This window comes from Henckelia pumila, chromosome 4 (assembly GCF_033568475.1).
Source record: "Henckelia pumila isolate YLH828 chromosome 4, ASM3356847v2, whole genome shotgun sequence".
NCBI classification, from domain to species: Eukaryota; Viridiplantae; Streptophyta; class Magnoliopsida; order Lamiales; family Gesneriaceae; genus Henckelia; species Henckelia pumila.
In genome coordinates, this window is record NC_133123.1 from 187,133,913 (window position 1) to 187,264,572 (window position 130,660).

Consider the following 130,660-nt stretch of genomic DNA (forward strand, 5'->3'; position numbering starts at 1 on the left):
TGAGGAGTATGTTAGTTGAACAACTCCAAATCTAGTACTCGCCAACTCAGAAAGATACAGAATATGCTATGTCTAGAAAGGGGTTGAATTGAAAAGCTGAATCAGTTGTTCAAGTGAAGAATATTCAGATGAACATAGAATCGGCTTGATTGATATCAACTCCAGGACTTAGCAAGAAGTTGGTGAAGTTGCCAGAAGAAGTATTTACATGTTTGGAAGGTAAGTAAACAGAATTGTTTCTTTCCGTATATGATAAAGAGGATAGAAAAGAAGACTTTGCAGAATAGAAGCATAAGGTGATTTCAAGCCAGTAATAGAAGAACGAAATCATGAACCGGTAGTACGAGGTAGAGTTGAAATTTTATTGACGCCTCTGTAAGTGTGAAAACCTATAATCATCACCTTCACTAAACTTTCATAGGAATATAGCTATGAAGCAAGCGATAGTGACAATAACAGCAAAGATCGAGTCAGTCTAAACGCCAGCAGATGAAGATATATAAGCATAGCTCCCCTAACTGAAAGGCTCAAGTGTATCAGATAAGAATATTACAGGTACGTGAGTTAATTCTAGTTAACCGCTTATATATTGATTGCATAGCATACATTCATAGATCAGTGATTTGTTATGCTATAATCTGTATCTGATGAGCCTGTATTCATCGTATTTGCTGAGATTTTGCCTGTGAGTAGATGGAATACAGTTGTAAGATTAGTCATAGCAGATGAAATACAAAATTGAGGAAATAAGATTGAATGTGCTGATATCAGGTGTGAGATATTAAGCTAGAATGCATTATAGATATAATGCAATAACTGAGTACCAGTTAACAGCTGATTGAATCCATGCACTAATAAAGCAATAGAAATGAATATAATTTATGATATTAGTTTCAGAAATTAGATTTTTGTTATGTCGGTAGTGATGATATCACGATGAACGTGGAAGAATGTCAGTAGAAGTCTAGTGGATATATTGAACTAGTACAGAATTAACCAAGAATTGACAGCTATGTCAGTGGTTAGACTGTACAGAAATAGTTCAATGACATATTTTGAACTTTCTACGACATGAATTCAGTTATATATAGAGTGGTGTCTAGTACAAAAGTATTATGGCAACTCGTATAGAAGAGCATTACGTGAACTGAAGAACTTCAGAAATAGCTAGCAGATTGCGTAGAAAAGAGTTATGTAGTACCGAAATGATGATTAATTCTATGACAATGAGTTAAGTCGAAAAGAGTATATTCGACTATTGTCAGCTGAGAAGTAAGAATTAATAAAAGAACTCATATCAATAGAGAATAAGAAATATCAGTTACAGTTGAGCTTTTTCTTCAAATTTTGCTGAAGCTATTACATCATAGAAATCATGATTCTTGAATTTCTTAATATCGATTCAGAGGTTGTGTTATTTGACCTCGATTGATGTTGATTGACTCTTAATCTTTGCCAGAGTCTACTTTGATTCACTCGCTGTCATTCAGAATATTTGATTTTGACTGACATTTCCTTGAGCGAGTTCCTTTGATTTGAAATTTGAGAATTATTGATTATTTGATGTGTTTATTCAGTGTATCTTGATGTATTTGGCTCGTAACTGATAGAAATTCATATTCAGACTAGAAGCAAGATTTATGGGTTTTAGATAATTGATGAATTTATTGTGTACAGATCTGTACTTGTTGAATATTTATGCTTGACAGATACTTAAACGATCAGAATTGTTGCGATCCAAGCTAAACTCGATTGGTTTGGAACGATAAAAGTAACATTGATCTAAGATCAAGCAATAGATATTGAGAACGCTAGATTAAGATAAGAGATAAGACAGCAGAGAAGAATAGATGAATTTTTGCGGTGAATAATCGTTTGATTATGCCAGATATTCTAGATATGGAATATCAGATTCTGAAAGATGCATATGATAACAGATTTAATATCCATTTAGTTGTCTAAACATGTATGACTTACACGTAGTCAGTACTTGGAAATTAGTATTGGAAGAAGAACTGAAAACAGATACGACATAATTGACAGTACCAATACTAAAATTCCAGTAAAAGAAGCAGAAAAGAAGAACGCAAGTGGTTTATGTAACAGATTAGTTACATAAGAGTTGAAAACAAATCAACTTTGTGAACGAATTTAGTTTGAATCTACTCGAATCGTCATGATTTTGCGGTTTAGAGTGCAATAGATTTCTACAGATTTATGAATATGTTGTATTAGATATGATACAAACATAAAAGATACTTGTCATGCATTTAGCAAGATGATCAGATTACATGAATTATGGAAATCTATTGTCAAGATAGAAACTTTAGATTTATTTTCTAGATTGTGGCATTGATTGTCAGATGTTCTAAGTGTTTGGTTGTATGAGATTTCATTATACCATCCTCTGATTAGTGGACTATCAGATGTGATTATCCAGATTTTCGAGGATATGCTCAGAATTATAGTACTAGATTCGGTACTAGTTGCTTGATTATTTGCCACGTGATTACTATGATTCATGTGACAGCTATTTGATTGATATAAAGACAATATTTTGATGATTGATTGATCAAAAACACAGAATTGTCTTTATATTGAAACAATCTTACAGAAATATCAGCTATCAGACCAGATATGAGTTAAGAAATGATAGAGAATGTGAAGATTGCTTCGAACAGAATAAGAATAGAACAACATTAACAGAGCTAGTAGATGAGTAACAGATAGAGATTTGAAGCCTGAACAGAATGATCAGCAAAGAAATTCTTTTCCAAAGAATCATTAGGTTCAGAAAGAGATTTTAGAAGCTATGAGTATTTGATCTAACTAGTTGATTAATACTCAATCGTGAATTGTCAGATAGATGAATTGTTATCCATATGCAGTGGCTGAAGAATATCAGCTAGAATATGTATGTGCATTCAATTCAGATATAACAGAAGTCGATAATATTGTAAGCAAGATAGACTAACTAATGCAGAGTTAGGTCACGAGAAAAAGCAACTTAGATATAAGTTGACTCAGTGATTATATATTTTACAGAAGTGATCAGGAAGAGTAAGATATTATAGAAGAGAAGATATCAGAATAGATATCGAAAGCTCAGAGAATTGAAGTCAGTATTACTTCAGTCAGCTATACAACTTATGAGAATCAGCAGTAAGATCGAATGCGATTTCGAGGACGAAATCATTCCTTAGAGGGGAGGAATTGTAAGGCCCGAAAATATTAAGTTCTTAATTACGAGATTTAAGATTTAAATTACAAATAAGAGGGAAAAGATGAATTTAAGAATGTATGGAAATTAGAGATTTCAATTTCGGGTCAAAAATATTTATTTTGAGGATTTTTCGAATTTTAAGATTTTAATATCCGGAATCTTAAATTAAAAGATTAAAAATATTTGCAATTGATATTTATGGAATTTAAGATGTAATTCCAAGATTATAAATATCAAGGATTTAATTTGAGGATGAAATCCGAGCAAGGAACCATTTGCAAATATTGAGTAGTTCAAGAACTAAAATGCGATAAGATCTGAAATGATTTAATTTTAATCCGAGAATATTTAATTTGAGAATATTTAGAGTTTAGACTTGAATTCTAATATTCTTAAATTATTTAGGATTGAAATTGAATTAAATCGCTTGTCCGGGGATTGATTTGCAATTATGCAAAAGTGTAGGGGCCAAAGTGCAATTTCATTGGCAAGTGGATGAAACATATGTGATATAGTGCATTGCACGTGTATACCATTCAGAATGGAATCAGAAAATCGAGAGCAAGGTTGGAAGAATTGGTCTGAAGCAAATTTCATATTTCAAGTCCCAATTAAATTCAATTCGCCCGGTAGAATTTACGATTGATCGTATATTTGCGATCATAGCTCCGAGTGCTACGTTTTGACGTAAGTTTTAAGAAGTTCTACCATGTTTTAATTTTAAGTTGTTGGTAGAATTACGATTTGATTGTATAAACATGTTCTAGCATATACAACGATAGCATATCTAAGACGGATCGAGAAAAGATTGTCGTTTGGACATGTTTTTGATTTTTGAAAGAATTGTTGAAATTCTGAAAATATGGGGCTGTATATTTCGAAATTATCTTGTGGAATTGGTGATGATATATTGTTGAGATGGTGGTATTGATGATGCGTATGCTTTTGGAATTTCCGATTTTGATCCGTTACGCCGCTGGTTCAAGATTTTTTAATTTCTATGCATTATGAATGTCTAGAACTGATCTTTAAGCTTATTGTGGATGAATGAAATATGAAATTATGTTGAGAATGAAGATATGATGATATTTGAATCGAAAGATTTATCGGATTCGAATAGTTGCGACGTCGGTTTGAATTCCGATTGTATTAACAAGATTTGAACTGAATAAGCTTTAAAGAAACATCGATTCAGATTGGAAATTGATGTTTAGTTATGTTATAATATATTTCAGATTTGAATTGAAGATTATCGAAGTCGAATAGACGAGTTCGAGTTTGAATGACTCGAAGTGTTTAAGATTGAATCAAGAACACCTTCAATTAGCAAAGATTGAAATGAGCAGAAGTTGATGACAGATTTGGACAGCTTGTAGTTGATCAAGAATTGACAGAGTGTCAGATATTTTAATCAGAATACAGGTATGAATAGACATTAATAAGATGGGCAGAATAACTCGAGATTGTTGTTGATTATCGAGTTGCCTAAAATCACATATATGCATGTTTAATATATGTTATTGTTTACGTTTACATAAATGGGATAGATTATTCAAGATAGATATCTTCTTGAATTTCCAGAATATTTATGTCAATGTTTATTTGTCTTCTTTGATTTATATTATGTTCTGTATTGAACATGTCTTACATATTCCATGTGATGCTTACAGATTTGTCGGTATCTTTGAGTGATTATATGATCATATGATTATATGATTGATGTGTTCAAGATGTTGTTTTAGCTTATGTATGATTTGATGCATTCAGATTATGTTGCATTCATCTTGAACTCCAGCCTGAAAAGCACAGAGGGTTGAAAGGCCTAGAATGCAGATGACGTTTGGAGAACTGTAGTTGAGTGGCACGGAATGTAGATTTACTTCCAGAGTCAGATGACTCATGGCACGGAATATAGATTTATTTCCAGAGCTAGATAACTCACTATAGTTGAACCAACGTCAGGGGATTGAGAGATTTGACGCCACCTCGATTGGGAGAGTCGGTGGTTAGTTAAATATTTTATTTCCCCGGGATCCCAGAATTACGATTTATTGATATCAGATTCGATAGCCTATTCCTTGGCACATGCATTGCATTTATGCATTAACCTAGAGATTTCTAGGGATTAGAATATGCGTTTATAAATGCTAGCATGTTATGTTATGACATTCAAGATTTGAATGAGTTTATATACTTGGTATTAAAGATGAACATACTATCATGTTTTACCTCCTATTACATGATTGAAGATTTATGATTCCTTTTGGCATATAGATATCATATGTTTAACTGATTTATATGCATGTTGTTCATACTGAGATTTATTCTCACTGGAGTTATCCGGCTGTTGCTTTGTTTGAATGTGTGCATTGCATCAGGTTTGGGGCATGAGCGAGTCAGATGTGGCTTGGATAGCTCAAGATTGAGAAAGATTAGCATGTGGTGACTTCGGGCTAAGAATAGATTGCTATCAAATGCATGTTAGAAGGTGTTGATTTAGTTTGAGCTTAGAAAACTAAGAATTGAGTTTATTGTATTGCACCTTAGAAACATGTATGCGATTATTGTTATGTCTAGATATGCATGTGTTTATGCTTCGGACATATTGAGATTATGTATGCAATTTTTCAGATTTGAAATAGCCCTAGCAACTTTGATCTTTGTTGTAGCCTTTGATAATTTTTGTAAATTTCTGCACCGACCCGTCTTGGTAGAATGAGCATAACGTTTTACTGAAAACTCCGATTAGGGTGCGGTTGGCGGCATTGGAAAGCTAAGACAAAGATCTACAACTTTTATGTTTATTATTTTACCAGATTTTGTATGAAACCTATGCGCGGGCGCGCCTGAAGTGGGGCACGGGCGCGCGTGGGGTTCTGAAAAAAAAAAAATTGGTTTGAATATTCTTTTATTACATGATTAATTGTTGATTAATCGGTTATTGCCCTAAGATGAAATTAGCAACTCGAGGTCCCCACAACAAAGGCGTCCATAAAGAGCCTCGAATGGTGCCATTCCAATGCTGCGGTGGAAACTATTGTTGTAAGCGAACTCCACCAAGAGTAAATGATCATGCCACGCTGGACCAAAATCCATCACTGCCGCGCGAAGCATATCCTCTAGAGTGCGAATAGTACGTTCCGACTGTCCTTCTATCTCTGGATGATAAGTCGTACTCAAGCTCAAAGTAGTACCAAGGGCTCGCTGGAAACTACCCCAAAATCTCGAGGTGAATCTCGGATCTCTATCGCTGACAATGCTCAACGGAATTCCATGCAATCGCACAATCTCCCGCACATACAATTGCGCCATCCTATCAAAGGTGTAATCGCGGTTATAGGGAAGAAAATGCGCTGACTTCGACAACCGATCCACGACAACCCAAATAGCATCACAATTCCTGGAAGACATAGGCAAGTGGGTGACAAAGTCCATCGTCACATGCTCCCACTTCCATTCAGGAATCTCTAAGCTGTGAAGTAACCCTCCGGGTCATCTAAATTCTGCCTTGACTTGTTGACACACAAGGCATCGGGACACAAACTGATAAATGCCACGCTTCATCCCTTTCCACCAAAATCGAGTGCGAAGATCCTTATAAATCTTCATGCTGCCTGGATGTACAGAGAATCGACTGCGGTGTGCTTGCGATAAGATCTCATCCCTCAAAGTAGAATCCTCGGGTACCACAACTCGACTAGAAAGACACAACAGACTGTCTCCTTGCAGATGAAAACCAGAAGTGTTATCACCCTCAGCCAGGCGGGCCAACTTCTGAGTCTTCAGATCAGAATTCTGAGCTCCCCGGATTCGTCTGTATAGCGCTGGCTCTGCAAGCACAGAAGAGACACGAATCCCTTGTTGTTCTTTCTTATGACGGAATGTGAATCCTGAAGAACAACACTCTTCCACTGCCTTCGAAACTGAACTGGTATGAAGGGAACTCACATAAACCTTGCGACTAAGCGCATCAACAACGGGATTAGAAGAACCTGGATGGTACTTGATCTCAAAATCGTAATCCTTCAACAGATCCATCCAACGACGCTGCCGTATGTTCAACTCCGCCTGAGTGAACAGATATTTCAAACTCTTATGATCGGTGAAGATCTCAAATCGTTCTCCATACAAATAGTGACGCCATATCTTAAGAGCAAAGACAATGGCTGCAAGCTCTAAATCATGTACGGGATAGTTCTCCTCGTGAGTCTTCAGCTGTCTGGAAGCATAAGCAATCACGTGGCCATTCTGAGTCAACACACACCCCAAACCCTGGAGAGAAGCATCAGTGAAGACTACAAAACTACCTAATCCAGATGGTAAAGCAAGAACTGGAGCTGTCGTCAAATGACGTCTCAATTCACGAAAACTGTCTTCACAAGCATCAGACCAAACGAAAGAAACGTCTTTCTTCGTCAACTGAGTCAAAGGCTTAGCTATCTGAGAGAAATTCTCCACAAAACGACGATAGTATCCTGCTAAACCAAGGAAACTACAAATCTCAGAAGCTGTAGTCGGACGTGACCAATTCAAAATAGCCTCTGTCTTGCTAGGATCAACAGATACGCCCTCCTGAGAAATGACATGACCAAGGAACACTACTCGGTCAATCCAGAAGTCACACTTACTCAGCTTCGCGTACAACTGTCTCTCCCTCAAGACCTGCAGTGCAGTATAGAGATGGTAGGCATGCTCATCCATGCTACGAGAGTATACCAAAATGTCATCAATGAACACCACCACGAACTTATCCAGAAAGTCGCGGAAAACTCTGTTCATCAGATCCATAAAAACAGCTGGAGCATTCGTCAAACCAAACGGCATCACTAGGAACTCATAGTGTCCATACTGCATACGAAATGCTATCTTCGGGACATCCTCCTGTCGAACTCGCAACTGATGATACCCAAACCGAAGATCAATCTTCGAATATACAGAAGTACCCTACAAATGATCAAAGAGATCGTCTATCCGCGGAAGAGGATACTTATTTTTCACTGTCACCTGATTCAACTGACGGTAGTCAATACACAACCGCATTGAACCGTCTTTATTCTTGACAAACAGTACTGGGGCTCCCCATGGCAAAACACTAGGTCGAATATATCCCTTATCAAGAAGATCTTGCAATTGCTTCTGTAGCTCTTTCATTTCTGACGCTGCCAATCGGTAAGGAGTTCTGGAAATTGGTGCAGTCCCTGGCACTAACTCAATGCCAAACTCAATTTCCCTTACTGGTGGCAAACCTGGAATCTCCTCCGGAAACACATCTGTAAAGTCACGAACCACTGGTATCTCTTGGATATCTGGCTCTCCTAAGGATGCGTCAATGGCGTAGATAAGGTAGCCTTCCCCGCCAGATTCTAACGCACGCCGGGCCTTCAGAGCTGAAACCACTGGCATCGGGGGTCGCGCTCCCTCACCATAGAAATACCATGACTCGTCATCCTCTGGACGAAACTGAACAAACCTCTGATAGCAATCCACTATCGCTCGGTAGGTAGTCAATAGACCTATCCCAATTATGCAATCGAAATCCTCCATCGCTAGAATCATTAGGTTAGCACTAAGCTGATGTCCCTCGAAATCCAAAACACAACCCACAACTAGACGTTTGGCTAAAACTTTGCTACCCATAGGAGTAGAAACAACTAATAACACGTCTAGAGGAATATATGGCAACTTATACTTCTTAGTGAAAGAGTGGGTGCCCGGTGAGCCAACTTGTGGCTAAGGGCTTTGATGACTCTTTGTATAAACAATCTTTTGTTTAATATAATTTACACTTTTATTAATGGCAATGACTTTATCTTTCTTCATATTGTTATATTGTGATATACTATTGTTGTTTTGATAAAGACCTTGAATATACTATAGTGTATGTAAGATGTGGTAGAAAATGGGGATGTCTATCATGAAACACATCTTATAGTCACTGTATATTCTAAACTGTTCCTAGTCGATTGAGCCGTCCGATAATAAGGATAAGGATCGCTCGAGTTTGAGACTAGCATTTGCGATGCAGAGTACCACGTTTCATTGGTAAGGAACATAAAGATGTTCGAAGCATGCAAATGGATATTCATACGATGAATGATCGAAATACCCTATCCGGACTTTCCAAGTGGTTATCACTTATCGAGTGGATAAAGTCCGCGGTTTTGGTTGTACACCATTAGTCGTTACTACTTGAAACATCATTGAGACTCTATATGCTAGTACTGTACTTTGACTCGTTTACCGACTCTATTAGGGTCATCAGGTGTCGGGATTGGGTACAGTTACGACACATATGGGAGTCGATGCTTTGTTGTCAAGGATTCACCACATACTTGCGAGTGTGGATATCCTATGCGATCTGAGGAGATATTAGTGTGACGAATCTCTGGCCAGAGTACATGATGTTTTTTAAGAAATGATTTCTTAGTAACACATGCGATGTCACTATTTGATCTTCAAGATGTATTGCATAGTTATCGAATCTCGAACGACTCTCGATATACCAATGGTTGTTGATTCGATCGGGATATATGGATGAAGGGACCGTACTATACGCTAACCAAAATCTATTGGTTCTTGTAGGCACTATCAGTGATACCTAGGGAATCATGGGGCGATGTTGCTAGGCGCTCTTACCATGATTCGATGGGCAAGTCGGAAATTGTTGTTCCGAGTCACAAGGAGTTGTGAGCCCACGGCTAGCTGTATCCCTGAACCATTGAGGGTCACATAGTGTAATGGATTTTTAATCCCCGTTGAGATAGTTAAATTTAAAGAGTTAAATTTAATGAACAAAGAAGTTGGACTTCTTAATTATGAGTAGAGGAGTAAGATTTCCTAAAATGACATAGGGATGAGCATTTTTGGAAATCACTGAATGCGGATTCAGAAAAATTTATCTTGACTTTAAAAGGTGCTGAAATGGTTTCTGTGCACATTGGTGAAATCGGTTTATCAATCGGAGTCACGATGAATTTTATATTAATTTCTGAACATGCGGGCTTTGCTTGTCGGGCTTGAACTTATGACTAATGGGCCCTAAGCTGTTAGTGGCCTACATTATAAATAAGTTATTGCAGTACAGAAATTAGATACAACAGGCATAATTTTCGAAATTAACTAGGGTTTTGAGACCTAGTGGCCGCCGCCCCCCTCTCCCCTCTCTGCTCGAAAAACCCAGCCTGTGAATTTTGAATTTGCAGTCTGGTTTAACAGATCAAATTCGTTAATCTCTTCGTAGAAACTTCTGATAGATTTTCTAGTGCAATCTATCAGAGGGATTAAATATCCGTTCGTGGACCTGATTGAAGAACAGTTCGTCCATCAGTTCCAGGGATATACAACAAGAGCAGAGCAATCTGTTGGTGTCCATAATCTCGATTCGAGATTGAGGTAAAAATTTATAATCGTTATTTAATTTTTACACACACAATTTAATCGTAAGGTTGATACCCATTATGGAATCGTTCCATATATAAAATTTTTAAACTTCCGCTACACCGGGTATCAATCCTAATTGATCTGATCGCCGCGTTCTCCAACAGTGGTATCAGAGCCAGGTTTCTCAGATCAAGCGATTAAATTAATCGATTGTACAAAAATTTTTAAGCCTCAGTTTTTGAAACAAAATAAATATTTTAAAAATAAAAAAAAATTTCGGGCAAAAACCCGGGCAGCGATTGGATCGCTGCCCGGGGGGGTGCAGCGATGGTCGCTGCCCCGGGCAGCGCACGGCACTGCCCTGCGCAGCGCTGGGTGCTGCACAGGGCGGCGCACGGCGCTGCCCTGGGCAGCGATCGTCGCTGCCCGGCCCGACCCCATTAGGGCGCGGGCAGCCCGGGAATGTCCCGGGCGGCCCGCGGGAAAAATTAATTTTTTAATTTTTAATTTAAATTTTAATATGTTAAAATTCTATTTTTGGTCCGATCAAAAATTGTTTTTGATTGGTCCACGAGGCGTCGGATCGAATTGTTCGAGTCCGAAAATTTTAAAATTGATTTTTGGATAAATTTGAATTTTTGGAAAATTTAAATATTTTATCCGTTAAATTGAATTTTGAAATTAATTATTTTTTGGTACAATTGATGATAAGATATGATTTTATGTATAAAATTGGATTTTATAGATAAAATATGATTTTATTTGATAAAAATATAAAATATTATTTTGTATGTAAAATAAGATTTTATATATGAAATATGATTTTATCCTTTTAAATTTAAATTGCCATTGCATGTTATCCAATAAATTAATTTTGAATTAAATGTTATTGGATAAGGATGATCGATTGCCATGACCAATTTTGTAGGTGTATGTTAGGAATTTACATTTGTTTTTATTGTTGTTGGATTTATTAATGGGCCTGGTTTATGGCCCAATATGAATGTCATATGTAATAAAAGTGGGCTTGGTTTATGGCCCGTTCCCACCCCTTTAAAATGTATCCTCTACTTGTCATTGTTATTTATTGTAAATACATTAGATTTAGTGGGAGATCAAGATTTGAAGATGGAGGTGGGCCCAGCAGACAATAAAGACAGAAGAAATGTAAATTGGAAGCTCAATGTAATAGGATTGCATTGCATACTGCATATTACCTAGGATTGGACTAAGACTCGTGATTGGCAACCACGGGTCGATTAGAAATGGAATCGATCATCCTATATAATATGTGATATTATAGTTGTATGCATGTTTTAGACAAAATTGTGTGAATCCGACAAGCATACAAAACTTTAAAAACGATGAGACAAATTTTCAAAAAATAAAATCCCTCATTTTAAATATGATTTAAAATTGATATCAAGATAAATAAAGGAAATTTAAATTTGTTTAAATGTTCCTACCTTCCATCAACGATCAATGTATGAGATGCTACCCGCGGATACGGTCCGGCTCATATTATTGAGGGGGCCCATTCGTCGGAAAGCTGTACATTGGATCGACACATGTTGTAAGTTGGGTGGAACTCCCATGGGATCGGCTCATAGTATTGGGGGATCCACATGGCGACCGTCCATCACAACTTAATATTGATGGGTCATCTTGACATGTCACAATAAACGGCGTCATATTATTGGGCCCTTATTGGACATGAGGTAAAAACGTGGAGGTTGCTTTGGAAGCAATTGGGCTCTACCTTTTGAAAATTATGGTTGGCTGATATTATTCGGGATCATAAATTGTCAATTGGACTCCATGTTCTCACTAAGGAAAATAGTTTCCCGTTTTCACTAGAGGGTAGTGAAATCGTTAAAATAGTGGGAGTGAGATTCATAAAATAAATTTCGCCTATTTTATGTCTTAGTAAATTACTTAAACAATCACTGATGTTTGTCTGTTTCTTTTCAGTATTTCATAAGATGAATTCGCGTAATCCACTTTTCTCGATCCTTGAACAAAATAAGTTGACTAGCGCAAACTATACGGAATGGTTCTGTAAGTTGAATATTGTCTTGACTTCGGAGAAGATGCTCTACGTGTTAGAAAAATCTCCTCCGAAGGAAGCACCAGCTGACATAAGTCCGGAAGAGTTAGCCAAACTTGATACATGGTGGGACCATGATATCAAGGCCAAATGCTATATGCAAGCCTCGATGTCTGATGAACTCCAGAGGCGATTTGAGGACACCGTGAATGCTGCTGACATTCACGTACAACTCAAGGAACTTTTTGGGGCTCAATCGAGGGCTGAAAGGTTCGCTACTGTAAAGGAGCTAATGACGTGTCGCATGCGTGAAGGGACTTCGGTCCGTGATCATGGGGTACGAGTGATTTGGCTCATACAGAAGTTGGTAACCCTTGATTTGGTGTTGGAGCATGAACTCAACGTGGACTTACTACTTCTGTCTCTTCCTTCTTTGTTTGACGGATTTGTGGTGAATTTCAATATGAACAAGATAGAGGCCTCCCTTGAAGAGATGGTCAATATGCTTGTGACATATGAATCCACATTAAAAAAGGATAAACCGGCTTTCTTGGTGGGCTCCTCTTCTTCTGCTAAGAAGGGGCCAAGTACAAAGGGTAAGAAACGTTCTGCCCCACCCAAGAAAATCGAACCCGAGAAGAAGTACAAGACAAAGGCTTCAAACATGGAAAAATCCAAGGATGTTTGCCATTACTGCAAGAAGCCCGGTCATTGGAAGCGTAACTGCAAGGAATATCTAGAGCAGTTGCGAACTGCGAAGGGTATGTTCTATATTGAAATAAATGTTTCACTTAATACTAATTCTTGGGTATTGGATACCGGATGTGGATCTCACATTTGCAATGATTTGCAGGTGATGACAAGAAGTCGCAGGCTTAGAATGGGTGAGACCCAGCTGAGGCTCGGAAATGGTTCCAGAGTTGAAGCTAAAGCTGTGGGAGATGTTTATTTACTTTTGCAGAACGGTTTTAAGTTACTTTTAAGAGATGTTTTATTTGTTTCAGATTTGATTAAAAACATTATTTCTGTTTCTATGCTTGATAGAGATGGTTATTCTTGCAATTTTGTGAATGGGATTTGCAATATTTACAAGAATGAATGTTTGATTGGAAATGGAAAACTTGAAAACGATCTATACAACTTAAAACTAAAAGACGTTCCAATAAATTATGTTGATAAACCGGCAACAACAAACAAAAGGAAAATCGATAGCCAAAACCCGGCAAACCTTTGGCACGCTAGGCTAGGTCATATTTCCTCAAGGAGGATGAACAAGCTAGTGGGAGAGGGCATGTTTGATATGTCTGATATTAACTCTCTACCTACTTGTGAATCCTGCCTAAAAGGAAAAATGACTAAATCTTCTTTTAAGGGGAAACCTGAGCGTAGTCAAAATCTGTTGGATTTGATCCATACAGATGTTTGTGGTCCATTTAGAGTTGGTACTCAATATGGCCACACCTACTTCATTACCTTTACTGATGATTATTCAAGGTATGGGTATTTATATTTAATGAAATATAAGTCTGAAGCATTTGAAAAGTTCAAAGAATTCAAGGCTGAAGTAGAAAACAAGCTAGGTAAAAGTATTAAAGCACTTCGATCGGATCGAGGTGGAGAATACTTGAGTACCGAGTTTTTGGACAATCTAAAAGAGAATGGGATTCTCTCTCAGTGGACTGCTCCTATGACACCACAGCTGAATGGTGTATCGGAGCGTCGTAATCGAACTTTGTTGGACATGGTTCGATCCATGATGAGCTTCACTGAGCTTCCACCTTCGTTTTGGGGCTATGCGCTTGAAACGGCGGTATTGTTGTTGAACAACGTCCACACTAAAGCAGTGGACAAAATACCATACGAGTTATGGAATGGCAAAGCTCCTAAGTATTCGTACTTGAGGATTTGGGGATGTCCTGCTTACGTGAAGCGGATAGTGGGAGATAAGTTGGATAGTCGATCCAGCTTATGTTATTTTGTAGGGTATCCGAAGAATTCAATCGGATATTATTTCTATTATCCTGCTGAAACAAAGGTGTTTGTTTCAAGGAATGCCACCTTCTTGGAGAAGGAGTTCTTATTGGATAAGAAAGGCGAGATGATGGAACTCGAAGAAATTCGAGAAGAACCCGAAATACAAAATAACGATCCTACACCTCAGGAACCATTGATAGACACGCCTGTACCTAGAAGATCCGAGAGGACTTCTAGACCTCCTATTCGATATGGTCTTCTTCTTGAAGGGGATCAAGATGAACCTGATGTTGGATGTGATCCAAGAAACTTCAAGGAAGCAATTTCTGATGCGGATTCAAATTTATGGCTTGAAGCTATGCAGTCGGAAATAGATTCGATGCATACAAACCAAGTTTGGTCTTTGGTAGATCCTCCCGATGGAATTATTCCAATAGGGTGTAAATGGATCTACAAGAGAAAGCTTGGGCCTGATGGTAAGGTATTGACCTACAAGGAGTGATTGGTGGAAAAAGGTTATACTCAAAGACAAGGAGTTGACTATGATGAAACCTTTTCACCAGTTGCAATGTTCAAGTCCATAAGAATCCTTATTGCCATAGCTGCTTGGTATGACTATGAGATATGGCAAATGGATGTAAAGACTGCTTTTCTTAATGGAGACATTAAGGAAGAAATCTATATGAAGCAGCCTGAGGGTTACACATCCATGGGAAGCGAGCATAAGGTATGCAAGCTTCAGAGATCAATTTATGGTCTAAAACAAGCATCAAGAAGTTGGAACCAGAAATTTGATGAAACAATAAAGGATTTTGGTTTCATCAAGAACCCGTAGGAACCATGCGTGTACAAGAAAGTAGTTAAGGATGCTGTGACATTCTTAGTACTTTACGTTGATGACATCCTACTCATTGGGAATGACGTAGGGATGTTGCAGTCAACAAAGATATGGTTATCAGGTAGATTCTCGATGAAGGATTTGGGTGAGGCATCCTATATTCTAGGGATACAGATCTATAGAGATAGATCTAAGAGAATGATAGGACTCACTCAATCAACCTATATCGACACCATATTGAAATGGTTTTCAATGGATGGGTCCAAGAGAGGACATCTACCCATGTGTCATGGAGTTTCTCTATCCAAGTCTATGTGTCCCAAGACGGATGAAGAGATAGAGAAAATGACACATGTACCATATGCGTCAGCCATAGGTAGTATCATGTATGGGATGATATCTACCAGACCGGATGTAGCATTTGCTCTGAGTGTCACGAGCAGATATCAAGCTAATTCCGGTCAAATGCATTGGAAATCCGTGAAGGACATTCTTAAGTACTTACGAAGGACTAAGAATATGTTCATGGTATATGGAGGAAGAGAATTAAAATTGGAAGGCTATACCGACTCTAGCTTCCAAAGTGACGTGGATGACTCGAAGTCAACCTCTGGATTTGTGTTCATGCTCAATGGCGGTGCTGTCTCTTGGAAAAGTTCCAAGCAGGACACCACAGCAGATTCCACCACTGAAGCAGAATACATTGCAGCATCAGCTGCTGCTAAAGAGGCCGTTTGGATGAGGAATTTCGTCCAAGAGTTGGGCGTCATTCCTGAAGTTGTTGGTCCAGTCCCGGTGTACTGTGACAACACGGGTGCTGTTGCTCAGGCAAAGGAACCAAGGTCTCATCAAAGATCCAAACACGTACTGAGGAAATACCACATCATCCGGGAGATTGTGGAAAGAGGAGACATCACTGTCGAAAGAGTGGCCTCTGCAGACAATATCGCTGATCCACTTACTAAGCCCTTGCCAGGACCATTATTTGACAAACATCGCGAAGCAATGGGTCTACGTAGTATGACTAGTTGGCTTTAGGGCAAGTGGGAGATTGAAAGAGTGGGTGCCCGGTGAGCCAACTTGTGGCTAAGGGCTTTGATGACTCTTTGTATAAACAATCTTTTGTTTAATATAATTTACACTTTTATTAATGGCAATGACTTTATCTTTCTTCATATTGTTATATTGTGATATACTATTGTTGTTTTGATAAAGACCTTGAATATACTATAGTGTATGTAAGATGTGGTAGAACATGGGGATGTCTATCATGAAACACATCTTATAGTCACTGTATATTCTAAACTGTTCCTAGTCGATTGAGCCGTCCGATAATAAGGATAAGGATCGCTCGAGTTTGAGACTAGCATTTGCGATGCAGAGCACCACGTTTCATTGGTAAGGAACATAGAGATGTTCGAAGCATGCAAATGGATATTCATACGATGAATGATCGAACTACCCTATCCGGACTTTCCAAGTGGTTATCACTTATCGAGTGGATAAAGTCCGCGGTTTTGGTTGTACACCATTAGTCCTTACTACTTGAAACATCATTGAGACTCTATATGCTAGTACTATACTTTGACTCATTTACCAACTCTATTAGGGTCATCAGGTGTCGGGATTGGGTACAGTTACGACACATATAGGAGTCGATGCTTTGTTGTCAAGGATTCACCACATACTTGCGAGTGTGGATATCCTATGCGATCTGAGGAGATATTAGTGTGACGAATCTCTGGCCAGAGTACATGATGTGTTTTAAGAAATGGTTTCTTAGTAACACATGCGATGTCACTATTTGATCTTCAAGATGTATTGCATAGTTATCGAATCTCGAACGACTCTCGATATACCAATGGTTGTTGATTCGATCGGGATATATGGATGAAGGGACCGTACTGTACGCTAACCAAAATCTATTAGTTATTGTAGGCACTATCAGTGATACCTAGGGAATCATGGGGCGATGTTGCTAGGCGCTCTTACCATGATTCGATGGGCAAGTCGGAAATTGTTGTTCCGAGTCACAAGGAGTTGTGAGCTCACGGCTAGCTGTATCCCTGAACCATTGAGGGTCACACAGTGTAATGGATTTTTAATCCCCGTTGAGATAGTTAAATTTAAAGAGTTAAATTTAATGAACAAAGAAGTTGGACTTCTTAATTATGAGTAGAGGAGTAAGATTTCCTAAAATGACATAGGGATGAGCATTTTTGGAAATCACTGAATTCGGATTCAGAAAAATTTATATTGACTTTAAAAGGTGCTGAAATGGTTTCTGTGCACATTGGTGAAATCGGTTTATCAATCGGAGTCACGATGAATTTTATATTAATTTCTGAACATGCGGGCTTTGCTTGTCGGGCTTGAACTTATGACTAATGGGCCCTAAGCTGTTAGTGGCCTACATTATAAATAAGTTATTGCAGTACAGAAATTAGATACAACAGGCAAAATTTTCGAAATTAACTAGGGTTTTGAGACCTAGTGGCCGCCGCCCCCCTCTCCCCTCTCTACTCGAAAAACCCAGCCTGTGAATTTTGAATTTGCAGTCTGGTTTAACGGATCAAATTCGTTAATCTCTTCGTAGAAACTTCTGATAGATTTTCTAGTGCAATCTATCAGAGGGATTAAATATCCGTTCATGGACCTGATTGAAGAACAGTTCGTCCATCAGTTCTAGGGATATACAACAAGAGTAGAGAAATCTGTTGGTGTCCATAATCTCGATTCGAGATTGAGGTAAAAATTTATAATCGTTATTTAATTTTTACACACACAATTTAATCGTAAGGTTGATACCTATTATGGAATCGTTCCATATATAAAATTTTTAAACTTCCGCTGCACCGGGTATCAATCCTAATTGATCTGATCGCCGCGTTCTCCAACACTTAGCAAAATGTGCTGAGACAAAAGAATGCGATGCACCGCTATCAATTAAAACGTATGCAGGAAAACCACATAAACTACAGATACCTGCTATCATCCGATCACTGTCAGCCTCTGCCTACTCCTGGTTAAGCGCAAAGACCTGAACCTGGGCACGTGGCCTCAACAAAGAATGACCCCGGGAAGGAGTTTGAGTAGGCTGTCTCTGAGACTGTTGTGGCTGCTGGCTCTGCTGCGAATACTGCTGTTGGAAAGGTGGCTGCTGGTACTGGGGTGGCTGGACAGATGCCTGAGACCCTCCGTAACCACTCGCTACTCCAGTCAGCATAGGACAATCTCTCTTTATGTGACCCTCCTGGCCACACTGGAAACATGCAGTGGTCGATCGACCACACTGCCCTGGCGGATGTCTGCGTCGGCACTGACGACAATGGTTCGGCCTTTGGCCAACAAAGTTATGCACTCCACCAGATCCAGAGGAAGAAGAAGAAGTACCTCCTGGCTTTTTGAAGGACTGTCCTCTCAGACCCAAAGGACTAGAGCTCGCTGGCCTGGAAGAAGAAGAGTAAAGTCCCCTGTTCCTCTGAATACTATCCTCGGCCTGGCGACAACGGTCCACCAAATCCTTGTAAGTCCCATCACCGCCCACAGCAACCATACGATGAATGTCAGGGTTCAACCCCTGAAGGAAATGATCAAACTTCGCCATAGAACTATCAGCAATATGAGGACAAAAGGGTAGCAGATCAAAGAACTTCTGCTGGTACTCCTCGATCGTCATCGTCCCCTGTCGCAAACTTAACAACTCATTGGCTTTCGCCTGACGAAGAGCTGGAGGAAAATAAAATCTCTGATAAGCAGTACGGAACTCCACCCAAGTAGCTGCACCTCTAGCTGCTATGAACGGTGCGAAAGTAGATCTCCACCACTTTCTCGCTTTGCCCTCAAGCATAAAGGCAAGGATCTCCATCCTATCCTCAGCCGTGCAACGGAACTCCTGGAAGCACTGCTCCATCCTCTCCATCCAATCCTCCGCTTCTTCAGCTGTCTCACCACCCGTCAACGGCTTCGGGCTAACTTCCTTGAATCTACGCATGCTCACTCGCCTACGCTCCTCGGGCTGTCCCCGACGTCTACGATCATCTGGATCGCCCCAGCGACCGCCGTCTACGCTACCGTGACTTTTGTCGTAATCTACCAATTGTTACATAAGAACAGATAATTACTTAATCCGATTTACCAAATTCCCAGTGCAATGCGTCACTCTGATACCAAAAATGTAGTGACCCAACCCGGATCCACTATATAATCAGAGTTATAGTAAAAGCGCACGCAATAAAAGCTTAAAGCGTAAAGAGCGGATAATTAAAATATAACAAATCCAATCGATAGAATACAACCGACGCTATCACAAGTGTATAAGTATTGTTATAAAACCAAATCGAAGGTTCAGGGTAAATAAATTCCTACCCTCTACAACCTCGCACTCCCCAAAGCTCAATCCTGCTGAGAGCCGCCTGGACCGTCTAGCCTAAAATCTACCCCGCCACAAGGTACACAATACCCAAACACAGGGGCGTGAGCTAGAACGCTTAATATGAAGCAATGATATAAATACAAATATGCGCACACAGATGATTTAAAACTCAAGTGAAAGCACTTGCTCATGGCGCCGAGGATATACAGTACCGGCTAGAGAGCTACTCTGCGGGGTACTCGTATATTCCATATCAGGGCTGAGCCAACCCTATCCTGACTCGAATCCAAAATAGGATACAAGCCTCATATGAAAATTGTCATACCTGACTCGAGTCCAAAATGAGATCATCGTTCCCTATGGAGACTGTCAATGACTCACATCTCTCCGGATGCAGTCACACGTAAAATCATGTATGTGCTAAGACGGTAAAACATGCTAAAACATGATAAAACATATAGCACATACTCATGCAACATATAAGCAAATATATCATGCCGGCTATCTCGGTCAGTACTTACGTACCTCTAACACCGCTGGTCAAACCTAGCTCTGCTGGTCTAGACACCAAGCCTACTAGTCCAGTCTACTAGCTACTACAATGCAAATATCCATGCATTAACAATTAAGCTCTAAAAGCATTTATTAAGCTATTGCATACTCCTAAATATTTTTAGGATGCCAAAGCTATACCTGCGTCCGTCGTTAGCCCTTTGCTGACGATAGCCTCAAAACTAGGCCAAAGCTTTGCGACGACGTCTAGATCACTAATCCACTTCCGAATTCCCCGTAGGATGCCTAGATCTCCCTAGATCTGAGTTAGAAGACTTAGGAATCAGAGAGAAGAGAGGATATTGTTGCGAGAAAATGAATTCTCGGACCCTCTATTTATAGGCAACGTTCGGAGCCTCCGAACTCGGTTCGGACTGTCCGAATTCAATCGGAACCTCCGATCGCACCTTTGGAGCGTCCGATCGCTCAATATTATGTCATCCATGATGTCACCTTGCTGACGTAAACGATGACGTGTGCCCTGGTCCAGATCGGAGCTTTCGATCTTGCCGACGGAGTGTCCGATCTCAATCGGAGCCTCCGATCCTGGCATGGATCTTCCGATCCTCTTCGGATCGTCCGAAATTCCTCTTCGGACCGTCCGATCCTGCTGAACCAATTCAACTAATTCGAGTGCTTTGAATCCATTTCTGAAGTCCGTTATCCCAACAGGAACTTACTTAATCATGTTTTACTTAATCTAAACATGATCACGTGATTAATTACTCATTTAATCACTAATCAGAAATGCGGGTAACTACAGTCCGCGTCACCCAGATCGCACGTTCACATCGTATGATTCAGTCTATTGCATCTTTTCTATCCGCGAATTGGACTGAAAGAGTTGGAAGTAGGGCTGCGAGGAATCGAAAGAACAAGAAGTACAAGAAAGAAAAAAAAAGAAATTAATGAAAAAAAAGGTGCAAAACGAGGACTTCCCAGGGGGTCACCCATCCTAGTACTGCTCTCGCCAAAACACGCTTAACTTCGGAGTTCTAATGGGATCCGGTGCATTAGTGCTGGTATGATCGCACCAAACAGTGAATGAATTCTTTATTGTTTTTCTCTCGATTTGCGGATTGGAGGAACAGGAGCTGCAGTTTCAAACAGATATAACTTTCGATTGGCTAAGAGTTACGGGAGCTTCAGCCTGCTCACGCGAAGCTCCTCTTGATACCTACAGCAAGAATCTTGGTCTAAGAGACGGAGACGCTCAAATTACCACCCGGAGATTGTCTTTCGGGGCCTTTTTCCTGTAGGGCGCACTGGGACCCACCGAAGAGGCCCGCGTCACCCAGATTGCACGTTCACGTCATGTGATTAAGTCTATTGCATCTTTTCTATCAGTGGATTGGACTGAAAGAGTCGGAAATAGGACGGCGAGGAATCGGAAAAACAAGAAGTACGAGTAAGAAAAAAAGAAATTAATGAAAAAGGGGTGCAACACGAGGACTTCCCAGGGGATCAACCATCCTAGTACTGCTCTAGCCCCAGCACGCTTAACTTTGGAGTTCTGATGGGATCTGGTGCATTAATGCTCATAGGATCGCACCCAACAGTGAATGAATTCTTTATTGTTTTGTCTCTCGAATTGCGGATCGGAGGAACAGGAGCTGCAGTTTTAAACGGATATAACTTTCGATCTGCTGATAGTTACGGGAGCTTCAGCCTACTCACGTGAAGCTTTTCTCGATACCTACAGCGTGTATCTCGGTCTAAGAGACAGAGAAGCTCAAATTCAAACCCGGAGATGGTCTTCGGGGGCATTTTTCCCGTAGGGCGCGCTGGAACCCACCGAAGTGGCCCGCGTCACCCAGATCGCACGTTCACGTCGTGTGATTCAGCCTATTGCATATTTTCTATCCGCGGATTGGACTGAAAGAGTCGGAAATACGACAGAGAGGAATCGGAAGAACAAGATGTACGAGTAAGAAAAAAATAAACTAATAAAAAAAGGAATGCAACACGAGGAATTTCGAAGGGGTCACCCATCCTAGTAATGCTCTTGCCCAAGCACGCATAACTTCGGAGTTCTGATGGGATCCGGTGCATTAGTGCTGGTATGATCGCACCCAAAAGTGAATGAATTCTTTATTTTTTTGTCTCTCGAATTGCGGATATGAGGAACAGGAGCTGCAGTTTCAAACAGACATAACTTTCGATCGCCTGAGAGTTACTGGAGCTTCAGCTTGCTCACGCGAAGCTCCACTCGATACCTATAGTGCGTATATCTGTTAAAGAGACGGAGACGCTCAAATTCCAAAATGGATATGGTCTTTTGGGGCATTTTTCCCATATGTTGCGCTGGGACCCGCCGAAGCGGCCTGCGTCACCCAGATCGCACGTTCACATCGTATGATTCAGTCTATTGCATCTTTTCTATCCATGGATTGGACTGAAAGAGTCGGAAATAGGACGGCGAGGAATCGAAAGAACAATAAGTACGAGTAAGAAAAAAAGAAATTAATTAAAAAAGGGATGCAACACGAGGACTTCCCAAGGGGTCAACCATCCTAGTACTGCTCTCATCCAAGCACGCTTAACTTCGGAGTTCTGATGGGATCCGGTGCATTAGTGCTGGTATGATCGCACCCAACAGTGAATGAATTCTTTATTGTTTTGTCTCTCGAATTGCGGATCGGAGGAACAGGAGCTGCAGTTTCAAACAGACATAACTTTCGATCGGCTAAGAGTTACGGGAGCATTAGCCTGCTCACGCGAAGCTCCTCTCGATACCTACAGCAAGTATCTCGGTCTTTGAGACGGAGACGCTCAAATTACAACCCGGATATGGTCTTTTGTGGCGTTTTTCCCGTAGGATGCGTTGGGACCCACCGAAGCGGCCTGCGTCACCTAGATCGCACGTTCACGTTGTGTGATTAAGTCTATTGAATCTTTTCTATCCGCGGATTAGACTGAAAGAGTCGGAAATAGGACGGCGAGGAATCGGAAAACAAGAAGTACAAGTAAGAAAAAAAGAAATTAATGAAAAAGGGGTGCAACACGAGGACTTCCCAGGAGGTCACCCATCTTGGTACTGCTCTCGCCCAGGCACGCTTAACTTCAGAGTTCTAATGAGATCCAGTGCATTAGTGCAGGTATGATCGCACCCAACAGTAAATGAGTTATTTATTGTTTTGTCTCTCGAATTGCGGATCGGAGGAACAGGAGCTGCAGTTTCAAACAGACATAACTTTCGATCTGCTGAGAGTTACGGGAGCTTCAGCTTGCTCACGCGAAGCTCTTCTCGATACCTACAGTGCGTATCTCTGTCTAAGAGACGGAGAAGCTCAAATTTAAACCCGGAGATTGTCTTTGGGGGCATTTTTCCTGTAGGGCGCGCTGGGACCCACTAAAGTGGCCCGCGTCACCCAGATCGCAAGTTCACGTCATGTGATTCAGTCAATTGCATCTTTTCTATCCGCGGATTGGACTGAAAGAGTCGGAAATAAGACGGAGAGGAATCAGAAGAACAAGATGTACGAGTAAGAAAAAAAGAAACTAATAAAAAAAAGGGTGTAACACGAGGACTTCCCAGGGGGTCACCCATCCTAGTACTGTTCTTGCCCAAGCACGCATAATTTCGGAGTTTTGATGAGATACGGTGCATTAGTGCTGGTATGTAGTAACCCGTATCCAGAATTAGCGATTAATGAGTATATTAATCGCGTAATCATGTTTAGATTAAGTAAAACATGATTAAGGAAATTCCAAATGGGTTAACGGAGTCCAGAAATGGATTCAGAACACTCGAAAATGGTCGGGAAGGTTCCGAGGGTTCGGATGGATCGGAGGATCCGAACTCGGATCGGAGGCTCCGATCGAGATCGGAAGCTCCGTCGGTGAGATCGGACGTTCCGATCGGGACCAGGGCACGTGTCATCGCTGACATCAGCAATGTGACGTCATGGCTGACGTAATATTGGGCGATCGGATGCTCCGAAGAAGGGATCGGAGGTTCCGATCGTGTTCGGACTTTCTGAACCGGGTTCGGAGGCTCCGAACGTTGCCTATAAATAGGGGGCCGAGATTTCATTTTTAAGTGCACCTTTTCCTCTCTTCTCTCTGATTCCTAAGTCTTCTAACTCAGATCTAGGGAGTTCTAGGCATCCTATTGGGAATCCGAAAGTGGCATAGAGATCCAGGTGTCGTAGCGGAGCTGTGGCCTAGTTTTGAAGCAATTGTCATCAGCGGGCTGACGACGGACGCAGGTATAGCTATGGTCTCCTTAAATTATTTAGCAGTATGCAATAGCTTAGTTAAGGCTTTTAGAGCTTAAATAATGATGCATGGATATTTGCATTGTAGAGTTGATGATAGTCTTGGAACCTAGAGTGGGACTACTAGGACTGCCTGTAGTAAGGTACATAAGTACAGACTGAGATAGCCAGTGGGTTTTGCATGCTTATATGTTGCATTTGTGTGTCATATTATTATGCAGCATGTGCATATCATATTGTGCCTATCCATCTAGTGAGATGAGCCATGTAGGGCCGCTCAACCCTGTCTGGACGGGTGATGTTTATTGCCCAGTGACTGACGGGTCATGGGTGATTAGCATCTGGGGACACACTCCACGTCCTGTAGGAATGAGCAGTGTACGCAGGGTTTGCTCCCCGGGTTGTACCACTCATGTCCTAGGTGCCATTACTGAGCAGTTATATACAGTTATCCCAGATATGGATACCCTATCATTTGCATGCATCATGTTTGTATGTTTTACCCAGTGCTTTCGTATTGAGCTTAGAGCTCACGTCCAGTCTTTTCTGTGTATTTGGACACCCCATTTGACGGGGCAGGTGTAGGTGCAGGATTGAGCAACCGGAGCTTGGAGTAGCCAGTGACCAGTGAAGACAGCAGGATTAGCTGTAGGTTTTGCCTTTAGGCTATTTATTCGATTTGGTTGAATAAATTGAATTGGTTTAACCGGTTGTATTCTGCCGGTCTGTTTTTATTTATGTCTTCCGCAGCGATTTATTTAATGCATGTTTAATTTTGCTCTTAACTCTGATTAGGTAGCGGATCCGGGTAGGGTCGCTAAATTTATTGGTATCAGAGCATATGCATGCAAGAGACTTGGGATATAGTAATGAGACTTTGGGTTATCCTTATAGGATGGATGAGACCTTGGAAAAGGTGATGATGCGGCAATTAGTTTGCCCAGAGACTATAATCATCGGCAGGATTTCTGAAGATTTGGCTTATGGGATTCCAGCAAGTGCGGACATGAGTGATGGATCGTGTCCGAGTTTTCGAGATTTCTACTCAGGTGGATCCTAGTTTTGGATCGAGTACCGGTTGCTAGAGGCAGTGGCAGAGGATTGGTGGGGACTTACTTGATTCTTGCATCTGTACAGTCATTACCATGATGACACTACTCTGAAGATTCTCCAGTCGTAGTTGGAGAGATTTTCATGCAGAATATAGTTTTGCCGGGATGCTTGTATCGATGCGTTCGGTCGGCACACGGGAAACTTCATGTTCAAAAGCATGATATGAATACAAGAAGAACGCTGATGGTAGATCGTGAGCAGAAGGGGTCGACTGACATGCACTGACGCAGAGCATAGCTGGTTAGCTATCACGTGCCATTTCTCCGGAGTTCTTCGTAGGAGGACATGTAGAAAGACTTGGTCGGGAGTATGCTTGTATCAATGCGTGTGTCGATTAGAAGCTTCATGCTCAAGAAATGAAGACTAGTACGATGATTTAAATACTGTATCGTTGTAGTTGTAAACAGTATTTTAGTTGTAATGAATCATCATACTTTGGTTGTATCATTTAATGTTCGATTGTACATTTCATTGTATTTTGAATACGGTATGTATTACATGAGATTGTAATAAAGAGAATTGTACATAACTTGAAATAAGTGATACATGTTTATTTATCCAGCAATTCGTGGATGATTGCTAGTGATTTTGCTAGGATTGGAATTGTTTTAGTTGATTAGTGTTCAACTATTGCAGCTCATGGGATTTGAGTGGGCCGAATATGACTGTTTGACTTGTGGTTAGTCTAGGCGTTTTCCTAGGATTGACCTAGTTAGTCAGTGGACTATGTTAGTGCCAGCGATGAGTGGACTCATCTAGAGGCATTAGGGATATTGTTCGGTTTAGAACATTTGGGCTTTGTTCTGGGTTGTTTCCTTAGAACAGACTGTCTGACCTTCGTTAGGTTTAGACTTGTGATGATGGGTTTTCATCGGGATACCAGGTCGAGTATATGCCGAGAGTTGTGGACTATGACCATGACTAAGACGTGATGGAGCGCGACCCTATACCAGTGTTACTCTTGGAGTCCTTGTACTTCAGAGGGTACCTGGGAGCCTTTGTGCTTCAGGATTGGCGGTGGGAAGTCTACTCAGTCTAGGGATTTGGTAGCAAGTCACGACAGGATATGACCTTGGATTAAGATATCAGGTTTGATATCGATGGTTCGATATCGTCTGGTGTGCCAGAGATATAGTTTGAGTATTCTGCTGTAGGAACCAGTCATGGAGGGATTTCCTTGACAAGTGTGTGTACTCTGAGCAGATAGGTTTTAACCTTTGGATTACTGCTAGACGTGTGGGTCTAGTAGGTGGACGGATTTCTACCAGCGATGACTAGGGGTTGTCATCAGAGTTGTGGTTAGAATTTCCTTGTGATAGGAATTATCCAAAATATTGGATGGGATGTTGTTACGAGACTTAGACTCGAATGTGAGAACTACTCCATGATGAATGACTTCATCAGTATTGGATTATATCAGACGTTGAGGATTGTATATGACTATTTAAGATGTGTGGGAAGCATGGCCTATGACCGTGAAACCTTGGTGGTTGTCCAGGTAGGTTATCGAGGTAAGTTACCTTAGTCTTGAACTGTTGCACAATCTTAACAAGGGATATGATCAGGAGAGTATTCGAAGATTGTGGAAATCTTTAGGATTCTTTAGTTATTCTTCTTGGACTTGACGAGCCGTGGTGTTCATTTTGAATGAACGAGGTAAGGATAGTGAGTCCAGTGGTTGCGCTAAGTACTGTCTGATATTTTCAGAGGTTGAGCATAGGATTTTCCATGGGATGGAAATGGGCTTAGTTCATCTTGATGTTTGCCTTGGGCGAACAAGACAACGATTAGTAGTGCTAAAGTGGCACGAGATCTGTGCTAATGACTACTAGTGTCAATTGGCTAACTCTGTCAGAGTTAGGTTGATTAAGTTCAGCATACGAGGTAGCTGTCAGTAGTGAGGCACGAGATTGTGTCGATAGACTACTAATAGCTATTTACTTGTTATCAATCATGAGTGTGTTGAAACCAAAGCGATTTTGGTATTCCAAGTGTTTGGAAATAGTTCTTTGTGGCAGCTGAGTCATGGTTATTGACCGAGCCATGTAGGTTGGATGATCAGTGGTGGTCTGATCTGATAAGTGCGATCTTAAGTAGATCGACGAATTCGATTGGTTGAGCCAATCAGGGTTGATCAGGATGTAGCAATTAAGAAATACTTGGGATAGTATTTTTCCGAGTAATGCTTATGGGATGAGTACTGAATACCATCTCAAGGAATCGAAGATTTGAGTTATTTAGTCTCAATGATCGCCAGAGATGAATCTTCTGGGATTGCTGTAATCGGGAACGATTGCAAGTGGACTTGTATGATCAAGTTAGGTGCCAACTTGACAGTGGAGACAAGCAAGGGAGTTGGTAGTTTCTAGTATAGTGCATTCTTGTTAAGAAGGAAGCTGATATTGATTCAATCAATTGCTTAGTAATAGCAATAGGTCAGGAAAGGATCATGTTGTTGTTTCATGTGAGAGTTTTCCATTGAACAACAATAGTGAAGATTGTTGAACGGACATTTCGGTTAAGTGAGGGAATCTATGTGTACCATTGTGGTTGGATCCGATGAGTAGTTGGGAATGCTAATGGACATTAGCAAGGAGATATCAGTTGTCTGATCTATGTGACATTAGCTAGGATCTGATCCTCGAGATCTAGCAGGTTGTGTCACTAATCTTCCAGCGAGTGATGTGCGATATGTGACTGAGATAGTCAAGGATCGACTTAGTAGCCAACGAGGTTTACCTTTGGGGACGAAGATTTTGCAAGATCGTGATGGATCGAGTTGTTCTTTCAAGTAAGTGACTCACATCTATGCAGACTGTTTGTCAAAGATATTGCATTGTAGCAATAAACGACAATCAGAGATGCATTGAGTGGCATGTTACTTTGAGCACAAATATTTCCCAGGATTGACTAGGGAATCGACGAATTAGATCGTTCAGTGCTGAGATTGATGCGTTCGGCAAGGGAGCGATTTGACTATTGAGAATCCATTGGGATTTAGTTCCAGGATCAGTATGTTCAACCTTGGGAGGTTGGTATGAGCTGATGGTATTATCAGAGACTCTGAGTGGAGTTATACCAGGTGCAATGACTGTCGAGTTTCGAGACGAAATATGAAGCATTTCCATATGTCTGTGCACTGTGGAATGTCCCAGTCGAGCATATTGGTGGGAGCTTGCCTTAGTCTTGATCAGTGTACAGTGTTTGCGAGTATGTATAACTAACCAGAGGATGTCTATCAATTGAGATTCATGGGTGAATAACCTATGGTTGAGATGATGTAGATCATCAGAGGCGTGATGACTTCCATTGCAAAGTATGCGTGACTTTGTAGGCCAATGGATAAGAGATGACTTAGCGTCATTAGTGGTGAGCGATGATAGTTATCATTAGGGCACAGTGTTGAGGTTATACTAAGAAACGTAACAGCAGAATGTACTAGACATGATGGTTTAAGTTTCCAGTATTCCATGGGAAGCCGGTTGTGCTTCAGGGAAAGTGGGGAGGGTAACCAGTCTAGGGAACATTGTGAACAGTTACGTTGAAGTATAGACTTGAGTCCACTGGAATATCTTAAGCGAGATTCATGTTAGAATGTGTCAGCACAGTGTTGGGAAAAGTGTTTCCTAACTAGAGGTGTTGAGCACCGAGAAATTTTGAAACCATTAGATGGTTAGATTCGATAAGTAATTCGACGAATGCAGTAAAGCCAGTCAAGTTATGACTTGGTCTTCGTCAGTATAAGATTTCCTTTGAGACGATAATCTTGATCAAGCGGGTATTGTATCCTTCGTGGTCAGGAAGATCGTGGTTCGAGTGAAAGATGTATCAGTGTTACAATACGCTAGCGCTAGGGAAGTTCGACTGTCGACCAGTAGCGCAATAATCTTCAGTGAAAGAATATTAATGCGGTTGAGCATTAATGGAGCTTGCAGAGAATTCGACGGGAGTCTGAATGTGTCGGAGAATATTTCGACCAGACACTCTAGCAAGGGTTTCTTGTATGTTCTCGAGGTTTTACCCTAGATTTCGAGGACGAAATATTTTAAGGGGGGGAGAATGTAGTAACCCGTATCCAGAATTAGCAATTAAAGAGTATATTAATCAATTAATCATGTTTAGATTAAGTAAAACATGATTAAGAAAATTCCAAATGGGTTAACGGAGTCCAAAAATGGATTCAGGACACTCGAAAATGATCGGGAAGGTTCCGAGGGTTCGGATGGATCGGAGGATCCGAACCAAAGATCGGAGGATCCGAACTCGGATCGAAGGCTCCGATCGAGATCGGAAGCTCCGTCGGTGAGATCGGACGTTCCGATCGGGACCAGGGCATGTGTCATCGCTAACGTCAGCAAAGTGACATAATGGCTGATGTAATATTGGGCGATCGGACGCTCCGAAGAAGGGATCGGAGGTTCCGATCGTGTTCGGACGTTCCGAACCGGGTCTGGAGGCTCCGAACGTTGCCTATAAATAGGGGGCCAAGATTTCATTTTTAAGTGCACCTTTTCCTCTCTTTTCTCTGATTCCTAAGCCTTCTAACTCAGATCTAGGGAGTTCTAGGCATCCTATTGGGAATCCGGAAGTGGCATAGCGATCCATGCGTTGTAGCGGAGCTGTGGCCTAGTTTTGAGGCAATTGTCATCAGCGGGCTGACGACGGACGCAGGTATAGCTATGGTCTCCTTAAATTATTTAGCAGTATGCAATAGCTTAGTTAAGGCTTTTAGAGCTTAAATAATGATGCATGGATATTTGCATTGTAGAGTTGATGATAGGCTTGGAACCTAGAGTGGGACTACTAGGACTGCCTGTAGTAAGGTACGTAAGTACAGACTGAGATAACCAGCGGGTTTTGCATGCTTATATGTTGCATTTGTGTGTCATATTATTATGCAGCATGTGCATATCATATTGTGCCTATCCATCTTGTGAGATGAGCCATGTAGGGCCGCTCAGCCCTGTCTGGACGGGTGATGTTTAGTGCCCAGTGACTGATGGGTCATGGGTGATTAGCATCTGGGGACACAGTCCACGTCCTGTAGGAATGAGCAGTGTATGCAGGGTTTGCTCTCCGGGTTGTACCACTCATGTCCTAGGCGCCATTACTGAGTAGTTATATACAGTTATCCCAGATATGGATACCCTATCATTTGCATGCATCATGTTTGTATGTTTTACCCAGTGCTTTCGTATTGAGCTTAGAGCTCACGTCCAGTCTTTTCTGTGTATTTGGACACCCCATTCGACGGGGCAGGTGTAGGTGCAGGATTGAGCACCCGGATCTTGGAGTAGCCAGTGACCAGTGAAGACAGCAGGATTAGCTGTTGGTTTTGCCTTTAGGCTATTTATTCGATTTGGTTGAATAAATCGAATTGGTTTAACCGGTTGTACTCTGCCGGTCTGTTTTTATTTAAGTCTTCCGCAGCGATTTATTTAATGCATGTTTAATTTTGCTCTTAACTCTGATTAGGTAGCGGATCCGGGTAGGGTCGCTACATGGTATGATCGCACCCAACAGTGAATGAATTCTTTATATTTTTGTCTCTCGAATTGCGGATCGGAGGAACAGGAGCTGCAGTTTCAAATGGACATAACTTTCGATCTGCTGAGAGTTACGGGAGCTTCAGCCTACTCATGCGAAGCTCTTCTCGATACCTACAGCGCGTATCTCGGTCTAAGAGACGGAGATGCTCAAACTCAAACCCGGAGATGGTCTTTGGGGGCATTTTTCCCGTAGGGAGCGCTGGGACCCACCGAAGTGGCCCGCGTAACCCAGATCGCACGTTCACGTCGTGTGATTCAGTCTATTGCATCTTTTCTATCCACGGATTGGACTGAAAGAGTCGGAAATAGGATGGAGAGGAATCGGAAGAACAAGATATACGAGTAAGAAAAAAAGAAACTATTAACAAGAAGGGGTGCAACACGAGGACTTCCCAGGGGGTCACCCATCCTAGTACTGCTCTTGCCCAAGCACGCATAACTTTGAAGTTCTGATGGGATCCGGTGCATTAGTGCTGGTATGATCGCACCCAACAGTGAATGAATTCATTATTTTTTTGTCTCTCGAATTGCGGATCAGAGGAACAGGAGCTGCAGTTTCAAACGGACATAACTTTCGATCGGCTGAGAGTTACTGGAGCTTCAGCCTGCTCATGCGAAGCTCCACTCGATACCTATAGTGCATATATCGGTTAAAGAGACGGAGACGCTCAAATTCCAAAACGGAGATGGTCTTTCGGGGCATTTATCCCATATGTCACGCTGGGACCAACCGAAGCGGCCCGCGTCACCCAGATCACACGTTCACATCGTATGATTCAGTCTATTGCATCTTTTCTATCCGTGGATTGGACTGAAAGAGTCGGAAATAGGACGGCGAGGAATCGAAAGAACAAGAAGTACGAGTAAGAAAAAAAGAAATTAATGAAAAAAGGGGTGCAACACGAGGACTTCCCAAGGGGTCACCCATCCTAGCACTCCTCTCGCCCAAGCACGCTTAACTTCGGAGTTCTGATGGGATCCGGTGCATTAGTTCTGGTATGATCGCACCCAACAGTGAATGAATTCTTTATTATTTTGTCTCTCGAATTGCGGATCGGAGGAACAGGAGCTGCAGTTTCAAACGGACATAACTTTCGATCGGCTAAGATTTACGGAAGCTTCAGCCCGCTCACGCGAAGCTCCTCTCGATACCTATAGCAAGTATCTCGATCTTAGAGACGGAGACGCTCAAATTACAACCCGGAGATGGTCTTTCATGGCGTTTTTCCCATAGGGCACGCTGGGAGCCACCGAAGCGGCCCGCGTCACCTAGATCACACGTTCACGTCGGGTGATTAATTCTATTGCATCTTTTCTATCCGCGGATTGGACTGAAAGAGTCGGAAATAGGAAGGCGAGGAATCGGAAAAACAAGAAGTACGAGTAAGAAAAAAAGAAATTAATAAAAAAAATGGTGCAACACGAGGACTTCCCAGGGGGTCACCCATCCTAGTACTGCTCTTGCCCAAGCACGCATAACTTCGGTGTTCTGTTGGGATCCAGTGCAATAGTTCTTGTATGATTGCACCGAACAGTGAATGAATTCTTTATTGTTTTTCTCTCGAATTGCGGATCGGAGGAACATGAGCTGCAGTTTCAAACGGACATAACTTTCGATCGGCTAAGAGTTACGGGAGCTTCAGCCTGCTCACGCGAAGCTCCTCTCGATACCTACAGCAAGTATCTCGGTCTAAGAGACGGAGACGCTCAAATTACAACCCGGAGATGGTCTTTTGGGACGTTTTTTCCCGTAGGGCGCGCTGGGACACACCGAAGCGGCCCGCGTCACCCAGATTGCACGTTCACGTCGTGTGATTAAGTCTATTGCATCTTTTCTATCAGCAGATTGGACTGAAAGATTCGGAAATAGGACGGCGAGGAATCGAAAAAATAAGAATTATGAGTAAGAAAAAAAGAAATTAATGAAAAAGGGGTGCAACACGAGGACTTCCCAGGGGATCACCCATCCTAGTACTGCTCTCTCCCAAGCACACTTAACTTCGGAGTTCTGATGGGATCCGGTGCATTAGTTCTGGTATGATCGTACCCAACAGTGAATGAATTCTTTATTGTTTTGTCTCTCGAATTGCAGATCGAAGGAACAGGAGCTGCAGTTTCAAACGGACATAACTTTCGATCTGCTGATAGTTACGGGAGCTTCAGCCTACTCACGCGAAGCTCTTCTCGATACCTACAGCGTTTATCTCGGTTTAAGAGACGGAGAAGCTCAAATTCAAACCCGGAGATGGTCTTTGGGGGCATTTTTCTTGTATGGTGCGCTGACCCACCGAAGTGGCCCACGTCACCCAGATCGCACGTTCACGTCGTGTGATTTAGTCTATTGCATCTTTTCTATCCGCGGATTGGACTGAAAGAGTCGGAAATAGGACGGAGAGGAATCGGAAGAACAAGATGTACGAGTAAGAAAAAAAGAAACTAATAAAAAAAAGGGGTGCAACACGAGGACTTCACAGGGGGTCACCCATCCTAGTACTGCTCTGGCCCAAGCACGCATAACTTCGGAGTTCTGATGGGATCCGGTGCATTAGTGCTGGTATGATCGCACCCAACAGTGAATGATTCTTTATTTTTTTGTCTTTCGAATTGCGGATCGGAGGAACCGGAGCTGCAGTTTCAAACGGACATAACTTTCAATCGGCTGAGAGTTACTGGAGCTTCAGCCTGCTCACGCAAGGCTCCACTCGATACCTATAGTGCATATCTCGGTAAAAGAGACGGAGACGCTCAAATTCCAAAACAGAGATGGTCTTTCGGGGCATTTTTCCCGTATGTCACGCTGGGACCCACCGAAGCGGCCTGCGTCACCTAGATCGCACGTTCACATCGTATGATTCAGTCTATTGCATCTTTTCTATCCGCGGATTGGACTGAAATAGTCGGAAATAGGACGGCGAGGAATCAAAAGAACAAGAAGTACGAGTAAGAAATTAATGAAAAAAAGGATGCAACACGAGGACTTCCCAAGGGGTCACCCATCCTAGTACTGCTCTCGCCCAAGCACGCTTAACTTCGGAGTTCTGATGGGATCCGGTGCATTAGTGCTGGTATGATCGCACCCAACAGTGAATGAATTCTTTATTGTTTTGTCTCTCGAATTGTGGATCGGAGGAACAGGAGCTGCAGTTTCAAACGGACATAACTTTTGATCGGCTATGAGTTACGGAAACTTCAGCCTGCTCACGCGAAGCTCCTCTCGATACCTACAGCAAGTATTTTGGTCTAAGAGACGGAGACGCCCAAATTACAACCGGAAAATGGTCTTTCATGGCGTTTTTCCTATAGGACGTGTTGGAAAACTGTGTTCAGATCAATTAGAATTGATACCCGGTGCAGCGGAAGTTTAAAAATTTATTTTTATTAATATGGAACGATTCCATATCTGAGTATCAAAACTTTACGATTAAATTTGTGTAAGTAAAACAAATAATCACTATTAAATATTTTACCTTAAAATCTCGAAGCGAGATTATGGACACCAACAGAATTTAATCTGCTCTTGTTGTATATCCCTGGAACTGATGAACGAACGTTTCTTCAATCAGGTCCACGAATAGAAAACAAAACCCTCTGATTGACTGCACTAGAAATCTATCAGAAGTTTGCGTAGAGAATAAACAAATATGATCTGTTAATTCAGATTTGCAATTTTTTACAAAAATCACAAGACTGAATTTTCTTCGAAAAGGGACAGAAGATTTTGAAAATCCTCTTGAAATATTTTGTAGTGTTTTTGAAAATTCTAATAATGAATTGCATGTAATTTTCGAACACTGCACATATATTTATAGATAATTTCTAGTTATAATTGTATCAGGACTCTAACTCCTTAAAGCCCACAATCCATAACTTAAGCCCAACAAGTCAAGCCCGTTGTTATAGAAATTAATATAAAATTCATCGTGACTCCGATTGATAAACTGATTTTACCAATGTGCACAGAAACCATTTCTGCATCTTTTAGAGTCAAGATAATTTTTTTGAATCCGAATTCAGTGATTTCCAAAAATGTCCATCCCTATGTCATTTTAGAAAATCCCACTCCCTTTAGTTAAGAAGTCCAACTTCTCTTTCATTAAATTTAACTCTTTAAATTTAACTATCTCTACGGGGTTTTAGTAATCCATTACTTGTGTAACCCTCAATGGTTCAGGAATACAGCTAGCCGTGGGCTCACAACTCCTTGTGACTCGGAACAACAATTTCCGACTTACCCATCGAATCATGGTAAGAGCGCCTAGCAACATCGCCCCATGATTTCCTAGGTATTACTGATAGTGCCTGCAAGAACCAGTAGATTTTGGTTAGCGTACAGTACGGTCCCTTCATCCAAATATCCCGATCGAATCAACAACCATTGGTATATCGAGAGTCGTTCGAGATTCGATAACTATGCATAACATCTTGGAGATCTATTAGTGACATCGCATATGTTACTAGGATAACTCATTAACCTAAAACACATCATGTACTCTGGCCAGAGATTCGTCACACTAATATCTCCTCAGATCGCATAGGATATCCACACTCGCAAGTATGTGGTGAATCCTTGAGAACAAAGCATCGACTCCTATATGTGTCGTAACTGTACCCAATCCCGACACCTGATGACCCCAATAGAGTCGGTAAACGAGTCAAAGTACAGTACTAGCATATAGAGTCTCAATGATGTTTCAAGTAATAAGGACTAATGGTGTACAACCAAAACCGCGGACTTTACCCACTCAATAAGTGATAACCACTTTGAAAGTCCGAATAGGGTAGTTCGATCATTCATCATATGAATATCCATTTGCATGCTTTGAACATCTCTATGTTCCATACCAATGAAACGTGGTACTCGGCATCGCAAATGCTAGTCTCAATCTCGAGCGATCCTTATCCTTATTTGCGGACGGCTCAATTGACTAGGAACAGTTTAGAATATACAGTGACTATAAGATGTGTTTCATGATAGCCATCCCCATGTGCTACCACATCTTACATACACTATAGTATATTCAAGGTCTTTATCAAAACAACAATAGTATATCATAATATAACATTATGAAGAAAGATAAAGTCAATGCCATTATAAAAGTGTAAATTATATTAAACAAAAGATTGTTTTACATAGAGTCATAAAAGCCCTTAGCCACAAGTTGGCTAACCGGGCACCCACTCTTTCAATCTCCCACTTGCCCTAAAGCCAACTAGTCATACTACGTAATCCCATTTCTTCGCGATGTTTGTCAAACAATGGTCCTGGCAAGGGCTTAGTAAGCGGATCAGCGATATTGTCTGTAGAGGCCACTCTCTCGACACTGATGTCTCCTCTTTCCACGATCTCCCGGATGATGTGGTATTTCCTCAGTACGTGTTTGGACTTCTGATGAGACCTTGGCTCCTTTGCCTGAGCAACGGCACCCGTGTTGTCATAGTACACCGGGACTGGACCAACAGCTTCAGGAATTACACCCAACTCTTGGATGAATTTCCTTATCCAAACCGCCTCTTTAGCAGCAGCTGATGCTGCAATGTATTCTGCCTCAGTGGTGGAATCCGCTGTGGTGTCCTGCTTGGAACTCTTCCAAGAGACAGCACCGCCATTGAGCACGAATACAAATCCAGAGGTTGATTTCGAGTCATCCACGCCACATTGGAAGCTAGAGTCGGTATAGCCTTCCAACTTCAATTCTCTCCCTCCATAAACCATGAACAAATTCTTAGTCCTTCGCAAGTACTTAAGAATATCCTTCACGGCTTTCCAATGCATTTGACCGGGATTGTCTTGGTATCTGCTCGTGACGCTCAGAGCATAGGCCACATCCGGTCTGGTAGATATCATCCCATACATGATACTACCTATGGCTGACGCATATGGCACGTGTGTCTTCTTCTCTATCTCTTCGTCAGTCTTGGGACACATAGACTTGGATAGAGAAACTCCATGACACATAGGTAGATGTCCTCTCTTGGACTCATCCATAGAAAACCTTTTCAATATGGTGTCGATGTAGGTTGATTGAGTGAGTCCTATCATTCTTTTAGATCTATCTCTATAGATCTGAATTCCTAGAATATAGGATGCCTCACCTAAATCCTTCATCGAGAATCTACCTGATAACCATATCTTTGTTGACTGCAACATCCCTACATCATTCCCCATGAGTAGGATGTCATCAACATAAAGTACTAAGAATGTTACCGCATTCTTAACTACTTTCTTGTACACGTATGGTTCCTCTGGGTTCTTGATGAAACCAAAATCCTTTATTGTTTCATCAAATTTCTAGTTCCAACTTCTTGATGCTTGTTTGAGACCATAGATTGATCTCTGAAGCTTGCATACCTTATGCTCGCTTCCCATGGATGTGTATCCCTCAGGCTGCGTCATATAGATCTCTTCCTTAATGTTTCCATTAAGAAATGCAGTCTTTACATCCATTTGCCATATCTCATAGTCATACCATGCTGCTATGGCAATAAGGATTCTTATGGACTTGAACATTGCGACTGATGAAAAGGTTTCATCATAGTCAACTCCTTGTCTTTGAGTATAACCTTTTGCCACCAATCGTGACTTGTAGGTCAATACCTTTCCATCAGGCCCAAGCTTTCTCTTGTAGATCCATTTGCACCCAATTGGAACAATTCCATCGGGAGGATCTACTAAAGACCAAACTTGGTTAGAATGCATCGAGTCTATTTCCGATTGCATAGCTTCAAGCCATAAATTCGAATCCGCATCAGAAATTGCTTCCTTGAAGTTTCTTGGATCACATCCAATGTCGGGTTCACTTTGATCCCCTTCAAGAAGAAGACCATATCTAATAGGAGGCCTAGAAGTCCTCTCGGATCTCCTAGTAATAGGCGTGTCTTGTGATGATTCTTGAGGTGTAGGATCGCTATTTTGTATCTCGGGTTCTTCTCGAATTTCTTCGAGTTCCATCATCTTGCCTTTCTTATCCAATAAGAACTCCTTCTCCAAGAAGGTGGCATTCCTTGAAACAAACACTTTTGTTTTAGCAGGATGATAGAAATAATATCCGATTGAATTCTTTGGATACCCTACAAAATAACATAAAGTGGATCGACTATCCAATTTATCTTCCACTGTCTGCTTCACGTAAGCAGGACATCCCCAAATCCTCAAGTACGAATACTTAGGAGCTTTGCCATTCCATAACTCGTATGGTGTTTTATTTACTGCTTTAGTGTGGACGTTGTTTAACAACAATACCGCCGTTTCAAGCGCGTAGCCCCAAAACGAAGGTGGGAGCTCAGTGAAGCTCATCATGGATCGAACCATGTCCAACAAAGTTCGATTGCGACGCTCCAAAACACCATTAAGCTGAGGTGTCATAGGAGGAGTCCACTGAGAGAGAATCCCATTCTCTTTTAGATAGTCCAAAAACTCGGTACTTAAGTATTCTCTACCTCGATCCGATCGAAGTGCCTTAATACTTTTACCTAGTTTGTTTTCTACTTCAGCCTTGAATTCTTTGAACTTTTCAAATGCTTCAGACTTATATTTCATTAAATATAAATACCCATACCTAGAATGATCATCAGTAAAGGTAATGAAGTAGGTGTTGCCACATTTAGTACCAATCCTAAATGGATCGCAAACATCTATATGGATCAAATCCAACAGATTTTGACTACGCTCAGGTTTCCCTTTGAAAGGAGATTTAGTCATTTTTCCCTTTAGGCATGACTCACAAGTAGGTAGAGAGTTAATATCAGACATATCAAACATGCCCTCTCCCACTAGCTTGTTCATCCTCCTTGAGAAAATATGACCTAGCCTAGCATGCCAAAGGTTTGCCGGATTTTGACTATCGTCCTTCCTTTTAATTGTTGTTACCGGTTTATCAACATAATTAATTGGAACGTCTTTTAATTTTAAGCTATATAGATCGTTTTCAAGTTGTCCATTTCCAATCAAACATTCATTCTTGTAAATATTGCAAATCCCATTTACAAAATTGCAAGAAAAACCATCTCTATCAAGCATAGAAATAGATATAATGTTTTTGACCAAATCCGGAACATATAAAACATCTCTCAAAAATAACTTAAAATTGTTCTGCAAAACTAAATAAATGTCTCCTATAGCTTTGGCTTCGACTCTAGAACCATTCCCGAGCCTTAGCTGGGTCTCACCCATCCTTAGCTTACGAATTCTTGTCATCACCTGCAAATCATTGCAGATGTGAGATCCACATCCGGTATCCAATACCCAAGAAGAACTATTAAGAGAAACATTTATTTCAATATAAAACATACCCTTTGCAGTTCGCAACTGTTCGAGGTATTCCTTGCAGTTACGTTTCCAATGACCGGGTTTCTTGCAGTAATGGCAAACGTTTTCATCTTTTATTCCAATTGAAGCCTTGGCCTTTCCCTTCTTATTTGGTACAATCTTCTTGGGCGGGGCAGAACGTTTCTTACCCTTTCCACTTGGTCCTTTCTTAGAGTTAGAAGAGGATCCAACCAAGAGTACCGGTTTATCCTTCTTTAGTGTGGCTTCATATGTGACAAGCATATTGACCATCTCTTCAAGGGTGGCCTCTATCTTGTTCATATTGAAGTTCATCACAAAACCGTCAAACGATGAAGGAAGTGATAGAAGCAACAAGTCCGCGCTAAGTTCATGCTCCAAAGTCAAGTCGAGTGTTACCAACTTTTCAATGAGCCCAATCATGTGCACCCCATGCTCACGGACCGAAGTCCCATCTCGCATGCGGCTCGTCATGAGCTCTCTGACGGTGGCATACCTCTCCGACCTTGACTGAGCTCCAAAGAGTTCCTTGAGGTTCTTGTGAATGTCAGCAGCATTCACGGCATCCTCGAATCTCCTTTGAAGCTCATCAGACATCAAAGCCTGCATGTAGAATTTGGCCTTGATATCATGGTCCCACCATAAATCAAGTTTGGCCAACTCTTCCGGACTTGTATTAGCCGGGGCTTCCTTCAGAGGCGGCTTCTCTAACACGTAGAAAGCTTTTTCCGAAGTAAAAATAATTTTCAACTTACGGAACCATTCCGTATAGTTTGCGCCAGTCAATTTGTTTTGTTCGAGAATTGAAAACAGTGGATTGCGTGGATACATCGTAATATAATACTGAAGAGGAAACAGACAATAATCAGTGATTTGTTTAATTAATTTACTAAGACATAAAATATGGCGAATTTTATTTTATGAATTACACTCCCACTATTTTAACGATTTCACTACCCTCTAGTGAAAACGGGAAACTGTTTTTCTTAGTGAGAACATGGAGTCCAATTGACAAATCATGATCCCGAATAATATCAGCCAACCATAATTTTCAAAAGGTAGAGCCCAATTACTTCCAAAGTAACCCCCATGTTTTTACCTCATGTCCAATAAGGGCCCAATAATATGACGTCGTTTATTGTGACATGTCAAGATAACCCATCAATATTAAGTTGTGATGGACGGTCGCCATGTGGATCCCCCAATAATATGAGCCAATCCCATGGGAGTTCCACCCAACTTACAACATGTGTCGATCCAATGTACAGCTTTCCGACGAACGGGCCCCCCCAATAATATGAGCCGGACCGTATCCACGGGTAGCATCTCATACATTGATCGTTGATGGAAGGTAGGAATATTTAAACAATATTTAAATTCCCTTTTTATTAATCTTGTTATCAATTTTAAATCATATTTAAAATGAGGGATTTTTAATTTTGAAAATTTGTCTCATCATGCAATTTATGTATGCTTGCGGGATTCATACAATTTTGTCTAAACATGCATACATCAATAATATCATATATTATTTAAGGATGATCGATTCCATTAACTAATCGACCCGTGGTTGCCAATCACGAGTCTAAGTCCAATCCTAGGTGATATGTAAGTATGCAATGCAATCCTATTACATTGTGCTTCCAATTTACATTTCTTCGGTCTTCATTGTCTGCTAGGCCCACCATTTCTTCAAATCTTTGTCTCCCACTAAGTCTAATAAATTTACAATAAATTTCGATGACAAATATGGGATACATTTTAGGGGTGGGAACGGGCCATAAACCAGGCCCACTTTTATTACATATGACAATCATATTGGGCTATAAACCAAGCCCATTAATAAACACCAACAACAATAAGACAAATGTAAATCACCTAACATACACCTAAAACATTGGTCATGGCAATCGATCATCCTTTTATCCAATAATTAATTCAATAATTAAAATAATTGGATAAACATGCAATGACATCATAATTAAAAGATAAAATCATATTTTATCTTATTCATCCATAAGATCATATCTTATCATCAATTGTACCAAAATAATTAATTTTATAAAATCTAATTTAACGGATAATATTTATAAATTTTCCAAAAATTCAAATTTATCCAAATATCTATTTTAAAAATTTCGGACTCGAACAATTCGATCCGATGCCTCGTGATCTAATCAAAAATAATTTTCGATTTTAAAAATTTCGGACTCGAACAATTCGATCCGATGCCTCGTGATCCCATTGGGCAGCGACGATCGCTGCCCGTGTTTTGCTCGTCAAAATTTTGATTTTAAAATATTTGTTTTGTTTCAAAAACCGAGGCTTAAAAATTTTGTACAATCGATTAATTTAATCGTTTGATCTGAGCAACCTGTCTCTGATACCACTGTTGGAAAACTGTGTTCAGATCAATTAGAATTGATACCCGGTGCAGCGGAAGTTTAAAAATTTATTTTTATTAATATGGAACGATTCCATATCTGGGTATCAAAACTTTACGATTAAATTTGTGTAAGTAAAACAAATAATCACTATTAAATATTTTACCTTAAAATCTCGAAGCGAGATTATGGACACCAACAGAATTTAATCTGCTCTTGTTGTATATCCTTGGAACTGATGAACGAACGTTTCTTCAATCAGGTCCACGAATAGAAAACAAAACCCTCTGATTGACTGCACTAGAAATCAATCAGAAGTTTGCGTAGAGAATAAACAGATATGATCTGTTAATTCAAATTTGTAATTTTTCACAAAAATCACAAGACTGAATTTTCTCCGAAAAGGGACAGAAGATTTCGAAAATCCTCTTGAAATATTTTATAGTGTTTTCGAAAATTCTAATAATGATTTGCATGTAATTTTCGAACACTGCACATATATTTATAGATAATTTCTAGTTATAATTATATCAGGACTCTAACTCCTTAAAGCCCACAATCCATAACTTAAGCCCAACAAGCCAAGCCCGTTGTTATAGAAATTAATATAAAATTCATCATGACTCCGATTGATAAACTGATTTTACCAATGTGCACAAAAACCATTTCTGCATCTTTTAGAGTCAAGATAATTTTTTTGAATCCGAATTCAGTGATTTCCAAAAATGCCCATCCCTATGTCATTTTAGGAAATCCCACTCCCTTTAGTTAAGAAGTCCAACTTCTCTTTCATTAAATTTAACTCTTTAAATTTAACTATCTCTACGGGATTTTAGTAATCCATTACTTGTGTAACCCTCAATGGTTCAGGAATACAGCTAGCCGTGGGCTCACAACTCCTTGTGACTCGGAACAACAATTTCCGACTTACCCATCGAATCATGGTAAGAGCGCCTAGCAACATTGCCCCATGATTCCCTAGGTATTACTGATAGTGCCTGCAAGAACCAGTAGATTTTGGTTAGCGTACAGTACGGTCCCTTCATCCAAATATCCCAATCTAATCAACAACCATTGGTATATCGAGAGTCGTTCGAGATTCGTAACTATGCATAACATCTTGGAGATCTATTAGTGACATCGCATATGTTACTAGGATAACCCATTAACCTAAAACACATCATGTACTCTGGCCAGAGATTCGTCACACTAATATCTCCTCAGATCGCATAGGATATCCACACTCGCAAGTATGTGATGAATCCTTGACAACAAAGCATCGACTCCTATATGTGTCGTAACTGTACCCAATCCCGACACTTGATGACCCCAATAAAGTCGGTAAACGAGTCAAAGTACAGTACTAGCATATAGAGTCTCAATGATGTTTCAAGTAATAAGGACTAATGGTGTACAACCAAAACCGCGGACTTTATCCACTCGATAAGTGATAACCACTTGGAAAGTCCGAATAGGGTAGTTCGATCATTCATCATATGAATATCCATTTGCATGCTTTGAACATCTCTATGTTCCATACCAATGAAACGTGGTACTCGGCATCGAAAATGCTAGTCTCAATCTCGAGCGATCCTTATCCTTATTTGCGGACGGCTCAATTGACTAGGAACAGTTTAGAATATACAGTTACTATAAGATGTGTTTCATGATAGCCATCCCCATGTGCTACCACATCTTCTATACACTATAGTATATTTAAGGTCTTTATCAAAACAACAATAGTATATCATAATATAACATTATGAAGAAAGATAAAGTCAATGCCATTATAAAAGTGTAAATTATATTAAAATAAAGATTGTTTTACATAGAGTCATAAAAGCCCTTAGCCACAAGTTGGCTAACCGGACACCCACTCTTTTAGGACGCGCTGGGACCCACCGAAGCGGCCCGCGTCACCCAGATTGCACGTTCACATTAAGTCTATTGCATATTTTCTATCCACGGATTGGACTGAAAGAGTCGGAAATAGGACGGCGAGGAATCGCAAGAACAAGAAGTACGAGTAAGAAAAAAAGAAATTAATGAAAAAGGGGTGCAACACGAGGACTACCCAGGGGGTCACCTATCCTAGTACTTCTCTTGCCTGAGCACGCTTAACTTCGGAGTTCTGATGGGATCCGATGCATTAGTGCTGATATGATAGCACCCAACATTGAATGAATTCTTTATTGTTTTGTCTCTTGAATTGCGGATTGGAGGAACAGGAGCTGCAGTTTCAAACGGACATAACTTTCGATCTGCTGAGAGTTACGGGAGCTTCAGCCTGCTCACGCGAAGCTCTTCTCGATAACTACAGCACGTATCTCGGTCTAAGAGACGGAGAAGCTCAAATTCAAACCCGGAGATGGTCTTTTGGGGCATTTTTCCCGTAGGGCGCGCTGGGACCCACCAAAGTGGCCTGCGTCACCCAGATCGCACGTTCACGTCGTCTGATTCAGTCTATTGCATCTTTTCTATCATCGGATTGGACTGAAAGAGTCGGAAATAGGATGGAGAGGAATCGGAAGAACAAGATGTACGAGTAAGAAAAAAAAAACTAATATAAAAAGGAGTGCAACACGAGGACTTCCCAAGGGGTCACCCATCATAGTACTGCTCTTGCCCAAGCACACATAACTTCGGAGTTCTGATGGGATCCGGTGCATTAGTGATGGTATGATCGCACCCAACAGTGAATGAATTCTTTATTGTTTTGTCTCTCGAATTGCGGATCGAAGGAACAGGAGCTGCCGTTTCACACGGACATAACTTTCGATCTGCTGAGAGTTACGGGAGCTTCACCCTTCTCACGCGAAGCTCTTCTCGATACCTACAGCGCGTATCTCGGTCTAAGAGACGGAGAAGTTCAAATTCAAACCAGAAGATGGTCTTTGGGGGCATTTTTCCCATAGGGCGCGCTGGTGCCCAACGAAGTGGCCCGCGTCACCCAAATAGCACGTTCACGTCGTGTGATTCAGTCTATTGCATCTTTTCTATCCGCGGATTGGACTAAAAGAGTCGGAAATACGACGGAGAGGAATCGGAAGACCAAGAACTACGAGTAAGAAAAAAAGAAACTAATAAAAAAGGAGCTGCAGTTTCAAACGGTCATAACTTTCGATCGCTTGAGAGTTACTGGAGCTTCAGCCTGCTCACGCGAAGCTCCACTCGATACCTATAGTGCGTATATCGGTTAAAGATACGGAGACGCTCAAATTCCAAAACGGAGATGGTCTTTCTGGGCATTTTTCCCATATGTCGTGCTGGGACCCACCGAAGCGGCCCGCGTCACCCAGATCGCACGTTCACATCTTATGATTCAGTGTATTGCATCTTTTCTATCCGCGGATTGGACTGAAACAGTCGGAAATAGGACGGTGAGGAATCGAAAGAACAAGAAGTACGAGTAAGAAAAAAAGAAATTAATGAAAAAAGGGGTGCAACATGAGGACTTCCTAAGGGGTCACCCATCCTAGTACTGCTCTCGCCCAAGCAAGCTTAACTTCGGAGTTCTGATGGGATCCGGTGCATTAATGCTGGTATGATCGCACCCAACAGTGAATGAATTCTTTATTGTTTTGTCTCTCGAATTGCGGATCGGAGGAACAGGAGTTGCAGTTTCAAATAGACATAACTTTCGATCAGCAAAGAGTTACGGGAGCTTCAGCCTGCTCACGTGAAGCTCCTCTCGATACCTACAGCAAGTATCTCGGACTTAGAGATGGAGACGCTCAAATTACAACCCGAAGATGGTCTTTCGTGGCATTTTTCCCGTAGGGCGCGCTGGGACCCACCGAAGCGGCCCGCGTCACCTAGATCGCACGTTCACGTCGTGTGATTAAGTCTATTGCATCTTTTCTATCCGCGGATTGGACTGAAAGATTCGAAAATAGGACGGCGAGGAATCGGAAAAACAAGAAGTACGAGTAAGAAAAAAAGAAATTAATGAAAAAGGGGTGCAACACGAGGACTTCCCAGGAGGTCACCCATCCTGGTAATACTCTCGCCCAAGCACGCTTAAATTCGGAGTTCTAAAGGGATCCAGTGCATTAGTGCTGGTATGATCGCAACCAACAGTAACAAATTCTTTATTGTTTTGTCTCTCGAATTGCGGATAGGAGGAACAGGAGCTGCAGTTTCAAACGGACATAAATTTCGATCTGCTAAAAGTTACGGGAGCTTCAGCTTGCTCACGCGAAACTCTTCTTGATACCTACAGCGCGTATTGTTCCTGTTGGGTGCGCTGGGACCCACCGAAGTGGCCCGCGTAACCCAGATCGCACGTTCACGTCCTGTGATTTAGTCTATTGCATCTTTTCTATCCGCGGATTGGACTGAAAGAGTCGGAAATAAGACGCAGAGGAATCGGAAGAATAAGATGTACGAGTAAGAAAAAAAAACTAATAAAAAAAGGGGTGCAACACGGGGACTTCCCAGGGGGTCACCCATCCTAGTACAAGTCTTGCCCAAGCACGCATAACTTCGGAGTTCTGATGGGATCTGGTACATTAGTGCTGGTATTATCGCACCCAACGATGAATGAATTCTTTATTTTTTTGTCTCTCGAATTGCGGATCGGAGGAACAGGATCTGCAGTTTCAAACCGACATAACTTTCGATCTGCTGAGAGTTACGGGAGCTTCAGCATGCTCATGCGAAGCTCTTCTCGATACCTACAGCACGTATCTCGGTCTAAGAGACGGAGAAGCTCATATTCAGAGGAAATTCTTTATTTTTTTGTCTCTCAAATTGCGGATCAGAGGAACAGGAGCTGCAGTTTCAAACGGACATAACTTTCGATCGCCTGAGAGTTACTGGAGCTTCAGCCTGCTCACGCGAAGCTCCACTCGATACCTATAGTGCGTATATCGGTTAAAGATACGGAGATGCTCAAATTCCAAAATGGAGATGGTCTTTTGGGGCATTTTTCCCATATGTTGTGCTGGGACCCATCGAAGCGGCCCGCGTCTCCCAGATCGCACGTTCACATCGTATGATTCAGTGTATTGCATCTTCTCTATCCGCGGATTGGACTGAAAGAGTCAGAAATAGGACGGCGAGGAATCGAAAGAACAAGAAGTACGAGTAAAAAAAAAGAAATTAATGAAAAAAGAAGTGCAAAACGAGGACTTTCCAAGGGGTCACCCATCCTAGTACTGGTCTCGCCCAAGCACACTTGACTTCGGAGTTCTGATGGGATCCGGTGCATTAGTGCTGGTATGATCGCACCCAACAGTGAATGAATTCTTTATTGTTTTGTCTCTCGAATTGCGGATCGGAGGAACAGGAGCTGCAGTTTCAAACGGACATAACTTTCGATCGGCTAAGAGTTACGGGAGTTTCAGCCTGCTCACGCGAAGCTCCTCTCGATACCTACAGCAAGTATCTCGGTCTTAGAGACGGAGACGCTCAAATTACAACCCGAAGATGGTCTTTCGTGGCGTTTTTCCCGTAGGGCGCGCTGGGACCCACCGAAGCGGCCCGCATCACCTAGATCGCACTTTCACGTCGTGTGATTAATTCTATTGCATCTTTTCTATCTGCGGATTGGACCGAAAGAGTCGGAAATAGGACAGCGAGGAATCGGAAAAACAAGAAGTACGAGTAAGAAAAAAAGAAATTAATGAAAAAGGGGTGCAACACGAGGACTTCCCAGGAGGTCACCCATCCTGGAACTACTCTCGCCCAAGCACGATTAACGTCGGAGTTCTGATGGGATCCAGTGCATTAGTGCTGGTATGATAGCACCCAACAGTAATGAATTCTTTATTGTTTTGTCTCTCGAATTGCGGATCGGAGGAACAGGAGCTGCAGTTTCAAACGGACATAACTTTTGATCTGCTGAGAGTTACGGGAGCTTCAGCTTGCTCATGCGAAGCTCTTCTCGATACCTACAGCGCGTATCTCGGTCTTAGAGATGGAGAAGCTCAAATTCAAACCCGGAGATTGTCTTTGGGCGCATTGTTCTGTAGGGCGCGCTGGGACCCAACAAAATGGAACGCGTAACCCAGATCGCACGTTCACGTCCTGTGATTCAGTCTATTGCATATTTTCTATCCGCGAATTGGACTGATAGAGTCGGAAATAAGACGGAGAGGAATCGGAAGAACAAGATGTACGAGTAAGAAAAAAAAAGAAACTAATAAAAAAAGTGGTGCAACACGAGGACTTCCCAGGGGGTCACTCATCCTAGTACTAGTCTTGCCCAAGCACGCATAACTTCGGAGTTCTGATGGGATCCGATGCATTAGTGCTGGTATGATCGCACCCAACAGTGAATGAATTCTTTATTTTTTGTCTCTCGAATTGCGGATCAGAGGAACAGGATCTGCAGTTTCAAACGGACATAACTTTCGATCTGCTGAGAGTTACGGGAGCTTCAGCCTGCTCACACGAAGCTCTTCTCGATACCTACAGCGCATATCTCGGTCTAAGAGACGGAGAAGCTCAAATTCAAACCCGGAGATGGTCTTTGGGGGCATTTTTCCCGTAGGGCGCGCTGGGACCCACCGAAGTGGCCCGTGTCACCCAGATCACACGTTCACGTTGTGTGATTCAGTCTATTGCATCTTTTCTATCCGCGGATTGGACTGAAAGAGTCGGAAATAGGACGGAGAGGAATCGGAAGAACAAGATGTACGAGTAAGAAAAAAAGAAACTAATAAAAAAAAGGGTGCAACACGAGGACTTCCCAGAGGGTCACCCATCCTAGTACTGCTCTTTCCCAAGCACGCATAACTTCGGAGTTCTTATGGGATCTGGTGCATTAGTGCTGGTATGATCGCACCCAACAGTGAATGAATTCATTATTTTTTTTTCTCTCGAATTGCGGATCAGAGGAACAGGAGCTGCAGTTTCAAACGGACATAACTTTTGATCGGCTGAGAGTTATTAGAGTTTCAGCCTGCTCACGCGAAGCTCCACTCGATACCTTTAGTGCGTATATCGGTTAAAGAGACGGAGACGCTCAAATTCCAAAACGGAGATGGTCATTAATGGCATTTTTCCCGTATGTGCTGGGACCCACCGAAGCGGCCCGCGTCACCCACGTTCACATCGTATGATTCAGTTTATTGCATCTTTTCTATCTGCAGATTGGACTGAAAGAGTCGGAAATAGGACGGCGAGGAATCAAAAGAACAAGAAGTACGAGTAAGAAAAAAAGAAATTAATGAAAAAAGGGGTGCATCACGAGGACTTCCCAAGGGGTCACCCATCCTAGAACTCCTCTCGCCCAAGCACGCTTAACTTCGGAGTTTTAATGGAATCCGGTGCATTAGTGCTGGTATGATCGCACCCAAAAGTGAATGAATTCTTTATTGTTTTGTCTCTCGAATTGCGGATCGGAGGAACAGGAACTGCAGTTTCAAATGGACATAACTTTCGATCGGCTAAGAGTTATGAAAGCTTCAGTCTGCTCACGTGAAGCTCCTCTCGATACCTACAGCAAGTATCTCGTTCTTAGAGACGGAGACACTCAAATTACAACCCGGAGATGGTCTTTCGTGGCGTTTTTCTAGTAGGGCGCGCGAGAACCCATCAAAGCAGCCCGCGTCACCTAGATCGCACGTTCACGTCGTGTGATTAAGTCTATTGCATCTTTTCTATCCGCGGATTGGACTGAAAGATTCGGAAATAGGACGGAGAGGAATCGGAAAAACAAGAAGTACGAGTAAGAAAAAAAGAAATTAATGAAAAAGGGGTGCAAAACTAGGACTTTCCAGGAGGTCACCCATCCTAGTATTGCTCTCGCCCAAGCAAGCTTAACTTTGGAGTTCTGATGGGATCCGGTGCATTAGTGCTGGTATGATCACACCCAACGGTGAATGAATTCTTTATTGTTTTGTCTCTCGAATTGCGGATCGGAGGAACAGAAGCTGCAGTTTCAAACAGACATAACTTTCGATCTGCTGAGAGTTACGGGAGCTTCAGCTTGCTCACGCGAAGCTCTTCTCGATACCTACAACGCGTATCTCGGTCTAAGAGACAGAGAAGCTCAAATTCAAACCCAGAGATTGTCTTTGAGGGCATTTTTCTCGTAGGGCGCGTTGGGGCCCACCGAAGTGGCTCGCGTCACCCAGATCGCACGTTCACGTCCTGTGATTCGGTCTATTGCATCTTTTCTATCCGCGGATTGGACTGAAAGAGTCGGAAATAGGACGGCGAGGAATCGGAAAAACAAGAAATACGAGTAAGATAAAAGAAATTAATGAAAAATGGGGTGCAACACGAGGAATTCCCGGGGGGTCACCCATCCTAGTACTGCTCTCCCCCAGGCACGCTTCACTTCGGAGTTCTGATGGGATTCGGTGCATTAGTGCTAGTATGATCGCACCCAACAGTGAATGAATTCTTTATTGTTTTGTCTCTCGAATTGCGGATCGGGGGAACAGGAGCTGCAGTTTCAAACGGACATAACTTTTGATCTGCTGAGAGTTACGGGAGCTTTAGCTTGCTCACGCGAAGCTCTTCTTGATACCTACAGTGCGTATCTCGGTCTAAGAGACGGAGAAGCTCAAATTCAAACCCAGAGATTGTCTTTGGGGGCATTTTTCCCGTAGGGCGCGCTGGGACCCACCGAAGTGGCCCGCGTCAACCAGATCGCATGTTCACGTCCTGTGATTCAGTCTATTGCATCTTTTCTATCCGCGGGTTGGACTGAAAGAGTCGGAAATAGGATAGAGAGGAATCAGAAGAACAAGATGTACGAGTAAGAAAAAAAGAAAATAATAAAAAAAGGGGTGCAACACGAGGACTTCCCAGGGGGTCACCCATCCTAGTACTACTCTTGCCCAAGCACGCATAACTTCGGAGTTCTGATGGGATCCGTTGCATTAGTGCTGGTATGATTGCACCCAACAGTGAATGAATTCTTTATTGTTTTTCTCTCGAATTGCGGATCGGAGGAACAGGAGCTGCAGTTTCAAACGGACATAACTTTCTATTGGCTAAGAATTACGGGAGCTTCAGCCTGCTCACGCGAAGCTCCTCTCGATACCTACAGCAAGTATCTCGGTCTAAGAGACGGAGACGCTCAAATTACAACCCGGGGATGGTCTTTCGGGGCATTTTTCCCGTAGGGCGCGCTGGGACCCATCGAAGCGGCCCGCGTCACCCAGATCGCACGTTCACGTCGTGTGATTAAGTCTATTGCATCTTTTCTATCAGCAGATTGGACTGAAAGAGTCGGAAATAGGACGGCGAGGAATCGGAAAAACAAGAATTACGAGTAAGAAAAAAAGAAATTAATGAAAAAGGGGTGCAACACGAGGACTTCCCAGGGGATCACCCATCCTAGTACTGCTCTCGCCCAAGCACGCTTAATTTCGGAGTTCTAATGGGATCCGGTGCATTAGTGCTGGTATGATCGTACCCAATAGTGAATGAATTCTTTATTGTTTTGTCTCTCGAATTGCGGATCAGAGGAACAGGAGTTGCAGTTTCAAACGGACATAACTTTCGATCTGCTGATAGTTACGGGAGCTTCAGCCTACTCACGCGAAGCTCTTCTCGATACCTACAGCGCGTATCTCGGTCTAAGAGACGGAGAAGCTCAAATTCAAACCCAGAGATGGCCTTTGGGGGCATATTTCCAGTAGGGCACGCTGGGACCCACCGAAGTGGCCCACGTCACCCAGATCTTACATTCACGTCGTGTGATTCAGTCTATTGCAACTTTTCTATCCGTGGATTGGACTGAAAGAGTCGGAAATAGGACATAGAGGAATCGGAAGAACAAGATGTAAGAGTAAGAAAAAAAAAACTAATAAAAAAAGGGGTGCAACACGAGGACTTTCCAGGGGGTCACCCATCCTAGTACTGCTCTTGCCTAAGCATGCATAACTTCAGAGTTCTGATGGGATCCGATGAATTAGTGCTGGTATGATCGCACCCAACAGTGAATGAATTCTTTATTTTTTTGTCTCTCGAATTGCGGATCGGAGGAACAGGAGCTGCAGTTTCAAACGGACATAACTTTCAATCGGCTGAGAGTTACTGGAGCTTCAGCCTGCTCACGCGAAGATCCACTCGATATCTATAGTGCGTATCTCGGTTAAAGAGACGGAGACGCTCAAATTCCAAAATGGAGATGATCTTTCGGGGCATTTTTCCCGTAGGTCGCGCTGGGACCCACCGAACTGGCCCGCGTCACCCAGATCGCACGTTCACATCGTATGATTCAATCTATTGCATCTTTTCTATCCGCGGATTGGACTGAAAGAGTCGGAAATAGGGCGGCGAGAATCGAAAGAACAAGAAGTACGAGTAAGAAAAAAAGAAATTAATGAAAAAAGGGGTGCAACACGAGGACTTCCCAGGGGATCATCCATCCTAGTACTGCTCTTGCACAAGCACGCATAACTTTGGTATTCTGATGGGATCCGGTGCATTAGTGCTGGTATGATCGCACCCAACAGTGAATGAATTCTTTATTTTTTTGTCTCTCGAATTGCGGATCAGAGGAACAGGAGCTGCAGTTTCAAATGGACATAACTTTCGATCGGCTGAGAGTTACTGGAGTTTCAGCCTGCTCACGCGAAGCTCCACTCGATACCTATAGTGCGTATCTCGGTTAAAGAGACGGAGACGATTAAATTCCAAAACGGAGATGGTCTTTCGGGGCATTTTTCCCGTATGTCGTGCTGTGACCCACCGAAGCGGCCTGCGTCACCCAGATCGCACATTCACATCGTATGATTCAGTCTATTGCATCTTTTCTATCCGCGGATTGGACTGAAAGATTCGGAAATAGGACGGCGATGAATCGAAAGAACAAGAAGTATGAGTACGAAAAAAGGAAATTAATGAAAAAGTGGTGCAACACGAGAATTTCCCAGGGGGTAACCCATCCTAGTACTGCTCTCGCCCAAGCACGCTTAACTTCGAAGTTCTGCTGGGATCCGGTGCATTAGTGCTCGTATGATCGCACCCAATAGTGAATGAATTCTTTATTGTTTTGTCTCTCGAATTGCGGATCGGAGGAACATGAGCTGCAGTTTCAAATGGACATAACTTTCGATCTGCTGAGAATTACGGGAGCTTCAGCCTTCTCACGCGAAGCTCCTCTCGACACCTACAGCGCGCATCTCGTTTAAGAGACGGAGACTCTCAAATTCCAACCCAAAGATGGTCTTCGGGGAATTTTTCCCGTAGGGCACGCTGGGACCCCTTGAAGTGGCCCGCGTCACCCAGATCGCACGTTCAAGTCCTGTGATTCAGTCTATTGCATTTTTTCTATCCACGGATTGGACTAAAAAAGTCGGAAATAGGACAGCGAGGAATCGGAAGAACAAGAAGGAAGAGTAAAAAAAAAGAATTAAATGAAAAAGGGCTGCAACACAAGGACTTCCAAAGGGGTCACCCATCCTAGTATTTCTCTCGCCCAAGCACGCTTAACTTCGGAATTCTGATGGGATCCGGTGCATTAGTGCTGGTATGATCGCACCCTACAGTGAATGAATTTTTATTGTATTGTCTCTCGAATTGCGGATCGGAGAAACAGGCGCTGCACTTTCAAACGGACATAACTTTCGATCGGCTGAGAGTTACGGGAGCTTCAGCCTGCTCACGCGAAGCTCCTCTTGATACCTACAGCGCGCATCTCGTGCTAGGAGACAGAGACTCTCAAATTCCAATCCGAAGATGGTCTTTCTGGGCTTTTTTCTTGTAGGGTGCGCTGGGACCCATCGAAGCGGCCCGCGTCACCCAGATCGCACGTTCACGTCGTGTGATTCAGTGTATTGCATCTTTTCTATCCGCTGATTGGACTGAAAGAGTCGGAAAAAAGATGACGAGAATCGGACGAACAAGAAGTACGAGTAAGAAAATAAAAATTAATGAAAAACGGGTGCAACACGAGGACTTCTCAGGGGGACACCCATCCTAGTACTACTCTCGCCCAAGCACGCTTAACTGCGGAGTTTTGATGGGATCCGGTGCATTAGTACTGGTATGATAGCACCCAAAAGTGAATGAATTCGGAGGAACAGGCGTTGCACTTTCAAACGGACATAACTTTCGATTGGCTGAGAGATATGGGAGCTTCAGCCTGCTCATGCGAAACTCCTCTCTATACCTACAGCGCGTATCTTGGTCTAAGAGACGAAGATGCTCAAATTCCAACCCGAAGATGGACTTTCGGGGAGTTTTTCCCCTAGGACGCGCTGGGACCCACCAAAATGGCCCGCGTCACCCAGATCGCACGTTCACATCATGTGATTCAGTGTATTGAATATTTTATATCCGCGGATTGTACTGAAAGAGTTGAAAATAGGACGACGAGGAATCGGAAGAACAAGAAGTACGAGTAAAAAAAAAAGAAATTAATGAAAAAGGGGTTCAACACGAGGACTTCACAGGGGGTCACCCATCCTAGTACTGCTCTCGCCCAAGCACGCTTAACTGCGAAGTTTTGATGGGATCTGGTGCATTAGTGCTGGTATGATAGCACCCAAAAATGAATGAATTCTTTATTGATTTTTTTCTCGAATTGCGGATCGAAGGAACATGTGCTGCACTTTCAAACGAACATAATTTTCAATCGGCTGAAAGTTACGGGAGCTTCAACATGCTCACGCGAAGCTCCTCTCTATACCTACAGCGCGCATCTCGGTCTAAGAGATGTAGACACTCAAATTCCAACCCGAAGATGGTCTTTCGGGGAGTTTTTCCCGTAGGGCGCGCTGAGACCCACCAAAGCGGCCCGCGTCACCCAGATCGCACGTTTACGTCGTGTGTTTCAGTCTATTGCATCTTTTTTATGCGCGGATTGGACTGAAAGAGTCGGAAATAGGACGGCAAGGAATCGGAAGAACAAGAAGTACGAGTAAGAAAAAAAGAAATTAATGAAAAAGGGGTGCAACACGAGGACTTCCCAGGGGGTCACCCATATTAGTACTGCTCTCGCCCAAGAACGCTAAACAATGGAGTTCTGATGGGATTCGATGCATTAGTGTTGGTATGATTGCACCCAAAAGTGAATGAATTCTTTATTGTTTAGTCTCTCGAATTGAAGATCGGAGGAACAGGCGTAGACTTTCAAATGAACATAACTTTCGATCGGTTGAGAGTTATGGGAGCTTCAGCCTGCTCATGCGAAGCTCCACTCTATACCTACAGCTCGCATCTCGGTCTAAGAGACGGAGAAACTCAAATTCCAAACCGAAGATGGTCTTTCGGGGCATTTTTCCCGTAGGGCGTGCTGGGACCCACCGAAGCGGCCCGCGTCACCCAAATTGCACGTTCATCTCGGTGTATTGCTTCTTTTCTATCCACGGATTGGACTGAAAGAGTCGGAAATAGGACGGTGAGGAATCGTAAGAACAAGAAGTACGAGTAAGAAAAAAAGAAATTAATGAAAAAGGGGTGCAACACGAGGACTTCCCAGGGGGGTCACCCATCCTAGTACTGCTCTCGCCCAAGCAAGCTTAGCTGTGGATTTCTGATGGGATCCGGTGCATTAGAGCTGGTATGATAGAACCCAACGGTGAATGAATTCTTTATTGTTTTGTTTCTCGAATTGCGGATCGGAGGAACAGGCACTGCACTTTCAAACAAACATAATTTTCAATCGGCTGGAGTTATAGGAGCTTTCAGCCTCCTCACGCGAAGCTCCTCTCTATACCTACAGCGCGCATCTCGGTCTAAGAGACGGAGATGCTCAAATTCCAACCCGGAGATGGCCTTTTGGGGCGTTTTTCCCGTAGGGCACGCTGGGACCCACCAAAGCAGCCCGCGTCACCCAGATCGCACGTTCACGCCATGTGTTTCAGTCTATTGCATCTTTTCTATCCGCGGATTGGACTCAATGAGTTGGAAATAGGACGGAGAGGAATTGAAAGAATTGCAAATCGGAGGAACACGCGTTGCCCATCCTAGTACTGCTCTCGAGGACTTCCAAGAGGGTCACCCATCCTAGTACTGCTCTCGCCCAAGCACGCTTAACTCCGAAGTTCAGATGGGATCTAGTGCATTAGTGTTGGTATGATAGCACCCAACAGTGAATGAATTCTTTATTGTTGTCTCTCGAATTGCAAATCGGAGGAACACGCGTTGCCCTTTCAAACGGACATAACTTTTGATCGGCTGAGAGTTACGGGAGCTTCAGCCTACTCATGCGAAGCTCCTCTCTATAACTACCACGTGCATCTCGGTCTACGAGACGGAGACGCTCAAATTCCAACCCGGAGATGGTCTTTCGGCCGTTTTTCCCGTAGGGCGCGCTGGGACCCACCAAAGCGGCCGGCGTCACCCAGATCGCACGTTCACATCGTGTGTTTCAGTCTATTGCATCTTTTCTATCCGCGGATTGGACTCAAAGAGTCGGAAATAGGACGGCGAGGAATCGAAAGAACAAGAAGTACGAGTAAGAAAAAAAGAAATTAATGAAAAAGTGGTGCAACACGAGGACTTCCCAGGGGGTCACCCATCCTAGTACTGCTCTTGCGCAAGAACGCTTAACTTCTGAGTTCTAATGGGATCCAGTGCATTAGTGCTGGTATGATCGCACCAAACAGTGAATAACTTCTTTATTGTTTTGTCTCTCGAATTGCGTATCGGAGGAACAGGAGCTGCAGTTTCAAACGGACATAACTTTCGATCGGCTGAGAGTTACGGGAGCTTCAGCCTGCTTACGCGAAGCTCCTCTCGATATGTACAGCAAGTATCTCGCTCTAAGAGATGGAGACGCTCAAATTCCAACCCGGAGATGGTCTTTCGTGGCGTTTTTCTTGTAGGGTGCGCTGGGACCCACCGAAGCAGCCCGCGTCACCCCAGATCGCACGTTCACGTCGTGTGATTCAGTCAATTTCATATTATATATCCGCGGATTGGACTGAAAGAGTTGGAAATAGGACGGCGAGGAATCGGAAGAACAAGAATTACGAGTAAGAAAAAAAGAAATTAATGAAAAAGGGGTGCAACACGAGGACTTCCCAAGGGGTCAGCCATCCTAGTACATTAGTGCTGGTATGATCGCACCTAACAGTAAATGAATTCTTTATTGTTTTGTCTCTCGAATTGCGGATCGGAGGAACTGGTGCTGCACTTTCAAACGGACATAACTTTCGATCGGATGAGAGTTATGGGAGCTTCATCCTTCTCACGCGAAGCCTCTCTTGATACCTACACCGCGCATCTCGTTCTACGAGAAGAAGACACTCAAATTCCAACCCGGATATGTTTTTTCGGTGCGTTTTTCCCATAGGGCGCGCTGGGACCCACCAAAGCAGCCCGCGTCACACAGATCTCACATTCACGTCGTGTGTTTCAGTCTATTGCATATTTTCAATCCGCGGATTGGACTCAAAGAGTTGGAAATAGGACGGCGAGGAATCGAAAGAACAAGAATTACGCATAAGAAAAAAAATTATTGAAAAAGAGGTGCGACACGAGGACTTCCCAGGGGGTCACCCATTCTAGTACTGCTCTCGCCCAAGCACGCTTAACTCTGGAGTTCTGATGGGATCTCGTGCATTAGTGCTAGTATGATCGCACCAACAGTGAATGAATTCTTTATTTTTTTGTTTCTCGAATTGCGAATCGGAGGAACAGGAGCTGCAGTTTCAAACGGACATAAATTTCGATCGATTGAGAGTTACGGGAGCTTCAGCCTGCTCACTTGAAGCTCCTCTCGATACCTACTGCGCGCATCTTCGTCCAAGAGACGTAGAACCTCAAATTCCAAACCAAAGATGGTCTTTCCGGGATTTTTTCTCGTAGGCCGCGCTGGGACTCACCGAAGTGGCCCGCATCATCCAGATCGCACGTTCACGTCGTGTGATTTAGTCTATTGCATCTTTTATATCCGCGGATTGGACTGAAAGAGTTGGAAATAGGACGGCGAGGAATCGGAAGAACAAGAAGTACGAGTAAGAAAAAAAAATTAATGAAATAGGGTTGCAACACAAGGATACCCAAGGGGTCACCCATCCTAGTACTGCTTTCGCACAAGCACGCTTAACTTCGGAGTTCGCACAAGCACGCTTAACTTCAGAGTTCCGATGGGATCTGGTTTATTATTGCTGGATTGATCGCACCCGACAGTGAATGAATTCTTTATTTTTTTGTCTCTTGAATTCCTGATCGGAGGAACAGGAGCTGCAGTTTCAAACGGACATAACTTTCTCTCGGCTGAGAGTTACGGGAGTTTCAGCCTGCTCACGCGAAGCTTCTCTCGATACCTACAGCGCGCATCTCGGTCTAAGAGATGCAGACGCACAAATTCCAACCTGAAGGTGGTATTTTGGGGCATTTTTCCCGTAGGGCGAGTTGGGAACCACCGAAGCAGCCCGCGTCACCCAGATCGTACTTTCACGTAGTGTGATTTAGTCTATTGCATCTTTTCTATCCTCGGATTGGACTGAAAGAGTGGGAAATTGGACGACAAGGAATCGGAAGAACAAGAAGTACGAGTAAGAAAAAAAGAAATTAATGAAAAACAGGTGCAACACGAGAAACTTCCCAGGAGGTCACCCATCCTAGTACTGTTCTCGCTCAAGCACGCTTAACTTCGAAGTTCTGATGTTATCCGGTACATTGATGTTAGTATGATCGCACCCAACAATGAATGAATTCTTTATTGCTTTGTCTCTCGAATTGTGGATCGGAGGAACAGGCGCTGTACTTTCAAACGAACATAACTTTCTATCGGCTGAGAGTTGCGCGAGCTTCAGCCTGCTCATGCGAAGCCTCTGCGCATCTCGGTCAAAGAGACGACGAAGCTCAAATTCCAACCCGAAGATGGTCTTTCGGGCTTTTTTCCCATAGGGCGCGCTAGGACCCATCGAAGCGGCCCGCGTCACCCATATCACACGTTCACGTCTTGTGTCACAGTCTATTGCATATTTTATATCCGTGGATTGGACTCAAAGATTCGAAAATAGGACGACGAGGAATCAAAAGAACAAGAAGTACGAGTAAGAAAAAAGAAATTAATGAAAAAGGGGTGCAACACGAGGACTTCTCAGGGGTCACCCACCCTAGTACTTCTCTTGCTGGAACCCACCGAAGCGGCCCGCATCACCCAGATCGCACATTCACGTCATGTGATTAAGTCTATTGCATATTTTCTATCCGCGGATTTGACTGAAAGAGTTGGAAATAGGACGGCGAGGAATCGGAAATACAAGAAGTACGAGTAATAAAAAAAGAAATTAATGAAAAAGGGGTGAAACACGAGGACTTTCCAGGGGGTCACCCATCCTAGTACTGCTCTCGCCCAAGCACGCTTAGCTCTGGAGTTCTGATGGGATCCGGTGAATTAGTGCTGGTAAGATCGCATCCAACAATGAATGAATTCTTTGTTGTTTTGTTTCTCGAATTGCGGATTGGAGGAACAGGAGCTGTAGTTTCAAACGGACATAAATTTCGATCGGCTGAGAGTAACGGAAGCTTCAGCCTGCTCATGGGAAGCTCCTCTCGATACCTACAGTGCGCATCTCGGTCCAAGAGACGGAGACGCTCAAATTCCAACTCGAAGATGGTATTTTGGGGCATTTTTCCCGTAGGGCGTGCTGGGACCCACCGAAACGGCCCGCGTCACCCAGATCGCACATTTACGTTGTGTGTTTCAGTCTGTTGCATCTTTTCTATCCCCGGATTGGACTCAAAAATTTGTAAATAGGACGGCGAGGAATCGAAAGAACAAGAAGTACGAGTAAGAAAAAAAGAAATTAATGAAAAAGGGGTGCAACACGAGGACTTCTCAGGGGTCACCCACCCTAGTACTTCTCTTGCCAAAGCACGCTTAACTTCGGAGTTCTGATGGGATCCGGTGCGTTAGTGCTGGTATGATCGCACCCAACAGTGATTGAATTCTTTATTGTTTTCTCTCTCGAATTGCGGATCGGAGGAACAGGAGCTCCAGTTTCAAACGAACATAACTTTCGATCGGCTAAGAGTTACGGGAGCTTCAGCCAGCTCACGCGAAGCTCCTCTCGATACCTACAGCAAGTATCTGGGTCTAAGAGACGGAGACGCTCAAATTACAACCCGGAGTTGGCCTTTCGTGGCATTTTTCCCGCATGGTGTGCTGGGACCCATCGAAGCGGCCTGCGTCACCCAGATCGCACGTTCCGTCGTGTGATTAAGTCTATTGCATCTTTTCTATCCGTGGATTGGACTGAAAGAGTCGAAAATAGGATGGCGAGGAATCGGAAAAACAAGAAGTACGAGTAAGAAAAAAAGAAATTAATGAAAAAGGGGTGCAACACGAGGACTTCTCAGGGGGTCACCCATCCTCCTAGTACTGCTCTCGCCCAAGAACGCTTAACTTTGGAGTTCTGATGGGATCTGGGGCATTAGTGCTAGTATGATCGCACCCAACAATGAATGAATTCTTTATTGTTTTGTCTCTCGAATTGCGGATCGGAGGAACAGGAGCTGCAGTTTCAAACGGACATAACTTTTAATCTGATGAGAGTTACGGGAGCTTCATCCTGCTCACGCGAAGCTCTTCCCGATACCTACAGCGCGTATCTCGGTCTAAGAGACGAAGAAGCTCAAATTCAAACCCGGAGATGGTCTTTGGGGGCATTTTTCCCTTAGGGCGCGCTGGGACCCATCGAAGTTGCCCACGTCACCCAGATCGCACTTTCACGTCGTGTGATTCAGTCTATTGCATCTTTTCTATCCGCGGATTGGACTGAAAGAGTTGGAAATAGAACGGAGAGGAGTCGGACGAACAAGATGTACGAGTAAGAAAAAAAGAAACTAATAAAAAAAAGGGGTGCAACACGAGGACTTCCCAGGGGGTCACCAATCCTAGTACTGCTCTTGCCCAAGCACGCATAACTTCGGAGTTCTGATGGGATCCGGTGCATTAGTGCTGGTATGGTCGCACCCAACAGTGAATGAATTCTTTACTTTTTTGTCTCTCGAATTGCGGATCAGAGGAACAAGAGCTGCAGTTTCAAACGGACATAACTTTCGATCGGCTGAGAGTTATTGGAGCTTCAGCCTGCTCACGCGAAGCTCCACTCGATAATTATAGTGCGTATATCGGTTAAAGAGATGGAGATGCTCAAATTCCAAAACGGAGATGGTCTTTCGGGGCATTTTTCCCGTATGTCGCGCTGGGACCCACCGAAGCGGCCCGCGTCCCCCAAATCGCACGTTCACATCGTATGATTCAGTCTATTGCATCTTTTCTATCCGCGGATTGGACTGAAAGATTCGAAAACAGGACGGAGAGGAATCGAAAGAACAAGAAGTACGAGTAAGATAAAAAGAAATTAATGAAAAAATGGGTGCAACACGAGGACTTCCTAGGGGGTCACACATCCTAGTACAGCTCTTGCCCAAGCATGCTTAACTTCGGAGTTCTGATGGGATCCGGTGCAGTAGTGCTGGTATGATCGCACCCAACAGTGAATGAATTCTTTATTGTTTTGTCTCTCGAATTGCGGATCGGAGGAACAGGAGCTGCAGTTTCAAACGGACATAACTTTCGATCGGCTAAGAGTTACGGGAGCTTCAGCCTGTTCACGCGAAGCTCCTCTCGATACCTACAGCAAGTATCTCGGTCTAAGAGACGGAGACGCTTAAATTACAACCTGGAGATGGTCTTTCGGCCGTTTTTCCCGTAAGGCGCGCTGGGACCCACCAAAGCGGCCCGAGTCACCCAGATCGCACGTTCATGTCGTGTGATTAAGTCTATTGCATCTTTTATATCCGCGGATTGGACTGAAAGAGTCGAAAATAGGACAGCGAGGAATCGGAAAAACAAGAAGTACGAGTAAGAAAAAAAGAAATTAATGAAAAAGGGGTGCAACAAAAGGACTTCCTAGGGGGTCACCCATCCTATTACTTCTCTCACCCAAGCACCCTTAACTTCAGAGTTCTGATGGGATCCAGTGCATTAGTGCTGGTATGATCGCACCCAACAATGAATGAATTCTTTATTGTTTTGTCTCTCGAATTGCGGATCGGAGGAACAGGAGCTGCAGTTTCAAACGGACATAACTTTCGATCTACTGAGAGTTACGGGAGCTTCAGCCTGCTCACGCAAAGCTCTTCTCGATACCTACAGCGCGTATCTCGGTCTAAGAGACGGAGAAGTTCAAGATCGCACATTCACCTCGTGTGATTCAGTCTATTGCATTTTTTCTATCCGCGGATTGGACTAAAAGAGTCGGAAATAGGACGGAGAGGAATCGGAAGAACAAGATGTACGAGTAAGAAAAAAAGAAACTAATAAAAAAATAGGTGCAACACGAGGACTTCCCAAGGGGTCACCCATCCTAGTACTGCTCTTGCCCAAGCACGCATAGTGCTGGTATGATTGCACCCAACAATGAATGAATTATTTATTTTTTTGTCTCTCGAATTGCGGATCGGAGGAACAGGAGCTGCAGTTTCAAACGGACATAACTTTCGATCGCCTGAGAGTTACTGGAGCTTCAGTCTGCTCATGCGAAGCTCCACTCGATACCTATACTGCGTATCTCGGTTAAAGAGATGGAGACACTCAAATTCCAAAATGGAGATCGTCTTTCGGGGCATTTTTCCTGTATGTCGCGCTGGGACCCACCAAAGCGGCCTGCATCACCCAGATCGCACGTTCACATCGTATGATTTAGTCTATTGCATCTTTTCTATCCGCGGATTGGACTGAAAGAGTCGGAAATAGGACGGCGAGGAATCGAAAGAACAAGATGTACGAGTAAGAAAAAAAAATAATGAAAAAAGGGGTGCAACACGAGGACTTCCCAGGGGGCACCAATCCTAGTACTGCTCTTGCCCAAGCACGCTTAACTTCAAAGTTCTGATGGGATACAGTGCATTAATGCTGGTATGATTGCACCCAACAGTGAATGAATTCTTTATTGTTTTGTCTCTGGAATTGCGGATCGGAGGAACAGGAGCTGCAGTTTCAAACAGACATAACTTTCGATCGGCTAAGAGTTACGGGAGCTTCAGCCTGCTCACGCGAAGCTCCTCTCGATACCTACAGCAAGTATCTCGGTCTAAGAGACAGAGACGCTCAAATTACAACCCGGAGAGGGTCTTTCGGGGCGTATTTCCTGTAGGGCACGCTGGGACCCACCGAAGTGGCCCGCGTCACCCAGATCGCACGTTCACGTCGTGTGATTAAGTCTATTGCATCTTTTCTATCCGCGGATTAGACTGAAAGAGTCGGAAATATGACGGCGAGGAATCAGAAAAACAATAAGTACGAGTAAGAAAAAAAGAAATTAATGAAATAGGGGTGCAACAAAAGGACTTCCCAGGGGGTCACCCATCCTAGTACTGCTCTCGCCCTAGCGCTCTTAACTTCGTAGTTCTGATGGGATCCGGTGCATTAGTGCTGGTATGATCACATCCAATAGTGAATGAATTCTTTATTGTTTTGTATCTCGAATTGCGGATCGGAGGAACAGGAGCTGCAGTTTCAAACGGACATAACTTTCGATCTACTGAGAGTTACGGGAGCTTCAGCCTGCTCACGCAAAGCTCTTCTCGATACCTACAGCGCGTATCTCGGTCTAAGAGACGGAGAAGTTCAAGATTGCACGTTCACGTTGTGTGATTCAGTCTATTGCATTTTTTCTATCCGCGGATAGGACTAAAAGAGTCGGAAATAGGACGGAGAGGAATCGGAAGAACAAGATGTACGAGTAAGAAAAAAAGAAACTAATAAAAAAATAGGTGCAACACGAGGACTTCCCAAGGGGTCACCCATCCTAGTACTGCTCTTGCCCAAGCACGCATAGTGCTGGTATGATTGCACCCAACAATGAATGAATTCTTTATTTTTTTTTCTCTCGAATTGCGGATCGGAGGAACAGGAGCTGCAGTTTGAAACGGACATAACTTTCGATCGGCTGAGAGTTACTGGAGCTTCAGTCTGCTCACACGAAGCTCCACTCGATACCTATACTGCGTATCTCGGTTAAAGAGATGGAGACACTCAAATTCCAAAATGGAGATCGTCTTTCGGGGCATTTTTCCTGTATGTCGCGCTGGGACCCACCGAAGCGTCCCGCGTCACCCAGATCGCACGTTCACATCGTATGATTTAGTCTATTGCATCTTTTCTATCCGCGGATTGGACCGAAAGAGTCGGAAATAGGACGGCGAGGAATCGAAAGAACAAGATGTACGAGTAAGAAAAACAATTAATGAAAAAAGGGGTGCAACACGAGGACTTCCCGGGGGCACCAATCCTAGTACTGCTCTTGCCCAAGCACGCTTAACTTCAAAGTTCTGATGGGATCCAGTGCATTAATGCTGGTATGATCGCACCCAACAGTGAATGAATTCTTTATTGTTTTGTCTCTGGAATTGCGGATCGGAGGAACAGGAGCTGCAGTTTCAAACAGACATAACTTTCGATCGGCTAAGAGTTACGGGAGCTTCAGCCTGCTCACGCGAAGCTCCTATCGATACCTACAGCAAGTATCTCGGTCTAAGAGATAGAGACGCTCAAATTACAACCCGAAGAGGGTCTTTCGGGGCGTATTTCCCGTAGGGCGCGCTGGGACCCACCGAAGCGGCCCGCGTCACCCAGATCGCACGTTCACGTCGTGTGATTAAGTCTCTTGCATCTTTTCTATCCGCGGATTGGACTGAAAGAGTCGGAAATATGACGGCGAGGAATCAGAAAAACAATAAGTACGAGTAAGAAAAAAAGAAATTAATGAAATAGGGGTGCAACAAAAGGACTTCCCAGGGGGTCACCCATCCTAGTACTGCTCTCGCCCTAGCGCTCTTAACTTCGTAGTTCTGATGGGATCCGGTGCATTAGTGCTGGTATGATCACATCCAATAGTGAATGAATTCTTTATTGTTTTGTCTCTCGAATTGAGGATCGGAGGAACAGGAACTGCAGTTTCAAACGGACATAACTTTCGATCTGCTGAGAGTTACGGGAGTTTCAACCTGCTCACGCAAAGCTCTTCTCGATACCTACACAGCGTATCTCGGTCTAAGAGATGTAGATGCTCAAATTCAAACCCGGAGATGGTCTTTGGGGGAATTTTTCCCGTAGGGCACGCTGGGACCCACCAAAGTGGCCCGCGTCACCCAGATCGCACGTTCACGTCGTGTGATTCAGTCTATTGCATCTTTTCTATCTGCTGATTGGATTGAAAGAGTCGGAAATAGGATGGAGAGGAATCGGAAGAACAAGATGTACGAGTAAGAAAAAAAGAAACTAATAAAAAAAGGGGTGCAAAACAAGGACTTCCCAGGGGGTCACCCATCCTAGTACTGCTCTTGCCCAAGCACGCATAACTTCGGAGTTCTCATGGGATCCGGTGCATTAGTGCTGGTATGATCGCACCCAATAATGAATGAATTCTTTATTTTTTTGTCTCTCGAATTGCGGATCGGTGGAACTGGAGCTGCAGTTTCAAACGGACATAACTTTCGATCGGCTGAGAGTTACTGGAGCTTTAGCCTGCTCACGCGAAGCTCCACTTGATACCTATAGTGCGTATCTCGGTTAAAGAGACGAAGATGCTGAAATTCCAAAACGGAGATGGTGTTTCGGGGCATTTTTCCTGTATTTCGCACTGGGACCCACCGAAGCGGCCCGCATCACCCAGATCGCATGTTCACATCGTATGATTCAGTTTATTGAATCTTTTCTATCCGCGGATTGGACTGCAAGAGTCGGAAATAGGACGGCGAGGAATCGAAAGAACAAGAAGTACGAGTAAGAAAAAAAAAATTATTGAAAAAAGGGGTGCAACACGAGATTCCCATGGGGTCACCCATCCTAGTACTGCTCTCGCCCAAGCACGCTTAACTTCGGAGTTCTGATGGGATCCGGTGCATTAGTGCTGGTATGATCGCACCCAACAGTGAATGAATTCTTTATTGTTTCACACGAATCTCCTCTCGATACCTACAACAATTATCTTGGTCTAAAAGATGGAGACGCTCAAATTACAACCCGAAGAAGGTATTTTGGGGCGTTTTTCCCGTAGGGCACGCTGGGACCCACCGAAGCGGCCCGCATCACCCAGATCGCACGTTCACGTCGTTTGATTAAGTCTATTGCATCTTTTAGTCCACGGATTGGACTGAAAGAGTCGGAAATAGGACGGCGAGGAATCGGAAAAATAAGAAGTACGATTAAGAAAAAAAGAAATTAATGAAAAAGGGGTGCAACACGAGGACTCTCCAGGGGGTCACCCATCCTAGTACTGCTCTCGCGCAAGCACGCTTAACTTTAGAGTTCTGACGAGATCCGGTGCATTAGTGCTAGTATGATCGCACCCAATAGTGAATGAATTCTTTATTATTTTGTCTCTCGAAATGCGGATCAGAGGAACAGGAGCTGCAGTTTCAAACGGACATAACTTTCGATCTGCTGAGAGTAACGGGAGATTCAGCCTGCTCACGCGAAGCTCTTCTCGATACCTACAGCGCCTATCTCGGTCTAAGATATGGAGAAGCTCAAATTCAAACCCGGATATTGTCTTTGGGGGCATTTTTCCCATAGGGCGCGCTGGGACCCACCGAAGTGGCCCGCGTCAACCAGATCGCACATTCACGTCGTGTGATTCAGTATATGGCATCTTTTCTATCCGCGGATTGGACTGAAAGAGTCGGAAATAGGACGGAGATGAATCGGAAGAACAAGATGTACGAGTAAGAAAAAAAGAAACTAATAAAAAAAAGGGTGCAACACGAGGACTTCCCGGGGGGTCACCCATTCTAGTGCTGCTGTTCCCAAGCACGCATAAATTCGAAGTTTTGATGGGATCCGGTGCATTAGTTCTGGTATGATCGCACCCAACAGTGAATGAATTCTTTATTTTTTTGTCTCTCGAATTACGGATCAGAGGAACAGGAGCTGCAGTTTCAAACGGACATAACTTTCGATCGGCTGAGAGTTACTGGAGCTTCAGCATGTTCACGCGAAGCTCCACTCGATACCTATAGTGCGTATCTCGGTTAAAGAGATGGAGACACTCAAATTCCAAAACGTAGATGCTCTTTTGGGGCATTTTTCCCGTATGTCGCGCTGGGACCCATCCAAGCGGCCCGCATCACCCAGATCGCACATTCACATCGTATGATTCAGTCTATTGCATCTTTTCTATCCGCGGATTGGACTGAAAGAGTTGGAAATAGGACGGCGAGGAATCGAAAGAACAAGAAGTACGAATAAGAAAAAAAAGAAATTAATGAAAAAAGGAGTGCAACACGAGGACTTCCCAGGGGGTCACCCATCCTAGTACTGCTCTAGCCCAAACACGCTTAACTTCGGAGTTCTAATGGGATCCGGTGCATTAGTGCTGGTATAATCGCACCCAACAGTGAATGAATTCTTTATTGTTATGTCTCTCGAATTGCGAATCGGAGGAACAGGAGCTGCAGTTTCAAACGAACATAACTTTCGATCTGAAGAGAGTTACGGGAGCTTCAGCCTGCTCACGTGAAGCTCTTCCCGATACCCACAGCGCGTATCTCGGTCTAAGAGATGGAGAAGCTCAAATTCAAACCCGGAGATGGTCTTTAGTGGTATTTTTCCCGTAGGGTGTGTTGGGACTCATCGAAGTGGCCCGCGTCACACAGATCGCACATTCACGTCATGTGATTTAGTCTATTGCATCTTTTCAATCCGTGGATTGGACTGAAAGAGTCAAAAATAGGATGGAAAGGAATCGGAAGAACAGGGTGTACGAGTAAGAAAAAAAGAAACTAATAAAAAAAGGGTGCAACACGACGACTTCCCAGGGGGTCACCCATCCTAGTACTGCTCTTACCCAAGATCGCATAACTTCGGAGTTCTGATGGGATCCGGTGCATTAGTGCTGCTAAGATCGCACCCAACAGTGAATGAATTCTTTATTTTTTTGTCTCTCGAATTGCGGATCGGAGGAACAGGAGCTGCAGTTTAAAACGGACATAACTTTCGATCGGCTGAGAGTTACTGGAGCTTCAGCCTGCTCACGCGAAGCTCCACTCGATACCTATAGTGCGTATCTTGGTTAAAGAGATGGAGACGCTCAAATTCCAAAATGGAGATGGTCTTTCGGGGCATTTTTCCTGTATGTTGCGCTGGGACCCACTGAAGCGGCCCGCGTCACCCAGATCGCACGTTCACATCGAATTATTCAGTCTATTGCATCTTTTCTATCCGCAGATTGGACTGAAAGAGTCGGAAATAGGACATCGAGGAATCGAAAGAACAAGAAATACGAGTAAGAAAAAAATAAATTAATGAAAAAAGGGGTATACACGAGGACTTCCCAGGGGGTCACCCATCCTAGTACTTCTCTTGCCCAAGCACGCTTAATTTCAAAGTTCTGAAGGGATCCGATGCATTAGTGCTGGTATGATCGCACATAACAGTGATGAATTCTTTATTGTTTTGTCTCTTGAATTGCGAATCGGAGGAATAGGAGCTGCAGTTTCAAACAGACATAACTTTCGATCGGCTAAGAGTTACGAGAGTTTCAGCCTGCTCACACGAAGCTCCTCTTGATACCTACAGCAAGTATCTCGGTCTAAGAGACGGAGACGCTCAAATTACAACCCGGAGATGGTCTTTTGGGGCGTTTTTCCCGTAGGGCGCCCTGGGACCCACCGAAGCGGCCCGCGTCACCCAGATCGCACTTTCACGTCGTGTGATTAAGTCTGTAGTGACCCTTACCTGGATCACCTACTAAACAGAACTTAGGCATGCAATTAACTTGATTAAATAGATATCAGAATAAAACTGCGGAAACCATAAAGTAGTGTACAACCCCAAGTAAAGGAATCTGTAATTTATCCAATAATATACAACCAAATCGAATAGCTGTATAAACCCAAAACAACAGTAATAAAACCTAAGCGAAGCTCCAGCTGGCCAACCACTGACTAGCCCCTCCTGGATCTACCCTCCTCGTCCAATCGCAAACCTGCCCCATGGAATAGGGTGTCCAGAAAATACAGAGTACGAGACGTGAGCATAAAACGCTCAGTGCGAGAGTATGAGTATACATGCATGCAAAGTGAACTCCCTATAGACTCGAGGTCAAGGATCAGATAACAGAGACAGATCGGGCCCTGGTATGTAGCACGCTGTGCCGTCGCTTCAGGAGGTGGCTCCCATACCGAGATAACCGTGGATACGCCGGACCCAAATCGATGGAAGTCCATCCACTAACAGACAACCCTACTAACAGACATCTCGAAAGAGATACAGCAAGATGCAAATGAAAGCAGCATAATATCATGTCATATAAATCATGCAGTCACATAATACATGCATACTCAGTCAGGATATCTCGAACAGTACTTTCGTACCTCAATACAGTGCAAGCTGTACCAACTCTAGGTCCACGCCTATAGTCTGCTCTACACTGCCAAATGATACTACTATCATTAAAGTGCTCTAAAAGCCTTAACTAAGCTATTGCATACTCCTAAATATTTATAGGAAGCAAAAGCTATACCTTCATCCGTCGTTAGCCCTTTGATGTCGATGCCTCCAGAACTTGGGCACAACTCCGCTACGACTACCGAATGCCTCGCCGACCTCCGGACCAAGCCTAGGAAGACTAGAACAGCTCCAAAAGGACTAGAAAAGAAAGGAGAACTCGGAATTGGCAAATGAAAGTGAAGGCTCGGCCTTCTATTTATAGACAACGATCGGAACTTCCGATCCTTGATCGGAACGTCCGAACCTCGATCGGAACGTCCGATCCTGCCATCGGAGCTTCCGAAGATCCTGATCTGCCACGTGTCAAAATATCACTTGTTGACTCCGGATAGGGGTGATCGAAGCCTCCGGTCCTGATCGGAGCTTCCGATCCAACCACACGTCATGCCTGACGTAATAACATCGGTGCCTCCGATCGCTCATCGGAGCTTCCGATCCTGTTCGGAGCTTTCGATCGTGCCTTCGGAGTTTTCGATCTGTCCAATACCCAATTCAATTAATTAGCATTAATCCTTTAATTACTCAATTAGGGTACGGGCTACTACATTCTCCCCCACTTAAGATATTTCGTCCTCGAAAACAGATCTTAAGTACCGAATGCAAAAACAGAAATCAGAAACATTCTTTATTCAAATCAAACGTTTACAGAGTTTGCAACTGAATACATCTTAAAGAATGGAATCAAAACAACTCAGGATGGTCTTTACGCATCCTATCCTCAAGCTCCCAAGTAGCTTCCTCAGTGCCTCGGCGCTGCCACTGAACTAAAACCAAAGGAATGACTTTGTTCCGTAAAACCTTATCCTTATAATCCAGGATACGAAGAGGTTTTTCAACATAAGTCAAATCCTTGTCTACCTGAACCTCAGACCGCTGCAAAATATGAGATTCATCCGCCACATACCGTTGCAACAGAGATACGTGGAACACGTCGTGAATACTGGATAGATGCGGTGGCAAAGCTAGTCGATAAGCCAAATCGCCAATGCTCTCCAAGATCTCAAACGGACCGATAAATCTGGGAGACAACTTGCCCTTAAGGCCAAATCTGAGAATCTTGCGGAAAGGTGACACTCTCAAAAACACTTTCTCCCCGACCTCGAACTGCAAGGGCCTACGCTTGATATTAGCATAGCTGGCCTGACGATCCTGTGCAGTCTTAATCCATTTCTTGATTTGATCAACAATATCTATCGCCTGCTGGATAAACTCCGGTCCCTCAGCCTGTCTCTCCCCCACTTCTTCCCAGAAGAGTGGAGTACGACAACGTCGCCCATACAACGCCTCAAAAGGTGCCATCCCAATACTAGTGTGATAGCTGTTGTTGTAAGCGAACTCGATCAACGGCAAATGATCCTGCCAGGCTGAACCAAAATCCATGACGCACGCTCTAAGCATATCCTCTAACGTACGGATAGTGCGCTCTAAGCTATAGGCAATGAAATGCGCTGACTTGGTGAGTCGGTCCACCACAACCCAGATAGCATCACAGTTCCTCGGGGATACCGGCAAATGTGTCACAAAGTCCATTGTGATAAACTCCCATTTCCATTCAAGAATAGGCAGACTGTGAAGCAATCCTCCAGGTCGTCGGTGCTCTGCCTTGACCTGTTGACACACCAAACATCTCGAAACAAACTGATAAACACTGCGTTTCATTCCCTTCCACCAGAAACGAGTACGTAGATCCTTGTACATCTTGTTGCTCCCAGGATGAATACTCAACTTAGTGCGATGTGCCTGAGACAAAATCTCCTCTCGCAACTCTTCATCCTGCGGAATCACAAGCCTACCAGACAAACACAGAAAACCATCTGACTGATAATGAAATCCAGACGAGCTACCCTCGTTAGCTAGACGAGCTAAATGCTGGGTCTTCGAATCAGACATCTTAGCATCTCGGATCCGCGAATACAAGCGGCTGGCTCAGATAATATCGCAAACATCTGGATACTCTGCATTCCTTTCTTATGCTTGAAGGTATAACCTGAAGTACAACAGTCACTGATCGCACTAGACATCGAACAAGTCTGAAGTGCGGATAATCGTACCTTGCGACTCAAAGCATCAGCGGTGAGATTAGCAGCTCCCGGATGGTACTTAATCTCGCAATCATAATCCTTAAGCAAATCCATCCAACGTCTCTGCCTCATGTTCAACTCCGCCTGAGTGAACAAATACTTGAGACTCTTATGGTCGGTAAAGATCTCAAATTTCTTGCCATACAGATAATGACGCCAGATCTTCAAAGCGAACACAATGGCTGCTAACTCCAAATCATGGACTGGATAGTTGTCCTCGTGAAGCTTCAGCTGTCTAGAAGCGTATGCGATCACATGTCCATTCTGAGTCAGGACACAACCTAACCCCTGAAGAGAAGAATCTGTGTAAACTACATACCCTCCAGATCCTGACGGTAATGCCAACACCGGCGCAGAAGTCAACCGACGTCGAAGCTCACGGAAATTCTCCTCGTACTTGGAGGACCACTCGAAATCCACACCCTTGCGGGTAAGCTGCGTCAATGGTCGAGCTAACTGAGAGAAGTTCAGAATGAAGCGACGATAATAACCTGCTAGACCCAGAAAACTACGGATCTCAGCAACTGTCGTCGGACGTGACCAATTAAGTACCGCTTCAATCTTGCTTGGATCAACAGAAATCCCTTCCCTGGATATGATATGGCCAAGAAAGACCACTCTATCCATCCAGAACTCACACTTGCTCAGCTTGGCGTACAACTGCTCATCTCGAAGAGTCTGCAGTACCAACCGCAAGTGAGAAACATGCTCTTCCGTATTACGCGAATACACCAAGATGTCGTCAATGAAGACCACGACAAACATGTCCAAATACTCCCTGAAGATGCGGTTCATCAAATCCATGAATATAGCCGGCGCATTAGTCAAACCAAATGGCATTACTAGGAACTCGTAATGCCCATAGCGAGTACGGAATGCAGTCTTGGCTACGTCCTGATCACGGACTCTCAACTGATGATACCCAGATCTCAAATCAATCTTGGAGTAAACTGACGTGCCCTGCAGCTGATCGAACAAGTCATCAATACGAGACAACGGATACTTGTTCTTCACAGTGACTCGATTCAGCTGCCGATAGTCAATGCACAGCCGCATCGACCCATCCTTCTTCTTCACGAAGAGAACAGGAGCTCCCCAAGGAGACACACTAGGACGAATGTACCCCTTGTCTAAAAGATCCTGTAGCTGATTCTTCAACTCACGCATCTCTGACGGAGCCAGACGATATGGTGCTCTAGAAATAGGCGAAGTACCCGACATCAACTTTATGCCAAACTCGACTTCCCTAGCAGAAGGAAAACCCGGAATCTCATTAGGAAACACATCTGGAAATTCATCCACAACAGGAATGCTCTCTATCCCAATACTCTCAGCGGACAAATCAACTGCATAGATAAGGTAGCCTTCCCCGCCAGACTCTAGAGCTCGACAGGCTCTCAAAGCTGATACCAAAGGCATCGGGGGTCGCGCTCCCTCACCATAGAAAAACCAGCTCTCACTCCCCTCCGGATGAAAGCGTACTAATCTCTGATAGCAGTCCACTGAAGCTCGATAGGTAGTCAACATATCTATTCCCAGAATGCAATCAAAGTTGTCCATCGCCAGGACCATGAGATTTTCTAACAGAATGTTCCCTTCGAACTCTAAAGGGCAACCCATCACTAGACGCTTAGCCAAAGCAGATTGGCCCGTCGGAGTGGAAACAGACATCACTACGTCTAGTGCAATGCATGGTAACTTATGCCTCTTAACAAAACGTGCAGAAATGAAGGAATGAGATGCACCAGTGTCAATAAGTACAAGAGCAGGTATACCATAAAGCAGAAATGTACCTGCGATGACTTTCTCATTCTCCTCCACTGCTTGATCATGTCTCAGGGCAAACACCTGGCCAGAAGCTCGTGACCTCAAATGAGAACTCCCAGCAGACTGTCCCTGCGACCTCTGCTGAACGGTGGCCTGAGAACCCGATCGTGAACCAGAACCAGAACCACCTCCCCCAGACAGTGGACAATCCCTCCGGATGTGACCAGTCTCTCCACAACGGAAACAAGCTCCAGAAGCTCTACGACACTTGTCGGATGGATGGTTCTTCCCATAGTGATCACACTTGTCCTTCTTACCGTAACGGACAACACCTCCAGAACCCGAGGAAGAAGAAGATCCAGACTTCTTGAAAGTTTGGGCACGGGGACCCAAAGAACTAGCAGGTCTCGACTGAGAGAAAGACCTGTTCCGCCGAATGCTATCCTCCGCCTGATGACAACGGCTCACCAAACCCTCGTAGGACATGTCGTCGCCAACCGCCACACGGTCATGGATCTCAGGGTTAAGGCCCTGAAGGAACAGATTATACTTCATCTCTGAGCTATCGGAAATCTCGGGGCAATAGGATAGCAGATCAAAGAACCTCTGTTGATACTCATCAATAGACATGGCTCCCTGTCGCAGACTCAGTAGCTCGCCCGCCTTCGACTGACGGAGTGCAGGAGGAAAATACCGCTTTTGGAAAGCTGTGCGGAACTCGGCCCAGGTGGCCACTCCTCTCGCCGCAACAAAAGGTGCAGAAGTAAACCTCCACCACCTGCGCGCACGCCCATCCAGAAGATAGCCAAGGGTCTCCACCTTCTGCTCATCGGTGCATTGGAAAGTCTGAAAAGTCGTCTCCATGCGGTTTAACCAGTTCTCCGCATCCTCCGGAGACTCACCTCCAACTAAGGGCTTAGGACCCATAGCTATGAATCGACGCACAATGAAACGCTCGTCGTCATGGTGACGATGACGCCGTTCTCGACGAGGCTCCCAGTCGGCATCACCCCAACGCCCACCAACACTGCCATGAGAACTCTGGTCGTCACGATTTGACATCAACAAAAATACCTCAAGATGAGACTAAATCCCAAAAATCTTTTGCATGCTCTGATACCATAAATGTAGTGACCCTTACCTGGATCACCTACTAAACAGAACTTAGGCATGCAATTAACTTGATTAAACAGATATCAGAATAAAACTGCGGAAACCATAAAATAGTTTACAACCCCAAGTAAAAGAATCTGTAATTTATCCAATAATATACAACCAAATCAAATAGCTGTATAAACCCAAAACAACAGTAATAAAACCTAAGCGAAGCTCCAGCTGGCCAACCACTGACTAGCCCCTCCTGGATCCACCCTCCTCGTCCAATCGCAAACCTGCCCCATGGAATAGGGTGACCAGAAAATACAGAGTACGAGACGTGAGCATAAAACGCTCAGTGCGAGAGTATGAGTATACATGCATGCAAAGTGAACTCCCTATAGACTCGAGGTCAAGGATCAGATAACAGAGACAGACCGGGCCCTGGTATGTAGCACGCTGTGCCGTCGCTTCAGGAGGTGGCTCCCATACCGAGATAACCGTGGATACGCCGGACCCAAATCGATGGAAGTCCATCCACTAACAGGATAGGGTACAACCCTACTAACAGACATCTCGAAAGAGATACAGCAAGATGCAAATGAATGCAGCATAATATCATGTCATATAAATCATGCAGTCACATAATACATGCATACTCAGTCAGGATATCTTGAACAGTACTTTTGTACCTCAATACAGTGCAAGCTCTACCAACTCTAGGTCCATGCCTATAGTCTGCTCTACACTGCCAAATGATACTACTATCATTAAAGTGCTCTAAAAGCCTTAACTAAGCTATTGCATACTCCTAAATATTTATAGGAAGCAAAAGCTATACCTTCGTCCGTCGTTAGCCCTTTGATGTCGATGCCTCCAGAACTTGGGCACAACTCCGCTACGACTACCGAATGCCTCGCCGACCTCCGGACCAAGCCTAGGAAGACTAGAACAGCTCCAAAAAAACTAGAAAAGAAAGGAGAACTCGGAATTGGCAAATGAAAGTGAAGGCTCGGCCTTCTATTTATAGACAACGATCGGAACTTCCGATCCTTGATCGGAACGTCCGAACCTCGATCGGAACGTCCGATCCTGCCATCGGAGCTTCCGAAGATCCTGATCTGCCACGTGTCAAAATATCACTTGTTCACTCCGGATAGGGGTGATCGGAGCCTCCGGTCCTGATCGGAGCTTCCGATCCAACCACACGTCATGCCTGACGTAATAACATCGGTGCCTTCGATCGCTCATCGGAGCTTCCGATCCTGTTCGGAGCTTCCGATCGTGCCTTCGGAGCTTCCGATCCGTCCAATACCCAATTCAATTAATTAGCATTAATCCTTTAATTACTCAATTAGGGTACGGGCTACTACAAAGTCTATTGCATCTTTTCTATCCGCGGATTGGACTGAAAGAGTCTGAAATAGGACGGTGAGGAATCGGAAAAACAAGAAGTACGAGTAAGAAAAAAAGAAATTAATGAAAAGGGGTGCAACACGAGGACTTCACAGGGGTCACCCATCCTAGTACTGCTCTCGCCCAAGCACGCCTACCTTCAGAGTTCTGATGGGATCCGGTGCATTAGTGCTGGTATGATCGCACCCAAAATTGAATGAATTCTTTATTGTTTTGTCTCTCAAATTGCGGATCGGAGGAACAGGAGCTGCAGCTGGTATGATCGCACCCAAAAGTGAATGAATTCTTCTCGATACCTACAGCGCGTATCTCGGTCTAAGAGATGGAGAAGCTCAAATTCAAACCCAGAGTTTGTCTTTGGGGGCATTTTTCCCGTAGGGCGCGCTGGGACCCACCGAAGTGGCCCGCGTCACCCAGATTGCACATTCACATCATGTGATTCAGTCTATTGCATCTTTTCTATCCGCGGATTGGACTGAAAGAGTCGGAAATAGGACGGAGAGGAATCAGAAGAACATGATGTAGTACGAGTAAGAAAAAAAGAAACTAATAAAAAAAGGAGTGCAACACGAGGACTTCCCGGGTATGATCGCACCCAACAGTGAATGAATTCTTTATTTTTTTGTCTCTCGAATTGCGGATCGGAGGAACAGGAGCTGCAGTTTCAAACGGACATAACTTTCGATCGGCTGAGATTTACTGGAGCTTCAGCCTGCTCACGCGAAGCTCCACTCGATACCTATAGTGCGTATCTCGGTTAAAAAGATGGAGACGTTCAAATTCCAAAATGGAGATGCTCTTTCAGGGCATTTTTCCCGTATGTCGCGCTGGGACCCACCGAAGCGGCCCGCGTCACCCAGATCGCATGTTCACATCGTATGATTGAATCTATTGCATCTTTTCTATCCGCGGATTGGACTGAAAGAGTCGGAAATAGGACGGCAAGGAATCGAAAGAACAAGAAGTACGAGTAAGAAAAAAAATAAATTAATGAAAAAAGGAGTGCAACACGAGAACTTCCGAGGGGGTCACCCATCCTATTACTGCTCTCGCCCAAGCACCCTTAACTTCAGAGTTCTGATGAGATACGGTGCATTAGTGCTGGTATGATCGCACCCTGCAGTGAATGAATTCTTTATTGTTTTGTCTCTCGAATTGCGGATCGGTGGAACAGGAGCTGCAGTTCAAACAGACATAACTTTCAATCGGCTAAGAGTTACGGGAGCTTCAGCCTCCTCACGCGAAACTCCTCTCGATACCTACAGCAAGTATCTCGGTCTAAGAGATGGAGACGCTCAAATTACAACCCGGAGATGGTCTTTTGGGGCATTTTTCCCATAGGGTGCGCTGGGACCCACCGAAGCGACCTGCGTCACCTAGATCGCACGTTCACGTCGTGTGATTAAGTCTAATTGCATCTTTTCTATCCGCGGATTGGACTGAAAGAGTCGGAAATAGGACGGCGAGGAATCGGAAAAACAAGAAGTACGAGTAAGAAAAAAAAATAATGAAAAAAGGGTGCAACATGAGGACTTCCCAGGGGGTCACACATCCTAGTACTGCTCTTGTCCGAGCACGCTTAACTTCGGAGTTCTGATGGGATCCGGTGCATTAGTTTTGGTATGATCTCAACCAAAAGTGAATGAATTCTTTATTGTTTTGTCTCTCGAATTGCGGATCGGAGGAACAGGAGCTGCAGTTTTAAACGGACATAACTTTCGATCTGCTGAGAGTTACGGGAGCTTCAGCCTGCTCACGTGAAGCTCTTCTTGATACCCACAGCGCGTATCTCGGTCAAAGAGACGGAGAAGCTCAAATTCAAACCCGGAGATGGTCTTTGGGGGCATTATTCCCGTAGGGCGCACTGGGACCCACCGAAGTGGCCCGCGTCACCCAGATCGCACGTTCACGTCATGTGATTCAGTCTATTGCATCTTTTCAATCCGCGAATTGGACTGAAAGAGTCGGAAATAGGACGGAGAGGAATCGGAAGAACAGGATGTACGAGTAAGAAAAAAAAAACTAATAAAAAAAGGGGTGCAACACGAGGACTTCCAAGGGTCACCCATCCTAGTACTGCTCTTACCCAATCACGCATAACATCAAAGTTCTGATGGGATCCAGTGCATTAGTGCTGCTATGATCGCACCCAATAGTGAATGAATTCTTTATTTTTTTGTCTCTCGAATTGCGGATCGGAGGAACAGGAGCTGCAGTTTCAAACGGACATAACTTTCGATTGGCTAAGAGTTACTGGAGCTTCAGCCTGCTCACGCGAAGCTACACTCGATACCTATAGTGCGTATCTCGGTTAAAGAGACGGAGACGCTCAAATTCCAAAACGGAGATGGTCTTATGGGGCATTTTTCCCGTATGTTGCACTGGGACCCACCGAAGCGGCCCGCGTCACCCAGATCGCACGTTCACATCGAATGATTCAGTCTATTGCATCTTTTCTATCCGTGGATGGGACTGAAAGAGTCGAAAATAGGACGGCGAGGAATCGAAAGAACAAGAAGTACGAGTAAGAAAAAAAGAAAATAATGAAAAAAGAGGTGCAACACAAGGACTTCCCAGGGGGTCACCCATCCTAGTACTGCTCTCGCCCAAGCACGCTTAACTCCAGGGTTCTGATAGGATCTGGTGCATTAGTACTGGTATGATCGCAACAAACAATGAATGAATTCATTATTGTTTTGTCTCTCAAATTGCGGATCAGAGGAACAGGAGCTGCAGTTTCAAACGGACATAACTTTCGATCAGTTAAGAGTTACAGGAGCTTCAGCCTGCTCACACGAAGCTCCACTCGATACCTATAGCAAGTATCTTGTTCTAAGAGACGGAGACACCCAAATTTCAACCCGGAGATGGTCTTTCGGGGCGTTTTTCCCGTAGGGCGTGCTGGAACCCACCGAAGCGGCCCGCATCACCCAGATCGCACATTCACGTCATGTGATTAAGTCTATAGCATGTTTTCTATCCGCGGATTGGACTGAAAGAGTTGGAAATAGGACGGCGAGGAATCGGAAATACAAGAAGTATGAGTAAGAAAAAAAGAAATTAATGAAAAAGGGGTGCAACACGAGGACTTTCCAGGGGGTCACCCATCCTAGTACTGCTCTCGCCCAAGCACGCTTAACTTCAGAGTTCTGGTGGGATCCGGTGCATTAGTACTGGTATGATCGCACCAAACAGTGAATGAATTCTTTATTGTTTTGTCTCTCGAATTGCGGATCGGAGGAACAGGAGCTGCAATTTCAAACGGACATAACTTTTGATCGGCTAAGAGTTACGGGAGCTTCAGCCTGCTCACACGAAGCTCCTCTTGATACCTACAGCAAGTATCTCGGTCTAAGAGACGGAGATGCTCAAATTACAACTCGGAGATGGTCTTGCGGGGCGTTTTTCCCGTAAGGCGCGCTGGGACCTATTGAAGCGGCCCGCGTCACCCAGATCGCACGTTCACGTCGTGTGATTAAGTCTATTGCATCTTTTCTATCCGCGGATTGGACTGAAAGAGTCGGAAATAGAACTTAGAGGAATCGTAAGAACAAGATGTACGAGTAAGAAAAAAAGAAACTAATAAAAAAAGGGGTGCAACACGAGAACTTCCCAAGGGGTCACCCATCCTAGTACTGCTATTGCCCAAGCACGCATAACTTCGAAGTTCTGATGGGATCCGGTGCATTAGTGCTAGTATGATCGCATCCAACAGTGAATGAATTCTTTATTTTGTTGTCTCTCGAATTGCGGATTGAAGAAAAAGGAGCTGCAGTTTCAAACGGACATAACTTTCGATCGGCTGAGAGTTACTGGAGCTTCAGCCTGCTCACGCGAAGCTCCACTCGATACCTATAGTGCGTATCTCGGTTAAAGAGACGGAGATGCTCAAATTCCAAAATGGATATGCTCTTTCGGGGCATTTTTCCCGTATGTCGCGCTGGGACCCACCGAAGCGGCCCGCGTCACCCAGATCCCACGTTCACATTGTATGATTCAATCTATTGCATCTTTTCTATCTGCGGATTGGACTGAAAGAGTCGGAAATAGGACGGCAAGGAATCGAAAGAACAAGAAGTACGAGTAAGAAAAAAAAGAAATTAAAGAAAAAAAGAGTGCAATACGAGGACTTCCGAGGGGGTCACCCATCCTAGTACTACTCTATCCCAAGCACACTTAAATTCGGAGTTCTGATGTGATACGGTGCATTAGTGCTGGTATGATCGCACCCTACAGTGAATGAATTCTTTATTGTTTTGTCTCTCGAATTGCGGATCGGAGAAACACGAGCTAAAGTTCAAACAGACATAACTTTCGATCGGCTAAGAGTTACGGGAGCTTCAGCCTGCTCACGCGAAGCTCCTCTCGATACCTACAGCAAGTATCTTGGTCTAAGAGATGGAGACGCTCAAATTACAACCCGGAGATGGTCTTTTGGGGCATTTTTCGCGTAGGGTGCGCTGGGACCCACCGAAGCGGCCTGCGTCACCCAGATCGAACGTTCACGTCGTGTGATTAAGTCTAATTGCATCTTTTCTATCCACGGATTGGACTAAAAGAGTCGGAAATAGGACGGCGAGGAATCGAAAAAACAAGAAGTACGAGTAAGAAAAAAAAAATAATGAAAAAAGGGTGCAACATGAGGACTTTCGAGGGGGTCACACATCCTAGTACTGCTCTTGCCTGAGCACGCTTAACTTCGGAGTTCTGATGGGATCCGGTGCATTAGTGTTGGTATGATCTCACCCAAAAGTGAATGAATTCTTTATTGTTTTGTCTCTCGAATTGCGGATCGGAGGAACAGGAGCTGCAGTTTTAAACGGACATAACTTTCGATCTGCTGAGAGTTACGGGAGCTTCAGCCTGCTCACGTGAAGCTCTTCTCGAATCCCACAACGCGTATCTCGGTCTAAGAGACGGAGAAGCTCAAATTCAAACCCGGAGATGGTCTTTGGGGGCATTTTTCCCTTAGGGCGCGCTGGGACCCACCGAAGTGGCCCGCGTCACCCAGATCACACGTTCACGTCGTGTGATTCAGTCTTTTGCATCTTTTCAATCCGCGGATTGGACTGAAAGAGTCGGAAATAGGACGGAGAGGAATCGGAAGAACAGGACGTACGAGTAAGAAAAAAAAACTAATAAAAAAAGGGGTGCAACACGAGGACTTCCCAGGGGGTCACCCATCCTAGTACTGCTCTTATCCAAGCACGCATAACTTCGGAGTTCTGATGGGATCCAGTGCATTAGTGCTGCTATGATCGCACCTAACAGTGAATGAATTCTTTATTGTTTTGTCTCTCGAATTGCGGATCGGAGGAACAAGAGCTGCAGTTTCGAACGGACATAACTTTCGATCGGCTAAGAGTTACGGGAGCTTCAGCCTGCTCACACGAAGCTCCTCTCGATACCTACCGCAAGTATCTTGGTTTAAGAGACGGAGATGCTCAAATTACAACCCGAAGATGGTCTTGCGGGGCGTTTATCCCGTAGGGTGCGCTGGTACCTACCAAAGCGGCCCGCGTCACCCAGATCGCACGTTCACGTCGTGTTATTAAGTCTATTGCATCTTTTCTATCCGCGGATTGGACTGAAAGAGTCGGAAATAGAACGGAGAGGAATCGTAAGAACAAGATGTACGAGTAAGAAAAAAAGAAACTAATAAAAAAAGGGGTGCAACACGTGGACTTCCCAAGGGGTCACCCATCCTAGTACTGCTATTGCCCAAGCACGCATAACTTCGGAGTTCTTATGGGATCCGGTGCATTAGTGCTAGTATGATCGCACCCAAAAGTGAATGAATTCTTTATTTTTTTGTCTCTCGAATTGCGGATCGAAGGAATAGGAGCTGCAGTTTCAAACGGACATAACTTTTGATCTGCTGAGAGTTACGGGAGCTTCAGCCTGCTCACGCGAAGCTCTTCTCGATACCTACAGCGCGTATCTCGGTCTAAGAGATGGAGAAGTTCCAATTCAAACCCGTAGATTGTCTTTGGGGGCATTTTTCCCATAGGGCGCGCTGGGACCCACCGAAGTGGCCCGCGTCACCCAGATCGCACGTTCACATCATGTGATTCAGTCTATTGCATCTTTTCTAACCGCGGATTAGACTGAAAGAGTCGGAAATAGGACGGAGAGGAATCGGAAGAACAAGATGTACAAGTAAGAAAAAAATAAACTAATAAAAAAATGGATGCAACACGAGGACTTCCCAGGGGGTCACCCATCCTAGTACTGCTCTTGCCCAAGCACGCATAACTTTGGAGTTCTGATGGGATCCAGTGCATTAGTGCTGGTATGATCGCACCCAAAAGTGAATGTATTCTTTATTGTTTTTTCTCTCGAATTGCGGATTTGAGGAACATGAGCTGCAGTTCAAACGGACATAACTTTCGATCGGCTAAGAGTTACGGGAGCTTCAGCCTGCTCACCCAAAGCTTCTCTCGATACCTAGAGCAAGTATCTCGGTCTAAGAGACGGAGACGCTCAAATTACAACCCGAAGATGGTCTTTTGGGTCGTTTTTCTCGTAGGGCGTGCTGGGACCCACCGAAGCGGCTGCGTCACCCAGATCGCACATTCACGTTGTGTGATTAAGTCTAATTGCATCTTTTCTATCCGCGGATTGGACTGAAAGAGTCGAAAATAGGACGACGAGGAATCGGAAAAACAAGAAGTACGAGTAAGAAAAAAAGAAACTAATAAAAAAAGTGGTGCAGCACGAGGCCTTCCCAGTGGGTCACCCATCCTAGTACTGCTCTTACCCAAGCACGCATAATTTCGGAGTTCTGATGGGATCCGGTGCATTAGTGCTGCTATGTTCGCACCCAACAATGAATGAATTCTTTATTTTTTTGTCTCTCGAATTGCGGATCGGAGGAACAGGAGCTACAGTTTCAAACGGACATAATTTTCGATCGGCTGAGAGTTACTGGAGCTTCAGCCTGCTCACGCGAAGCTCCACTCGATACCTATAGTCCGTATCTTGGTTAAAGAGATGGAGACGCACAAAATTCCAAAACGGAGATGGTCGTTCTGGGCATTTTTCCTGTATGTCGCACTGGGACCCACCAAAGCGGCCCGTGTCATCCAGATCGCACGTTCACATCGTATGATTCAGTTTATTGCATCTTTTCTATCCCCGAATTGGACTGCAAGAGTCGGAAATAGGACAGTGAGAAATCGAAAGAACAAGAAGTACGAGTAAGAAAAAAAGAAATAAATAAAAAAAAGGGTCCAACACGAGGACTTCCCAGGGGGTCACCCATCCTAGTACTTCTCTCGCCCAAGCGCGCTAAACTTCGGAGTTTTGATGGGATCCGGTGCATTGGTGCTGGTATGATCGCACCCAATAGCGAATGCATTCTTTATTGTTTTGTTTTTCGAATTGCGGATCGGAGAAATAGGAGCTGCAGTTTTAAACGGACATAACTTTCAATCAGCTAAGAGTTACGGGAGCTTCAACCTGCTCGCACGAAGCCCCTCACGATACTTACAACAAGTATCTCGGTCTAAGAGACGGAGACGCTCAAATTACAACCCAGAGATGGTCTTTTGGGGCGTTTTTCCCGTAGGGCACGCTGGGACCCACCGAAGTAGCCCGCGTCACCCATCCTAGTACTGCTCTTGCCCAAGCACGTATAAATTCGGAGTTCTGATGGGATCCGGTGCATTAGTGCTGGTATGATCGCACCAAACAGTAAATGAATTATTTATTTTTGTTGTCTCTCGAATTGCGGATCGAAGGAACAGGAGCTGCAGTTTCTAACGGACATAACTTTCGATCGGCTAAGAGTTACTGGAGCTTCAGCCTGCTCACACGAAGCTCCACTCAATACCTGTAGTGCGTATCTTGGTTAAAGAGACGGAGACGCTTAAATTCCAAAACGGAGATGGTCTTTTGGGGCATTTTTCCCATATGTTGCGCTGGGACCCATCGAAGCGGCCCGCGTCACCCAGATCGCATGTTCACATCGTATGATTCAGTCTATTGCATCTTTTCTATCCGCTGATTAAACTGAAAGAGTCGGAAATAGGACGGCGAGGAATCGAAAGAACTAGAAGTACGAGTAAGAAAAAAAGAAATTAATGAAAAAAGGGGTGCAACACGAGGACTTCCCAGGGGATCACCCATCCTAGTATTGCTCTCGCCCAAGCAAGCTTAACTTCGGAGTTCTGATGGAATTCGTTGCATTAGTGCTGGTATGATCGCACCTAATAGTGAATGAATTCTTTATTGTTTTTCTCTCGAATTGCGGATCGGAGGAACAGGAGCTGCAGTTTCAAACGGACATAACTTTCGATCGGCTAAGAGATACGAGAGATTCAGCCTGCTCACGCGAATCTCCTCTCGATACCTACAGCAAGTATCTCGGTCTAAGAGACGGAGACGCTCAAATTACAACCCGAAGATGGTTTTTTTGGGTCGTTTTTCCCGTAGGGCGTGCTGGGACCCACCGAAGCGGCCTGCATCACCCAGATCGCACGTTCACGTCGTGTGATTAAGTCTAATTGCATCTTTTCTATCCGCGGATTGGACTGAAAGAGTCGAAAATAGGACGGCGCGGAATCGGAAAAACAAGAAGTACGAGTAAGAAGAAAAGAAACTAACAAAAAAAGGGGTGCAACACGAGGACTTCCCAGGGGGTCACCCATCCTAGTACTGCTCTTACCTAAGCACGCATAATTTTGGAGTTCTGATAGGATCCGGTGCATTAGTGCTGCTATGATCGCACCCAATAGTGAATGAATTCTTTATTTTTTTGTCTCTCGGATTGCGGATCGGAGGAACAGGAGCTACAGTTTCAAACGGACATAACTTTCGATCGGCTGAGAGTTACTGGAGCTTCAGCCTGCTCACGCGAAGCTCCACTCGATACCTATAGTGCGTATCTCTGTTAAAGAGATGGAGACGCTCAAATTCCAAAATGGAGATGGTCGTTCGGGGAATTTTTCCCGTATGTTGCGCTGGGACCCACCGAAGCGGCCCGTGTCACCCAGATCGCACGTTCACATCGCATGATTCAGTTTATTGTATCTTTTCTATCCGCGGATTGGAATGCAAGAGTCGGAAATAGGACGGTGAGGAATCAAAAGAACAAGAAGTACGAGTAAGAAAAAAAGAATTAATAAAAAAAGGGGTCCAACACGAGGACTTTCCAGGGGGTCACCCATCCTAGTACTTCTCTCGCCCAAGCACGCTTAACTTCGGAGTTCTGATGGGATCCGGTGCATTAGTGCTGGTATGATCGCACCCAATAGCGACTGCATTCTTTATTGTTTTGTCTTTCGAATTGCGGATCGGAGGAACAGGAGCTGCAATTTTAAACGGACATAACTTTCGATCGGCTAAGAGTTACGGGAGCTTCAGCCTGCTCACACGAAGCTCCTCTCGATACTTACAGCAAGTATCTCGGTCTAAGAGACGGAGACGCTCAAATTTCAACCCAGAGATGGTCTTTCGGGGCGTTTTTCCCGTAGGGCGCGCTGGGACCCAACGAAGCAGCCCGCGTCACCCATCCTAGTACTGCTCTTGCCCAAGAACGCATAACTTTGGAGTTCTGATGGGATCCGGTGCATTAGTGCTGGTATGATCGCACCCAACAGTGAATGAATTCTTTATTTTTTTGTCTCTCGAATTGCGGATCGGAGGAACAGGAGCTGCAGTTTCAAATGGACATAACTTTCGATCGACTGAGAGTTACTGGAGCTTCAGACTGCTCACGCGAAGCTCCAGTCGATACCTATAGTGCGTATCTCGGTTAAAGAGACGGAGACGCTCAAATTCTAAAATGAAGATGGTCTTTTGGGGCATTTTTCCCGTATGTCGTGCTGGGACCCACCGAAGCGGCCCGCGTCACCCAGATCGCACGTTCACATCGTATGATTCAGTCTATTGCATCTTTTCTATCCGCGGATTGGACTGAAAGAGTCGGAAATAGGACGGCGAGGAATTGAAAGAACTAGAAGTACGAGTAAGAAAAAAAGAAATTAATGAAAAAAGGGGTGCAACACGAGGACTTCCCAAGAGGTCACCCATCCTAGTACTGCTCCCGCCCAAGCACGCTTAACTTCGGAGTTCTGATGGGATCCGTTGCATTAGTGCTGGTATGATCGCACCTAACAGTGAATGAATTCTTTATTGTTTTTCTCTCGAATTGCGGATCAGAGGAACAGGAGCTGCAGTTTCAAACGGACATAACTTTCGATCGGCTAAGAGATACGATTGCTTCAGCCTGCTCACGCAAAGCTCGTCTCGATACCTACAGCAAATATCTCGGTCTAAGAGACGGAGACGCTCAAATTACAACCCGAAAATGGTCTTTCGAGGAATTTTTCCCTTAGGGCGCGCTGGGACCTACCGAAGCGGCCCGCGTCACCTAGATCGCACGTTCACGTCGTGTGATTAAGTCTATTGCATATTTTTTATCCGCGGATTGGACTGAAAGAGTCGGAAATAGGACGGCGAGGAATCGGAAAAACAAGAAGTACGAGTAAGAAAAAAATAAATTAATGAAAAAGGGTTGCAATGCGAGGACTTCCAAGGGGGTCACCCATCCTAGTACTGCTATCGCCCAAGCACGCTTAACTTCGGAGATCTGATGGGATCCGGTGCATTAGTGCTGGTATGATCGCACCCAACAGTGAATGAATTCTTTATTGTTTTGTCTCTCGAATTGCGGATCGGAGGAACAGGAGCTGCAGTTTCAAACGGACATAACTTTCGATCTGCTGAGAGTTACGGGAGCTTCAGCCTACTCACGCGAAGCTCTTCTCGATACCTACAACGCGTATCTTGGTCTAAGAGATGGAAAAGCTCAAATTCAAACCTCGAGATGGTCTTTGGGGGCATTTTTCCCTTAGGTCGCGCTGGGACCCATCGAAGTGGCCGCGTCATCCAGATCGCACGTTCATGTCGTGTGATTCAGTCTATTGCATCTTTTCTATCCGCAGATTGGAATGAAAGAGTCAGAAATAGGACGGAGAGGAATCGGAAGAACAATATGTACGAGTAAGAAAAAAAGAAACTAATAAAAAAAGGGGTGCAACACGAGGACTTCCCAGGGGGTTACCCATCCTAGTACTGCTCTTGCCCAAGCACTCACCCATCCTAGTACTGCTCTTGCCCAAGCACGCATAACTTCAGAGTTCTGATGGGATCCGGTGCATTAGTGATGGTATGATCGCACCTAACAGTGAATGAATTCTTTATTTTTTTGTCTCTCTAATTGCGGATCAGAGGAACAGGAGCTGCAGTTTCAAACGGACATAACTTTCGATCGGCTGAGAGTTACTGGAGTTTCAGCCTGCTCACGCGAAGCTCCACTCGATACCTATAGTGCGTATCTCGGTTAAAGAGATGGAAATGCTCAAATTCCAAAACGGAGATGGTCTTTCGGGGAATTTTTCCCATATGTCACGCTGGGACCCACCGAAGCGGCCCGCGTCACCCAGATCGCACGTTCACATCGTATGATTCAGTCTATTGCATCTTTTCTATCCGCGGATTGGACTGAAAGAGTAAGAAATAGGACGGCGAGAAATTGAAAGAACAAGAAGTACGAGTAAGAAAAAAAAAATTAATGAAAAAAGGGGTGAAACACGAGGACTTCCCAGGGTGTCACCCATCCTAGTACTGCTCTCGCCCAAGTGCGCTTAACTTCGGAGTTCTAATGGGATCCGGTGCATTTGTTCTGGTATGATCGCACCCAACAGTGAATGAATTCTTTATTGTTTTGTCTCTCGAATTGCGGATCGGAGGAACAGGAGCTGCAGTTTCAAACAGACATAACTTTCGATCGGCTAAGAGTTACGGGAGCTTCAGCCAGCTCACGCGAAGCTCCTCTAGATACCTACAGCAAGTATCTAAGAGACGGGACCCACTGAAGCGGCCCGCGTCACCCAGATCGCACGTTCACGTCTTGTGATTAAGTCTAATTGCATCTTTTCTATCTGCGGATTGGACTGAAAGAGTCGGAAATAGGACGGCGAGGAATCGGAAAAACAAGAAGTACGAGTAAGAAAAAAAATTAATGAAAAAGGGGTGCAACACGAGGACTTCCCAGGGGGTCACCCATCCTAGTACTGATCTCGCCCAAGCATGCCTATCTTCGGAGTTCTGATGGGATCCGGTGCATTAGTGCTGGTATGATCGCAACCAACAGTGAATGAATTCTTTATTGTTTTGTCTCTCGAATTGCGGATCGGAGGAACAGGAGCTGCAGTTTCAAACGGACATAAATTTCGATCTGCTGAGAGTTACGGGAGCTTCAGCCTGCTCACGCGAAGCTCTTCTTGATACCTACAACGCGTATCTCGGTCTAAGAGACGGAGAAGCTCAAATTCAAACCCTGAGATGGGCTTTGGGGGAATTTTTCCTGTAGGGCGCGCTGGGACCCACCAAAGTAGCCCGCGTCACCCAGATTGCACGTTAACGTCGTGTGATTCAGTCTATTGCATATTTTCTATCCACGGATTGGACTAAAAGAGTTGGAAATAGGACGGAGAGGAATCGGAAGAACAAGATGTACGAGTAAGAAAAAAAGAAACTAATAAAAAAAGGGGTGCAACACGAGGACTTCCCAAGGGGTCACCCATCCTAGTACTACTCTTGCCCAAGCACGCATAACTTCAGAGTTCTGATGGGATCCGGTGCATTAGTGATGGTATGATCGCACCTAACAGTGAATGAATTCTTTATTTTTTTGTCTCTCGAATTGTGGATCGGAGGAACAGGATCTGCAGTTTCAAATGAACATAACTTTCGATCGGCTGAGAGTTACTGGAGTTTCAACTGCTCACGCGAAGCTCCACTCGATACCTATAGTGCGTATCTCGGTTAAAGAGATGGAGACACTCAAATTACAAAATGGAGATGGTCTTTCGGGGAATTTTTCCCGTATGTCGCGCTGGGACCCACCAAAGCGGCCCGCGTCACCCATATCTCATGTTCACATCGTATGATTCAGTCTATTGCATCTTTTCTATCCGAGGATTGGACTGAAAGAGTAAGAAATAGGACGGCGAGGAATTAAAAGAACAAGAAGTTCAAGTAAGAAAAAAAATTAATGAAAAAAGGGGTGAAACAAGAGGACTTCCCAGGGGGTCACCTATCCTAGTACTGCTCTCGCCCAAGTGCGCTTAACTTCGGAGTTCTAATTGGATCTGGTGCATTAGTGCTGGTATGATCGCACCCAACAGTGAATGAATTCTTTATTGTTTTGTCTCTCGAATTGCGGATCGGAGGAATAGGAGCTGCAGTTTCAAACAGACATAACTTTCGATCGGCTAAGAGTTACGGGAGCTTAAGCCTGCTCACGCAAAGCTCCTCTCGATACCTACAGCAAGTATCTCGATCTAAGAGACAGAGACACTCAAATTACAACCCGAAGATGGTCTTTTGGGGCGTTTTTCCCGTAGGATGCGCTGGAACCCACTGAAGCGGCCCTCGTCACCCAGATCGCACGTTCACGTCATGTGATTAAGTCTAATTGCATCTTTTCTATCTGCCGATTGGATTGAAAGAGTCGGAAATAGGACGACGAGGAATCGGAAAAACAAGAAGTACGAGTAAGAAAAAAATAAATTAATGAAAAAGGGGTGCAACACGAGGACTTTCCAGGGGGTCACCCATCCTAGTACTGCTCTCGCCCAAGCATGCTTATCTTCTGAGTTCTGATGGGATCCGGTGCATTAGTGCTGGTATGATCGCAACCAATAGTGAATGAATTCTCTATTATTTTGTCTCTCGAATTGCGGATCGGAGGAACAGGAGCTGCAGTTTCAAATGGACATAACTTTCGATCTGCTGAGAGTTACGGGAGCTTTAGCCTGCTCACGCGAAGATCTTCTCGATACCTACAGCGCGTATCTTAGTCTAAGAGACGGAGAAACTCAAATTCAAACCCAAAAGTGGGCTTTGGGGGAATTTTTCCCGTAGGGCATGCTGGGACCCACCGAAGTGGCCCGCGTCACCCAGATCGCACTTTCACGTCGTGTGATTCAGTCTATTGCATCTTTTCTATCCGCGGATTGGACTGAAAGAGTTGGAAATAGGACGGAGAGGAATCGAAAGGACAAGATGTACGAGTAAGAAAAAATGAAACTAATAAAAAAAGGGGTGCAACACGAGGACTTCCCAGAGGGTCACCAATCCTAGTACTGCCCTTGCCCAAGCACGCATAACTTCGAAGTTCTGATGGGATCCGATGTATTAGTGCTGCTATGATCACACCCAACAGTGAATGAATTCTTTATTTTTTTGTCTCTCGAATTGCGGATCGGAGGAACAAGAGCTGCAGTTTCAAACGGACATAACTTTCGATCGGCTGAGATTTACTGGAGCTTCAGCCTGCTCACGCGAAGCTCCACTCGATAACTATAGTGCGTATCTCGGTTAAAGAGATTGAGACGCTCAAATTCCATAATGGAGATGGTCTTTCGGGGCATTTTTCCTGTATGTCGCACTGGGACCCACCGAAGCGGCCCGCGTCACCCAGATCGCACGTTCACATCGTATGATTCAGTCTACTGCATCTTTTTCTATCCGCGGATTGGGCTGAAAGATTCGAAAAAAGGATGGCGAGGAATCGAAAGAACAAGAAGTACGAGTAAGAAAAAAAGAAATTAAAGAAAAAGGGGTGCAACACGAGGACTTCCCAGGGGGTCACCTACCATAGTACTTCTCTTGCCAAAGCATGCTTAACTTCGGAGTTCTGATGGGATCCGGTGCATTAATGCTGGTATGATCGCACCCAACAGTGAATGATTTCTTTATTGTTTTATCTCTCAAATTGCGGATCGGAGGAACAGGAGCTACAGTTTCAAATGGACATAACTTTCGATCTACTAAGAGTTACGGGAGCTTCAGCCTGCTTACGCGAAGCTCTTCCCGATACCTACAGCGCGCATCTCGGTCTAAGAGACGGTGATGCTCAAATTCCAACCTGGAGATGGTCTTTCGGGTGTTTTTCCCGTAGGGCACGCTAGGACACATCGAAGCGGCCCGCGTCACCCATATCACACGTTCACGTCTGGTGTCTCAGTTTATTGCATCTTTTATATCCGTGGATTGGACTCAAAGAGTCGGAAATAGGACGACGAGGAATCGAAAGAACAAGAAGTACTAGTAAGAAAAAAGAAATTAATGAAAATGGGGTGCAACACGAGGACTTCCCAGGGGATCACCCATCCTAGTTCTACTCTCGCCCATGCACGCTTAGCTCTGGAGTTCTGATGGGATCCGGTGAATTAGTGCTGGTATGATCACATCCAACAATGAATGAATTCTTTATTGTTTTGTTTCTCGAATTGCGGATTGGAGGAACAGGAGCTTTAGTTTCAAACGGACATAAATTTCGATCGGCTGAGAGTTACGGAAGCTTCAACCTGCTCATGGGAAGCTCCTCTCGATACCTACAGCACGCATCTCGTTCCAAGAGACGGAGACGCTCAAATTCCAACTCGAAGATGGTCTTTTGGGGCGTTTTTCCCGTAGGGCATGCTGGGACCCACCAAAACGGCCCGCATCACCCAGATCGCACGTTCACGTCGTGTGTTTCAGTCTATTGCATCATTTCGATCCGCGGATTGGACTCAAAGATTCGTAAAAAGGACGGCGAGGAATCGAAAGAACAAGAAGTACGAGTAAGAAAAAAAGAAATTAAAGAAAAAGGGGTGCAACACGAGGACTTCCCAGGGGGTCACCTACCATAGTACTTCTCTTGCCAAAGCATGCTTAACTTCGGAGTTCTGATGGGATCCGGTGCATTAATGCTGGTATGATCGCACCCAACAGTGAATGATTTCTTTATTGTTTTATCTCTCGAATTGCGGATCGGAGGAACAGGAGCTACAGTTTCAAATGGACATAACTTTCGATCTACTAAGAGTTACGGGAGCTTCAACCTGCTTACGCGAAGCTCTTCTCGATACCTACAACGCGTATCTCGGTTTAAGAGATGGAGAAGCTCAAATTCAAACTCGGAGATGGTATTTGGGGGCATTTTTCCCGTAGGGCGCGCTGGGACCCACCGAAGTGTCCCGCGTCACCCAGATCGCACGTTCACGTCGTGTGATTCAGTCTATTGCACATTTTCTATCCGTGGATTGGACTGAAAGAGTCGGAAATAGGACGGAGAGGAATCGGAAGAACAAGATGTACGAGTAAGAAAAAAAGAAACTAATAAAAAAAAGGGGTGCAACACGAGGACTTCCCTGGGGGTCACCCATCCTAGTACTGCTCTTGCCCAAGCACGCATAACTTCGGAGTTCTGATGGGATCCGGTGCATTAGTGTTGGTATGATCGCACCCAACAGTGAATGAATTCTTTATTTTTTTGTCTCTCGAATTGCGGATCAGAGGAACAGGAGCTGCAGTTTCAAATGGACATAAATTTCGATCGGCTGAGAGTTACTGGAGCTTCAGCCTGCTCACGCGAAGCTCCACTCGATACCTGTAGTGCGTATATCGGTTAAAGAGACGGAGACGCTCAAATTCCAAAATGGAGATGGTCTTTCGGGGCATATTTCCCGTATGTCACGCTGGGACCCACCGAAGCGGCCCGCGTCCCCCAAATCACACGTTCACATCGTATGATTTAGTCTATTGCATATTTTCTATCCGCGGATTGGACTGAAAGAGTCGGAATAGGATGGAGAGGAATCGAAAGAACAAGAAGTACGAGTAAGAAAAAAAGAAATTAATGAAAAAAGGGGTGCAACACGAGGACTTCCCAGGGGGTCACCAATCCTAGTACTGCTCTCGCCCAAGCGCGCTTAACTTCGGAGTTCTGATGGGATCCGATGCATTAGTGCTGGTATGATCGCACCCAACAGTGAATGAATTTTTTATTGTTTTGTCTCTCGAATTGCGGATCGGAGGAACAGGAGCTGCAGTTTCGAACAGACATAACTTTCGATCGGCTAAGAGTTACAAGAGCTTCAGCCTGCTCACGCAAAGCTCCTCTCGATACCTACAGCAAGTATCTCGGTCTAAAAGACGGAGACGCTCAAATTACAAACCGGAGATGGTATTTCGGGGCGTTTTTCCCGTAGGGCGCATTGGGATCCACCGAAGCGACCCGCATCACCCAGATCGCATGTTCATGTCGTGTGATTAAGTCTATTGCATCTTTTCTATCCGCGAATTGGACTGAAATAGTCGAAAAAAGGACGGCAAGGAATCGAAAAAACAAGAAGTTCGAGTAAGAAAAAAATAAATAAATGAAAAAGGGGTGCAACACGAAGACTTCCCAAGGGGTCACCCATCCTAGTACTGCTCTCGCCCAAGCACGCTTAACTTCGGAGTTCTGATGGGATCCGGTGCATTAGTGCTGGTATGATCGCGCCGAACAGTGAATGAATTCTTTATTGTTTTGTCTCTCGAATTGCGGATCGTAGGAACAGGAGCTGCAGTTTCAAACGGACATAACTTTCGATCTGCTGAGAGTTACGGGAGCTTCAGCCTGCTCACGCGAAGCTCTTCTCGATACCTACAACACGTTTCTCGGTCTTTGAGAAGGAGAAGCTCAAATTCAAACCCGGAGATGGTCTTTGGGGATATTTTTCTCGTAGGGCGCGCTGGGACCCACCGAAGTGGCCCACATCACCGAGATCGCACATTCACGTCGTGTGATTCATTATATTGCATCTTTTATATCCGCGGATTGGACTGAAAGAGTCGGAAATAGGACGGAGAGGAATCGGAAGAACAAGATGTACGAGTAAGAAAAAAAGAAACTAATAAAAAAATGGGTGCAACACGAGGACATCCCAGGGGGTCACCCATATTAGTACTGCTCTTGCCCAAGCACGCATAACTTCAGAGTTCTGATGGGATCCGGTGCATTAGTGCTGGTATGATCGCACCCAACAGTGAATGAATTTTTTATTTTTTTGTCTCTCGAATTGCGGATCGGAGGAACAGGAGCTGTAGTTTCAAACGGACATAACTTTCAATCGGCTGAGAGTTACTGGAGCTTCAGCCTGCTCACGCGAAGCTCCACTCGATACCTAAACTGCGTATCTCGGTTTAAGAGACGGAGACGCTCAATTTCCAAAACGGAGATGCTCTTTTGGGGCATTTTTCCCGTATGTCGCGCTGGGACCCACCGAAGCGGCCCGCGTCACCTAGATCGCACGTTCACATCGTATGATTCAGTATATTGCATCTTTTCTATCTGTGGATTGGACTGAAAGAGTCAAAAATAGGACGGCAAGGAATCGAAAGAACAAGAAGTACGAGTAAGAAAAAAAAATTAATGAAAAAAGGGGTGCAACACGAGGACTTCCCACGGGGTCAGCCATCCTAGTACTGTTCTTGCCCAAGCACGCATAACTTCGGTGTTCTGATGGGATCCAGTGCATTAATGCTGCTATGATCGCACCCAACAGTGAATGAATTCTTTATTGTTTTGTCTCTCGAATTGCGGATCTGAGGAACAGGAGCTGCAGTTTCAAACAAACTTAACTTTCGATCGGCTGAGAGTTACTGGAGCTTCAGCCTGATCATGCGAAGCTCCACTCGATAACTATAGTGCGTATCTTGGTTAAAGAGATGGAGACGCTCAAATTCCAAAACAGAGATGGTCTTTCGGGGCATGTTTCCCGTATGTCGCGCTGGGACCCACCGAAGCGGCCCGCGTCACCCAGATCGCACGTTCACATCGTATGATTCAGTTTATTGCATCTTTTCTATCCGCGGATTGGACTGAAAGAGTCGGAAATAGGACCGCGAGGAATCGAAAGAATAAGAAGTACGAGTAAGAAGAAAAGAAATTTATGAAAAAAGGGGTGCAACACGAGGACTTCCCAGGGGGTCACCTATCCTAGTACTGCTCTCGCCCAGGCGCGCTTAACTTCGGAGTTCTGATGGGATCCAGTGCATTAGTGCTGGTATGATCGCACTCAACAGTGAATGACTTCTTTATTTTTTTGTCTCTCAAATTGCGGATCGGAGGAACAGGAGCTGCAGTTTCAAACGGACATAACTTTCGATCGGCTAAGAGTTACGGGATCTTCAGCCTGCTCACGCGAAGCTCATCTCGATACCTACAGCAAGTATCTCGGTCTAAGTGACGGAGACGCTCAAATTGCAACCCGGAGATGGTCTTTCGTGGCGTTTTTCCAGTTGGGCGCGCTGGAACTCACCGAAGCGGCCTGCGTCACCCAGATCATACGTTCACATCGTATGATTCAGTCTATTTTATCTTTTCTATCCGTGGATTGGACTGAAAGAGTCGGAAATAGGACGGCAACGAATCGGAAAAACAAGAAGTACGAGTAAGAAAAAAAGAAATTAATGAAAAAAGGGGTGCAATACGAGGACTTTCCAGGGGGTCACCCATCCTAGTACTACTCTCGCCCAGGCACGCTTAACTTTGGAGTTCTGATGGGAACCGGTGCATTAGTACTGGTATGATCGCACCCAATAATAAATGAATTATTTATTGTTTTGTCTCTCGAATTGCGGATCGGAGGAACAGGAGCTGAGTTTCAAACAGACATAACTTTCAATCGGCTAAGAGTTACGGGAGCTTCAGCCTGCTCACGCGAAGCCTCTCTCGATACCTACAGTGCGCATCTCGGTCAAAGAGACGGTGACGCTCAAATTCCATCCCGGAGATGGTCTTTCGGGCGTTTTTTCCATAGGGCGCGCTAGGACCCATCAAAGCGGCCCGCGTCAACCATATCGCACGTTCACGTCTTGTGTCTCAGTCTATTGCATATTTTATATCCGTGGATTGGACTCAAAGAGTCGGAAATAGGACGACGAGAAATCGAAAGAACAAGAAGTACGAGTAAGAAAAAAGAAATTAATGAAAATGGGGTGCAACACGAGGACTTCCCAGAGGGTCATCCATCCTAGTACTGCTCTCGCCCAAGCACGCTTAGCTCTGGGATCCGGTGAATTAGTGCTGGTATGATCGCATCCAACAATGAATGAATTCTTTATTGTTTTGTTTCTCGAATTGCGGATTGGAGGAACAGGAGCTATATTTTCAAACGGACATAAATTTCGATCGGCTGAGAGTTACGGAAGCTTCAGCCTGCTCATGGGAAGCTCCTCTCGATACCTACAGCGCCCATCTCGGTCCAAGAGACGGAGATGCTCAAATTCCAACTCGAAGATGGTCTTTTGGGGCGTTTTTCCCGTAGGGGGCGCTGGGACCCACCTAAACGGCCCGCGTCACCTAGATCGCACGTTCACGTCGTGTGTTTCAGTCTATTGCATCTTTTCTATCCGCGGATTGGACTCAAAGAGTCGTAAATAGGACGGCGAGGAATCGAAAGAACAAGAAGTACGAGTAAGAAAAAAAAAATTAATGAAAAAGGGGTGCAACACGAGGACTTCCCAGGGGGTCACCTACCCTAGTACTTCTCTTGCCAAAGCATGCTTAACTTCGGAGTTCTGATGGGATCCGGTGCATTAGTTCTGGTATGATCGCACCCAACAGTGAATGATTTCGTTATTGTTTTGTCTCTCGAATTGCGGATCGGAGGAACAGGAGCTGCAGTTTCAAACGGACATAACTTTCGATCAGCTAAGAGTTACGGGAGCTTCAACCTGCTCATGCGAAGCTCCTCTCGATACCTACAGTAATTATCTCGGTCTAAGAGACGGAGACGCTCAAATTACAACCCAGAAGTGGTCTTTTGTGGCGTTTTTCCCGTAGGACGCGCTGGGACCCACCGAAGAGGCCCGCGTCACCCAGATCGCACGTTCACGCCGTGTGATTAAGTCTATTGCATCTTTTCTATCCGCGGATTGGACTGAAAGAGTCGGAAATAGGACGGCGAGGAATCGGAAAAACAAGAAGTACGAGTAAGAAAAAAAGAAATTAATGAGAAAGGGGTGCAACACGAGGACTTCCCAGGGGGTTACCCATCCTAGTACTGCTCTCGCCCAAGCACGCTTAACTTCAGAGTTATGATGGGATCGGGTGCATTAGTGCTGATATCGCACCCAATATTGAATGAATTCTTTATTGTTTTGTCTCTCGAATTGCGGATCGGAGGAACAGGAGCTGCAGTTTCAAACGAACATAACTTTCGATCTGCTGAGAGTTACGGGAGCTTCAGCCTGCTCACGCAAAGCTCTTTTCGATACCTACAGTGCGTATCTTGGTCTAAGAGATGAAAAAGCTCAAATTCAAACCCGGAGATGGTCTTTGGGGGAATGTTTCTCGTAGAGCGTGCTGGGACCCACCGAAGTGGCCCGCGTCACCCAGATCGCACGTTCACGTCGTGTGATTCAGTCTATTGCATCTTTTCTATCCGCGGATTGGACTGAAAGAGTCAGAAATAGGACGGAGAGAAATCAAAAGAACAAGATGTACGAATAAGAAAAAAAGAAACTAATAAAAAAAAGGGGTGCAACACGAGGACTTCACAGGGGATCACTCATCCTAGTACTGCTCTTGCCCAAGCACGCATAACTTCGGAGTTCTGATGGGATCTGGTGCATTAGTCCTAGTATGATTGCACCCAACAGTGAATGAATTATTTATTTTTTTGTCACTCGAATTGCGGATCAGAGGAACAGGAGCTGCAGTTTCAAACGGACATAACTTTTGATCGGCTGAGAGTTACTGGAGCTTCAGCCTGCTTACGCGAAGCTCCTCTCGATTCCTATAGTGCGTATATTGGTTAAAGAGACGGAGATGCTCAAATTCCAAAACAGAGATGGTATTTCGGGGCATTTTTCCCGTATGTTGCGCTGGTACCCACCGAAGCAGCCCGCGTCCCCCAAATCGCACGTTCACATCGTATGATTCAGCCTATTGCATCTTTTCTATCCGCGGATTGGACTGAAAGAGTCGGAAAAAGGACGGAGAGGAATCGAAAGAACAAGAAGTACGAGTAAGAAAAAAAGAAATTAATGAAAAAAGGGGTGCAACACGAGAACTTCCCAGGGGGTCACCAATCCAGTTACTGCTCTCGCCCAAGCGCGCTTAACTTTGGAGTTCTGATGGGATCCGGTGCAATAGTGCTGGTATGATCGCACCCAACAGTGAATGAATTTTTTATTGTTTTGTTTCTCGAATTGCGGATCGGAGGAACAGGAGCTGCAGTTTCAAACGGACATAACTTTCGATCGGCTAAGAGTTACGGGAGCTTCAGCCTACTCACGCGAAGCTCCTCTCGATACCTACAGCAAGTATCTCGGTCTAAGAGACGGAGACGCTCAAATTACAACTCAGAGATGGTCTTTCGGGGCGTTTTTCCCGTAGGGCGCGCTGGGACCCACCAAAGCGGCTGATTAAGTCTATTGCATCTTTTCTATCCGCTTATTGGACTGAAAGAGTCGGAAATAGGATGGCGAGGAATCGGAAAAACAAGAAGTACGAGTAAGAAAAAAAGAAATTAATGAAAAAGGGGTGCAACACGAGGACTTCCCAGGGAGTCACCCATCCTAGTTCTTACGGACATAACTTTCGATCTGCTGAGAGTTACGGGAGCTTCAGCCTGCTCACGCGAAGCTCTTCTCGATACCTACAGCGCGTATCTCGGTCTTTGAGACGGAGAAGCTCAATTTCAAACCTGGAAATGGTCTTTGGGGGCATTTTCCCCTTAGGACGCGCTGGGACCCACTGAAGTGGCCCGCGTCACCCAGATCGTACGTTCACGTCGTGTGATTCAGTCTATTGCATCTTTTCTATCCGCGGATTGGACTGAAAGAGTCGGAAATAGGACAGAGAGGAATCGGAAGAACAAGATGTACGAGTAAGAAAAAATGAAACTAATAAAAAAATGGGTGCAACACGAGGACTTTCCAAGGGGTCACCCATCCTAGTACTGCTCATGCCCAAGCACGCATAACTTCGGAGTTCTGATGGGATCCGGTGCATCAGTGCTGGTATGATCGTGCCCAACAGTGAATGAATTCTTTATTTTTTTGTCTCTCGAATTGCGGATCGGAGGAACAGGAGCTGCAGTTTCAAACGGACATAACTTTCGATCGGCTGAGAGTTACTGGAGCTTCAGCCTGCTCACGCGAAGCTCCACTCAATACCTATACTGCGTATCTCGTTTAAAGAGACAGAGACGCTCAAATTCCAAAACGAAGATGCTCTTTCGGGGCATTTTTTCCGTATGTCGCGCTGGGACCCACCAAAGCGGCCCGCGTCACACAGATCGCACGTTCACATCGTATGATTCAGTCTATTGCATCCTTTCTATCTGTGGATTAGACTGAAATATTCGGAAATAGGACGGCGAGGAATCGAAAGAACAAGAAGTACGAGTAAAAAAAAAAGAAATTAATGAAAAAAGGGGTGCAACACGAGGACATCCCAGGGGGTCACCCATCCTAGTACTGCTCTTGCCCAAGCACGCATAACTTCGGAGTTCTGATGGGATCCGGTGCATTAGTGCTGCTATGATCGCACCCAACAGTGAATGAATTCTTTATTTTTTTGTCTATCGAATTGTGGATCAGAGGAACAGGAGTTGCAGTTTCAAACGGACATAACTTTTGATCGGCTAAGAGTTACGGGAGCTTCAGCCTGCTCACGCGAAGCTCCTCTCGATACCTACAGCAAGTATCTCGGTCTAAGAGACGGAGACGCTCAAATTACAACTCGGAAATGGTATTTCGTGGCGTTTTTCTCGTAGGGCATGCTGGGACCCACCGAAGCGGCCCGCGTTACCCAGATCGCACGTTCACATCGTATGATTCAGTCTATTGCATCTTTTCTATCCGCGGATTTCTCGCCAGAGCACGCTTAACTTCGGAGTTCTGATGGGATCCAGTGCATTAGTGCTGGTATGATCGCACCCAACAGTGAATGAATTCTTTATTGTTTTGTCTCTCGAATTGGGGATCGGAGGAACAGGAGCTTTAGTTTTAAACGGACATAACTTTCGATCGGCTAAGAGTTACGGGAGCTTCAGCCTGCTCACGCGAAGCTCCTCTCGATACCTACAGCAAGTATCTTGGTATAAGAGACAAAAACTCTCAAATTACAACCTGGAGATGGTCTTTCGGGGCGTTTTTCCTGTAGGGCACGCTGGGACCCACCGAAGCGGCCCGCGTTACCCAGATCGCACTTTCACGTCGTGTGATTAAGTCTATTGCATTTTTTCTATCCGCGGATTGAACTGAAAGAGTCGGAAATAGGACGGCGAGGAATCGGAAAACAAGAAGTACGAGTAAGAATAAAAGAAATTACGAGGAATCGGAAAAACAAGAAGTACGAGTAAGAATAAAAGAAATTAATGAAAAAGGGTTGCAACACGAGGACTTCCCAGGGGGTCACCCATCCTAGAACTGCTCTCGCCTAAGCAAGCTTAACTTCGAAGTTCTAATGGGATCCGGTGCATTAGTGCTGGAATGATCACACCCAATAGTGAATGAATTCTTTATTCTTTTGTTTCTCGAATTGCGGATCGGAGGAACAGGAGCTGCAGTTTCAAACGGACATAACTTTCGATCTGCTGAGAGTTACGGGAGTTTCAGCATGCTCAATCGAAGCTCTTCTTGATACCTACAGCGCGTATCTCGGTCTAAGAGACAGAGATACTCAAATTCAAACTGGAGATGGTATTTGGGGGCATTTTTCCCGTAGGGCACACTGGGACCCACCGAAGTGGCCCGCATCACCCAGATCGCACGTTCACATCGTGTGATTCAGTCTATTGCATTTTTCTATCCGCGGAATGGACTGAAAGAGTCAGAAATAGGACGGAGAGGAATCGGAAGAACAAGATGTACGAGTAAGAAAAAAAGAAACTAATAAAAAAAAGGGATGCAACACGAGGACTTTCCAGGGGGTCACCTATCCTAGTACTGATCTTGCCCAAGCACGCATAACTTCGGAGTTCTAATGGGATCTGGTGCATTAGTGCTGGTATGATCGCACCCAACAATGAATGAATTCTTTATTTTTTTGTCTCTCAAATTGCGGATCGGAGGAACAGGAGCTGCAGTTTCAAATGGACATAACTTTCGATCGGCTGAGACTTACTGGAGCTTCAGCCTGCTCATGCGAAGCTCCACTCGATACCTATAGTGTGTATCTCGATTAAAGAGACGGCGATGCACAAATTCCAAAACGGAGATGGTCTTTTGGGGCATTTTTCCCGTATGTCGCACTGGGACCCACCGAAGCGGCCCGCGTCACCCAGATCGCACGTTCACATCGTATGATTCAGTCGATTGCATCTTTTCTATCCGCGGATTGGACTGAAAGAGTCGGAAATAGGACGGCGAGGAATCGAAAGAACAAGAAGTACGAGTAAGAAAAAAAAAATTAATGAAAAAAGGGGTGCAACACGAGAACTTCCCAGGGGGTCACCCATCCTAGTACTGCTCTCACCCAAGCACCCTTAACTTCGGAGTTCTGATGTGATACGGTGCATTAGTGCTGGTATGATCGCACCCAACAGTGAATGAATTCTTTATTATTTTGTCTCTCGAATTGCGGATCGGAGAAATAGGAGCTTACGGAAGCTTTAGCCTGCTGACGCGAAGCTCTTCTCGATACCTACAGCGCGTATCTCGGTCTAAGAGATGGAGAAGCTCAAATTCAAACCCGAAGATTGTCTTTGGGGGCATTTTTCTCGAGGGCGCCCTGGGACCCACCGAAGTGGCCCGCGTCACCCAGATCGCACGTTCACATCATGTGATTCAGTTTATTGCATCTTTCTATCCGCGGATTGGACTGAATGAGTCGGAAATAGGACGGAGAGGAATCGGAAGAACAAGATTTACGAGTAAGAAAAAAAGAAACTAATAAAAAAAGGGGTGCAACACGAGGACTTCCCGGGGAGTCACCCATCCTAGTGTTGCTCTTTCCCAAGCACGCATAACTTCGGAGTTCTGATGGGATCCGGTGCATTAGTGCTGGTATGATCGCACCCAACAGTGAATGAATTCTTTATTTTTTTTTGTCTCTCGTATTGCGGATCGGAGGAACAGGAGCTGCAGTTTCAAACGGACATAACTTTCGATCGGCTGAGAGTTATTGGAGATTCAGCCTGCTCACGCGAAGCTTCACTCGATACCTATAGTGCGTATCTCGGTTAAAGAGACAGAGACGCTCAAATTCCAAAATGGAGATGTTTTTTTGGGGCATTTTTCCCGTATGTCGCGCTGGGACCCACCGAAGCAGCCCGCGTCACCCAGATCGCACGTTCACATCGTATGATTCAGTCTATTGCATCTTTTCTATCCGCGGATTGGACTGAAAGAGTCGGAAATATGACGGCGAGGAATCGAAAGAACAAGAATTACGAATACTAAAAAAAGAAATTAATGAAAAAAATGGTGAATTAGTGCTGGTATGATCGCAACCAACAGTAAATGAATTCTTTATTTTTTTGTCTCTCGAATTGCGGATCGATGGAACAGGAGCTGCAGTTCAAACGGACATAACTTTCGATCGGCTAAGAGTTACGGGAGCTTCAGCCTACTCATGCGAAGCTCCTCTCGATACCTACAACAAGTATCTCGGTCTAAGAGACGTAGACGATCAAATTACAACCCGAAGATGGTCTTTCGGGGCGTTTTTTCCGTATGGCATGCTGGGATCCACCGAAGCGACCCGCGTCACCCAGATTGCACGTTCACGTCGTGTGATTAAGTCTAATTGCATCTTTTCTATCCACGGATTGGACTGAAAGAGTCGGAAATAGGACGGCGAGAAATCGGATAAACAAGAAGTATGATTAAGAAAAAAAAATTATTAAAAAAAGGGTTCAACACGAGGACTTCCCAGGGGGTCACCCATCCTAGTACTGCTCTCACCCAAGCACGCTTATCTTTGGAGTTCTGATGGGATCCGGTGCATTAATGATGGATGATAGCACCCAACAGTGAATGAATTCTTTATTATTTTGTCTCTCGAATTGCGGATCGGAGGAACAGGAGCTGCAGTTTCAAACGGACATAACTTTCGATCTGCTGAGAGTTACGGGAGCTTCAGCCTGCTCACGTGAAGCTCTTCTCGATACCCACAGTGCGTATCTTGGTCTAAGAGACGGAGAAGCTCAAATTCAAACCCGAAGATGGTCTTTGGGGGAATTTTTCCCATAGGGCACGCTGGGACCCAGCGAAGTGGCCCGCGTCACCTAGATCGCACGTTCACGTCATGTGATTCAGTCTATTGCATCTTTTCTATCCGCGGATTGGACTGAATGAGTCGGAAATAGGACGGAGAGGAATCGGAAGAACAAGATGTACGAGTAAGAAAAAAAAACTAATAAAAAAAGGGGTGCAACACGTGGACTTCCCGGGGGGTTACCCATCCTAGTGCTGCTCTTGCCCAAGCACGCATAACTTCGGAGTTCTGATGGGATCCGGTGCATTAGTGCTGGTATGATCGCACCCAACAGTGAATGAATTCTTAATTTTTTTGTCTCTCGAATTGCGGTGTTGCGTGTTTTTTTTTTGCTCGCAAGCGCACGATGTCAAGTTATAATATAGGAATTAAGTCCAAGTCGATCCCACGGAGAATGAATAAATGATATTATATCAAATATTTACAACTAATAAAATCATAATCCTATGTAGAGCTACGAAAATGGTTTGATTTTTATAAAACTAAAATTTTCAAGAACAAAACTAAATAACCATGAGTTTACGAGAGTAAAATTCAATAAGCGATGAATGCTAGAGGTTCGACTTCACTTGACTATCCACCACAATTTATTTCTAATGATTGTTTAATTATCAATTCTTCTAGTTTATTAGCCAAGAATCCCTATTATTTTCTACTATCTCTCTCGAGTGTCAAGCAGAAATTCGTGTTCAATAACAAACTCAATATCTCTATAAAAGTTCAATTATTAAATCCGGTAAATAGCACAAGAATTCTTCTAATGACTTCTATGGAGTTATATGCCTTTCGAACAGTATAAACACCAAAGATGTATTTTCCTAGCTCGTATTCAAAATCTCCTCTCTCGAGTGATAGATTATAATTAAAATATCATTCAATCTATGGCCAGTAAATTGAAAGCATTAAGATTAAAAAAACACTAATAAACTGTGCAAAGAAATTTAAATATATAAATCAAAATATGTCAATCATGGTTTCCAGTCAAGATCCGTCTACCTCTAGACTAAGAAATTAGTTCATAACGCAATTCAAAATCAAATAACTCATGTTTTTCCAACAATCCATAAACTAAGAAAAATAGAGTTCAAAGAGAAACTAGAACGAATTAGAATGAAGCTTCTCCGTCGCCGGATGCCGCCATCTTCAGTCTTCGTACCGGAATCTCGAGCTCTTGTGCACTTCAAAACTCTCAATAGCCGTATCTATGCTCTGAAAACTCTCTAAACCCTCGTCTCCCCCAGAATAAGACATAAAATCCCTTTTAAAACTCGATTAAAGACTTTCCATATTTTTGGAGACTGCGCAGCGCTGGAGCGCTAATAATTCGGCGCTGAGGCGCTCAAGTTTCGTATTTTATTTTTCAATGACGGACGTCTAGCGATGGAGCGCTGGAAAACTAGAGCTGGGGCGATACTTGTTCTTCCATTTCACCATCTGCGCAGCATTTTTGTAAAAATCATAACTTAAGTTCTAGCCGTCGGATCGAGCTGAAATTTTGACAGCAACTTTAAAACATCCTAAAATGCAATTTGAACAGTGGAGATCGGATTAAGATGTCTGTAAAATTCCCATTAATTTTCTGAAGTTTGTTGTCCCGTAATTCGGCTTTCCGCTTCTTCTTGCTACTTTTCTTCAAATCCTTGCAACTCACAAAAACAACAACAAATACGCATAATATTCACTCGATCCATCACAAAATCCAATTCAAATCATATATAAATTAAGTGCATAAAATGCACTTATCAAATCCCTCCAAACTTAGACTTTTGCTAGTCCCGAGCAAAACAGTAATGAGCAATATAGTCGACCTCTGAATTTTTACATTTCAAGATTCAATACACATGCCCGCTAATTTTCTCAAGAGTTCTCGTGTGTGTGATTTACCAATCTCATCTACCCACCTAACTTTTGGTAAAATCATGCAATCCGTAAGCTTCATAAAATCATTAACTCCACCCTCAAGTTTCAAAATACTCTCAACCAAGTTCAACTTTTACTCACACAGATCAACAGGACTTTTTCGATTAACATTAGGCTCAAGCATAATCAGCAGGAGATAAGAATCCCTATATATATCAATGCAAACAAGGACTCATGATGCAAAGCAAAGGGAATTGAATATTTTCAATTTGTGCAGGATTATGAGTAGCTAAAATTTTTTTATTTGCATTGCTAGACATTAGTCTTGGCTTTCTTCTACTTCATACATCTCCATCTTTATGCCTTGTATTTGGACTAGAATTTCAATCCACTTTTTTTTTTCTTTTCAAGGCCTCCCCTCACCTTACTTTCTCTGCCATTACTTTTCTTTGAACTTTTTAGCTACTCAATTTGTTTTGGATTTTTCATGAATATAGAATGACTAAAAAAACTCAATAGATTCGAAAAAAACGCCTAAATCACTTCTGTGATCTTAAAAATCTACCTCAGTTTCAAATAAAAATCACAAGAATTAAGAATCAAATCCTCTAATCCACATCACAAATCCACATAATTTTTTTTCTAATTGCTAGGAGTATCGAAAATCATGACATTCGTGCATAAACGTGAGAACTCAAGATTAAATATAGCTAAGATAAACTTTTTCAGCACACAAAATTTATTTTCATCATAGGCCAACACAATTACAACATCATGCCTTCAATTCGAACTAACTCATAAAAAAATTCAAATTTTCTCAATTTTTAAACACCCCCCAAACTTAAATTGTGCATTGTCCTCAATGTACAGTATTCATTAAAAACAAGGGACACATACCTTAGGCACCAAGCGTCAGTACTCAGCACCATCTTAATCACTCAAAACCCTTCATCAGGGGTGGCTCCTAAACTCTTTCAGCTCCATACTTTTTCACCTACACAATTCAAAATCATTATTGATGTCTATTTTCCTCATGATAAAAAATAATAAAAAGGAAAACAACTAAAATAAAAGAAACAATAAAGCAAATAAAAAAAATCGCTTGGGTTGCCTCCCAAGAAGCGCTTAGTTTATAGTCCATAGCCCGACTATATTCTGATTCTAGCCCGGTTCCACTTTGTTGGAGGTCTTTTCCTTTTCTTTCACCCTCCAAACATATTCAACAATCTTCTTGATCTTTGCTTTCTTTCTCTTCTTCTTCTTTGCTACCTTCGGATCATTCTCTCTTGGCAATTCTACAGCACTAACAACTTTGCAGCAACATTCCATCTTCTTTGATTGTTCAATCATGAACACTTTTTCCATTGATGAATTTTTAACCTCCTCATAAACATTAAAGATCACCTTCTCACCATCAACTCCCATCGTCAACTCACCTTTCTTCACATCAATCTTGGCTTCAGCAGTAGCCAAGAACGGTCTCCCCAAAATCAATGGCATATTTGCATCCTCCTCCATATATAGCACAACAAAATCCGCAGGAAAAATAAATTTATCTACTTTTACCAGTACATCCTCAATGATTCCAAACGAATATGTGATAGATCTGTCAGCTAGCTGCAATGCGATTGTCGTGGGTTTCACCTCTCCAAGTCCCAAACTCCTGAAAACAGACAAAAGGCATTAAGTTAATGCTAGCTCCTAAATCACAAAGTGCTTTATTAAAATTAGAAGAACCAATAATGCAAGGAATCGTAAAACTCCCTAGATCTTTTAATTTTTGTGGTAGCTTCTTTTGCAGGATAGCACTGCACTCTTCAGTCAGGTTGACAGTCTCAAACTCCTCCACCTTCCGCTTCTTAGACATCACCTCCTTCAAGAATTTTGCATAATGCGGCATCTGCTCCAAAGCATCAGCGAATGGAATATTAATATGAATTTTCTTGAAAATGTCAAGAAACTTAGAAAACTTCTCATCCAACGCTTTCTTCTTGAACCGCTGAGGATATGGCAAAACAGCTTTTGGTACAGGCGGTTTCTCAGGCACAACTGCAGAATTGCTGGAATTTTTGCTAATAGATTTTTCAGACTCCACCACAATCTCTTCAGCCTCTTCATCATCTACTTCCTTTGGGTCATCAACCCCAAGTTATTTACCACTTCTAAGGGTGATAGCCTTGCACTGCTCCCTTGGATTAACCTCAGTATTGTTAGGACACATACCTCTCTGCTGATTATTCAATGCATTCGCCAGTTGATCAATTTGTGTTTCAAGATTTTTCATAGAAGCGCTCACATTGGTCAAGTGTGTCTCCATACTATCAAGCCTATTTTCATTCCTCTTAAATCTTGTGGATGATTCTGCAATAAAATTACTCACCAAATCTTCCAACGATGTCTTACCTTCACCATTCTAAGTATTGAACTCCGGTGGAGGATTCAACACATTCTTATTGTTTGCATAGGAAAAATTCTCATGATTACGCAAACTAGGATGATACTGATTGGGTACAAGATTACCTCGATAATTGTTGTAATTCCTGTTGTTCACATAATGAGCTTGCTCCACACTCTCAAATCCATCAGCAGAATTTACGGCAGTCGCCAGTGATGCTGTCTCATTAGAACTTTGATTCCCTTTGGTTAGTGCATCCAACTGTGTAGAAATAGTAGCCATCTGAGCAGTCAAAGCAGTGAATGCGTCAACCTCATGAATTCCAGCAGGCTTCCTTATTGCAGATCTCTCACTCGGCCACTGATAACTGTTAACAGTCATTTGCTCAAGCATCTCATAAGCATGTTCAGGAAATTTAGAAAATATTGAACATCCAGCTGCAGCATCCACAGAAATACGAGTTAGTCCATTCAAACCATTGTAGAATAATTCGATCTGTTCCCAATCCGGAAAATTATGGTTCGGGCATTTCCTAAGCAATTCCTTGTACCGCTCCCAAGCTTCATACAGTAACTCATAATCTTGCTGTTTGAAAGTAGTGATCTCAATTTTCAGCTGGGTAGACTTGGCAGGAGGAAAGTACTTAGCCAGAAATTTGGATGTCATGTCTTCCCATGTAGTGATACTCCCAAGAGGTAGTGACTGCAGCCAACTACGAGCATTGTCCCTAAGAGAGAACGAGAACAATCGTAGTCTGATGGTGTCCTCAGTATCACCATGAATCTTCACTGTGTCAGCAATCTCCAAAAAAGTACGCAGGTGCAAATTTGGATCTTCAGTAGCTGCACCCTTAAACTGATTCTGCTGCACCATATTAATCAGAGCTGGCTTCAACTCAAAATTATTCGCCGTGATGTTTTGCCGAGCTATCCCAGAATAATGAGTAGTGATCACCGATCGAAAGTGATCTCTGATCGGCACCGGGGCATTATTGACAACTCTTTTCCTTTCTTCAGCCATTTGTTGCAACTCTTCTCTTCTAGCTTTTCTCAAAGCTTTAGCAGTTTTCTCGATTTTCGGATCAAAGAGCAGTGAGTCGTAACTTTGGATTTTTTGCATAAACTGCATAGACAGGAAAGATTTAAAATTAGAACCAACAAAATAAAATAAAATGCTCTAAATCAAAATTAAGACCAATTAGCACAATTTAATAAAAATCAAATAAAATTCATTCCCCGGCAACGACGCCAAAAACTTGTTGCATGTTTTTTTTTGCTCGCAATGAATAAATGATATTATATCAAATATTTGCAACTAATAAAATCCTAATTCTATGTAGATCTACGAAAGTGGTTTGATTTTTATAAAACTAAAATTTGCAAGAAATAAAATTAAATAACCACGAGTTCACGAGACGAAAATTCAATAAGCGATGAATTCTAGAGGTTCGGCTTCACTTGACTGTCCACCACAATTTATTTCTAATGATTGTTTAATTATCAATTCTTCTAGTTTATTAGCCAAGAATCCCTATTATTTTCTACTACCTCTCTCGAGTGTCAAGCAGAAATTCGTGTTCAATAACAAACTCAATATCTCTATCAAAGTTCAATTATTAAATCCGGTAAATAGCACAAAAATTCTTCTAAAGACTTCTATGGAGTTATATGCCTCTCGAACAGTATAAACACCAAAGATGTATTTTCCTATGTCGTATTCAAAATCTCCTCTCTCGAGTGATAGATTCTAATTAAAATATCATTCAATCTATGGCCAGTAAATTGAAAGCATTAAGATTAAAAAAACACTAATAAACTGTGCAAAGAAATTTAAATATATAAATCAAAATATGTCAATCATGGTTTCCAGTCAAGATCCGTCTACCTCTAGACTAAGAAATTAGTTCATAACGCAATTCAAAATCAAATAACTCATGTTTTTCCAACAATCCATAAACTAAGAAAAATAGAGTTCAAAGAGAAACTAGAACGAATTAGAATGAAGCTTCTCCGTCGCCGGATGCCGCCATCTTCAGTCTTCGTACCGGAATCTCGAGCTCTTGTGCACTTCAAAACTCTCAATAGCCGTATCTATGCTCTGAAAACTCTCTAAACCCTCGTCTCCCCCAGAATAAGACATAAAATCCCTTTTAAAACTCGATTAAAGACTTTCCATATTTTTGGAGACTGCGCAGCGCTGGAGCGCTAATAATTCGGCGCTGAGGCGCTCAAGTTTCGTATTTTATTTTTCAATGACGGACGTCTAGCGATGGAGCGCTGGAAAACTAGAGCTGGGGCGATACTTGTTCTTCCATTTCACCATCTGCGCAGCATTTTTGTAAAAATCATAAATTAAGTTCTAGCCGTCGGATCGAGCTGAAATTTTGACAGCAACTTTAAAACATCCTAAAATGCAATTTGAACAGTGGAGATCGGATTAAGATGTCTGTAAAATTCCCATTAATTTTCTGAAGTTTGTTGTCCCGTAATTCGGCTTTCCGCTTCTTCTTGCTACTTTTCTTCAAATCCTTGCAACTCACAAAAACAACAACAAATACGCATAATATTCACTCGATCCATCACAAAATCCAATTCAAATCATATATAAATTAAGTGCATAAAATGCACTTATCAAATCCCTCCAAACTTAGACTTTTGCTAGTCCCGAGCAAAACAGTAATGAGCAATATAGTCGACCTCTGAATTTTTACATTTCAAGATTCAATACACATGCCCGCTAATTTTCTCAAGAGTTCTCGTGTGTGTGATTTACCAATCTCATCTACCCACCTAACTTTTAATAAAATCATGCAATCCGTAAGCTTCATAAAATCATTAACTCCACCCTCAAGTTTCAAAATACTCTCAACCAAGTTCAACTTTTACTCACACAGATCAACAGGACTTTTTCGATTAACATTAGGCTCAAGCATAATCAGCAGGAGATAAGCATCCCTATATATATCAATGCAAACAAGGACTCATGATGCAAAGCAAAGGGAATTGAATATTTTCAATTTGTGCAGGATTATGAGTAGCTAAAATTTTTTTATTTGCATTGCTAGACATTAGTCTTGGCTTTCTTCTACTTCATACATCTCCATCTTTATGCCTTGTATTTGGACTAGAATTTCAATCCACTTTTTTTTTTCTTTTCAAGGCCTCCCCTCACCTTACTTTCTCTGCCATTACTTTTCTTTGAACTTTTTAGCTACTCAATTTGTTTTGGATTTTTCATGAATATAGAATGACTAAAAAAACTCAATAGATTCGAAAAAAACGCCTAAATCACTTCTGTGATCTTAAAAATCTACCTCAGTTTCAAATAAAAATCACAAGAATTAAGAATCAAATCCTCTAATCCACATTACAAATCCACATAATTTTTTTTCTAATTGCTAGGAGTATCAAAAATCATGGCATTCGTGCATAAACGTGAGAACTCAAGATTAAATATAGCTAAGATAAACTTTTTCAGCACACAAAATTTATTTTCATCATAGGCCAACACAATTACAACATCATGCCTTCAATTCCAACTAACTCATAAAAAAATTCAAATTTTCTCAATTTTTAAACACCCCCCCAAACTTAAATTGTGCATTGTCCTCAATGTACAGTATTCATTAAAAACAAGGGACACATACCTTAGGCACCAAGCGTCAGTACTCAGCACCATCTTAATCACTCAAAACCCTTCATCAGGGGTGGCTCCTAAACTCTTTCAGCTCCATACTTTTTCACCTACACAATTCAAAATCAATATTGATGTCTATTTTCCTCATGATAAAAAATAATAAAAAGGAAAACAACTAAAATAAAAGAAACAATAAAGCAAATAAAAAAAATCGCTTGGGTTGCCTCCCAAGAAGCGCTTAGTTTATAGTCCATAGCCCGACTATATTCTGATTCTAGCCCGGTTCCACTTTGTTGGAGGTCTTTTCCTTTTCTTTCACCCTCCAAACATATTCAACAATCTTCTTGATCTTTGCTTTCTTTCTCTTCTTCTTCTTTGCTACCTTCGGATCATTCTCTCTTGGCAATTCTACAGCACTAACAACTTTGCAGCAACATTCCATCTTCTTTGATTGTTCAATCATGAACACTTTTTCCATGGATGAATTTTTAACCTCCTCATAAACATTAAAGATCACCTTCTCACCATCAACTCCCATCGTCAACTCACCTTTCTTCACATCAATCTTGGCTTCAGCAGTAGCCAAGAACGGTCTCCCCAAAATCAATGGCATATTTGCATCCTCCTCCATATATAGCACAACAAAATCCGCAGGAAAAATAAATTTATCTACTTTTACCAGTACATCCTCAATGATTCCAAACGAATATGTGATAGATCTGTCAGCTAGCTGCAATGCGATTGTCGTGGGTTTCACCTCTCCAAGTCCCAAACTCCTGAAAACAGACAAAGGCATTAAGTTAATGCTAGCTCCTAAATCACAAAGTGCTTTATTAAAATTAGAAGAACCAATAATGCAAGGAATCGTAAAACTCCCTAGATCTTTTAATTTTTGTGGTAGCTTCTTTTGCAGGATAGCACTGCACTCTTCAGTCAGGTTGACAGTCTCAAACTCCTCCACCTTCCGCTTCTTAGACATCACCTCCTTCAAGAATTTTGCATAATGCGGCATCTGCTCCAAAGCATCAGCGAATGGAATATTAATATGAATTTTCTTGAAAATGTCAAGAAACTTAGAAAACTTCTCATCCAACGCTTTCTTCTTGAACCGCTGAGGATATGGCAAAACAGCTTTTGGTACAGGCGGTTTCTCAGGCACAACTGCAGAATTGCTGGAATTTTTGCTAATAGATTTTTCAGACTCCACCACAATCTCTTCAGCCTCTTCATCATCTACTTCCTTTGGGTCATCAACCCCAAGTTATTTACCACTTCTAAGGGTGATAGCCTTGCACTGCTCCCTTGGATTAACCTCAGTATTGTTAGGACACATACCTCTCTGCTGATTATTCAATGCATTCGCCAGTTGATCAATTTGTGTTTCAAGATTTTTCATAGAAGCGCTCACATTGGTCAAGTGTGTCTCCATACTATCAAGCCTATTTTCATTCCTCTTAAATCTTGTGGATGATTCTGCAATAAAATTACTCACCAAATCTTCCAACGATGTCTTACCTTCACCATTCTAAGTATTGAACTCCGGTGGAGGATTCAACACATTCTTATTGTTTGCATAGGAAAAATTCTCATGATTACGCAAACTAGGATGATACTGATTGGGTACAAGATTACCTCGATAATTGTTGTAATTCCTGTTGTTCACATAATGAGCTTGCTCCACACTCTCAAATCCATCAGCAGAATTTACGGCAGTCGCCAGTGATGCTGTCTCATTAGAACTTTGATTCCCTTTGGTTAGTGCATCCAACTGTGTAGAAATAGTAGCCATCTGAGCAGTCAAAGCAGTGAATGCGTCAACCTCATGAATTCCAGCAGGCTTCCTTATTGCAGATCTCTCACTCGGCCACTGATAACTGTTAACAGTCATTTGCTCAAGCATCTCATAAGCCTGTTCAGGAAATTTAGAAAATATTGAACCTCCAGCTGCAGCATCCACAGAAATACGAGTTAGTCCATTCAAACCATTGTAGAATAATTCGATCTGTTCCCAATCCGGAAAATTATGGTTCGGGCATTTCCTAAGCAATTCCTTGTACCGCTCCCAAGCTTCATACAGTAACTCATAATCTTGCTGTTTGAAAGTAGTGATCTCAATTTTCAGCTGGGTAGACTTGGCAGGAGGAAAGTACTTAGCCAGAAATTTGGATGTCATGTCTTCCCATGTAGTGATACTCCCAAGAGGTAGTGACTGCAGCCAACTACGAGCATTGTCCCTAAGAGAGAACGAGAACAATCGTAGTCTGATGGTGTCCTTAGTATCACCATGAATCTTCACTGTGTCAGCAATCTCCAAAAAAGTACGCAGGTGCAAATTTGGATCTTCAGTAGCTGCACCCTTAAACTGATTCTGCTGCACCATATTAATCAGAGCTGGCTTCAACTCAAAATTATTCGCCGTGATGTTTTGCCGAGCTATCCCAGAATAATGAGTAGTGATCACCGATCGAAAGTGATCTCTGATCGGCACCGGGGCATTATTGACAACTCTTTTCCTTTCTTCAGCCATTTGTTGCAACTCTTCTCTTCTAGCTTTTCTCAAAGCTTTAGCAGTTTTCTCGATTTTCGGATCAAAGAGCAGTGAGTCGTAACTTTGGATTTTTTGCATAAACTGCATAGACAGGAAAGATTTAAAATTAGAACCAACAAAATAAAATAAAATGCTCTAAATCAAAATTAAGACCAATTAGCACAATTTAATAAAAATCAAATAAAATTCATTCCCCGGCAACGACGCCAAAAACTTGTTGCATGTTTTTTTTTGCTCGCAATGAATAAATGATATTATATCAAATATTTGCAACTAATAAAATCCTAATTCTATGTAGATCTACGAAAGTGGTTTGATTTTTATAAAACTAAAATTTGCAAGAAATAAAATTAAATAACCACGAGTTCACGAGACGAAAATTCAATAAGCGATGAATTCTAGAGGTTCGGCTTCACTTGACTGTCCACCACAATTTATTTCTAATGATTGTTTAATTATCAATTCTTCTAGTTTATTAGCCAAGAATCCCTATTATTTTCTACTACCTCTCTCGAGTGTCAAGCAGAAATTTGTGTTCAATAACAAACTCAATATCTCTATCAAAGTTCAATTATTAAATCCGGTAAATAGCACAAAAATTCTTCTAAAGACTTCTATGGAGTTATATGCCTCTCGAACAGTATAAACACCAAAGATGTATTTTCCTATGTCGTATTCAAAATCTCCTCTCTCGAGTGATAGATTCTAATTAAAATATCATTCAATCTATGGCCAGTAAATTGAAAGCATTAAGATCACAAAAACACAAATAAACTGTGCGAAAAAATTTAAATATATAAATCAAAATATGTCAATCATGGTTTCCAGTCAAGATCCGTCTACCTCTAGACCAAGAAATTAGTTCATAATGCAATTCAAAATCAAATAACTCATGTTTTTCCAACAATCCATAAACTACGAAAAATAGAGTTCAAAGAGAAACTAGAACGAATTTGAATGAAGCTTCTCCGTCGCCGGATGCCGCCGTCTTCAGTCTTCGTACCGGAATCTCGAGCTCTTGTGCAATCCAAAACTCTCAATAGCCGTCTTATCCTCTGGAAAACTCTCTAAACCCTCGTCTCTCTTTAGAATAAGCCATAAATTCCTTTTTAAACTCGATCAAAACTTTCCAAAATTATGGACACTGCGCAGCGCTGGAGCGCTATACTTCGGCGCTGGAGCGCCAGTCATTTTCTTCCAACAGCGCTGGAGCGCTGTATATGTAGCGCTGGGGCGCTATTTCCTCGACTTTTCACCTCTCGGAAGACTCCGTGTAACGCTGGAGCGCTTGGCTTGTAGCGCTGGGGTGCTAGTCTGGGCACTTTTATTTCTTTGTTCTTCAACTCTTTTTCACCTCTTTTTCACTTCTTTTGACCAACTAAAATGAATAACACTCAAATTCCTGCAAACAACAAAAACAACAAGAGACATGCATAATATCGCTCGAAACACAACAAAATCCAAGCTAATTCATATAAAATATATGTGCAAAAATTGCACTTATCAAATCCCCCCAAACTTGAACTTTTGCTAGTCCCGAGCAAAACAAACAAAACACTAAGACACACAAGGAATTAAAAACACACAAGAAAGCAGTAAAACTTATTAACCCAACTGGCCTCAAATGTTCAGCAATTAATCCATGTAGCTAATTTTCTCAAGAGTTCTCGTGTGTGTGTGATTAGCCAATCTTGTCTACCCACCTAACTTTCGGTCAAATAATGCAATCAGTAAGCCTCAAAGAGTCATTAACCCCGCTCTCTAGTTTCAACACACTCTCCACCAAGTTCAACCATTACTCACAAAGATCAATAGGACTTATCAGGTAGTTCTTTTAGGCAAGCACTTTTTATAGCAGAGAAGTATCCATAGTCAATGTAAGCATATAGGATTCAAGTAAAGGGAATTGGATATTTATAATTTTCTGCGGTATTGAGTAGGCTAGGTTTATCAGTTGCAGGGCATTGTCAGACATTTGTCTGACTCCTCTACTCCATACATTCTACACCTTTTTGCATTTTCTTTGGACTCAAATTTCAATCCAGTTTCAATGTCTCCCCTCACCTTACTTTCTCCATCTTTTTCATCCAATTGGATTTTTGGCTTTTCTTTTTCTTTTCGGCCTTCTTTCAGTTTTGGATTTTTCTTTTTTTTTTTCGCAAGGCTACAAATGAAAGACTAACAAATCAAAGGCTTGCAGGCTCAAAAACAAAGTTGCCTAAATCATTTCTCTGTTTGTAAAAATCTACCTCAGTTTCGAGTATGTATCGCCAAAGTTAATAATCAAATCAGCTAATCTTCTCAAAAAATCCACACAATTTTCTCTACTTATCAGGAGTATCGACAATCAAGGCTATAGTGCAGAAAAAGTGAGAACTCAAGATCCAATGTCGCCAACACTAGATTATATTTTCATTTTCATTTTTTTTTCTTTTTTTCAACTTCATCATCATAGGCCATTTTTCTTTTTCTTTTCTCATTTTTCACATTTTTGTTTTTGTTTTCTCAAATAAACAACCACACAAACTAACACAGACAAAAAAAATAAAAAAAAAACTGACACAAAACAAAACAAGCAAAAACATAATACGAACGAGAAAACTAAAAACACAGATGCAGGAACTAGTGACTAATTTAGCATGCAACAATCCATCAAACTCGCAACTCAACTTCGCTTCAGCTTCAACAACAATCCATTCAACAAACAGCTCAACAAAACTCATCTAAAACAACCAACAACATCCCCCCAAACTCAGATATGTGCATTGTCCTCAATGTGCAATATCAATAAAAACAAGGAACAAACACATACCTAAGACAATGACCATCAGTGGTCATCGTCCATGTCATCATCCCGAGGGAGCCAAGTAGGAGGTGGGGGAAACTGCGGATCCTCACTAGAGCTAGGAAAGCGCTGGGCTAGAGTCGTCGTGAAATCCACCATATAATCCATGAAAATATCAGTCCGACGACAATGAAGGTCTAGCCGCTTCTCCACTTGCGTCAATCGCTCATCAAAATGCTCATACGCTCCAGTAAGTGGTAGTGGTGGTGGCTGGCTGCTACTCGCAGGGCGATCCCAAGGCGCTGCTGTTCGCGGAGGGGGTGGTATATGCTCTCGTGTAGTCCCAATAATAGGTCCTTGGACCTTAAAAAGCTCTTCATTTGTACCCCATGTAACTCCAGCATGTGAACAAAGCGCAGTGACCAATGATGGGTGCGGCAATCCTCCAGTAGTAGCCCCCCTAACTGCAGCAAGAATGGATTCCTGAATGATATTTCCCAAGTTTATCGTCTTTCCAGTGACGATACAGTAAGTCAGGACAACCCGTTTCTTCATCACCTCAGAAGTGTGACCTGTGGGCAAAACACGAGCAGCCACCAAGAAAAACCAAGACCTCGCGTCTTGCTTCATTTTTCCAGACGGAAAATGCACCACCTTTTCATCTTTCATCTTCCACTGCGCCCCTTCCTCACACAGGGTCGCTAGAATCTCATCATAGTCTACCTCGCCGGCCTGGAACTCCGAATAGTCATCCATATCAAGAGAGGGCATATGGAAGAGGGTGTTAATAGAATGTCCATCAAAAGCCACCCTCTTTCCCCGCACTAGGACATGATACTGCTCATGCTTGCATTTGAGATTGGCATAAAATTCCCGGACTAATAAAACCACGACATAACCTGGAGGTTGGGCAAAACCCGTCCATCTTCGCTCATGAGCTGCATGTCGCACATCCAACAATGGTAGAGGGGAATTAGGATCAAAACCTCGTTCTCTAACCATGCTCTTGCTCACCATGAAAGGATAATTCTTGGCGGCCTCTTCATCCCAAAAACGATGAGCATCGAAAGTACCGGACGAAGATGCCCCCTGCTTTTGTTTCTTTCTCGGTGCCATTACAATATTCTAATCACAATTCAACCAAGCAATAATTAACAGCAATGCACCACTTCCAACAATGGCATTCAAGCCTCAACCAATCAACACAATTCTGCCACGCCGCACAACCAACAATAACACTTCTAACAACCCGAGATAGCACAAATAACCCTATGATTCACAAATCTCCAACGAAAACAACAAATACGCATAATATTCACTCGATACATCACAAAATCCAAGTCAAATCATATATAAATTAAGTGCATAAAATGCACTTATCAAATCCCCCCAAACTTAGACTTTTGCTAGTCCCGAGCAAAACAGTAATGAGCAATATAGTCGACCTCTGAATTTTTACATTTCAAGATTCAATACACATGCCCGCTAATTTTCTCAAGAGTTCTCGTGTGTGTGATTTACCAATCTCATCTACCCACCTAACTTTCGGTAAAATCATGTAATCCGTAAGCTTCATAAAATCATTAACTCCGCCCTCAAGTTTCAAAATACTCTCAACCAAGTTCAACTTTTACTCACACAGATCAACATGACTTTTTCGATTAACATTAGGCTCAAGCATAATCAGCAGGAGATAAGCATCCCTATATATATCAATGCAAACAAGGACTCATGATGCAAAGCAAAGGGAATTGAATATTTTCAATTTGTGCAAGATTATGAGTAGCTAAAAATTTTTTATTTGCATTGCCAGACATTAGTCTTGGCTTTCTTCTACTCCATACATCTCCATCTTTATGCCTTGTATTTGGACTAGAATTTTAATCCACTTTTTTTTTTTCTTTTCAAGGCCTCCCCTCACCTTACTTTCTCCGCCATTACATTTCTTTGAACTTTTTAGCTACTCAATTTGTTTTGGATTTTTCATGAATATAGAATGACTAAAAAAACTCAATAGATTCGAAAAAAACGCCTAAATCACTTCTGTGATCTTAAAAATCTACCTTAGTTTCAAATAAAAATCACAAGAATTAAGAATCAAATCCTCTAATCAACATCACAAATCCACATAATTTTTTTTGTAATTGTTAGGAGTATCGAAAATCATGGCATTCGTGCATAAATGTGAGAACTCAAGATTAAATATAGCTAACATAAACTTTTTCAGCACACAAAATTTATTTTCATCATAGGCCAACACAATTACAACATCATGCCTTCAACTCCAACTAACTCATAAAAAATTTCAAATTTTCTCAATTTTTAAGCACCCCCCCAAACTTAAATTGTGCATTGTCCTCAATGTACAGTATTCATTAAAAACAAGGGACACATACCTTAGGCACCAAGAGTCAGTACTCAGCACCATCTTAATCACTCAAAACTATTCATCAGGGGTGGCTCCTAAACTCTTTCATCTCCATACTTTTTCTGACAAATTTAGGAGAGCCGCCACACACATTACGCACAGATCAGAGAATCAGGGTTTGATTGTGTGAAGATTTCTGGAGGATTTTGTGCTTTAACTTGAAGAACAAAGACGGAGTTCGATAGACCGGACACGGCGTCGCATCTACGGATTTGTTTCTTATCTTTTATTTTATTCTGAATATTCTTGAATTTATGAATTATTATTTTATTCAGAATTTTATTATGAACTAATTTTTTAGAGTCTAGAGGTCGGATGGAACCTGGTGTAGCTTTCATGAATTTTTGATTTTATTGAATTGAGTTTTGTTTCTAGATTAATTGTTTTTTCTAGAATTGATTGTCTTTTTAATTATCTGATCAATAATTGATTTGTTATATTTATTTAAAATCATTGCTCGGGAGAGGGGATTTTGAATAGGACATTAGAAACTACACTGTAAATTATTTATACAGCTCGGGAGAGTGTATGATTTTAACAGAGCTTTTAAAAAGAATATTGTTTTGTGATAGATCACTGCGATAAATTCTTAATAAGAATATTGGAATTGAATTGTAGCTGATAAACATTATTTGTTGCTCAGGAGAGGGAAATAATAAACTTAAGTGTTCTTGGCTATTAATTGAATGAAATTCATGAAGATTAATCATTTAGGATTGACTATTGTTGAAACCAGGTGAAATCTATACCTCTAGACCAATTTTCTCTGATTGATTATATCTTCAAGTTGTGTGCGTGCTATCAAAAACATCCTGATTATTTTTATTTATTGCAATTTTCTCAAATATTGATTTTCTAGATAAAGTGTAGACTATTTTAATTACAAGCACTGAATATTTTCATTTTACTCCCTGTGGGATCGATATCTGATTTTATCACTATATTAAAACTTAACACTCGTACGCTTGCGAGAATTTTCACAACAAGTTTTTGGCGCCGTTGCCGGGGATTAAATTTTGATTATTTTTTACTCTTGTTACCAATTAGTCTAGATTTTAATTTAGAGTTTTATTTATTTTATTTTAAGTTACTAATTAATTTCTTCTTATTTTTACTTGCAGTCTATGCGACGATCTCAAAGTGCAAATTCTTTACTGTTTGATCCGGAGATCGAGCGCACTGCACGTGCTTTAAGAAGAATTAGAGGAGAAGAAATTGAGAGAATGGCTGAAGAGAACGTCAATCAAGCTCCCCTAGTGCCTATCAGAGATCACTTCAGACTGACGATCTAGGCTCACTATTCTGGAATAGCTCGAGGAACTATCAACGCCAACAATTTTGAACTAAAGCCGGCGTTAATCAACATGGTGCAATCAAACCAATTTAATGGGAGCGCCACTGCTTATTCTCACCTACACCTACGCACCTTCTTGGAGATAACCGATACGGTAAAAATTAATGGTGTGTCTGAGGATATTATTTGCTTACGCTTGTTTCTGTAACGCCTCATTTTTATCTTAAATGAGTTTATTTGAGTTAATTGGAGATTACAGAGTTCACGAGCCGACTTGATTTTGATTAGGGTCCTTTTTGCAAAAATTGGATTTTTCAGGGACTAAAACACAATTATTGGATTTTATATATATTCTACACTTGGAATTGATTGAGGATAGTCTTCATCTTCTCCTCCTTAGCCGTCTTCCTCCATTAGAACGCCTTCAAGCTTTTCCAAGCTTCCAGATTTCCTTCCGAGCTCGATCCGGCCGTTGGAAATTATTTCTGAAGGCAGATTATCGATCACAGCAGTGAGAGCTCTGTTATATCGTAAGTTTTTTTTACGATCAGATACATTCTAGTTTTTGGATGTTGTTAGAATCGTTCTAGATTCAAGTATGTTGTTCTCTACAGAGTTCTGATCGTCTATTATCTGTCGGTTTTGAATTTGAGCGACGTTCGGATTTGTTATGATTTTTGGAAGCCATTTTCAAAAATTGTGATTTGAGATTTGTTGGGATTGCCTTGTTTTGGTTGTCTTAGAATTGTTATGAGGTTATATCGCTATTGAACTGCTATCTGCGTTGTCGGTTTGTTCAGTTTATAGCCGTTATGCCATCGGTTTGAGTTTTGGGGATTTCGAACCGTCTTTGAGTTGTGATCTTGGCTTGTAAGTTGATCATGGTTATTGATCTTTGATTTGTATCTGAACAGATTCGTTTGGAGTTTGTCAAGCCCAGGGTTAACGGCATTTGTTCGTTTCAGAGATTTGGACGAAGAACGGTATAGATAATTACCTTGAGCCTTGTTGTTGTTTAGATTGGTTAGATTTTGATACAATCTTTTGTTGTAGCTTCCCAGAAGTTGGAACTACTACCTTGAAAGGTAAAAGCAGTCATCGATAGCGGGATAGCATGCTCGGGACAGTTGGTTCTCGAGTTTCCCTTAAAAGCACATACTTGCATCTACACTTGTTCTAGCATGAGGAACTTGTGTCTTGTTGAATTGCTTGAGCTTTTATTATATGGCTATGTTTTATATTCTGTTATGCATTCATCTTGAGCCAACTTTGATTTCAGCAGGCAGAATAGCCCTTTTTGTTTAGATGTTTGGGAACTATAATTGAGTGGCCTAGGTCGTAGTCATTTCGCCTAGTGCTAGAATACTCATTATAGTTGCTCAAAGTCTAGAGGAGTGGGATACGTGGCACCACCTCGATTGGGAGAGTCGGTGAGTGGTTACGTGATCTCATCCTCGGAATCCCAAAAGCACAACAGAAATCCCTCGTTTATCAGATTTGATATCCTGGTTTAAAGACATGCATTTCATTACGTTGTTATTGATTTCGTTGTTGTTTTGAAAGCATGTTTGTTGTTGTATTACTTGTATGTTGCTTTTACTGGGATTATCATTCTCACCGGTTATCCGGCTGTTGCTTTGTTTTGTATGTGTACTTGGCAACAGGTGGGGCAGGATCAAGTCAGAAGAGGCATGGTTAGCTTTGAGGGAATGATGTAGAAGTTAGACTCGTTTTAGAAGTCTTGTTAGCATGACAATCTAGTTTATGTTTTGAAGCATGTTAAGAACTTGAATTTGGATTGGAAGTGGTCTTGCTTGTGGTTAGAACTCTTGTATTCTGTATTCGGCTTGTAATAGCTAGCATCAATGCGTGTTCTTCACTTTTATGTATTTAAATGCTATGTTGTTGGATATATATTAGTTGGATCATGTTAGAGTTCTTTTGGTTATGTTATTGCACTTTTGGAGGCTTGTTTTGAGCCAATTCAGCAGGCCATGCACGCCCTCACCTTGGGTGGCGCGCCCATGCGTCCCGCACTTTGTTTCGGAAGTTTTGGGCAGAGCTTCAGGCGCACCCGTGCCTCGGGTGGCGCACCCGCGCGAGGGCTTGGGCAGGACGCCATGTGCGCCCGCGCCTCAAGAGGCGCGCCCGCGCGCCCCCTTTAAAAAAAAATAAAAATTGCTCTTGGCTTTTAATTGCTTACTTATTGAATTACTCCTTTAATTGTTGTTTAGAACCGAGGTCTCACATTAAGTGGTATTAGAGAGTTAAGATTCTTGGTCGAACTAGAGTGAGCGGGTAGATCGAGTCTGCATGTATTGGCTCCTCGCATGTGTTTGAATTATTTTAACTGTGTACTTAATTCCATGCGAGCATGCTTTATTATTGAGAATTATTGAATTACATGGTTATGTGATTTAATTTATAAAGCATGATCTACTTGAGATATAATTGTTTCTGTTATCGACTGGTATCCGGTATTCCAAGCGGTTGTAAGGGCACTGATTGTAGCGATTGAGATATCTCGTGTCCTAACCTTTGATTATCAGATGGGTCCTCGTCGAGTAATAAACAAAAACACGCCGCCAGTTATCCCTGCGACTGAGCAAGCTAGCACTGAAGTTGATCAGTTGGATGCTTCAGCAACGCCTATGGAAACCTTGCTGAAGAGGTTTCAGTCATTCAATCTGCCGTTATTGATGGGGTCAGAAAATCCAGTTGACTGCGAGAGTTGGTTGGATGATATTGATCAGCTATTCGATTCCATCGATTACACAGATGACCGCAGAATCAGGTTAGTCATTCACTAGCTACGTGGGGTTGCTAAGAGCTGGTGGATCATGACAAAGAAAGCAATGGAGAGTAGAGGTACGGAAGTTACTTGGACTCTTTTTAAATCTGAATTTTATAAGCGATTTTTCCCTATCTCGTATCGTAAAGACAAGGGAGCAGAGTTTGCCAACCAAATGCAAGGGAATCTGAACATTGAAGAGTACGTGGCTAAGTTCGATAGTCTGTTGCGTTTTGCACCGCTAATTGCCGGAGATGAAGAAGCTAAGGCAGATCAGTTCATAAATGGTTTGAACCCCGACGTCTTCACGTTGGTAAATACCAACAGGCCTAACAACTTTGCGGATGCCATGAATCACGCAAAGGGAGCGGAATCAGGCTTGTGGAGGCAAAGAGGTAACCAGGTAGCACCTCAGCAACAGAGGTAGTATCAGAACCCACCATTTCAGTATCAGAATCAGCCACCGCAGCATCAGAACTAGCAGCAAAGGTATGAAGGTGGAAATAGTGGGGGGAATAGAAAAGATCAGTATAAAGCAAGAGGTAAACAGTTCAAGAGGCAGGGGAACAGTTCGTCTAGTTCCAGTGGTTTCCGATAGTTTGGTACAGGATAGAGCTCGGGATCATCATCCTTGTACTGCAGCAAGTGTGGAGGAAGACACTCACCGGATCAGTGTGTGGGAGTCTTTGGCAATTGTAACACCTGTCAGCAACCGGGACACTTCTCTAAGGTGTGCCCACAGTGTAACAGAGATAGAGCTCAGAGTGGGAGTTCGTCTAGACCTGCAGTTCAGCCGGAGAGGCAGTCGTCTGCAGTGCACTCTTTCCAACCTCAGCAGCAGAATAGACAGAGAGGTAACTCTAGTGCAAACCAGCCTCCGAGACAGCAAGCATGTGTCTTTGCTCTGACAGAGGATCAGGCTCAGGCAGCGCCTGATGATGTTATAGCAGGTAATTGTTCGATTTTTGGTCATTTTGCTCATGTTTTGATAGATACAGGTGCTTCCCATTCCTTTATCTCTGAGAAATTTGTATTATTGCATGCTTTGCCAACTGAATTGTTGCCTACAGTAGTAGCTGTTACTTCACCTTTGGGTGGAGGAATTGTTTCTGTCAGATTAGTCAGGAACAGTGAGCTCTGTTTTGAGGGAAATTTTCTAGAATTCGACTGTATTGTGCTTGGACTGTCAGATTTTGATTGTATTGTCGGTATAGATGCTTTGACCAAGTACAGGGCAACAGTTGATTATTTTCTGAAGGTTGTCAGGTTCAGACCTGAAATGGCAGACGAGTGGAAATTCTTTGGTAAGGGTTCTCGATCTAGAATTCCTTTGATTTCAGTGTTATCTATGACTCGTTTACTACAGAAAGGTGCAGAAGGATTTTTGGTGTATGCAGTTGATGTACTGAAATCTAGCCCAGCTTTGGTGGATTTACCGGTGGTTAGACAATTTGCGGATGTGTTTCCGGAAGATGTTCCTGGATTGCCACCCATTCGAGAGGTTGAATTCAGCATTGACTTAGTGCCAGGTACTCAACCTATTTCAAGAGCTCCTTATCGTATGGCACTTGTTGAATTGAGAGAGTTGAAGGAGAAGCTTGAGGATTTAATTGCCAAGGGATACATCAGACCTAGTGTGTCGCCTTGGGGTGCTCCTATGCTTTTTGTTCGGAAGAAGGATGGTTCTATGCGGCTCTGTATTGACTACCGCCAATTGAATCAGGCTACAGTTAAGAACATGTATCCTTTACCCCGAATAGATGACCTTTTTGATCAACTGTAGGGTTCTTCTGTCTACTCTAAGATTGATCTGAGGTCAAGTTATCACCAGTTGAGAGTGCGAGAGGAAGACGTTCCTAAGACCGCATTCAGAACAAGGTATGGTCATTTTGAGTTTATAGTCATGCCGTTCGGTTTGACTAATGCTCCAGCGGTCTTTATGGGTTTGATGAACCGTATCTTTCAGCGTTATTTAGATGAGTTCGTCATTATCTTTATCGATGATATTCTTATCTACTCGAAGAACCGTACTGACCATGCAGAGCACTTGAGGACCGTACTGCAGATTTTGCGAGTTGAGCAGTTATTTGCCAAGCTGTCTAAGTGTGAATTCTGGTTAGATCGAGTTGTCTTTCTCGGTCATATCATTTCTGGAGATGGGATTTCTGTCGATCCCAGCAAGATTGAAGCGGTTATGAATTGGCCTAGACCTACATCAGTGCCGGAGATCCGAAGCTTCATGGGTTTAGCTGGTTATTATCGTCGTTTCATCCAGGGTTTCTTGTCTATTGCTAAGCCAATTACCCAGCTGACTCAGAAGAATGCGCCTTTTGTTTGGACTCCAGATTGTGAGGCTAGCTTTGTTGATCTGAAGAGGAGACTGACCAGTGCTCCAATTATTTCTATTCTGAAGGGTACTGGAGGTTTCACAGTCTATTGTGATGCTTCTAAGCGAGGCTTGGGTTGTGTTCTTATGCAGCATAAGCATGTGATAGCGTATGCATCGAGGCAGCTGAAACCGCACGAGACTCGTTATCCGGTTCATGATCTTGAACTAGCTGCGATCGTCTTTGCTCTGAAGATCTGGCATCACTATCTTTATGGTGAGTCTTTCGAGATCTTTTCTGACCATAAGAGCCTTAAGTACTTGTTTTCACAGGCAGAGCTGAATATGAGACAGAGAAGATGGTTAGATCTGTTAAAGGATTTTGACTGTGAAATCAAGTATTATCCGGGAAAGTCGAATGCAGTTGCAGATGCCTTGAGCCGAAAGCTATGTTCTTTATCTCTTACTACTATTGGTGTTTCTCAGTTGATCGATGATTGTTGCACTTCTGGTTTAGAATTTGAAACAGATAGGGAGACTATCAGAGTGTTTGCTATTCAAGCCGAACCGGAGTTGTTTGTTGCAATCAGAGAAGCACAGAAGTCTGAGCCGAGCATTCAGGTTTCAGTAGAGAAAGTCAGATCTGGGCATCAGTCTGAATTCCAGGTTAGAGATGATGTACTGTATGTGAATAACCGTATTGTTGTGCCTGATATTTCGGAGTTGAGGCAGCTTATTCTTCAAGAGGCTCATTGCAGTCGGTTTAGTATTCATCCTGGAGGTCGTAAGATGTACAATGATCTGAAGATTCAGTTTTGGTGGAAGAGAATGAAGAGCGACGTAGCGAGGTTTGTATCTTGGTGTTTGAATTGTCAGCAGGTGAATGCAGAACGGAAGCGACCAGGAGGTCTGTTGCACAGTCTATCTGTTCCTGAATGGAAGTGGGATCACATTTCCATGGATTTCGTCACGAAGCTACCACGATCCGTTCGAGGATGCGATGCCATTTGGGTAGTGATCGACCGATTGACGAAGTCTGCGTGTTTTATTCCGTACAGGATGACGTATTGTCATGATCAGATGGCTGAGTTGTATGTTAGCAATGTTGTGAGACTGCATGGTGTGCCGAAGTCGATCGTTTCAGACAGAGATCCTAGATTCACTTCTCACTTCTGGCACAGTCTTCAGGGGGCACTTGGTACTCGATTGCATCTGAGTACAGCTTATCATCCTCAGACCGATGGATAGTCAGAGCGGACTATCCAGACGTTAGAGGATATGCTGCGAGCGGTAGTGCTAGAATTTGGCACTAGTTGACAGGATTCTTTGCCTCTTGTCGAGTTTTTTTACAACAACAGCTTCCAAGCGAGTATCGGTATGGCGCCTTTTGAGGCATTGTACGGTAAGAAATGCCGATCTCCGTTGTTTTGGGATGACTTGTCCGAGTCACCAGATTTGGGACCGGATATGCTTAGAGATAGGGCAGAGCAGGTTAAGATCATTCAGACCAGAATGAAGTCAGCTCAAGATAGACAGGCGAAGTATGCGAATGTCAGGCGTAGACCTCTGAGTTTTGATCAGGGAGACAAAGTCTTTCTGAAGATTTCACCTTTCAGAGGTACTGTTAGATTTGGGAAGAGAGGAAAGTTATCTCCAAGATTCATCGGTCCGTACGAGATTCTCGAGAAGATAGGCGATCTTTCCTACAGGCTTGCACTTCCTCCGTCTTTATCTGGTATTCACGAAGTTTTTCACGTCTCTATGCTGCGAAAGTATCATCCAGATCCTTCTCATATTCTTCAGCCAGACGAAGCTGAGTTAGACAAGACTCTGAGCTACTTTGAGCGACCGATTCAGATCCTTGATCGGAAGGAGAAACAACTCAGGACCAAGTCGATTCCGTTGGTGAAAGTGCAGTGGAGCCGTCACGGCGTCGAGGAAGCGACTTGGGAGACAGAGTCTGACATGAGACAGCGTTTTCCAGAGTTATTCGGATGACGTGAGTTCTTCTTACTGTCTTTAGTTCTTTATTCTATCTTATGAGTTGTGATTCTTGTTGATTTCGAGGACGAAATCTCTTCTTAGTGGGGGAGAATTGTAACGCCCCGTTTTTATCTTAAATGAGTTTAATTGAGTTAATCGGAGATTACAGAGTTCACGAGCCGACTTGATTTTGATCAGGTCCTTTTTGCAAAAATTGGATTTTTCAGGGACTAAAACGCAATTATTGGATTTTATATATATTCTACACTTGGAATTGATTGAGGATAGTCTTCATCTTCTCCTCCTTAGCCGTCTTCCTCCATTAGAATGCCTTCAAGCTTTTCCAAGCTTTCAGATTTCCTTCCGAGCTCGATCCGGCCGTTGGAAATTATTTCTGAAGGCAGATTATCGATCACTGCAGTGAGAGCTCTGTTATATCGTAAGTTTTCTACGATCAGATACATTCTAGTTTTTGGATGTTGTTAGAATCATTCTAGATTCGAGTATGTTGTTCTCTACAGAGTTCTGATCGTCTATTATCTGTCGATTTTGAATTTGAGCGACGTTCGAATTTGTTATGATTTTTGGAAGCCATTTTCGAAAATTGTGATTTGAGATTTGTTGGGATTTCCTTGTTTTGGTTGTCTTAGAATTGTTATGAGGTTATATCGCTATTGAACTGCTATCTGCGTTGTCGGTTTGTTCAGTTTATAGCCGTTATGCCGTCGGTTTGAGTTTTGGGGATTTCGAACCGTCTTTGAGTTGTGATCTTGGCTTGTAAGTTGATCATGGTTATTGATCTTTGATTTGTATCTGAACAGATTCGTTTGGAGTTTATCAAGCCCAGGGTTAACAGCATTTGTTCGTTTCAGAGATTTGGATGAATAATGGTATAGATAATTACCTTGAGCCTTGTTGTTGTTTAGATTGGTTAGACTTTGATACAATCTTTTGTTGTAGCTTCCCAGAAGTTGGAACTATTGCCTTGAAAGGTAAAAGCAGTCATCGATAGCGGGATAGCATACTCGGCACAGTTGTTTCTCGAGCTTCCCTTAAAAGCACATACTTGCATCTACACTTGTTCTAGCATGAGGAACTTGTGTCTTGTTGAATTGCTTGAGCTTTTATTATATGGCTATGTTTTATATTCTGTTATGCATTCATCTTGAGCCAACTTTGATTTCAGCGGGCAGAATAGCCCTTTTTGTTTAGAAGTTTGGGAACTATAATTGAGTGGCCTAGGTCGTAGTCATTTCGCCTAGTGCTAGCATACTCATTATAGTTGCTCAAAGTCTAGAGGAGTGGGATACGTGGCACCACCTCGATTGGGAGAGTCGGTGAGTGGTTACGTGATCTCATCCTCGGGATCCCAAAAACATAGCAAAAATCCCTCGTTTATCAGATTTGATATCCCGGTTTAAAGACATGCATTTCATTACGTTGTTATTGTTTTCGTTGTTGTTTTGAAAGCATGTTTGTTGTTGTATTACTTGTATGTTGCTTTTACTGGGATTATCATTCTCACCGGTTATCCGGCTATTGCTTTGTTTTGTATGTGTACTTGGCAACAGGTGGGGCAGGATCAAGTCAGAAGAGGCATGGTTAGCTTTGAGGGAATGATGTAGAAGTGAGACTCGGTTTAGAAGTCTTGTTAGCATGACAATCTAGTTTATGTTTTGAAGAATGTTAAGAACTTGAACTTGGATTGGAAGTGGTCTTGCTTGTGGTTAGAACTCTTGTATTCTGTATTCGGCTTGTAATAGCTAGCATCGATGCATGTTCTTCACTTTTATGTATTTAAATGCTATGTTGTTGGATATATATTAGTTGGATCATGTTAGAGTTCTTTTGGTTATGTTATTGCACTTTTGGAGGCTTGTTTTGAGCCAATTCAGCAGGCATGCGCGCCTGCGCCTCGGGTGGTGCGTCCCGCACTTCGTTTCGGAAGTTTTGGGACGAGCTTCAGGCGCGCCCATGCCTCGGGTGGCGCGCCCGCGCAAGGTCTTGGGCAGGATGCCATGCGCGCCCGCACCTCAAGCGGCGCGCCCGCGCGCCCCCTTTTTAAAAAAAAATAAAAAATTGCTCTTGGCTTTTGATTGCTTACTTATTGAATTACTCCTTTAATTGTTGTTTAGAACCAAGGTCTCACATTAAGCCCTTTTATGTAATGGACTGGGCCTCTGCGCTCTGCTAACCCTCTCTGGGCCGGCCCAGCCATACTCTTGATCTCTTCCCCCCTAGTGGGGAATTTCATGCCCTCCCCAAGACTTGAACCTTGAACTCCAGGATAAGTACATAGTCCACTCAGTATTGGTACCATTGAGCTAGACTAGCTCAATGGTACCAAGACTGAGTGGACTTTGTACTTATCCTGGAGTGCAAGGTTCAAGTCTTGGGGAGGGCATGAAATTCCCCACCAGGTGGGAAGAGATCATGAGTATGGCTGGGCCGACACAGAGAGGGTTAGCAGAGCGCAGAGGCCCAGTCCATTACAGTTTCCGTTTTCTCTCAGAGATCAAGCCAAAAATTGGCTCCAATCACTGCCGCTTGGAAGCATCACTACTTGGGAGGGGATGACAGAAAAATTTCTTGCAAAATATTTTCCACCTGCCAAAACCACCCAACTGAAGATAGAGATCAGCACATTCCAACAGATGGACTTGGAACAGCTCTACGAGGTGTGGGAAAGGTATAAAGAATTACTTAGACGTTGTACTAACCGCAATTTTGCAGATTGGGAACAGATCGAGTGGTTTTACAACGGACTGAATGCGCCTACGAGAATGAATGTGGATTATGCGGCTGGAGGTACTATATTTGCGAAGGATCATGTTCAGGCCTACGATATGCTGGAACAGATGACGATCAATAGTTTTCAATGGCCATCTGAGCGTATGGGAGTCAAGAAGCCAGCTGGAGCGTATGCCGTGGATCCTCTCACATCCATCACTGCTCAATTATCTGCACTGACTACGCAGGTAGCTTCTTTGAATAAGATTCATGTTGCAGATTCAACTGGAGTTGAGGGATCACATACACCAGAGCAAGTTAATTATATCAATCCTAATGGCTACCGAGGTTATGGAGCTTACAGAGGTAATCCGGTTCCTAATGTTTATCACCCTAGTTTGAGGAATAATGAAATTTTTTCATATGCTAACAATACTAATAAGGGTGATGGTAAGCTTTCTTTGGAGGACGTTGTTAGTACCTTTGTGCAGGAATCAGGTAAGAGGATGGCGAGAACTGAGTCTTGCCTTGACAGCTTGGAGACGCACATGGACAACATTGGTGCTGTACTTCAATCCATGGAGACTAGCATTAGGCAGTTGGCAAACGCACTGAAAGACAAAAACCGCGGCCAATTCCCAAGCAATACTGAGGTGAATCCTATAGAACAGTGTAAGGCCATCGAGTTGAGGAGTGCCAAAGAAGTTGGAGTCCAAAACCCTACTGTTGCAGAGGAGAAATTTGAGAAGGAAGTCGAAGAGAAGGAGCTTAAAACTGAGCCAAAACCGATGTACAAGCCTTCACTTCCCTACCCGTAGAGGTTCAAGAAGCAGGCGTTGGATGACCAGTTCTCCAAATTCTTGGATATTTTCAAGAAAATTCACATCAGCATCCCCTTTGCTGAAACTTTGGAGCAAATGCCGAACTACGCAAAATTCATCAAGGAGATGATGTCCAAGAAAAGGAGACTACTAGAGAACGAGGTGGTCAATTTAACAGAAGAGTGCAGTGCGGTGCTTCAAAAGAAGATGTCACAAAAGCTTAAGGATCCAGGGAGTTTTACTATTCCTTGTTCTATTGGTGGTTCTTATTTTAATAATGCACTTTGTGATTTAGGGGCCAGTATTAATTTAATTTCAT

The 130,660-nt window shown here is 43.2% G+C and overlaps 78 non-coding genes and 29 pseudogenes across 78 annotated transcripts; 2 read left to right on the forward strand and 105 right to left on the reverse strand.

Moving 5' to 3' along the window:
• Positions 1 to 21,306: 21,306 nt before the first annotated feature.
• LOC140868200 (5S ribosomal RNA) lies at positions 21,307 to 21,425 on the reverse strand. The gene has a single exon (XR_012145626.1). It is a non-coding gene; the product is annotated as a 5S ribosomal RNA (ribosomal RNA).
• Positions 21,426 to 21,824: 399 nt separating this feature from the next.
• Positions 21,825 to 21,943, reverse strand: LOC140869579 (5S ribosomal RNA; annotated as a pseudogene).
• Positions 21,944 to 22,344: 401 nt separating this feature from the next.
• Positions 22,345 to 22,463, reverse strand: LOC140869108 (5S ribosomal RNA). The gene has a single exon (XR_012146498.1). It is a non-coding gene; the product is annotated as a 5S ribosomal RNA (ribosomal RNA).
• A 401-nt stretch (positions 22,464 to 22,864) lies between these two features.
• LOC140870410 (5S ribosomal RNA) lies at positions 22,865 to 22,983 on the reverse strand. The gene has a single exon (XR_012147373.1). It is a non-coding gene; the product is annotated as a 5S ribosomal RNA (ribosomal RNA).
• A 399-nt stretch (positions 22,984 to 23,382) lies between these two features.
• Positions 23,383 to 23,501, reverse strand: LOC140870402 (5S ribosomal RNA). The gene has a single exon (XR_012147366.1). It is a non-coding gene; the product is annotated as a 5S ribosomal RNA (ribosomal RNA).
• A 403-nt stretch (positions 23,502 to 23,904) lies between these two features.
• LOC140869810 (5S ribosomal RNA) lies at positions 23,905 to 24,021 on the reverse strand (annotated as a pseudogene).
• Positions 24,022 to 31,642: 7,621 nt separating this feature from the next.
• On the reverse strand, positions 31,643 to 31,761 carry LOC140868175 (5S ribosomal RNA). Its single transcript, XR_012145603.1, has one exon. It is a non-coding gene; the product is annotated as a 5S ribosomal RNA (ribosomal RNA).
• A 401-nt stretch (positions 31,762 to 32,162) lies between these two features.
• On the reverse strand, positions 32,163 to 32,281 carry LOC140870334 (5S ribosomal RNA). The gene has a single exon (XR_012147299.1). It is a non-coding gene; the product is annotated as a 5S ribosomal RNA (ribosomal RNA).
• A 401-nt stretch (positions 32,282 to 32,682) lies between these two features.
• On the reverse strand, positions 32,683 to 32,801 carry LOC140869703 (5S ribosomal RNA; annotated as a pseudogene).
• A 400-nt stretch (positions 32,802 to 33,201) lies between these two features.
• On the reverse strand, positions 33,202 to 33,320 carry LOC140868775 (5S ribosomal RNA). The gene has a single exon (XR_012146176.1). It is a non-coding gene; the product is annotated as a 5S ribosomal RNA (ribosomal RNA).
• Positions 33,321 to 33,720: 400 nt separating this feature from the next.
• LOC140867886 (5S ribosomal RNA) lies at positions 33,721 to 33,839 on the reverse strand. The gene has a single exon (XR_012145325.1). It is a non-coding gene; the product is annotated as a 5S ribosomal RNA (ribosomal RNA).
• A 392-nt stretch (positions 33,840 to 34,231) lies between these two features.
• LOC140870178 (5S ribosomal RNA) lies at positions 34,232 to 34,350 on the reverse strand. The gene has a single exon (XR_012147151.1). It is a non-coding gene; the product is annotated as a 5S ribosomal RNA (ribosomal RNA).
• A 9,642-nt stretch (positions 34,351 to 43,992) lies between these two features.
• On the reverse strand, positions 43,993 to 44,111 carry LOC140869313 (5S ribosomal RNA). The gene has a single exon (XR_012146692.1). It is a non-coding gene; the product is annotated as a 5S ribosomal RNA (ribosomal RNA).
• Positions 44,112 to 44,511: 400 nt separating this feature from the next.
• Positions 44,512 to 44,630, reverse strand: LOC140868545 (5S ribosomal RNA). Its single transcript, XR_012145958.1, has one exon. It is a non-coding gene; the product is annotated as a 5S ribosomal RNA (ribosomal RNA).
• Positions 44,631 to 45,376: 746 nt separating this feature from the next.
• On the reverse strand, positions 45,377 to 45,495 carry LOC140870502 (5S ribosomal RNA). Its single transcript, XR_012147460.1, has one exon. It is a non-coding gene; the product is annotated as a 5S ribosomal RNA (ribosomal RNA).
• A 400-nt stretch (positions 45,496 to 45,895) lies between these two features.
• On the reverse strand, positions 45,896 to 46,014 carry LOC140868404 (5S ribosomal RNA). Its single transcript, XR_012145823.1, has one exon. It is a non-coding gene; the product is annotated as a 5S ribosomal RNA (ribosomal RNA).
• Positions 46,015 to 46,354: 340 nt separating this feature from the next.
• LOC140868687 (5S ribosomal RNA) lies at positions 46,355 to 46,473 on the reverse strand. Its single transcript, XR_012146093.1, has one exon. It is a non-coding gene; the product is annotated as a 5S ribosomal RNA (ribosomal RNA).
• A 581-nt stretch (positions 46,474 to 47,054) lies between these two features.
• Positions 47,055 to 47,173, reverse strand: LOC140868275 (5S ribosomal RNA). The gene has a single exon (XR_012145700.1). It is a non-coding gene; the product is annotated as a 5S ribosomal RNA (ribosomal RNA).
• A 400-nt stretch (positions 47,174 to 47,573) lies between these two features.
• Positions 47,574 to 47,692, reverse strand: LOC140868067 (5S ribosomal RNA). The gene has a single exon (XR_012145502.1). It is a non-coding gene; the product is annotated as a 5S ribosomal RNA (ribosomal RNA).
• Positions 47,693 to 48,093: 401 nt separating this feature from the next.
• On the reverse strand, positions 48,094 to 48,212 carry LOC140868831 (5S ribosomal RNA). The gene has a single exon (XR_012146232.1). It is a non-coding gene; the product is annotated as a 5S ribosomal RNA (ribosomal RNA).
• Positions 48,213 to 48,612: 400 nt separating this feature from the next.
• Positions 48,613 to 48,731, reverse strand: LOC140868935 (5S ribosomal RNA). Its single transcript, XR_012146332.1, has one exon. It is a non-coding gene; the product is annotated as a 5S ribosomal RNA (ribosomal RNA).
• Positions 48,732 to 49,122: 391 nt separating this feature from the next.
• Positions 49,123 to 49,241, reverse strand: LOC140868024 (5S ribosomal RNA). Its single transcript, XR_012145461.1, has one exon. It is a non-coding gene; the product is annotated as a 5S ribosomal RNA (ribosomal RNA).
• Positions 49,242 to 49,641: 400 nt separating this feature from the next.
• LOC140869055 (5S ribosomal RNA) lies at positions 49,642 to 49,760 on the reverse strand. Its single transcript, XR_012146448.1, has one exon. It is a non-coding gene; the product is annotated as a 5S ribosomal RNA (ribosomal RNA).
• A 400-nt stretch (positions 49,761 to 50,160) lies between these two features.
• LOC140868670 (5S ribosomal RNA) lies at positions 50,161 to 50,279 on the reverse strand. Its single transcript, XR_012146077.1, has one exon. It is a non-coding gene; the product is annotated as a 5S ribosomal RNA (ribosomal RNA).
• A 401-nt stretch (positions 50,280 to 50,680) lies between these two features.
• Positions 50,681 to 50,799, reverse strand: LOC140870448 (5S ribosomal RNA). Its single transcript, XR_012147409.1, has one exon. It is a non-coding gene; the product is annotated as a 5S ribosomal RNA (ribosomal RNA).
• Positions 50,800 to 51,198: 399 nt separating this feature from the next.
• On the reverse strand, positions 51,199 to 51,317 carry LOC140868031 (5S ribosomal RNA). Its single transcript, XR_012145468.1, has one exon. It is a non-coding gene; the product is annotated as a 5S ribosomal RNA (ribosomal RNA).
• Positions 51,318 to 51,717: 400 nt separating this feature from the next.
• LOC140869496 (5S ribosomal RNA) lies at positions 51,718 to 51,836 on the reverse strand (annotated as a pseudogene).
• Positions 51,837 to 52,236: 400 nt separating this feature from the next.
• LOC140869624 (5S ribosomal RNA) lies at positions 52,237 to 52,355 on the reverse strand (annotated as a pseudogene).
• A 400-nt stretch (positions 52,356 to 52,755) lies between these two features.
• LOC140868653 (5S ribosomal RNA) lies at positions 52,756 to 52,874 on the reverse strand. Its single transcript, XR_012146060.1, has one exon. It is a non-coding gene; the product is annotated as a 5S ribosomal RNA (ribosomal RNA).
• A 397-nt stretch (positions 52,875 to 53,271) lies between these two features.
• On the reverse strand, positions 53,272 to 53,390 carry LOC140868262 (5S ribosomal RNA). Its single transcript, XR_012145688.1, has one exon. It is a non-coding gene; the product is annotated as a 5S ribosomal RNA (ribosomal RNA).
• A 397-nt stretch (positions 53,391 to 53,787) lies between these two features.
• Positions 53,788 to 53,906, reverse strand: LOC140868199 (5S ribosomal RNA). Its single transcript, XR_012145625.1, has one exon. It is a non-coding gene; the product is annotated as a 5S ribosomal RNA (ribosomal RNA).
• A 370-nt stretch (positions 53,907 to 54,276) lies between these two features.
• LOC140869230 (5S ribosomal RNA) lies at positions 54,277 to 54,395 on the reverse strand. The gene has a single exon (XR_012146615.1). It is a non-coding gene; the product is annotated as a 5S ribosomal RNA (ribosomal RNA).
• A 400-nt stretch (positions 54,396 to 54,795) lies between these two features.
• LOC140869695 (5S ribosomal RNA) lies at positions 54,796 to 54,914 on the reverse strand (annotated as a pseudogene).
• A 390-nt stretch (positions 54,915 to 55,304) lies between these two features.
• On the reverse strand, positions 55,305 to 55,424 carry LOC140869625 (5S ribosomal RNA; annotated as a pseudogene).
• A 395-nt stretch (positions 55,425 to 55,819) lies between these two features.
• On the reverse strand, positions 55,820 to 55,937 carry LOC140869778 (5S ribosomal RNA; annotated as a pseudogene).
• Positions 55,938 to 56,334: 397 nt separating this feature from the next.
• LOC140869018 (5S ribosomal RNA) lies at positions 56,335 to 56,453 on the reverse strand. The gene has a single exon (XR_012146411.1). It is a non-coding gene; the product is annotated as a 5S ribosomal RNA (ribosomal RNA).
• Positions 56,454 to 57,320: 867 nt separating this feature from the next.
• LOC140868430 (5S ribosomal RNA) lies at positions 57,321 to 57,439 on the reverse strand. The gene has a single exon (XR_012145849.1). It is a non-coding gene; the product is annotated as a 5S ribosomal RNA (ribosomal RNA).
• A 397-nt stretch (positions 57,440 to 57,836) lies between these two features.
• On the reverse strand, positions 57,837 to 57,981 carry LOC140869811 (5S ribosomal RNA; annotated as a pseudogene).
• Positions 57,982 to 58,381: 400 nt separating this feature from the next.
• On the reverse strand, positions 58,382 to 58,501 carry LOC140869762 (5S ribosomal RNA; annotated as a pseudogene).
• A 605-nt stretch (positions 58,502 to 59,106) lies between these two features.
• LOC140869197 (5S ribosomal RNA) lies at positions 59,107 to 59,225 on the reverse strand. The gene has a single exon (XR_012146584.1). It is a non-coding gene; the product is annotated as a 5S ribosomal RNA (ribosomal RNA).
• A 400-nt stretch (positions 59,226 to 59,625) lies between these two features.
• On the reverse strand, positions 59,626 to 59,743 carry LOC140868190 (5S ribosomal RNA). Its single transcript, XR_012145616.1, has one exon. It is a non-coding gene; the product is annotated as a 5S ribosomal RNA (ribosomal RNA).
• A 399-nt stretch (positions 59,744 to 60,142) lies between these two features.
• LOC140869278 (5S ribosomal RNA) lies at positions 60,143 to 60,264 on the reverse strand. Its single transcript, XR_012146660.1, has one exon. It is a non-coding gene; the product is annotated as a 5S ribosomal RNA (ribosomal RNA).
• Positions 60,265 to 60,666: 402 nt separating this feature from the next.
• On the reverse strand, positions 60,667 to 60,785 carry LOC140868020 (5S ribosomal RNA). The gene has a single exon (XR_012145457.1). It is a non-coding gene; the product is annotated as a 5S ribosomal RNA (ribosomal RNA).
• Positions 60,786 to 61,186: 401 nt separating this feature from the next.
• Positions 61,187 to 61,305, reverse strand: LOC140868918 (5S ribosomal RNA). The gene has a single exon (XR_012146316.1). It is a non-coding gene; the product is annotated as a 5S ribosomal RNA (ribosomal RNA).
• Positions 61,306 to 61,704: 399 nt separating this feature from the next.
• LOC140868673 (5S ribosomal RNA) lies at positions 61,705 to 61,823 on the reverse strand. The gene has a single exon (XR_012146079.1). It is a non-coding gene; the product is annotated as a 5S ribosomal RNA (ribosomal RNA).
• An 806-nt stretch (positions 61,824 to 62,629) lies between these two features.
• On the reverse strand, positions 62,630 to 62,747 carry LOC140869461 (5S ribosomal RNA; annotated as a pseudogene).
• A 400-nt stretch (positions 62,748 to 63,147) lies between these two features.
• On the reverse strand, positions 63,148 to 63,266 carry LOC140868946 (5S ribosomal RNA). The gene has a single exon (XR_012146342.1). It is a non-coding gene; the product is annotated as a 5S ribosomal RNA (ribosomal RNA).
• An 806-nt stretch (positions 63,267 to 64,072) lies between these two features.
• LOC140869481 (5S ribosomal RNA) lies at positions 64,073 to 64,189 on the reverse strand (annotated as a pseudogene).
• Positions 64,190 to 64,589: 400 nt separating this feature from the next.
• LOC140868947 (5S ribosomal RNA) lies at positions 64,590 to 64,708 on the reverse strand. Its single transcript, XR_012146343.1, has one exon. It is a non-coding gene; the product is annotated as a 5S ribosomal RNA (ribosomal RNA).
• A 401-nt stretch (positions 64,709 to 65,109) lies between these two features.
• LOC140870451 (5S ribosomal RNA) lies at positions 65,110 to 65,228 on the reverse strand. Its single transcript, XR_012147412.1, has one exon. It is a non-coding gene; the product is annotated as a 5S ribosomal RNA (ribosomal RNA).
• Positions 65,229 to 65,628: 400 nt separating this feature from the next.
• On the reverse strand, positions 65,629 to 65,745 carry LOC140868796 (5S ribosomal RNA). Its single transcript, XR_012146197.1, has one exon. It is a non-coding gene; the product is annotated as a 5S ribosomal RNA (ribosomal RNA).
• A 305-nt stretch (positions 65,746 to 66,050) lies between these two features.
• On the reverse strand, positions 66,051 to 66,169 carry LOC140869300 (5S ribosomal RNA). The gene has a single exon (XR_012146679.1). It is a non-coding gene; the product is annotated as a 5S ribosomal RNA (ribosomal RNA).
• Positions 66,170 to 66,570: 401 nt separating this feature from the next.
• LOC140869817 (5S ribosomal RNA) lies at positions 66,571 to 66,688 on the reverse strand (annotated as a pseudogene).
• Positions 66,689 to 67,090: 402 nt separating this feature from the next.
• LOC140870392 (5S ribosomal RNA) lies at positions 67,091 to 67,209 on the reverse strand. The gene has a single exon (XR_012147356.1). It is a non-coding gene; the product is annotated as a 5S ribosomal RNA (ribosomal RNA).
• A 400-nt stretch (positions 67,210 to 67,609) lies between these two features.
• LOC140869659 (5S ribosomal RNA) lies at positions 67,610 to 67,728 on the reverse strand (annotated as a pseudogene).
• A 399-nt stretch (positions 67,729 to 68,127) lies between these two features.
• On the reverse strand, positions 68,128 to 68,247 carry LOC140869727 (5S ribosomal RNA; annotated as a pseudogene).
• A 7,509-nt stretch (positions 68,248 to 75,756) lies between these two features.
• Positions 75,757 to 75,874, reverse strand: LOC140868608 (5S ribosomal RNA). Its single transcript, XR_012146017.1, has one exon. It is a non-coding gene; the product is annotated as a 5S ribosomal RNA (ribosomal RNA).
• An 811-nt stretch (positions 75,875 to 76,685) lies between these two features.
• Positions 76,686 to 76,804, reverse strand: LOC140868804 (5S ribosomal RNA). Its single transcript, XR_012146205.1, has one exon. It is a non-coding gene; the product is annotated as a 5S ribosomal RNA (ribosomal RNA).
• Positions 76,805 to 77,201: 397 nt separating this feature from the next.
• Positions 77,202 to 77,320, reverse strand: LOC140869696 (5S ribosomal RNA; annotated as a pseudogene).
• Positions 77,321 to 77,720: 400 nt separating this feature from the next.
• Positions 77,721 to 77,837, reverse strand: LOC140869800 (5S ribosomal RNA; annotated as a pseudogene).
• Positions 77,838 to 78,238: 401 nt separating this feature from the next.
• LOC140868999 (5S ribosomal RNA) lies at positions 78,239 to 78,357 on the reverse strand. Its single transcript, XR_012146393.1, has one exon. It is a non-coding gene; the product is annotated as a 5S ribosomal RNA (ribosomal RNA).
• A 400-nt stretch (positions 78,358 to 78,757) lies between these two features.
• Positions 78,758 to 78,876, reverse strand: LOC140868163 (5S ribosomal RNA). The gene has a single exon (XR_012145592.1). It is a non-coding gene; the product is annotated as a 5S ribosomal RNA (ribosomal RNA).
• A 401-nt stretch (positions 78,877 to 79,277) lies between these two features.
• On the reverse strand, positions 79,278 to 79,396 carry LOC140869081 (5S ribosomal RNA). Its single transcript, XR_012146473.1, has one exon. It is a non-coding gene; the product is annotated as a 5S ribosomal RNA (ribosomal RNA).
• A 402-nt stretch (positions 79,397 to 79,798) lies between these two features.
• On the reverse strand, positions 79,799 to 79,917 carry LOC140869483 (5S ribosomal RNA; annotated as a pseudogene).
• Positions 79,918 to 80,315: 398 nt separating this feature from the next.
• On the reverse strand, positions 80,316 to 80,434 carry LOC140869747 (5S ribosomal RNA; annotated as a pseudogene).
• A 399-nt stretch (positions 80,435 to 80,833) lies between these two features.
• On the reverse strand, positions 80,834 to 80,952 carry LOC140869182 (5S ribosomal RNA). Its single transcript, XR_012146570.1, has one exon. It is a non-coding gene; the product is annotated as a 5S ribosomal RNA (ribosomal RNA).
• A 401-nt stretch (positions 80,953 to 81,353) lies between these two features.
• Positions 81,354 to 81,472, reverse strand: LOC140868717 (5S ribosomal RNA). Its single transcript, XR_012146121.1, has one exon. It is a non-coding gene; the product is annotated as a 5S ribosomal RNA (ribosomal RNA).
• Positions 81,473 to 81,873: 401 nt separating this feature from the next.
• LOC140867925 (5S ribosomal RNA) lies at positions 81,874 to 81,992 on the reverse strand. Its single transcript, XR_012145365.1, has one exon. It is a non-coding gene; the product is annotated as a 5S ribosomal RNA (ribosomal RNA).
• A 400-nt stretch (positions 81,993 to 82,392) lies between these two features.
• Positions 82,393 to 82,511, reverse strand: LOC140869697 (5S ribosomal RNA; annotated as a pseudogene).
• Positions 82,512 to 82,913: 402 nt separating this feature from the next.
• Positions 82,914 to 83,032, reverse strand: LOC140869005 (5S ribosomal RNA). Its single transcript, XR_012146399.1, has one exon. It is a non-coding gene; the product is annotated as a 5S ribosomal RNA (ribosomal RNA).
• Positions 83,033 to 83,779: 747 nt separating this feature from the next.
• Positions 83,780 to 83,898, reverse strand: LOC140869357 (5S ribosomal RNA). Its single transcript, XR_012146738.1, has one exon. It is a non-coding gene; the product is annotated as a 5S ribosomal RNA (ribosomal RNA).
• A 402-nt stretch (positions 83,899 to 84,300) lies between these two features.
• Positions 84,301 to 84,419, reverse strand: LOC140869650 (5S ribosomal RNA; annotated as a pseudogene).
• Positions 84,420 to 84,819: 400 nt separating this feature from the next.
• Positions 84,820 to 84,938, reverse strand: LOC140870351 (5S ribosomal RNA). Its single transcript, XR_012147315.1, has one exon. It is a non-coding gene; the product is annotated as a 5S ribosomal RNA (ribosomal RNA).
• Positions 84,939 to 85,684: 746 nt separating this feature from the next.
• On the reverse strand, positions 85,685 to 85,803 carry LOC140869272 (5S ribosomal RNA). The gene has a single exon (XR_012146654.1). It is a non-coding gene; the product is annotated as a 5S ribosomal RNA (ribosomal RNA).
• A 399-nt stretch (positions 85,804 to 86,202) lies between these two features.
• LOC140868115 (5S ribosomal RNA) lies at positions 86,203 to 86,321 on the reverse strand. Its single transcript, XR_012145548.1, has one exon. It is a non-coding gene; the product is annotated as a 5S ribosomal RNA (ribosomal RNA).
• Positions 86,322 to 86,721: 400 nt separating this feature from the next.
• On the reverse strand, positions 86,722 to 86,873 carry LOC140869644 (5S ribosomal RNA; annotated as a pseudogene).
• Positions 86,874 to 87,273: 400 nt separating this feature from the next.
• On the reverse strand, positions 87,274 to 87,392 carry LOC140868987 (5S ribosomal RNA). The gene has a single exon (XR_012146381.1). It is a non-coding gene; the product is annotated as a 5S ribosomal RNA (ribosomal RNA).
• Positions 87,393 to 87,722: 330 nt separating this feature from the next.
• On the reverse strand, positions 87,723 to 87,841 carry LOC140868222 (5S ribosomal RNA). Its single transcript, XR_012145649.1, has one exon. It is a non-coding gene; the product is annotated as a 5S ribosomal RNA (ribosomal RNA).
• A 401-nt stretch (positions 87,842 to 88,242) lies between these two features.
• Positions 88,243 to 88,361, reverse strand: LOC140868620 (5S ribosomal RNA). The gene has a single exon (XR_012146028.1). It is a non-coding gene; the product is annotated as a 5S ribosomal RNA (ribosomal RNA).
• A 397-nt stretch (positions 88,362 to 88,758) lies between these two features.
• LOC140869601 (5S ribosomal RNA) lies at positions 88,759 to 88,877 on the reverse strand (annotated as a pseudogene).
• A 401-nt stretch (positions 88,878 to 89,278) lies between these two features.
• On the reverse strand, positions 89,279 to 89,397 carry LOC140868609 (5S ribosomal RNA). Its single transcript, XR_012146018.1, has one exon. It is a non-coding gene; the product is annotated as a 5S ribosomal RNA (ribosomal RNA).
• A 401-nt stretch (positions 89,398 to 89,798) lies between these two features.
• On the reverse strand, positions 89,799 to 89,917 carry LOC140869480 (5S ribosomal RNA; annotated as a pseudogene).
• A 401-nt stretch (positions 89,918 to 90,318) lies between these two features.
• Positions 90,319 to 90,437, reverse strand: LOC140868090 (5S ribosomal RNA). Its single transcript, XR_012145523.1, has one exon. It is a non-coding gene; the product is annotated as a 5S ribosomal RNA (ribosomal RNA).
• Positions 90,438 to 90,835: 398 nt separating this feature from the next.
• Positions 90,836 to 90,954, reverse strand: LOC140869124 (5S ribosomal RNA). The gene has a single exon (XR_012146514.1). It is a non-coding gene; the product is annotated as a 5S ribosomal RNA (ribosomal RNA).
• Positions 90,955 to 91,354: 400 nt separating this feature from the next.
• On the reverse strand, positions 91,355 to 91,473 carry LOC140868091 (5S ribosomal RNA). The gene has a single exon (XR_012145524.1). It is a non-coding gene; the product is annotated as a 5S ribosomal RNA (ribosomal RNA).
• Positions 91,474 to 91,875: 402 nt separating this feature from the next.
• On the reverse strand, positions 91,876 to 91,994 carry LOC140868257 (5S ribosomal RNA). The gene has a single exon (XR_012145683.1). It is a non-coding gene; the product is annotated as a 5S ribosomal RNA (ribosomal RNA).
• Positions 91,995 to 92,394: 400 nt separating this feature from the next.
• Positions 92,395 to 92,513, reverse strand: LOC140867968 (5S ribosomal RNA). Its single transcript, XR_012145406.1, has one exon. It is a non-coding gene; the product is annotated as a 5S ribosomal RNA (ribosomal RNA).
• A 400-nt stretch (positions 92,514 to 92,913) lies between these two features.
• Positions 92,914 to 93,032, reverse strand: LOC140870445 (5S ribosomal RNA). The gene has a single exon (XR_012147406.1). It is a non-coding gene; the product is annotated as a 5S ribosomal RNA (ribosomal RNA).
• Positions 93,033 to 93,433: 401 nt separating this feature from the next.
• Positions 93,434 to 93,552, reverse strand: LOC140868967 (5S ribosomal RNA). The gene has a single exon (XR_012146363.1). It is a non-coding gene; the product is annotated as a 5S ribosomal RNA (ribosomal RNA).
• A 399-nt stretch (positions 93,553 to 93,951) lies between these two features.
• Positions 93,952 to 94,070, reverse strand: LOC140869505 (5S ribosomal RNA; annotated as a pseudogene).
• Positions 94,071 to 94,471: 401 nt separating this feature from the next.
• LOC140867998 (5S ribosomal RNA) lies at positions 94,472 to 94,590 on the reverse strand. The gene has a single exon (XR_012145436.1). It is a non-coding gene; the product is annotated as a 5S ribosomal RNA (ribosomal RNA).
• A 401-nt stretch (positions 94,591 to 94,991) lies between these two features.
• On the reverse strand, positions 94,992 to 95,110 carry LOC140867901 (5S ribosomal RNA). The gene has a single exon (XR_012145341.1). It is a non-coding gene; the product is annotated as a 5S ribosomal RNA (ribosomal RNA).
• Positions 95,111 to 95,507: 397 nt separating this feature from the next.
• LOC140869791 (5S ribosomal RNA) lies at positions 95,508 to 95,615 on the reverse strand (annotated as a pseudogene).
• Positions 95,616 to 96,014: 399 nt separating this feature from the next.
• Positions 96,015 to 96,133, reverse strand: LOC140868862 (5S ribosomal RNA). Its single transcript, XR_012146261.1, has one exon. It is a non-coding gene; the product is annotated as a 5S ribosomal RNA (ribosomal RNA).
• A 400-nt stretch (positions 96,134 to 96,533) lies between these two features.
• Positions 96,534 to 96,649, reverse strand: LOC140869454 (5S ribosomal RNA; annotated as a pseudogene).
• A 402-nt stretch (positions 96,650 to 97,051) lies between these two features.
• On the reverse strand, positions 97,052 to 97,170 carry LOC140868989 (5S ribosomal RNA). Its single transcript, XR_012146383.1, has one exon. It is a non-coding gene; the product is annotated as a 5S ribosomal RNA (ribosomal RNA).
• Positions 97,171 to 97,571: 401 nt separating this feature from the next.
• LOC140868771 (5S ribosomal RNA) lies at positions 97,572 to 97,690 on the reverse strand. Its single transcript, XR_012146172.1, has one exon. It is a non-coding gene; the product is annotated as a 5S ribosomal RNA (ribosomal RNA).
• Positions 97,691 to 98,435: 745 nt separating this feature from the next.
• On the reverse strand, positions 98,436 to 98,554 carry LOC140869155 (5S ribosomal RNA). Its single transcript, XR_012146544.1, has one exon. It is a non-coding gene; the product is annotated as a 5S ribosomal RNA (ribosomal RNA).
• Positions 98,555 to 98,955: 401 nt separating this feature from the next.
• Positions 98,956 to 99,074, reverse strand: LOC140868700 (5S ribosomal RNA). Its single transcript, XR_012146105.1, has one exon. It is a non-coding gene; the product is annotated as a 5S ribosomal RNA (ribosomal RNA).
• An 835-nt stretch (positions 99,075 to 99,909) lies between these two features.
• Positions 99,910 to 100,028, reverse strand: LOC140869214 (5S ribosomal RNA). Its single transcript, XR_012146600.1, has one exon. It is a non-coding gene; the product is annotated as a 5S ribosomal RNA (ribosomal RNA).
• A 400-nt stretch (positions 100,029 to 100,428) lies between these two features.
• Positions 100,429 to 100,547, reverse strand: LOC140869059 (5S ribosomal RNA). The gene has a single exon (XR_012146452.1). It is a non-coding gene; the product is annotated as a 5S ribosomal RNA (ribosomal RNA).
• A 400-nt stretch (positions 100,548 to 100,947) lies between these two features.
• LOC140867946 (5S ribosomal RNA) lies at positions 100,948 to 101,066 on the reverse strand. Its single transcript, XR_012145384.1, has one exon. It is a non-coding gene; the product is annotated as a 5S ribosomal RNA (ribosomal RNA).
• A 360-nt stretch (positions 101,067 to 101,426) lies between these two features.
• LOC140869485 (5S ribosomal RNA) lies at positions 101,427 to 101,545 on the reverse strand (annotated as a pseudogene).
• Positions 101,546 to 102,377: 832 nt separating this feature from the next.
• LOC140869691 (5S ribosomal RNA) lies at positions 102,378 to 102,495 on the reverse strand (annotated as a pseudogene).
• Positions 102,496 to 102,894: 399 nt separating this feature from the next.
• LOC140868534 (5S ribosomal RNA) lies at positions 102,895 to 103,013 on the reverse strand. The gene has a single exon (XR_012145947.1). It is a non-coding gene; the product is annotated as a 5S ribosomal RNA (ribosomal RNA).
• Positions 103,014 to 107,510: 4,497 nt separating this feature from the next.
• LOC140869870 (small nucleolar RNA R71) lies at positions 107,511 to 107,616 on the forward strand. Its single transcript, XR_012146861.1, has one exon. It is a non-coding gene; the product is annotated as a small nucleolar RNA R71 (small nucleolar RNA).
• A 5,037-nt stretch (positions 107,617 to 112,653) lies between these two features.
• On the forward strand, positions 112,654 to 112,759 carry LOC140869871 (small nucleolar RNA R71). The gene has a single exon (XR_012146862.1). It is a non-coding gene; the product is annotated as a small nucleolar RNA R71 (small nucleolar RNA).
• The last annotated feature ends 17,901 nt before the right edge of the window (positions 112,760 to 130,660 follow it).